General features: G+C 36.7%; 6 protein-coding genes across 17 annotated transcripts in view; 1 reads left to right on the top strand and 5 right to left on the bottom strand.

The window, feature by feature from the left end:
* Window positions 1-20,926: 20,926 nt before the first annotated feature.
* Window positions 20,927-103,256, bottom strand: LOC131667934 (lymphocyte antigen 6C2). Its single transcript, XM_058941710.1, has 4 exons — window positions 102,922-103,256; window positions 55,336-55,463; window positions 28,187-28,244; window positions 20,927-26,193 (listed from the first exon to the last, which is right to left on the bottom strand). The coding sequence occupies exons 1-4, from the start codon at window positions 103,127-103,129 to the stop codon at window positions 26,057-26,059; spliced, it is 531 nt and encodes a 176-aa protein (XP_058797693.1). The 5' UTR covers window positions 103,130-103,256; the 3' UTR covers window positions 20,927-26,056.
* On the bottom strand, window positions 66,306-69,281 carry LOC131667932 (uncharacterized). Its single transcript, XM_058941708.1, has 8 exons — window positions 69,138-69,281; window positions 68,924-69,052; window positions 68,626-68,833; window positions 67,959-68,434; window positions 67,704-67,881; window positions 67,382-67,606; window positions 67,027-67,262; window positions 66,306-66,549 (listed from the first exon to the last, which is right to left on the bottom strand). Exons 1-8 carry the CDS (start codon window positions 69,174-69,176, stop codon window positions 66,388-66,390), a joined length of 1,653 nt encoding a protein of 550 aa, XP_058797691.1. The 5' UTR covers window positions 69,177-69,281; the 3' UTR covers window positions 66,306-66,387.
* Window positions 103,257-110,556: 7,300 nt separating the features above from the next.
* LOC131667944 (ubiquitin-like domain-containing CTD phosphatase 1) lies at window positions 110,557-112,199 on the top strand. The gene is made up of 2 exons (XM_058941722.1): window positions 110,557-110,745; window positions 111,123-112,199. The coding sequence occupies exons 1-2, from the start codon at window positions 110,586-110,588 to the stop codon at window positions 111,962-111,964; spliced, it is 1,002 nt and encodes a 333-aa protein (XP_058797705.1). The 5' UTR covers window positions 110,557-110,585; the 3' UTR covers window positions 111,965-112,199.
* A 956-nt stretch (window positions 112,200-113,155) lies between these two features.
* On the bottom strand, window positions 113,156-114,682 carry LOC131667945 (transcriptional adapter 1-like). Its single transcript, XM_058941723.1, has 2 exons — window positions 114,463-114,682; window positions 113,156-114,354 (listed from the first exon to the last, which is right to left on the bottom strand). Exon 2 carries the CDS (start codon window positions 114,200-114,202, stop codon window positions 113,234-113,236), a length of 969 nt encoding a protein of 322 aa, XP_058797706.1. The 5' UTR covers window positions 114,203-114,354; window positions 114,463-114,682; the 3' UTR covers window positions 113,156-113,233.
* A 763-nt stretch (window positions 114,683-115,445) lies between these two features.
* Window positions 115,446-116,880, bottom strand: LOC131667946 (tRNA pseudouridine synthase A). Its single transcript, XM_058941724.1, has one exon. The coding sequence runs from the start codon at window positions 116,442-116,444 to the stop codon at window positions 115,527-115,529; it is 918 nt and encodes a 305-aa protein (XP_058797707.1). The 5' UTR covers window positions 116,445-116,880; the 3' UTR covers window positions 115,446-115,526.
* A 3,417-nt stretch (window positions 116,881-120,297) lies between these two features.
* The window catches only part of LOC131668048 (protein phosphatase PP2A 55 kDa regulatory subunit), a 36,636-nt gene continuing 30,793 nt past the window's right edge, over window positions 120,298-126,140 (bottom strand). For 11 of the 12 annotated variants that reach the window (XM_058941878.1, XM_058941879.1, XM_058941881.1 and 8 more), the window contains 7 exons: window positions 125,861-125,926; window positions 125,560-125,657; window positions 124,948-125,226; window positions 124,354-124,866; window positions 124,067-124,282; window positions 123,765-123,932; window positions 120,298-123,453 (listed from right to left, as the gene is read on the bottom strand). In XM_058941878.1, the coding sequence (XP_058797861.1) occupies window positions 123,780-123,932; window positions 124,067-124,282; window positions 124,354-124,866; window positions 124,948-125,226; window positions 125,560-125,657; window positions 125,861-125,926 (1,325 nt within the window). In that variant the 3' untranslated portion in view covers window positions 120,298-123,453; window positions 123,765-123,779. The remainder of the gene's footprint in view (window positions 123,454-123,764; window positions 123,933-124,066; window positions 124,283-124,353; window positions 124,867-124,947; window positions 125,227-125,559; window positions 125,658-125,860; window positions 125,927-126,140) is intronic. The other variant, XM_058941874.1, reaches the window with a different exon arrangement.

The raw sequence follows: 126,140 nt of genomic DNA, 5'->3' as shown, positions 1-126,140 counted from the left end.
TAAAGTTTTGCAGATTCATTCGCCACTGTTTCAAAATTGTCTGAATATTATCCACCAGAAGAAGTATAAAAGTATGTAATAGTAATAAAATATGTGATCATGACAACGATATGCATTCGTTATTAAGTTGGACATTCTTTTTGAATTACACAATGGTGTACTTGTGACAGTAAAAAAAGTGTGCAAAACAATTAGAATAGATGTTACGTATAAGTGAAGCTGACAAGAAGAATTCTAAAGTTATGCACAAGAAATAACAATTCTAATAACTTATTTCTCAAAGATTATGAAAAATTTACTCTAAATGATTGATAATCAAACGAACTTATCTTTACGTGAAGTTCGATTATAATTATATCTAGTCCTTGCTTAAGTACGTTAAACATAATATAGTATCCTTCCTGTTCACAGTGGTAGCACACGCTTTAGAGTACTTACTCTTATCCTGTTCCCATGCCCCTTGACTAATTTAAAAGTAAGAAAGTAGGCTATGAATAAATTTCAAAACCATATTATAAAGAAAATAAGAGGGAAGATACTACGTATCATCATGGGTTAGAAACAATGTATTCAAGCAAGGTCTACGTACAATCATAATCGAACTTTACGTACAGATAAGCTTGTTTGCTTATTAATTAAATGTTCTTGTTCTCCTACATTAGATATAATCTAGTTGTTTGGAGTATCAAACGAACTTTATTTACATAAGAATTATAACTTATTTTACAACAGACTTAACAAAATCGAACCAGTTTGAAACAATTGGTCTTTAGTAAAACTTCATAAACACTTGAGATTTCTCAGATAAACTTGTGGCTGGTCTTATAGTATCGAAGTCGATTCCATTTTCAGACACCGCCGAAGTGGCAGCGTACCTAGTCGAGTGAGCCGAAAAGATTGATATATATCAACACCACTGACTTAAGATTTATTTAACCTATATAATTTTCTTAATTGCACGTAAAAAATGTGTAAGCACCCTGATGTAACTAGATTATTAAAAGTAGTTTCTAATTTGAGATCACTAAAGCCAAAATGTTCTAAAACTTGGAACGTATCTTTAGTTTTCAATTATTTAGAAGATTCGACTACTTTGCAAGGTTTTCTCATCGAAATGAATAATTGACTACTATTGTTTTTAAGGCTCGTGTTCACTTTGCATAAAGTTTCAGCATCGATACAACCCGCAAACTAGGCTTTTATCTAAATTTTGATAATTTCAAACACGGCTAAAGTATATCTGGGCCCGATGTCTGTATTGATTCTAGGACCATTTTTACTAAGCTATTAGTGTCTTTTTTTATATTATTAATATTTAGTTTTAAAATAGTTTGAACTCTTTGAGCTCTACTTAAAGCAAGTAAGATAACTGCTTTTAACGTTAAATTTTTTAAATCAGCAACATCTATTTTTTCTAATTAATTTAAAACTAAAGATACATTCCAAGATATAGAGTATCTTAGCTTTGGTGGTTTCAATATAGAAACTTCTTTTCTAAATCTAATTACATCAAGGTGCTCATCGATATTTTTTCCGTAATGATTAAGAAAAGTGCGCTTCTTCAGAATTTTCAGTGCCATAGGATGCACCATTAGAAAAAAACTCAAATAAAAATTTCATAACTACCATAGTCAGACACGCTTCGCCTACTATCTTCCTTTTCATTTCTTATTATACTGATTATTTAACGCTACATATTTTATATAAATACTTATTTTAAAAATGGATTTTTTAAAACACATATCATAGCGGAAAAATATATATTAGTAAACAGTTCCACATTTCCAAATACATAATTTATTATATAAAAAACTGCAATAAATAATTTTTTCAACTACACGGATCTAATTATTACTAAACGTTATTCCTACTCTATGAATAAATATTACGACTTTACATTTATTTCAATCTTACACATTTAATAACCAGATTATCGATTAGTCATAGAAAATAACAGGAACAACTTCATATCTGGTCACATAACACACACACACTGGTCTACGATTTCAAGCTTTTCGTAGGATATCTTCATATTAACATATATGTTATTTTAACTTTTTTTTAACTGTTATTGAACTGTTCGTGACAATTTTCAAAGAGTTTGTTTACATTTATAAATTACATTTAAAAATGTTTTTAAACAAATTAACGGTATCAAATGTTCTAACATTTATCCACAGAATTTCATTCGCATAAATCTCTTCATTGTTGATGGTGTTTATCTAAAATTAAACTTTACAATAATGACACTCAATAAATTTATGTCCTATAGACAATTATAATTGAAATGCATTAAGATTATTTTATCGTATTATTTTAAGGTTAAGTCTTGATAGAATGTGGGTCCTATTATCTTTTCAATGCCTATAAATTGTCTAACTAATTTCAATTAATTTAATTAATTACGTGTAAATCGATGTGAAACACATCGGTGCATTATTTAGTGCCAATGTACTTAGAACAGTGATATTCACGTAACTACATTTTGTTAAACAAATCACTTTTAGATTTCATTCAGCAGGCCATCACTTTTTTATATACGAGAAAAATAACTAAGGATGGAGTAATATCTAAAAATTGTACATTTTTATAAGCGCAAAAATCTATTCATTTGTTGTAACCAGGACGTCAAACGAGTGCACCACTATGGAGGGGGGGGGAAGAAATATGGACGGATGATGCGAACTGAATGGGTGATACTTTATTAAGTGTACAAAGCCAATTGGCTTCCAGCAAATAAAGACGGACGCACAGTCTTGATATGGCGCTGCGGGCTTCAAGGTCCTTCATTTGGGGGCTTCTTCCCTCTTCCGCCCAGAGTTAGCAGCCATTCGTCTAAACATTTTACTTGTCTCGTTTCGGTAACGACCGGAACCATTAAACTGGAAGACGTACAAGACTGCCAGGCGCATATCCCTCGGTGGAGTAGACAGGCAGTCGGGCGAGCTTGACGATGGGCCGAGAAAAATTCTCGGTGGTGGTTCTTTCGGTGGTGGTATGGACCAGGCCGTCTGGGACCGGATGAACGTGAATAACTCGTCTACAAGAGCAGCGGTCGCTTGGACGGAGGAGAAAAGGGTCGACGATAACCACGAAGTCACCGACCCTGAATTTCTGTTGCCGTTTCCTTCACTTGGTAGCTGAGTGATGGTATTGAGATATTTGCGGCTCTAGCCATCTCAAAACTGATCTTTCACGATGCGAATAAGGTGGCGGAGGTTCCAATATGAAAGTAGCTTGGAGTGAGGGCCTCCAGATCCTCAAGGTCACCCGAGGAAGGTACCAGCAGCCGGCTTTTAAGAGTTACCTCGACGAAAATGAGGAGAGTGGTGAAGTCCTCGAAAGTCAGTCTGCGACGGGTGGTGATCCGTCGTAGGTAGGCTTTCATGGATTTCACTTCGACCTCTCAGAGGCCGTCGAAATGGGGGGCTGAAGAAGGGATGAACTTCCATGAAAGTTCTTCCTGCGCGAGGGAACCCGCGACGATTCCCCAATCAATCTCCACTTCCCGCAAAAGGTGGTGGAGCTCAAAACAGTCGCCTCGGAAATCTTGGAAATGGGTGCCATTGTCACTCCAAATTTTGTCACGTCAGCGAATTTTAAACGTGGACATCCCTCTTCCCTTACTGCGACGTTGGGTAAAAGGATCGGCGTAATTCACAATGCGCGTGCGTGCGCGATAAGAAGAGAAAGCAAGGAGCGGGGACTGAGGCCAATGAGTCAATCCATTTGCGAGCATTTCCCGCTTTCGGTTCTCAGTTCTGCTAGTCTCGTCCCTTTTCACTCGGGTGTGAACTCTACAACTTTACATCCGTAGCTAGAGCTCTACGTAGTGTTCCAGACAAAGCTCCTGTACGACATTGTTGGGTTTGTTCACGACACCTCCCTCAAGAAGCGTAACTATCCTGAGAGCCCATCAAGCGACAAGCTATTAAGCAGTACATCGTCGTTCCAGAGTGAAGGCTGATCCTGTACCCAAGAGAGTGGGGCGCTCGAGCGTCTTCTGAGACTTGGGCATACGTGCGATTTCACGATTTTTATGTAAGATAAAAGAGAGCTTTTTAGTGTCGCGTTACCTTGAGTATATTCAAGTGGATTAGTCTAAGATACTGCGTTCTTTTTTTTGTAATTCATGATTGATAATGAAAAAATTAATCAATAGACTTTTTGTTATCTTTGTGTAAGGCTTTTTCTTTCAAAACATACCCTTTTAGGGCTTTTTTCCCATTTATTACATAAATTGGTGTCTATTTTAAATATTATCAATATATTTTTCTTTGCTACTTGGTATGAATTCATCCACCTCCCCTTTATTTTCTTATGTTAATTGATTATGCTAAAAATAAACAAGTATTATAGATTTTTCTATTCTTAAGGAGTTAAATAGAGGAAACCAAGGTTGTTATTTTCAAAAAGGCACTACTATAAGGCCTGCATCTTCTCCGCATCTTATCTTTGCTCATGATTTGAGGATTAAGGCAAGACATAAAAGTAAAATTGAGACCAAGAAATTGTAAAAGCGTCTATATATGAAGCTTTCTTCTCTTCTTTCCAAGAAATAAAAAACTGACATTTTCTATTTTGAATAGAAGCCAAAAGGTCAATTTCTGGTAAACCAAAGGTAATTAAGATTTGTTATAAATAATAATCATTAATAATCATTTAATCCAATTATACATCTACATTATATTGTCTAGATAAACTATCCGCAATTACAATATGCTTGAAACCAAATTAGGAAGCCAGAAGAATGATTCTTCTATTTTCCGTGCTTGGTCATATTTCTTTAGCTAAATCATTGTAGTGATTGAACTCAACACCACTCATTTTATTGACATTTTATTGAAAGCTGTAGTGTCGTCGACCCTAACTAAAACATGGATTGCAAGAGAGTGATGTTGACCTTATGAGAGCACTTAAGCAACTAATCGAGTCCATGATTGCTGGATGTTATATTCTCTCCCGAGATGTCATGTAATTTGTTGGCTAACCAATGAATGAGGCGAAAATTACTCCACTTTGATCTGTTGTGGTTGACCAATCGTCATATTGCATAATGTTTTTATTACTTTATTGATAAATCTCTTGTATGTGTATATAGTCATGTGGGGACAGCGTGCACCGGTCGTCGTCACTCACTGTTCGCGTCCTGCGTATGAAACACTCCTCTCTTATTTTGTATTAAAGAAACCTGTGCGCTCTTTGTGCTAAATAAAGTGTCTTTCATATCTTCCACTTTTTCTTTTGATTAGCCTGCCATGAACCATGTCTTTCCATCCGACATTTTGAACGTTATTTAATAGCTATTCTTATCCACGTAAAAGTTTTGTTTCAAGAAATATTGATATCGAATTCGATTAAATATATTGTTATGATATGGCCTAATGATGCTCACACGGACACCTTTCTAAAACATTTTTATTTTTCTGTGTCTGTTGATTACAAAGATATTGAAAATGAAAGAAGATATGCAAATGTCTTGCATCTATGTTCTTTTGAGTATAATCTGGAAACTGTAAGAAGAAAAAATGATGAATTTTTTATATGGATGTTTAGAAATTGTGAGATTAAATACCAGAATATATGGCAAGATTTCAACGATTAGTAGAACAATTTTGAGCAAAACCCAAGCATGATCTCAACTATAGCCACCAACATGTTCATCATACTCCCTTAATGAGAATCGCAAATGCCGATATCACGTGTATCGAGTTCTCTGTGTAGGTTGTGAGGTCCACTCCAGGTAAATAACCATCGGGGCATATTGATTTTGACGCTGAAACTAAAACTGCTTGTACGCAGATGGAGACGGAACTTCAGAATAATATTTTTCTTATTCTTTGGACCTCCGACGACGGCAAGATGGAAATTTCATTTTCTTTCGATCTGCCGTTTTTCCATGAAACATTTTGATCTCAAAGTATGTATGAGCGCTTATTTGTTGTAGACATGAGTATAGAATTTTTTTAATTAACATGATAAGGGGATTTTCTAGTAAGTTATGTATGATTTCTCTATTATAAAGGTTAATGATGAGTTAGGTGATAATATAAATTGTAGATTTCGTTAACTACGGAGCACTTGATGTGATTGCTACATTTATTGTGAAATAGGATATAATAAATAGGATCTGGCCATCAGTACGTAATCAATTGGAGAACAAATATTCATTCCGTAGATGAAATCACTGAAATCATCACTGAAATATAATTATATGAAATATAATTAAAGCTTAATAGCTTCTCATTAGCAGGATCTGGTTTACCGTCGGAATTCGATATAATAAGTTTACGATTATATTTCATTCAGAACGAAAATAACATAGGTAAAAGTATTAAACAAACTTATCAAAAGTTGTTTACTTTAATCAAGTAATAAGAAAAATAATGAAGAAATTAAATTTAATGAAGGAATTGAAGATTCACCTTAATATTTAAGCAGAATAAATGTTAGGTGGGTGCGTGATTATATTTAATTAAGTAACTTGGAATCGATGTAAAAATTAAGACTTTAATACAGAATTAAAGGAAAATGGTCGTTTAGCCAGGATCAAAACCTTAACCCTATATAAGGAAAAATGCATTTGAATAATCATAACTTAAGATGTATAGATAAATGAATTCAGCTAAAAATAAATGTTACAATGGCTCGCTTAGTCAGTACACGGATGCGATGTCGAACAGCCATTCAATCAATAGAGCGCATGCTTGCCAGATCGACGGTCGTTTGACACAGTCGAATGGGAAGACGCCTCCGGGGTTTAAGGCGCAATCCGGTTGATGGCACCATTCGCCGAAGAGGGTTTGGAAACACCTTAGAGGACCTAGCGTGTCCTCCGAGCATTGAGTAGAACTTTCGATAAATTTGTTTAATTCTTTGCACATCTACGTTACTTTGTTTTTGAATGAAACGTAATTGCAACCTTACTGTATCGAATTCCAAAGACAAACCAGAGCCTACTAATGAGAAGCTTGAGATATCAGGGGGCCTGTTCTTAGTCCCTTATTAGTCGTCGCTGGTACACAAGATTTTATGCACTCGCATAGGACTGCTTACAGGCACAACACACGTCACTGTCGCAAGTGCGAGTGCAATCACACGCCGCGAGCGCACACTACGCTTTCAGCAACGAGGTGGATTACAGTAGGGCGTGAACTGCACTCTGCGAATTTCCGGACGGGACTGGCTAGAATTTTGCGTTTTTCCGGCACGATGTCACGATTTCGCGACTGACAGTACGCACCCGTACGTGCCGGAACGAGTAATCACGTGGATTAGCGCGAAAGGTGGAAAGGATTCGGAAGGAATTGTTCAGGCGTTCATCGTGTGGCGGACGACTGTCGAGAGTTTTCGGTCATACGTTCAACAGGGAGCGCAAAAATTAACATATAAAATGGAGACTGATACGTATTGAATGATAAGCCTATTTAATGCAATCATCTTTAGTACCTACATTGCCCGTCAATCACTTTTGCCATGCTTACCTCAAAATTAGGCAAACTTGAAAGTTTTGTATCTCGGTCGGAAATCATCGTATCACAAAAAACAGCAGGGAATTTTAAAGGTAATTGCAAACGCTTTCATTTAAGACGTACAGAGACTTAAAAATGAAAATATGTGTTTTTTTACTGTAAAAAACATGAACAAAAAAATGAAAATATGTGTTTTTTTTACTGTAAAAAACACATATTTTTTATACATGTAAAAAACACAAAAAAATGAAAATATGTGTTTTTTTACTGTAATACATATTTTCATTTTTAAGTCTCTGCACGTCTTAAATGGAAGCTTTTGCAATTACCTTTAAAATGCCCTGTTGTTTTTTGTGATACGATGATTTCCGACCGAGATACAAAACTTTCAAGTTTGCCTAATTTTGAGGTAAGCATGGCAAAAGTGATTGACGGGCAGTGTACATCGGATATCAGACGTTCTAAGCACAAGTAACTCTATCGATGTATACATGATTTTCACGTGCGCAATGTTTGCTTGTAACGAAGAAACACGCAGCTACAGGCTACAGGGAAAAGTGTGAAGTTGTATATAACAAGCAGTGTCATTATCTTTGCGCAGTGGCTTCGTAGTAAGGTTACGCGAAATTTCGAATCCGCTTATCGGCTATGCTGTGCCAATTTCTCATAAAATTTGAGCGGCTCGAGCTCGGGGCATGTAGGTCGGTTAATGAGACGAGGCCTAGGTCGAACAATAAGCCAATGTTTCAGCGTGCACTAATGTACCACGATAGCTCGGCCTGCAGCATATGCCACCAACGCGTCTTTTGTATTTGACCGCATAGCAGTTTATAAGCCTGGCGTATAATGGAAAAACGTGGCATATATTTAATACTCTCGCGAGTCCAAAGCGAGCTTTACGATTATCACTATGCCACTGCGGATAATTGGATTCCACGCTTCTCCTCGACAGATTTGTGTTTGCTTTGAATTTTCGCGCCGAGATTGGACTGTCAGATCGCTCTTTTCACCTTGTTGTTTTATTTCGAGACTCTTTGCTCAGTCAACGATACATTTCTTTTCGGAATTTATTCTGTGCCTATTTTTCTGATTCTATGCGGTATTTGTACGTACGTTGATGGAAAAACTAATGAAATTTATAAAGAGCATAAATTATTTTTTCGATCTTTCGATTTGGATCAGCAGTGCGAGAAAAAATCAATCAATTATTACTTGAATTACGTCAGCTTCTCATCTATAGCTGTATTTCATGATTTGAACTCTTTATGTGCATTTAACAATATAATATCTGTTCTAATTCAAAGAAGCTCTTCTTATTAAGGGCGAGATTGTCACAGTGTATTTACTTAGTTGAGAATAAAGAAGCTCAAAATCCACATTCGAGTCAAAAACGCTGCAAATTGTTTTATCGAAGGGCTTCCTTGAAGAGTAAGATGAATGATGACTTTCATTTTTTTTTATTTATTGAGGTGGCATTACTATTTTCAACGAGTGGATAACAAAGATCTATTACAATGGTTCGGAAAAAATATTTGAAGTCGTTTGTTCAAATAGAGCTACGATAGTAACAGGTTTCTTATTCTTATCAAAATATTACGAATTTTTGAGGAAAAATTTCCATTGGACAGAAAACTCAAAAACTTTTTTTTCTTAATAGAATATCAAAAAATCGGTTTCCTTGTTTACTCACACCTGGAAAAAACTTTAACTAAAAAACGCGAAATATTTAAAAAGTAAGCTTTTCAAATTTGATTGACCTAATCACATTATATTCTATCACTGACTATTCAAAACACCGCACAATGCGATGGAAATAAGCTCGACAGTATGACACGCGTATGCTCACGTATATTATCGTGCAAGTTTTGCACTTGACGCTTATAGACGTGCATGCAGGGAGTTATTGTAGCACGAGTTTAACGCTTATAACGCGAAACAGCGAAGCGTAGGCGGCAGCAAATTATTAGCTAAAAGCTTCACTTGAAAATAAATCCAAAGCAGCTTAAGAACATCTATTCGTCGAAATTAATTTCAATCAGTGTCTTCCTGATTTTGCGCATATGGGAATAACGAATTGATTTATGCCGACTGACGCATCTCAATCATTATACTCGGAGTGGCTTTTACATGGAAATAAGAATGCGGAAGAGCTACCAAAAAATGTACCAGAATTTCAGCAACTGCTTCAAAGAGCACTTAGATCTGAATTTTTGAAGTGGTTACACCGGCATAGATTTTTGATGAAAAAATGTTAACCCGCTAAAAAATGCAACTTGTCACGCTTACATGCATGCAAGTTTCTGAAGTAAGTGGCGGAAAAGCTGGTGAGAAGCTGCGCGTTGACCTACTTTTTAGTCAGCACTTACGCACATATGCATTTCAAAAAGCAATGCTATACCAGTTGCTTATTGCTTATTTTATTTGCACGCGGATCTGAATTAAACAAAGGAAAATTGATAGCGAAAAATGGCTCATACAAATGTAGCCAACAGCGAGAAGAACCGCTAACAATGTTACCATTAACTGCGCAGATAATTTAACAATTCCTCAATCGAGTAATTTACATTGGCGTTTCTGGATCAAAGCTACTCGGAGTGTAAAACAGACGGAACATAAGCGGACCAAGTATACGTACAAATGAAACCAATGAAGGAGATAACAGGGATAATAATGCTATTCATAAAATACATTCTACTACTTCGAGGTACTTTCCGTGCCGTTTTGGCGGAAAAGGAGAGCGCCGATAATCCGACGAGCAATCGCGACAGTGCTGAATTTGACTTTTTAATCCGCGTAAAATCTTTCGCTGGCTGAAACATTATCCATTCTCGACTGTTTTATTAAGGCCCTTTCTGTATTTGATTTAGAATTATGAAATTTTTTCCAATTTCCAATTTCTGATAATTTATGAGCTCGACGTGACGATGTCGATTGTTTATTCATCGGAATTCCCATGAAAGTTTTGGCAAATAGGTCGCATTGATTAAGTTCGATAAGGAGGGGACATTTTATATTTCCATTTATAGGTGCCTAATATTGTCAATTGTTTGTATCAATTTTTCAGCTACAAACATGCAAAGAAAGCCACTTTAAAATTAAAATAAGCCAAGTTTTTTGAAATTCATATGCACAAGATAAGACATTATGAGTCAAATTTAATAATTATATTATTTCGATGTAAAGTCCAACGTTAAAATCAATGTTTTACGACAATCCAGTATTTTACGATTGAATTGTATATTACTTCAGATTAAAAAAATTAATAAGTTGTATATCAAAATTAAAAGGTTCTTTGGTGGGATTCGGTTCTATTTCCCATTCTATAGTAACGAAACCATAACCTATACCTCCACCAACGACAGATACAAAATAATTTTCATTATATTTCATTTTTGGATTATCATCCAGTCGAGCTACGTAGATAACGTGAATCTTCTTATCACCGCCCCCGTTGAAAGTGATACGACGTCTCGTTCTTTCTGTGGTACTGGTTTTTATTTCTTTCCGTTCTACTTGAAGACGATTTCTGTCATTGCGGTCAGAATATTCTTTTCCAGACACAAGTACTACTGTCCATACAGCATCAGCATGCTCGAAATAAATAATTGGGTAATTCTTGGCTATTTCGATTGACTTGTAACCCTTAGGTTACGGATTTTTTTTTCATTTGGCACAATTGTTGTACACATAAAACTGAGATTTTTCCCAAATTTTGGAGACGATACATTAATTATATCAAAAGTTATTAACAATTAAAGAAAAATGATAAAAAATTTTCAAACGGCTATATTTTAAAAACTAATAAAGATATCGAAGTCGGATTTTTTTCAAAATACTTATAATGCCTTAAAATTTCGAAATAATTACAACAATAAACAATAAAAATTTTTTTTCGAAAGTTATTAACTTTTTGTTTAAACAATTGCTAATATCTCAAAAAGTATATTTTTTTTTTGAAAAATTCTTGCTCCCACATATTCCTGAGGATTTTTGCTATCGAAATCAATCATAAAATTCAAGGGCCCGACATATCGGAAAGCGTAGCCCTAATCAAAAGAAGACGCCTCGGCGTAAGGCTGCGGTAGCGCTCCAGCGGACTCACGGTCGAAAGGTACTTTAGCTTTAATCTAAAAAACTAATAAAGATACCGAATCGGAGTTTTCCCAAATTACTTATAATACCTTGAACTTTCGAAATAATTACAACAATAAACAATAAAAAATTGTTTTCAATCAAAAGAAGATGCCTCGGTGTCCGGTCGCTTTCGACCGTGAGTCCGCTGAAGCGCTACCGCAGCCTTACGCCGAGGCGTCTTCTTTTGATTAGGGCTACGCTTTCTGATATGTCGGGCCCTTGAATTTTATGATTGATTTCGATAGCAAAAATCCTCAGGAATATGTGGGAGCAAGAATTTTTCAAAAAAAAAATATACTTTTTGAGATATTAGCAATTGTTTAAACAAAAAGTTAATAACTTTCGAAAAAAAATTTTTATTGTTTATTGTTGTAATTATTTCGAAATTTTAAGGCATTATAAGTATTTTGAAAAAAATCCGACTTCGATATCTTTATTAGTTTTTAAAATATAGCCGTTTGAAAATTTTTTATCATTTTTCTTTAATTGTTAATAACTTTTGATATAATTAATGTATCGTCTCCAAAATTTGGGAAAAATCTCAGTTTTATGTGTACAACAATTGTGCCAAATGAAAAAAAAATCCGTAACCTAAGGGTTACAAGTCAATCGAAATAGCCAAGAATTACCCAATTGCTAAAACTAGACTAATTAGTACAATTCTCACAAACTTTTTATTTATTGACATTTGTTCTTATTGTTATTGTAACGTTCACTTCAAGGATGTTACTTTTATTTATGAAAGTTCAACTGTAAAAATAAAAATAAATAAACTAAAGTGTTTATACTATCGGTGCAGAGTATCAAATAAGCTTATAATTGCAAGAATGTAACGTTACAATTTATAATCATTTTTTCGAAAATCTATTACATTATACAATGCTAAATGTTATTTTTATGACATTGAGAAATCCAGTCATCATCACATTTCCAGAAAAATCGCTAAAAATCACTACTATTAACTAGTATCACTACTAGTATCACTTTGTAAGTATTTCTAAAAAGCGAATGCAAGTATTTTTCCTTGTATAAACCACAAATAATAAAATTTAAAGATCAAAAATTGATAAGATTACAAATTCTGTCACTTATTATCGGCGCGCTAATGGTCAACATAACTTTCATTCAAATTTCCCAAAAATGTGAAATGAGGGATTGTTTTAATAGAGCTATAGCTTTTTGCGATTGCCTGAAACTAAGTATCGATTGTTTAAAAATTGAACTGGATCATACCAAGCACAATAATATTTTTTAACTCTAATGTAGGTAAACAAAATTACTATTATGGAAAAAATGTAAGAAAAAACTTAGTCACCAAGATATATTTTCAAATTGTATGTTATTTTTATAAAAAAATAGAATAACATTTTTTTTTTATTTCCTTTTTTTTGTTAAATTGGAAAAAAAAATTATACGCAAAATTGTCAATAGGAAGCTAATTCATTCCTATGTGAGTGTATATCTGTATAAACTTAAACATATATATAAATGAACATGATTCTTGCAGAGTTACTAAAAGAATCAATCACTAAATGAAGAGATTTGTGCAAATTGACGCAAAGATTGATAAAAAGTTTTATCCTGGAGTTTGTAGGATTATAATTTGAATAAATATTATAGAATTATAAAAAACTTTTTATTATTACATATTAATATTCAATTTGTCTAAAACATTTGACTAATCTATTTGTTGCTCTACATTTCCTTGAAGAATAATAATTTACTCAATTTATAGTTATAAAGCATTGTCATCAGAATATTATTATTATTATTACTTCAAGAACTACATTCATTTCGAATGCTGTATAAATAGATTAGTTAACCGTTCGTATTAGTCTTGTCTCTCTATAATCAACAGAGAAATGCAATCAGGCTTCCATATCACTTTTTGAAGGCTATGGGAGGAGAATTTTTAAATACATCATGACTATAGACCTACAGTTTAAAGTAGAATCGGAAACAAGAGTCGCGGTAACAAACATAATATAAACATTTCATTTCTGACCATGTTTACGTGCTCGGGGCTCGAATTCACGACATTTTTTACAGAGGTATTTATTTACTGAGCAACAATGACTCTTAATCTTATAATAATATTGGATTTTTATATCTTAGTTAATTTTCACTTAAATGATATGTAATTCGAGTTTATTAAAGAATGTAACCTTCATACTATATCTGTAATTATAGGTGTATTTTCAGTGGAGATGCAGATAGTATAATCGTTTTAGATAACTGTAAGTAGTATAAAAAAATTTCTTACATCGAATAAGTTCGAGTATATTTTTATGACTCATATCAGACAAGTTCTACAATACAAATTCTTCAAAACTTAAATTGTTTGTCGTGAGTATGTTTTTTTCCTTATAGTTGCATTTATATACAGGGGCAATAATGCAATTTTTTTATAGCTATAAAAATTATAGTTTCCGATAAAATGCAGGTAGCCAAGAGTTTTGTAAGAGCTGCATTGATTTATCTGATCTTAGTAACCATTTACTTTGAGCACGCTAATGCCAGGGAAAAGGTCCTATTTTCCCTAATAGAATATACTAATCGTAATGATAGAAATGTGCTTCAAAAAGAAAAATTCCAAATAAAGACTAGTGACAAATTTTAAATGATCTGCCATGTCACTTTCAATGGGTCTGGTGATAAAAAACTTCGTGCCATATACTTATTTAGAACAGACGATAATGCAAAACTGAAAGTAAATGAAGACTACCATGTCTCAAACATCGCTGGAGGTATAGGTTCAGGTTTTGTTACTTTGGAATTTTAAATACCTCCCACGACTGAGCCTATAAATTTCGAAATACAAATCATCAATTATGTTTATTTGAGTTAATTTGAAATTAAATTATTGATATTTAAACAAACATAATGTATTTGACTAGAAAATGAATAAACGAAATTTTTTCTTATTCTAATTTAAAAAATTGTAATTCCGTTGAAACTCATGATATTACTTTTTACGAAATACTTTTAACGAAACTCATATTTCGACTTCGGATTGTTTCCAAAAATCCTAACCAATAGTTTTGTAAATAAAGCCTTGAGCAAAATATATAGGTACACTCATAAAAGAAAAACCGCGAGTCTTGTGAATATTTATATAGTATGCATATTTACTTTTTCAAACTTATTACTATCAATTGTGGTATACCTAAAATGTGTAATATTCCTGAATTTTATTTGTAGGTTAATCTGCATAAAATATTGCCAATTGATTAATGATTAAAAATCATTAACTTTATTATACAAAAGCAATTAGAACATTATAAATACTATCCTGTAAACTTTTGAAGATCGTGAACGTATGTGTATTACTAAATTTATCTATAAAATTGGTATACAAGATCGGCCATATTAATCGACACGATGAATTTTCTTGTAATATATGGATATTAACGAATATCAATTCAAATGAAAGTTATACGTTCAGATGAAGTAACATATTTGGGTTGGGGTCAGCATGATCTTCAAAATCAATAGAGGTCAGTTTTATTTATAAAAAAATAGTGATTTTATTGTTGCGTATAACAAAACTTTACTATACTATTTTAAGTGTTAAACCAGATAAAATATAACTTGTTCGAATATTTTTGTAATTTTATAGATATTAAATTTTTATTCTTTCTAAACTTTCTTGCATTGAATTATTAAAACATGTTGCTATATTAATACTGGAGACATAATTCAAAATTTCTTGTCAAATTTACTTATATTTAGTACTGGGTAATTGATCGCGACATGAGGTCGAATATTTAAAATAGTGCGCAAGAATAGGTAGAAAAATGTACATAATATTCTACGTAAACTTATGCAGAACATTAACTCTGAAAATGGCTCGGGACAGCCATGAAAATTATTTGTGCACAAGTACGTTCACCATTGTCTGTACGTAGCTGCACAAAACCGGATGAAATACAGGATATCATGCAACAGATAGTGAGGTTAAGCCGAGTGTTCAAAATGGTGAACAAGTATATGTAGAATAGTATACATAATGTTCTGCATAAACTTGTGTAGAAAATTAAACCTGAAAATTGACAAGGGAAATCCTAAAAATCGTCTGTGCACAGGTAATCACGATGTCAATCACGATTGTTTGTACGTAGCTGTACAGAACCGGATGAAGCACAGGGTACTGCGTAGCAGGTAACGAGGTAAGGCCGCGTGTTCAAAATGGTGCACAAATATATATATAGAATAGCGTATATAATGTTCTACATAAACTTGTGCAGAATATTAACGGTGAAAATCACCGGGGCAGCCATGAAAATCAGCTGTGCACAAGTACGTTCACGATCTTTAAAATTGTGTGCAAATATGTCCAGGATAGTATATATAATGTTCTACATGAATTTGTAGAGAATATTTATGTAAGAACTGTATAATTTTATTTTACAAAATATGTTATTGCAAACAAAGGTTCATAAACCTGTCACAATGTCATAAACAAAATCATAAACTTGAACGAATAAACTTATTCGAAAATGAATTATGTATGAAAATTGACACAGTTATCTGCCTACTTCTGTATTCAAAATCGTACGTAACTTTATGTATGATTATGTGCATAATTTTTTTATAAGGGCATGAATAGAAATAACTTTACTTACTATTTTGTTTTGACAAAGTGCTTTATTAAAGAGCACATAAAATCAAGAATCGTATAATCGTTCTTTTAATCATTAACAGGCATATTCATGTTAAAAAAAGCACTAATAGAAGTAGTGTAACGTAAAAAAGGTCACTTGTACCAACAAAGATTTTTGTAAAAGTTAAAGAATCCCTATTTGGTTGACTACGATGGAACATATATTCTTTCTCGTTCGCAATTATTTTCGATAAGAATAAAATATTATGACAAATACAAAGATAATATAAAGGAAAAATAGCTTATAAATTTTGTGAAAGTAATGTAGCAAAAGCTGCCATGTAAATCTGACGTGAGAAGAAAGATTGAGTCGCCGAAGAAAATGCGAAAGTAGCTTAGGTAGTCGAATAAAGCTATCGATCTCGAGTAAAAACTTGCTAGAGAGGTTCTATGATGGAAGAATTATAGTCGAAAGAAAAAGAAACGAGTAAAAGACGCAGAGCGAAGAAAGTCGAGTGCATTACATGGAAGAAACGAAAAGGAAGAAAAAAAGATAAACTAGGACAGATAAAGGACACCGAAGGGTCGTAGCGTCATCCGGGCTCACTTCATAATCCGATGATCAACGATCGAGCCGATATTAAAAACGCAGGCTCGCGCATATTACCTTCGGGCCATACTTTGAAAAGTTAAGTATAATGCCTTGATCGCGTGGCTGCGTTAAATCTGCACTGCATGGCACCGGCAGCTGCCTCATCTCGTCCTCTCGTGATGCGTACAGCAGCCCCGGCAGGCGACAGCGCGCTCTAACGCCTGTGTGTCTTGCTCTTGTATGAAACCGGAGGCTCTTATCGAGAAAGAATACCAGTTTTTGCTATACGCTAATTACGAAAATGTTATTCCAGCTTGTCAGTGAAGATAATAAAAGATAATCATTGTGTAATTAACGTACTCTAATCATCCTTATAAAAAAATATCTGCTTTTACACAAATATATGGATGCATAGGTTGCTATTTGAGGACAATGAGGACATAGCATAAGTAGGAATTTATTTATTGCACGTGCAATAAATTTGTTGACCATAAACGGTGATTTATACGTACGATACGTGTAAGATAGTGAATAGCTGTAGAGGAAACAATTAAGTAAGAGAGACTGTCAGTAGTCTGAGATAGAGGTTGAAGGATGGGATGGTAAAGCAGTGCGCAGAAGCCTCAAGCGTCCCCACAGGGATTTCGTTGGAGAAGCCGCGGAGGAATGCTTCTGGCCGTGCGCGTCGCGAGCACGAGAGTAAGCGGCTGCTGCTGCTGAAGCACTCGCGAGTTCGTTCTATTAGCATATTTATTAGATGTCAGTCATGCTGGTCTAGTTAGCCATGAAGAGAGAGAGAGAGAAAGAAGAAGAAGCACAGTGACCTCTCTTGGTCACTCGTGTACACTATTAAAGAGTCGCGGACTATTATAAAGAACAGCGGATGCTCGGTGGTGTCTGTCTGACTCTATCCAGACTTAATCTACTGGAGCACTCTTCGCGGTCTTTTTTTTCCACGCGGCTTAATATTTCTTTTATCTGGGAATTTCGTTTGAAGCCTTTGTCATGTTAATTGAACCTTGTTCATTTACATACCTGTCGGTCTATTGTTGATTCAAGACTGCGGCATGATTAAGTCAAAAGCGCAGTTACATTATGCATATTATTTTGATGTGTTAGTGCGGACTTCATTATTCATTCACTCCAATCTGAAAATCCAATTGCAAGTACTTATAATCCTTTCGTATTCAAAGTGTTTTTTGCCAAATTGGATTAAAAAAAACTGAATGTGCGCTACAGTATTGTGATACTTTTTGATTTGGAACATCAAGTAAAAAATGTGCATAGTGAAACCAATTTCAAATGACATGTTCTTTTATACTATCCATCTGCTTTAAGTAATTCACTCAATACTGAATCACAATACTTTACTGTATCGACTTTTCTAGGCATAGCTTTACTGTGTTCGCGTTGTCAGATGAACACGGCTCGCATGTAAAAGTCGAAGCTTGTAGGGTGCATACCCAGAGAGTGTATGTCTAGACCAGTAACACAAGAGAGGAGCTTTGATATCACTGAAGCTGCAACACTTGGAAGCTCAAGTATGAGTATAGAGTGAAAGTAGCATCGCGATACCGTTGGCGAGAACCGAGAAGCTCGACGATATAGTACAAAGTGACTCCTCAAAAGCACACCACTACTACTACCGGAGGGCGAGACCTTCTACTATCTATAACAGAGATTTCACTAAACGTTCTACGTATCATGATGGAAACTAAGAATGAGGCTATAGCCTCAATAAAATCAATTTACTATAGTACTAAGGGGATGGTAGTGCAGGATTAAATGAGCACGATGGGTAAAATATTTATTGCCTTTTTTAAATATTTATGAATTGATTATTTTTGATTAGATAGTTCTTAATTTTTATTACATTTTGTACATTTTGATTTAATTCTTATAAAAATGGAATGACTATAGTAATAATGATTTTAAAATGTAGTAAAATGCTAATTTTTACCTATTTAATATTATAAATAAACCATGAAATATTAACATAAATTTATCGAGTTAGAATCTTCAATATTTTCAAAGCTTATTTTTTCAATAAGTAGATTCAGTGATTTCAATTTGGTGATTTCAGTCTATTAGAATTAAATATTATCAACTTCGAATAAATAATTTTGTAGTTTGAATAAATTATTTCTATTACTTATTACTATTTTGCTTTCGCTTGTAGCTTTTTTTAGCTATATTATCAATGAAAAATGATATTGAAGCTTAAATGTATGATTATTGGTTGAAAAATAACATCAATACAATATAATTTTGCAATCGCAGGCAATCAGTAAGACTATTTAGAGAGAGTGCTAAACATTTAATTAATTATTTATACATTAGTATTTCTTTGGGCCAATTTCCATGCTCATCTCGACTGATCCGGTTCCGATAGGATAACATATGAGGAGAAAGGTTAGTTTCGTTTTTAATTCTTTTGTCAGAAAATAATTAATTGTATTATGAACGGCAATTTTATATTATTAATTATAATATTATGTCATTATGGTTCCTCGAGCAATATTGGTTTAATCGAAATATTGACTAGTTTTCGAAAAATAATTCTTCAAAGGCAACCATGTTCATTAGAGCCCGCTCTCTTCTTCGCGTGATCGATTGGGCGCCAAAATATAAATATTGAATTCGATTCGCTTTACCTTTACGTAATTAGCTAAAGTATTCCTATATCCTGTACTCGAGCGAGCGACAACGCGAGTGTTCGCGCGGCTTTTTAAACTGATTATGTGAAAGTGACTGCCGCTACTGCTACTTCCACTTGGAAATAGAGAGAGGGGGGGGGGTGTATACACAAAAAGCTTTTCTATTTTCGGGCGAAACAAATAATTACGTACATGGCAGTCATCTTGAAAATTAATAAACGAACCCCGAGCTAGAAATTTTAATAAAAGTAGCGGATACTTTTCTCTAAAAAATAAATTTGAGAACTGAACCAATCTAACAGTTCTTGATTACAGTTTTATTTGCAATAAAACTAAGCGGGTCATTGAAAAATGAATTGAAATTAAAAAAGCAGCTCAAATGAAATCGATTCATCTCCGTCAAAAAAGCACGGAGATTTAATAAAGATTAATGCCTTATAAAACACACAGATAGGACTGAAAAGAGGGACAACGTGGATTATATACGTATCTGCGCACGGCTTACGATAAAAACATAGAGGCTTTTACGTCTTGAAATAACCGGCAACTTTATTAAAGTATCAGTCATAGAGATTGGCAGCAATAATGTTAACTTTCAGTTATCATGTGTACATGTACGTGCGGACGAATACCATGTCAATTTGGCCCGTCAAAGCTTAATGACGTAACATTGTTCATCGGACTTTGTTTTATTATTTCTAACTCAATAAAAGCACATACTTTTACTCACCCAAGCGAAAATAGTTATATTTGTTGGTTGGCTTGCACGTTGTATAGCATCAGAGACACTTATTAAAGAATCAATACGCTCTGTGAATTCGAAATTGACGACAGAGCGTATAAATTCTAAAATAAATATCGTGACATTTATTATTTGACTCCAGTTTGTCGCTCTAATCTTCTTCCAGAAACGTTGCAGATATTGTATTACAACACTAAATTAGTAATAAGAATGAATAACTAGATACATTATCGTTAAATCGTGCAATTTATCGACGTAAGGAGAGGGTCAGAAAAAAACTTTTTTATAGGATAACGGATGCAATGCTTTCATTCTTAGCAAAGCATCGCTCGAGCGAATAAAAAGAGCTGACATTATAAAAACACGGAGAAGCGAAAGCCCAAACATTTAGCTCGCAAGAAAAAGCAGCAGAACGCGTTGAATAAGTGTGCGGTGAAAAGTACATTACACGCGGCCGACGATGGGTCTCGAGCTTAATAATCGTCGTTCACCGCCGCTACGTCGAATTACATGGCCTTGAGTACATCGCCTGCATAATTGCTAGTCGTTAGCTAATACTTCACTATGCCTCTGTTGGCTTTCCAAAACAAAAAAAACCTAACATTTACTTTTCGTACAGGCTGATGGTGGATGCTCTACTTCGTATGTGAATGGGGACGTTAGCTTGACAGGAGAGAGAAAGACAATGTGATAGAAAGAAAAAGTTTGTTTTAGAATTAAGGTTTTCATTTTTATTATTGCGTGTCTATTATAAATGTACAACTCCTCATACATTAAATTTGTAAATTATTTGTTGTTGTCGCCTGCTTGTTTATCGCTTTTTGCACAAGTGCGGCTATACGTCTCACGATTCGATTTTTCTGCTCGTTTCTATAATATACTCACGTGTAAATAGACAACATTACGTTTACTGAAGCTAACAATGCTCGAACGGGACGATAAAGATCAGAGTTGGCAATCGACAACGCCCCGCAACTGACTACTTCCCGACAAACTTTTGCGCGAAGAAGATCAACACGACGCACGATATCAGTATTTTTTTAGGTCACGCTTACGAAGCAAAGAAGAGAAGCGGATAATCTATTGTTGAGATCGCGTTCGACTAAGTGAAAAATATCAAGTACAAGTAATCTTTGGTAAAAAAACGTAAAATTTCATGATGACCTCCCACGATAACACAATAAGATGTTCGTTTGTTATTTGTGTGCATCCTTGAAGGCTTTTAAAGAGAGAAAGAGAAAGAGAGAGAGAGAGAGAGAGAAAGAGAGAGAGAGGCGATAGTCAAATGAAAAATCGACGAATGGGGTTTGTTATTTTTTTTGCAGGTCGCCGACGATTTCGAGTGCACTGCGTCATCAATTTGCTCCTTCACGTGCACACAAACACACACAGACTCTCATGCTCCTACGCCTTTTTGTGATGTGTGTATACGTTATTTTTGCTCCGTTTCTTTTTTCTCTTTTTTTTTCAATTCTTTTCTTCGCGCTCGCGCACTCTCTTGCTCACACTCATACGTTTCCACACATTCGCACAAACGCGCGTGTTTTCCACTCTTCCGCTTTAAAAATGTTCTGCTTTGATGTGCTTTGGTATAAGCTAATGTATATTAAAGTTTAATCGATTAACGAGGCGCGAAGGTGAGTGAGTTGCTTTTTCTCTGTTTTGCCTTGGCCTAAGAAGCACATAAGTCGTTAAATCGGACCTTGATTTTGTTGCATTTAAGTTTTTTCGTTCGATATATGCGGTACGCTTATTTAATATTATATTCTTTCGTTATTAAACATATCAGCGACTCTTTAATAACAAGTATGTAAGATTAGTTGTAAATATTATTTTTCAACGCACATTATCAGTTACATAGCAGACATAAGAACAGTACGGTGATAGGTGCGCATTGCCATCCAATCTGCGTCACAGCCATCAAATTGCTCGTAATAACTGCGTTCGCTTTTTTTAGTATTCATTGTATTAAATTTACTGAGACGATTGTGCCCTTGCTCGTTCAGATTTTCACTCGCGATGTCTATAGTCAAATGAATTTTTAATGACAATTTTCATTTCGTTTAAGAAAAAAGTCAACAAAATTTCTTCTCCAGAGGGCTTACGTTCAATTTGACGACCACCATACTCTGAGATTTCCTACTGTTTATCATGAGAGAATCTAATACGACTTTTATTTGTTTCTACGGTACAATACCATGAATTTCGAGGCAAGTATTTTGCTAGTTCCATGCGTATATTGATATTCAATGAGAAATCAGAGCATTTTTTCCAAACGTAATCTTTGTGTTTTATTTCCTATCCAGATGATTTTACGCGGAGGCTTGCTACAGAAGTTTTGCTCGATGTCATTTGTTCATGTCATAAAAGTCAAATCGTTTGGATGCTCATCTTTATCGTTTATGACTTTTCGTAATATATATATCTAGAAGAATCTTGTGTTCACTTCACGGTACTTTTTACTTGAAACTAGAATTTTCATATCGCACGTGAATGTAAGAAATGCAAACTACGATCGTACGTTTCTCACAAAAGTCTTATCTATATATTAATTTTTTTATTATAGCGACCTTTTTTATCTCATATATTTTTATATTGTATTCATTCGCCATGAGAATAGACAGAAAGCACTACTTTTTCAATAATTAGATAACTCTTCATTGTTTTCTCTATTATTATTTAAATTTGCATTCAATAGATGCAAAATTTTGTAATATACCTTTTATTTTAACAGTGAAACTTAACGTGAGACTACAAGCTCTAATGTAGAGATGTTCAGTATTATAAATTTCGATCTTTGGTAAATCTCGTGGATAAAATGAACATATATATGTAGATTAGTTGTACTCCGCTTGATTGGCTATTTTTTAAATGATTATTCATCCATTATATATTTATGTACGTATTTAAAATTGCAGTCGCAGCAATGACATAATTCTTAGTTAATTTTATTTCCAGGTAGTTTGTTTATATATATATGTATATATCTTAATTTTAATATTTTCTACTAAGGTAAATGCCCCCAGTGACTGGCCAGTTGTAAAATGCGATGTCATCCTCATAACAATACGACCTGCATAATGAATCGGATATTAATGCTGTAGTTTTGTAAAAATATGCATATATTTACATCATGGTCATTTTGATGATATTTTTTATACCGAATGAATACTATCAGAGTACTTAGATTTCAATGTAAACGTCTCAATGCACTTTATATATCGCTTGTAATTATAAACTAAATAATTTCACGTTCCGTAAGCATCATCAGCATTTGATCTTAACTTTATATGCTTTATTATTTTATTTTTTTTAAGAAAATATGCAACTTAATTAAATCGAATTCATGGACTGTAATATTCTATCACCATTGAGTATTGAAATGATGACTGTCGTATAAAATTCTCAATAGTATTCGGGTATTGAACGAGCTGTTTTTATCATCGCAAATATTTAGCCTACAGAAAACAATGTATTTTGTCAGTGTACACTGAGATCAACAATACTTAATCTTCCGAGTAATTTAATAATAATTTATCTTTTCAAATATAGGTGTATTTGTATAAAGAATTACATTTGTCGATAAATGATTATTAAACGCGTTTTTAATGTATATATATATATATATATGTATGTATATATATATTAAAGAAACAACGTTAGTTTAATATCACAAATACAGTTTAGTAAGATTATATATTTCAATGTGCCGACGATAAGATAGTAGTTTTCAAATGCAACAAGAATATAGAACGATATTTGTTGTTGGTTTTTTGGTTAACATGATAAAAAAATTTTTTTGTTTCGTCTTTTTGAAACGGTATACACTTTTGGAATGCAATAAAATTTATTGAATGAAAACAATACGTATTATCGAGTACATATAATATTATGTATAAAAATAAGTTGCAAGCAACTATGGAAGAGCTCACTAAAATTTGGGAAAGGGAGGGTTAACAAATAAAAAGCACGTCACCGAAGATATACGGGGCATTTGCCTTCAACAAGATTTTGAAAATTCTTTTTTTTTATAAATTTTTAAAGATAACGATAACTGTAATAGTGGTACATTAATAGTAGTGTTGGTGCTAATTATATAGAAGTTACAATTTTGATAATCAATTAATTAAATTAATTAATTATCATAATATATTTCGTCGACCGGCATCATATAAAACCGTCAGTTAGTGTCAAAAGCTCATCTCGCTCCAGCTGATCGACAAATTGTCATGTTTTTCGGCGCTTTCGAATGTATCTCCCAATCGTTCAATGTGAAATATTTCTTCAATGAAAGTTGTTAGGTCAGCTCTGGTTGGTTCAACAAACCCAGTGATACGAAATATTATACAATTAAATTGGAAGTGTCTACTTGTTTCTTTCAATTGGTTGCCAGGGAAGCCTGAAAGAATAAATTCGGTTTGGCGAAAAATTATATTAGGAGAAAATTGAAAAAGCCCGATGTACAATATTCTCGTGTACCGACAAAGCCTGCGAGCAATGACGCAAATAGCGTGCGATCGACCGGCGCGAGTTTAAGTGCTGACGGGCTATGGTCCATTTGCAAACGCCAGGAATCTTCCGGGACGTGGGTTTCGTTGTGTGTGCTGCTGTGAGAGATCGTACCTCTCTCTTCTCTTTCCTTCAGAACTTTACATCGCTCTTCGTCTTCTCGCTTTCTCACTCGTTTCACTTAGCCCTTTGCCTCGTTGCTCAACTTTTAACATCGCAGCTAATACAAAAATTCCTTTGTTGACAAAAAAGAGGCACGCGCGTACTCTTTGCCCTCTTTCGTGCTCTTCCTTTACACTTGCGCTCGTGATTCCACTTTAATGTTATTGACCGATCAAAATATGCAAATAGTTCATCTATTGCGTCAGAAAACATAATACGCAAGGCGAATATCTTTTGAATTTATCATATGCCTTGAATAAAACGAAGATCACCGTTCTTGTAGCAAATAATTCAAACAACTGTATTTTAGTGGATAGTTCCAATCAACTCTCTGGCTTTCCATCCCTTCGTCGATGGATATGTAACCTGCCTCGTATCTCTTTTCGATATTTCGCCGCTCACCTATAGCTTCTCACTTTGGCCTGCATACTTCGGCCTTTACACTCATCCTCCAGTCAGCGTATACATTGGAAAAGCACGGGCGTGGACTAACTTTTTCGTATAAATTGGATTCGTCCGCAGTGCGCGAGAAGGGCTGCCCAGCCGCCGCCAGCGTCGGATGAAAAAGTGAAAGAGAGAGAGAGAGAGAGAGACAAAGTGCACGTACGCTCGCAGAGACGAAAGTAAAAGAGGCACGCGAACCAGAGAGCAAAAATGGAAATTGCCGAAGCGAGTGGCAGCTGTCCCAGAAAGAAGATAGCTGCGAATAAAAAAATTGAACGAAAACGAAATAAGAGACGAATCGGTCTCTTAATTTGCTTTTTTTAGTCTGCCTTCTTTTTGTCCTTCGTTGCTGTAGCTACGGTCAAGTACAATTAATTCCTATCAAAAGTGGCAAACGCTCAGTCGATTCGCACTCTTGTTTTATTTCAAGGCTCGATTGGAATGAGAGATTGGCAATGACGATGTTGGAGCTTCGAAATTCTAAAAAAATCCGAAAAGAAACATTTAACCTTGAGCACACTCTTGGAACATATAATAAGAGCTAACGAAGTTGGAAATGTGTCGTATGTAGGGCAAGATAAACGAGATGAGCTGTTATTGCCGTGGCCTGCAAGGAGAAGAAGAGCCGCACGATCGGTGAGAGGTTAGTGAGTTTAGTGTTGGAAGAGCGAGTTCGTTGGGGGTGAGTTGTTGGATGTGTTGCTGTTTTTCGGACAAAGCACCGGTGCGGCCTTAGTGACATTAGCCACGCAGCGCGCGCGACAAGAGCAGTACGAGCGCCGCCGTCGCCGACAGCCAGATACTCGTTGGTGCAGTTGTCGACAGGGCACCGTTGCAGCCGTCCTCCTTGCAGCAGTACGTCCTGGTGCTCCAGGCCTCTACAACAACAGTAACGCACCATATTACGATAATATACAGCCAGCGCCTCTTCACAATACTAATAACCAGAATTTTAAATATTAGCGGCAACACAAACGTTGCCCAAACTATATAAGACAAATGTTACGGCTTGCACTCTCAGAGCACGTGTTATTTCTTTTATCAACCAGGTAACAATGCACAATATCTTAATCGATAATTGCAAAAAATATAATTGACTATTATTGTTTCTTCAAACAAATACGCTTCAGCATTATTGTAATGTTATGTCGAGGCACACCAAATAACAAAATCTTTATCTATTCGGCGAATCGGTAAAATAGATTTTGAGATGAACATATTATAAAACAAAATTTGTAATTGGAAGCTATCTAAAACCAAAAGATGAAAATAGTAATAAACGCAAATATGTTCGGTGTTATGAAAATCTACTTTTAAACATATATACTGTATGAGAAATGAGTAAACAATACAATGCTCACGAATTTTCCAAAACATTATTCAACATTCGTGAATAGCTACAAATGCCAATTAAGGAGGTTCCAGCGCCTTAGTATTTCTGAACCAACTTTCAACTTCGTTCCCGTATATTAAAAATCGTTTTTCACGTTCATCTCGCTATAACTTCATTAATTATTATACAATCAATGTAATAAATTAGAGATATTCATCTTCGTACCTAGTTTCTCCCGAATTTCTCAGAAATTCGATATATACTTTCGGTTATTATAAAAAATTCTAACTTGAAAAGTTACAAAATTCCTAACTTCAATTAACAAAAGTCTGTTATGAATTTTGAAAAATACTAATTTTTTCTCTATTACGTTTTTTATTAATATATCAAATTTTTAATCTTAATATATTCATCAAAAAAAATTAGAGAAGCAGTTCGGTAAAGCAACGACGTACCACGGTATCGATATTTAAGCATTATTTTAGAAAGAATTTTGTTAATAACTCTAAAACGACCCATGGTTATCTATATTTTATGACATACCAATTGAAAGCAAATGTTTTCATCTATATAGTTATAGTTTTCCACTGCAGCATAACTCCTCGATTAAGATATAGGAAACGATACATTTTTTTAACAAAAATTTCATTGCGCTCCATAAAAGCCTATGAAAAATATCGTAAAATGTACAAATTTTGATATGAAATATCTTAAAATTGTCTACAACTATCTAGGCAAATAAGGATACCGCTGGATTTAGCGTATTTTAATTTATCAAAATAGTTATAGGTGATACCGGAACTTTTCGTGCTGAAGCCTCCATAAATCGAACTATACTTTAATGTACAACGTGCCTTACGTTTATTTCACGATTAAAGTGACAACACATGCTGCTCAGAGAATTTCAGATCATATTCGGACATAAAGATCGTTCCGTACTAGCTGATTTCACCAAGAAAGTCAAGCAGAAAACGGTTCTTTGGTGTCTTCAGCTGAAGCCAGCTCAGGAATGCGAATTCACATTTCGGATTCCTCGAACTTACAAAGCGTTTGGTTGCCGAACCACGTTTTCGTATCCGTGAGAAAAATAACGAAAGCGACTGAGTGAACATTTGTGCATGAATGTCTTGTAACGAAATCCGTAAACTCTAAGTTTGAACCCGCAATGTTTTCTAATAGCATATGTTTCTAATAGCAAATACGAATGTTTTTAATTTTAATATGTTCGATTGTCTTACGGAATACAATTAGAAAATTCATTTGCATTGCAATTATGAATATGAATAAGGCGCTGAAAAATTGTTTACGGTTTTTAGTGATGTCATAGTTTTAAAAACAAACTTTACTGAAAATATTTAACTCGTAATTCAGACTCAAAGTATTAAGAAAAACCAAAATCAAATGTCTGAGCTGTACAATTTTTATCACCTATTATAAGTACTTATGTAAATATAGCTGCTGGGATTAATAGTGAAAAATTTAACAAGAGAATTAGAGCGTAACATTGAATAATGTAGTATATACAGTTGTGAACTTACCCTTTTCTGTACAAGTAGGTACGCAGTCTCGGACGATGGAACCCTCGCTTACGTATTTCTGTAACACGCAATTAAAAAAATAATATTTTAGTACAGTCAGTCGTTTCAGAATACCACGTCGTTTGAAATATCGAATGATAAATATTGTCAGAACTACAACGAGCATTCGACTTTTTGCCTTTAAATGTTGAGCGCTGTCTGTGGATTATTGGACAGATGCGAGGCACGTGACGAAATTTCGCTATGAACCACGACTGGTTTATTCGAAATGAGTCCTGTGCAATAATGGCTCGCCATTAAACGTCGTGTCGTTATGAAGTTACGCAATTAAGTCGCTGAAATTTTATTTCTCGCAATGAAAAAGCAAATTTTTAAGTCTTACGGTAAAATTACGTCGAGATGACGTTTTCTTTGTCAATTCCATGAAATAAATATTGAAAACAACAAATGTTGACAAAAAAATGACATTATACATGTACGAGTGGGAACTAAATAAATGAAAAGAGCGAAAATCGGTAGTTTTGCTCTTCGAAGGGTAAGTTTTTCTCAAGTATAACTGCTGGCAATCTAACGTCGAGCGACGAGGCTTCGTCACAAAGAAAACCATAAAGAATCACACGGCGGGCAATAACGCATGCGACACACAGTCAGTCGGATAACGGCTCGCCGTAAAAGTCGACCAAATTACTCCTTGAAGAACGCGTCACGCAATCGGCACGCTGGGTTCGCACGTTGGACGCAAACGCACGTACGATTCGTTAGGTGCACGTGTGCCAAAACTCTCCTGGCTCATAAATTTTACCACTCCCTCCTGGCCATTCGATATCTTTCTATGATATATCAATTGCTGCCTTCTGCTTTTGTCATCCTTCCAAACTTTTACTGTCATACTTTTATTTGTCACTCCAGTGCTAGAATGCTTGTGAATTAGAGCTTGCGAATAATTCGGTCAATTCCAACACGTTTCCTCAACTTTTTTTTTCAGATTTCTATCAGGGCTATTACACTCACATTCATAAACACAACTATCAAGCTCAATATGTTATTGTTATTGTTATTTCAAGCGCTACTGTCTTTACATACTTTAATAATCAATTATTGCGTACATTGACATGTTTGTGCGAGTAAAAATCAAATATTTTCAAACAGGGCTCTTGTAAACAACATTTGAAAGTTAGACTCGCAATACCGAAGCATGTTTTGGCATAAATCATCAAAGTTCAAGAGACTGTAGTAGTTGTATCGTATTCCGTTGTTCGATAAGTTTGCGAAAGTACATTATCTGTCGGAGACTAAAGCTTTGAGTCAAACAAAACGATTGGAATGTGACCAAACGAATTCTAGTTTCTGTCGCAATTTTTCATTTGTTTCACTGAAAAATATGAAATTCTATATTTACAATAGTATTTGCAGATTATTAAGCAAAATGTAGATAAAAAATAAATAAACTTAATTGTTTTCACCTTATTGTATAAAATATAAACGTCAAGACAATCTCTCATCTTTAAAATATTTTTATTTACATATACCTATTACGTTAATGTTATTTTACTTCGATAGTTGAAAAATTAAAATATGGACTTTTTTTGCTCAGTGCCAATGATGTTAAATATTTCTACTTAATCACCAATTTCATTGTTATCGCATTGTGACTTGAAAGACGGATTATGTCGTGATTGTTTCAGAAACTCAAAAAAGTAATTGGCACCCGATATGACATACTAATACGAGCTAGTCGACTACATAAGTCAGGATGCACCAAGTAAATAAGCTCTTTTCATACTGTTTTCTTATCTAATTTACGGAAAACCTTTTCAGTATTCTTTGCTCATATATTATAATCATCCGAACGTCCTATGAGCCTCTTTCCGTGCTTGGGCTTAGACTTGTGTCAGGCTTGTCATAGCTGAGTGATTTATCGTCGCCACGCAAGCACCGACAAAGAATTTATGTCAGGGATCAAAATTATAATCGGATAAATTGAGCTTTCATTATTCTTGTGCTTTTAGAGATTCGAAGAAGTTAAAATAAAAATATTTAATCTAATGATATAAATAAACCGATATGTCACGATATTTTGTATAGTACAAAACTGCGAAATAAAACGTTACATCGTCATTACAGTGATTATAGCGGCATTTCTTTCTAATTATGATTTAAATTTATTTTTCTGAAATATTATTTATTTAAAATACTTGAGAAGAAAATAATATTGAATTTTAAATGGAAGCAATCATTAATAATATATTTAATTAATAATATATCAACATCAAATTTATTAAACTAAAAATTAGACTATGTATAAGCATAACCTCCATAACTTGATTTTATAATGATCACCTCTCTCGAAAGTATGCTACCCGTTATCCAGAGTATGGTTCCTTCAAAATTTCAAAGTATTTCTGGCATTTATATTCTCGTCTAACGAGCGATATACCCAGGTATATCAGAGCGGTTGTTTAATAAGCTTTAATTTTCACTTAGTTTTCATAAAACCCTCGTAAATTTACATACGGTTTCGAATTGGTAATCGCATATTATTATATTCATTGAAAGTTAACAAAATAATGGAATTTCATTGCACTTTTTCAGGTTTACATCGACTTCATTCAACAAAGAATAGGTACTTAGAAGAATAGATATGCGATAAACGAATGACATTAAAAAAGTCCATTATTAAGTAAAGTAAAACGACGAAGCTTCTTAATGAAATCATTCAGAGATTCTCCATCAAGTATCCATTAAATTAATTGTCAAACAATGTATTTAAAAAATATGTAATATCGAATCGTTGATACTGCAAGTAGCGCTTGTTGGAAGTCACGCCATATTGAGTAACCGAATAAATACTACAATTTTATTCACGAAACTTAGGAATGCATAAATAATCTCGACGAAGTAAAATATATCATCGTGAAATGAAGGAAGCTCGATAATGGAATCAAAGGAAAATCGTTAATCGTATACCTAGGCTCAATCAGATATGGCTCGTTTCCAAAAATAATCGTTTGGCTTTCAACGATAGGCGTAAGCAGAAATCGAAAGCGGCGATGTGCAAACTCGCAAAAGTGCAATTACTCGAGGTTGGAGTGAGGGATCGGCAGAATTTAAAGCTGAAACTTCTTGCCTCGCCCTTCGAGCTATTGAATAGTGCTTTTGGCATAGACGTCGAGTCGAGAGTCGAAAGGGATGGCTTTGTCAAGTTGTCAAGCTGGCGATCGTTTGTTTATCTTGATCACTGAGACTATTCAAAACAGACCACAAAAGAAATTTCGATTTGTCCCTTCGAGGCCATAAATCCTTGCATTTTCTTAGCTTCGACGTAATGAATGGTGATTACCAAAGACATCCAAACTTTTACAGAGTCGTACGTGAAATGACATAGTTGACAAGGAGCGACTTACGCTATGGTGTACACGGTGTGTACGTAAAAAAATGCATTGCGTCTGAAAGAAATATTGTTCAATTATTGCTGAGGAAGTAAGCCACGGCTAATTAAACGAAAAGCCAGAAAATAATGAAAAAAAAGCATTGCTAACGAGGTACAACGTTGATATAAGCAAAAGAAAATATAGGTTATCGTAAATAGCTAGTTGGCGTGTGTGCGAGTGTGCACGGGTGGGGGCGTGCAGTGGGTCAGCAGTAGCAGGCCGTAGTGCGGTGCGCAGTGCAGTCTCGTTAGAATCTCGGCGTTCACGCATCGGTGCGTGCAGCGACGCATAACAGTAAGGTAACATGGCTAAATCGCCGTGTAAACGACGCTCGCTCGCTCGCTCGCTCGCTCGTTACGAGGCTCGTGGCGGCGCGCATCCATGCACGAGCGCACCATCGCACCGACGATAAACCGAGCAGCAAATGCCACTTCCTTCCCTCTTTCCCTCTCTGTTTACGCGACCACTCTCTTCTGCCCAAGAATCCTGGCTTTCCGTCTGTCTGCCTATCTTTCCCTCTCTTCTACTCTCGATCGCCGATCCAAGCGTGCTGTTAACCCGTAGAAAATAGTCTGCGAAGCAAAGACAAACAATCTAATCGCGGTCCGACTGACCGACGACTCTGCTCGCTGCAGATTTGTTTCAAGCCAATCTAACTTGGAGTTTAATGGAAAAAATCGAGTTGCCTCGATCTAATGGTACTCTCAGCATGGGTGAACTGTTAAGTCAAAGTATTGCACCAATGATGCAGTACTTATTATCGGTTAAGAAATGATAGGCCTCTTACTTTCGGAACGTGTATCGCTGCGAAAAAATCGTACAATCATATAGAAAAAAGAGCGTTAAAGATTTTCGTATTGCGCGTCAATTGGTTTATCAGCGATCGGTTTAGCTTAATGAACAAAGTTGTAGCAATGAATAAATTTTTTAAGTATTTGAATTCCAACCTGCTAAAGTTTCCAATTAATTTCAATAGAAGCTTGACTTAGTATGCTTGAGTCGTTGTAATAAGTTGTTGTAGTAAGTGTTGTAACACAAAATAAGATCGAGTGCAACGAGATACCAACAGTAGCTTATCTCTTGGTAGCGATCATTCGAAATACTTTTTTTGGAGAAATAGTGTGATGCGAATGCAATTACGTGTACGACATTAGAAAAATTGTAATTTTTCGTTAAGAAATTATTATAATATAAATTTCATTATATCATTAGACTATTATGAAATAAAAATAGCTGTTAATAAATTATGCGAGAAATTTTTTAAAATATTGTACAAATACTGACCGATATTAAAATGTTTTAAAATTATGCTAGTTAATGGATTTCCGTGAACATAGATTATGTAAAATTTAATATTACGTCGACCATGGCTTGTAAAATCAAAAAATGTATTTTCACCAACTTTACTCCTTCATTTTGTTTAAATTTAGTGTTGCTCGAAGTAATATTAACTTTTACATTATCCATTTTTATGTAAATCCATTATTAACTATCGTAATTTTCAAATATTTCAATATCGGTCAGTATTTATACAATAATTTAGAATACTTCTTGCATCATTTATCAATAGCTATTTTTATTTCATAATAGTCTAATGATTTAATAAAATTTACATTGTAATAATTTCTTATCGAAAATTTACAATTTTTTTAATGTCGTACACGTAATTGAATTCGCATCACACTATTTCTTCAAAAAAAAGTATTTCGAATGGTTGCTACCTAAAGAGATAAGCTACTGTTGGTATCACGTTGCACTCGAGCTTATTTTGTGTTTCGACACTTACCACAACAACGACTCAAACATATTAAGTCAAGCTTCTATTGAAATTGGTTGGAAACTTTAGCAGGTTGGAATTCAAGTGCTTAAAAAATTTATTCACAAATTTACAGTATAATGTTTATTAATTCTAGAGAGTTTCTTAAAGATTTCAAATCTTTTAGTTGTCGTTCAATTTTCAAAGGGAAGTTGATAAACGCGAAAAGAAAAAGAAATCCTGCCTGGAAACAATGAAGTTAAGCGAGTAAATATGCGCGATATCAGATAAAAGCTAAAGAGCTTGGCATACGCGCAGCAGCAGGAGAGTAGCTTTGCTGCATAAAACAAAGCAAAGCACTTTTGGCCTCTCTGCCATTCTTTCTGCCGAGAAGAGAGGGAGAGGCCGACGAGGGAATCCCCGTGAAATACGTAGCGAGCCACAGCCGACGATACGTCACGGCTGAAAAAAGCGGAAAAGGGAATGAGGAGAGAGAGAGAGAAAGAGAGAGAGAGAGAGAGAGAGAGAGAATGGATAGAGCACACCCGATTGGCGCACGGATATACGTCACGCTGCGAGTGGAACAGCTGGCTCTAGCTTCTGCGGTTCTCGCGGTCCGACGATTGCCTAGGTCAAAGGTTAACAAGGCCAAAAATTTGCTCAAGCTGCGATTTTTGCATCGTGCTTACGATTATGGTCGTCGGTATAATTTAATGGCATCTCTCGGATTGACTTCATGGAAATCTACGCTAACTTCGTTCAAATATGCTTAAATCATGCACCATTTTATTTGCGCTTAATAATTATTGCACGTCGTTCCATTCATTAGTTACTTCTATCAGTGGCTCTACGTTTGATAATGAACTTGGCAAATCTAAGCATCTAACACGAAGTGTTGGCTGCTCTAAAAAAACTTGTATCAGCAAAGTTGACGTGTGTCGACGTAGTTAAAAAAGTTATATGAAATTTGGCCCTCGGGCACTCTTGGGATAAGAATTCTTAAACTAAGCTTGGATGCAATATGCATGCGCATATAAGGCTTACCTCGCAACTATTGAAAAAGCCGCTTTACTTTTAGAAACTATTAATATTTTGAGAAGCCGATCTACCAGAAATTTGTGAAAACCAATGCTGTTAATGTTGCATAAAAATGGAATTGACAATAATAGTTGAGAGCATCTACAGAGATGACATCTAATCGAAAGTGGAATAGAGGCCTATGATTAAACAGGAAGTTCGTATCAGTTAAGCGATAAATTGGGACTACATCGTACTTGGTAACAAGAAAGTCAAGGGCTAAGCGATCGACGTCTTGCTCTCTTTCTCTCTTTCGTTGGGAAAAAGTTTCGGCGTGGGGGCGAGAATGCAATTACGAGCGGAGCTGAAGGAGTGAGGTCGCTGTGGGGGCAGATAAGCGGGCCAGCCTTTTTATGACTTGATTACCGTCACGCGACGGGCCGCGTCGCTGAAATATGACCTCGTAAAGTCCGCGAGAAGCTCGGCAAGGGCACGTTTACGTTATACGTCATAAAGCCGTCGTGCGCGCGTGCAACCCACAGCCAATGCACACGTCGTGCTTTGTGAGCCGGAATCCTCGCGTGATATCGGCCTCAACTAATGACTATCGACGAGATTCCGACAAATCAGAATATGTATGTGGTTTTTACATCTATATCCTACTCTCGTTCGTTTTTCTTCTTCGTAGGCGATCAGTTTTCAGGGCACAGTTTCTTGTGCACACCAAGTCTGGGATGCTATTACAAAGAAATCATTTTATTTCAACCTTTCAATACATCGTCAAACAAATATTCATCCATTTATTATAAATAACTTATTATAGCAATTGAAGCATGACAGAACAGGCTAGTTCTTGAAATAAAACACTTTTCAAATAATATACTTTAGAGAGACTTTTCGTTACGAAAGCATTTATGTCAATTTAAGCATTCTCTATTTAACTCCTCCAAAGTTATAATAAAATCACATCCAATTCGAAAAGTGATGAATTTTCGTATTCGTTGTACCTTAGAATTCGAGGAAAAAATATAATAGCATTACTACTGACAAGGAAAAAAGTAGATGATATTCGGCGAAGACAAGAAAATTCGATAGTCAATCTATCTGGTTATACAGATACGGCTCACAAAATATATATCCCTCTAGTGTAAATCTCGCGCGGCGCGCGCGGTAAGATTCGCGGCATAAAACTTTGCTGTCTCAATTTGTTCGCACAAGCATCTTATTTGGCACGCACATATGAGGAGGCGGCCTTGACCTCCGTAATCGTCGTCGTCGTTGTCGTCGAGCTGTGACATTTATCGATGAACGAACGCGCATTCAGAACGGATCGGATTTGTTTGGCTGCGGGCATTACGTGTCGTCTCGCAACTGCTTCACAGTTTTGTCCGCCACGCTGCGCGCGCGAGTCACTGACTCTCGCCGGGCGCTTTTATCTTCATCGTTTGATCTGCCGAGCTCTACTTTGGCGCTCTTTTAACTTTCCAGACCGTGCTTGCAGACTTTCGCGGGGTATATCTTGCGCTTCCACCGAGTAATTTTCGCATAAAACTATGTGTTGAGCTTCAGCTTGTGATTCGCTGGCTGACTACGTCCAAATTTTAGAAGTCTATAGCATCAAAGCTACTCGCGCAAGCATCATATGAAAGTTGAGATACCGTATTGACGATGAAAGTTAGAGTAAAGATATTAGATTTGAAAACTGCACAAGTATTTTTTGGAAAATGAATTTTTTAACTATTTTTTATCGTCCTCTATTTGAGATCACCGCGGCTGATCGTATTCCGATACATTCTACTTGCAGCTGCATTCTTCAAATTTCTAAAAAAATGTCAGTCACCAGTGTTTACTCGAACTAGCTTCAATTAAAAAATGAGGTAATTAAAGCAAGTATATTAAAAATCTCCATTTAAAAAATACCTTAATAATTACACGAACATGCCCTATTATTGTTGCAACAAGCAGTACTATTTCACGATAAAAAGAAAAGTCTAAACAGGTAATGCAAGTATACAAAGTTATTGCAGTCCGAACACGACATCGTCATTCTTCAAGCTTCCTCCTCCCGCTTCCGCTCCCCTTTCCATCACTCGTTCTACGGGAGAGTGCGCTGGTAATACATAAACGGGTTTCTCTCTTTATAAATAGTAAGTAACGCGGGGGATGCACTCGACGAATTTCACGTAGGGCACGTCAGTACAAAGCCTTTCTCTTTAGTACTTAGTTAGTTAGGATAGTTGCAGGCGTAAGTTTATGGCATGCAGGAAGAGAAAGAGAGAGAGAGAGAGAGAGTGCGCGGCTGCACGCGGAACTGATTGCGGCGCATCTGCCGGTGACTGGGGATCGCCTGAAAATTGCAAGCCTCTCTAGCAGCTGCTGCAGCTTGAATATTTCACGACGGCCTGCGCACCCCATGAGAAAACACGCCGTCGAACTCGGCCGCACCCGGCCTGTAAATACCTTCGCTTTACGGTCCAAGCCGCATCTTCGTTAATGTTGCACGCACCCGTTAAATCATACTTTGTTCAACTCGTGCAGCTGCTGGTGCGATGCAACGTTTCTAATTAGCACTTTTTAGACGCTTCCCTCCTGTCTCTCTCTCTCTCTCTCTCTCTCTCTCTCTCAGGAATAACGGAGTGAGTACATATGCTATTGTCGCGTGGGTAACTCGCGTAAATTTACTATTTTTTGTTAGCTCGGTCCGTCGTGTCATCGATTATACGCGTCAATCGTGAATTGTTATTTACACTGTGTATTTGAGTGCCGCTGAGGGAGTTGTTACGGCTAGATAATCGAGCTGATTGGAGTGTTCATAATAAAGACTTTTTTATCATTCGTCTGTTCGCGAATGCGAAAATCGTAAGTTTGACGCTGGGGCCGTCGTTACTCCGACGAAGGCTTTAATGAAGTTTCTAATTGCACTCCTTTTCCGGTCGTTCGTCTGTAAGCCAATCTCACATCTTGGCCGCATTATGACGAATCCACACGGCCAAAGCTGCTTTCTATGCCCGCTGCTGACGTCGACGTCAGCCACGCGGTGGTGAGTATATACAAGCGCAAGTTGCTTTACTACGATCGATCTGTAGCGATAACTCTTGCGCGCGAAGTAGCGCAACTATTTTTGGTTTGCAGTTAATTTATCTTTATAAAGATCGAATCTGTCGACGGATAATCCGCAGTGCGCGATGATTGCGATAGCTTTGAGAACGCTTGCTCTAATTTGACTCGCGAGGTGGAGAAAATCAAGGCTGAGTGCAATTATCCCTGAAAAACACTCATTAGGTGCTCATCGCGGCAATTTCGCGCGAGGGGTCAATGATTTTTTTTTCTTTTCGAAAGAGTTTCTTTTTTTAATTATTCAAACGGAGTGGTTTTCTTTATCCCGAGGTACGTGCAATCCAACGCGAAAGGTGACCATTCATTCACTGCCCATTTTACACTCATCTACAGTGCATAATTTCAGCAGAAGATAGGTGTACGTAAATACGCTACGATCCAAAAGCCTTCCATTTCACATCTGCTACTCGCGATTCATGTTTGTTATTTATTCGTTCATAAAGCCTGGCAGTTTTATAAAAAGTACGGGTAAAACAAAAGATTCTGATTAAAATGAAAGTGCGGATGGAGCAAGTGTCTAGCAAATATCAAAGCGATAAGGGAAAAAATATGAAAAAAGTTAGGATGAGAAAATAGCTGGTTATAAAAAGCCTAGCGAAAGAGCGAATTGACAGTAAGTCCTACGTGTCTCGCATATAAAGGACGCGTCCGACTAATACTAGGCTGTTACTACTGCAGCGAAAAGCTACAAACTACCAGAGAGGTAAAAAAAAGAGCGAGAAAGAGTTGGCCAACCTATACACTCGTACGATGAAAACAAACAAAAAAGTTATATATTATACGAGTTGCAAGTATTCAAGAGCTTATTCAATATATCTCTGTGCATTTACTTTCTTGCCAATTTGATGCGATGTACTTGTACTTTGTCGGGAGAGTAATAAACGCAAAAGCGTTAGCGCGCAGCAAATAATTCAAACTTAGATAATGGCTCTTACCATAGAAAGTTGTTAAGCCTAAGCTGATACTGAAGAGTCGCAGGCAGAGTGCATTACTTTATTTTTGGCTGTTCAGCTCTCTAACGAAAGCTGATAAATGAGATTCAATCCGCTTAATGTTATTGACCCACTGCGTTGCTTCATCTTCGTTACTAATTCATACATTTAAATAATTTGAAAGATGATAGTAATTAATGAGGACTGGCTATGCATATTTATAGTGTTGGAACCGAGAGAACAAAATTAAAGACACATTGCTTTGGAAACTTGATAGCTTATTCTTTCCATTCTCCAAAATTGCTCTCTCGTTTAAAATTAGGTTTCAGCGTATTACGCAAATACCAAACAACAGTGCTGTTTCCATGTCATGAATTTTCATGGACTATTGAAGCAATGTACTGCACGCGGTATTATATAGCAAATTCAAGAACATTAAACTTGCGTTTACTTTCGTCGTGCATCGGGTACGTGTATCTAATCCAATAGTTTATAGCATACCATTAAAGTTAATGAAGTTACGTAGTCTTTGATAAATGAATCTTAAAAATTATTAATTTAGTGTCGTATTGATCATGATACACTTGATAGTTAAGTGACACTAGCAAAAGCTCTGAAAAAGTCGGAAAATGAAAATTCTACTATATATATGCTTATGTCACACGAACTAAGTGTAAAATGCTGTTGCGAAAGCCGCAGACTTATTAAAAATGTAATTACGTTCCAGCGAAAGCCAGAGCATGCTCTCGCTCCAGCTCTCCTCCCATAAATCACTAGTCGCTTTGCCGTAAAGATAAGCGAATTAAAAGTGAAAAAAAACATGCGAAAAAAAAGCAGCCCGTGCGGTGATTGAAAATTCAGGGCTTCTCGATTGCGAAAAAGGCCGAGCGCTCACCTGCCAAATAGCCGCCTCGTAAATCAGCCCTGGACGCATTTATCGTCGGATAAACTGCTGCTAGCGCTCGCGCACTTTCACGCACGCCGCGCTATAGCCGAGTGCTTTCTGCTTGATTAAATCGAGATCAGCCTTCGCACGGGCAACATGGCCTATATGCTTTTTGCAGTGTGCTCAGCGCGCTGCCGGCGGCTCGTCGACGCGTCGCACGCGGTGACACGAAATGTCCCCGAAAAAAGCCGTCGAACGACCATTGTTTCCGCGTCGCAGTTCGAATCTCCAGTCGAAAATGTCTACAGATGTGATACTCGCGCGAGTATCGGATATTGCCGTCGCTCGGTGACTCGTGCTCGAATAAATACGCGGCAAATCCGCGGACGCTACGGCGGCGCATCCATAATCCGTAAAGGGTGGGCAGCCGGGGACGGCGCTCGAGGCCGCGAACGCGATCGCGCGCATAAATGAAAGCCGATAGGGTAGCCGCGCGCCCTTTGTGCATAGGCCACGCGAGGCGATAGAGATTTTTGGCTCTGCGCGCGGGCGAAGGAACGAGAGCGTCGCGCACACTTGCTCGCTGGTGAAAGCGCAATTTCCGCAGTGGGATTCGGCTAGCTTTGTTGCTCGTCCGGCCATCCCGTAATGGAACAGCTGCGCTCGCAAGAAAAGCTCGTAAAACGCCGCGCCTCGGCAACGTTGTATGATAATGCTCGCACAAAGCAAGCCATTGGCTGCAGGTGGCTGTGACAGACATCGCGAGACCAAGATCTCAGCCGATCGTCGAATGATAGTGCCAGGCGCGCTGACTTTTGCACCAACGAGACGACATTTATGAGCATGCCGGATGGATGCTTTCAGACGTGCCGTCCATGGAATACCTTGCGAGATTAGAGACACAAATGTCTCGTGAAATTGTTTAAACATCTTATGAGTGCAATGACCACAGAGAGACATTCTCTAGCTAGACGAATTTTGCCTAATTTCATTTCATTTCTTACAAGATATTGCCAATATAACAACTTATTTTATTTAGCTATCAGTAAGGCACCGAATATTATCAATTGACATTTGATATATGTAGTAATTGCGAAATCACTTTAAAGTAAAAAGAAGTGTAACAAAACGCGTAGAGTTCTGTCAAAGTATTTTCCATTGATGCGTAAGTATGCCGAAACCAAAGCTGTCGTTCAATGGCAAAAAGCGTAATAAATATATGGCAACAAGACTGCAGGAGAGAAAAAGACAGAGACAGTTTTTTTCATTTGCGAGTATTATTCCAGTGGCCCCCATAATGCACCTCCTCTTTTTCTTCCTCTCACACCAAAGTTTCAAAGATCTTTATCTGTAACCGTGCAGCGTAGCTCGATCGTACGTTAGCGTATTCCCCCCCCCCCCCCTCTCCTCGGCGTTCTTTATTTTTCTTGCTTGCTGCGCGCGACTTACCTTAAAGTAATGTTTGCGCCCTCGCAACAGCGGCGACGGCGGCGGCTTACGCGGCAACTTGTGTAGGTTTACGTGTCTGTACGAGTACGTCACTGTATTTATTTCTCGCGTGGAAAAAGGAAATTCAATAAGAACCTTTATCGGGCAAGGCTCTTGCACAAAGTCCCTTCCTCGAAGCTCTTTTCTGTGCTTTCATTCTCGAGTCTCGCGTGCTTCTTGATTACGTTGTTCTAAAAATGAATGTCTTTAGGTGGGAAGCGAAAATCGATATTCCAAATTCAAAGAGCTGCGAAATAATTTTATCTTGACAATAGAGTGTGAGCGATGACGAGAGCTCTTTGACAACAATTTCCACGTGAGTTTCAAGTTTGTAAGTTACGTACATGATGTTGAAATTTGCATAATCTTTGCGTTTACATTCATGCCGTTCTGGGCTAGAGTTACGTCGTGTGAACTTGAAAAATTGGCACTTTTGAATGATAATGGAGCTAGGTTTGAAGACATGCTCGCGTCAACATTAGCTCATAAGATGTCTAGCATTAAAACAATAGAAATTGCGCTGGAAAATTTGTTGTCATCCTATTAGCGAGCTTGAATAACTCTATTTCTCGCAAGCACATATGACGGCAATTCACTCGCAAGAGGAAGTATAGAGCTTGGCTCGACACAACTTTCGTTCGACGAGGTAGAGCCGCAACTAGAGTGGTCAAGGCAAACATCAGTTCGGCCGGGACAAGCCTTGCAATCTCGCGTCGTTCGCTTGTCCGTGTGCTTGCCAGCTTTCCTCTTACAGATTCGCTGGCTTACTGATCTACATTTTCACCGGATATCACGTTTACTCTCATTCATCACATTTATTTATTTTTTGCATTATGCAGATTCTATCGGTTCAATTTGAATACAATATTCGGAACGAAATATTGTTTCCGAATATACTTTTTCTCCTCCGCAACATTTGTCATTTTGTGAGCAGAGCTAATTTCGATCCACCGTAATGTGGATTAGCGAATGTCCAATAGTCAAAACGGCTAATCGCACAAGTGCAATATTTGCCGGTAGACGCGTGCACGTACGTTCAATAGTCGTCCGAATTGTAACCACGAAAGCGAGTGGGAAAAAAGTGGGATTGTCAGTGAAGCAACGAGCGTGTGCAAGCGAAAGCTTTCTTCGGGGGGCTTTTCCCTCCAGTAATCGTGACGGTCGAGAGAGCTTTTAGCCGGCGCCGAATTTTTCGGCTGAGCCGCTCGTGCGAGTTTCTCTCTCTCTCGCTGACGATGTGGCGGCAGAGGCGTAAAGCGTTCTTTTGAGCAAACGAAAGTTGGGCTCACCCATAGATTCACCTACTTTTCTTTTCTGCTGTTCATGCTAAATAAATCCCGTTAAGCTTTCGTTTTAAACGTTCCACTATTTCGAAAGCCTCAGTTCGACCTGAATGTTGCTTTCCAAAGCCAGTGCACGGATTAAAGAGACGTTCAATTCATTTTGAATGTACTCAACACCTACGCTTTTCATTTGAGAACTCGCGCAATCGAGTCAAGTGTTTTTACGAATACTTAAGTGCAAAAAATTTTCATGTTAAAGAAATGTAAATTTAATTAACGTTTATAATACGCCGTTGCATTCATTTCTAAACGCACTGAAAATTCCATTTGATTTATCCGATTATTATATAGATGTGACTCAGCGATTACTACTTCTATTAACGAATTAGACGATTTTATTTAAGCAGAATCAGAATAAACTGTAGTTATCGATTTCACTGACTTGCCCAAGTTTATTAAATAGTTGAAAACCTCATTGACACGGATTGCTCTTCATCGCAGCGAGACTTCGCGAGAAAAACATTTTCTGACTAAATGCAAAAGGGATCTCCAGACGAAAGCCATTAAGCTGCTAATAGCGCGCTTTTTCACACTTGCGAAGGTGTTGTGCATAGTTTATCCTAACGGATCGTCGGCAAAACATCAACAAAAAATAGCACGGCAAGCGCTGTGTCGGCAGATCGTTTTCGTCGCATTAGCGCGTTTGCGATCACTCGGTTGCGTTGTCGGCGTTGTTTTTTTTTCGATTATTTTTTTTTTTTTTTTGTTTTGGTACGCACCATACGTTCAACCACGATTAATGTATCTGGCGCGTGGGGCATGTTGCAGTAGCTCGCGAGAAAGAGAAATATGCTCCCCAGCTTGCTTTATTGAATGTTTTTACGATGATTAACGCTTTTGTTGTTTTCGCTCGATCACCGCACGTCCACGTGTGGCTTGCCGAGCGTTCACTTTTTTCACTACACCCACAGATCCTACGCTTCGATCCAGAAAAATTGACAAATCGTTCGAGTTTTCATTGTCGATAGACGATAGTTTCATTTTTATGCTTTTGGGAAAAATGAAAATTCTATTATGTTTTCAGGTGCGGAATCTGAATTCAAGTGAATACGATAATATTGATCGAAAGCATCGTAGTAATATTTTGAATCCCGAAAACAAAGCGAACGAAACATCAAGATTTGGCTTGAGGTGCTGCGAACACAGAGTAGCGTGCGTGTATATAATGCGCATTTCAAACCACTCGCGACGATTCGTTATTCCAACGCGGCAAAAACGAATTTATCGTGTTTGCATAAAAACGTTAAACGCGGAACGGAGCTTGCTAATTCCCACGTATAAATTATTGATCCTATACGTGTTGACCGACTCACACGCTGGTCGACGTTTATTTATTTCGGACATGGTTTATTCCCGTGAGCGGGTGGACATAGTCGCGCTTTTAAATGCGCCTGTGCTGCTTGACAACAGTGCGCGCATGGGTGTGTCTCACCGACCAGATGTAATTGTGCAAGCGCAAGCGTAAAAGTAATTTATCCTTTAAGCAGCCAAGGTGCCAAGTACATGCATGGAGCCGCAAAAATTATATCCTGCGCGCGCGATTAACGCGAATTTGCAATTGTTTATTCTCTGTTTCGCTTCGCTGAAACAAGTCAAACATTCGAGAAATCAAATCGGTGAAGGAAACGAAGTAGCTCGACGTTTTGAAATAGAGTTGGATAGAGCTGCATCGTTTCGATGTTTCTTAACTTAAATTCAAATATAGTGATAAATTCCACGCTTCAGAATGTATGAAACTTCGTAGCTTATTAAGTACTGTACGGTTAATTGAAACGTGCCAGGTTACCAGGTGACATTGAAACGTGCAATTTGATGTAAAGGAAGTTTAAGCAAAATTTTCTGCATCAAATAAGAAACTTCATTACTTCGCATTATATCACGTCTCTCACAGCTACATTAAAATGTTTAACTGTGATAAGTTCATTATTGATTAAAGTTGACCTTAGATTATTTATCTTGTACCATTTTAATGATAAAACCTTATTTAAATAAAATAAATATGCTAAAGCAAGATTACAAGGTTATTGCAAAGATACTCTTCATGCAGAGCGTATAGATTGCTTGTGCTTGTGCTTGATCGATGTACGACAAACATGAATAAAAATTGGCGATTCCAATTTCTTGCATTGAAATCGCACTGTTCTGCATACATTTATTTACTCTCCGAGAGCACAAGCAGCCATTCTCAAAAAAGGCAAGTATACTTTTGTTAAACGTCTTTATAATAAAATTCTTCATATAAGATTTTCAAATGCTTTACTGTATTATCGCTTTAATATGTAAAATACACTACTGATAACAGTTGTCATAACGATATACTATACGTAAAAAATAGATCGCCATTAAAATTATTCTAATCAAAATAGCGCTGAAATTCTGCAAAAGTATTTCGTGGAGCAATGGAAGCGAACAAGGCCACACTGAACTGGTATGTCCACTAAAAAATTAAAAGCTCACTCGGAAATATCAAAAATCTTGTCGCTTGCTCGGCAGAGCATGCATATTTAATGCGACACGCTTGCTGCATATAAGCGCGCTCCCTTCCTCTCACTGCGAGAATCGTATATACACAGTGCGCGAGTGTAACAGCAGCCTTCGAAGAGAAATCCAGCATATAAGCCGAATGGCATAAGTCGCGCAGATAAATAGGCTCTCGCGCGAGCGTCAGCTTTCACCAACGAGAGCTTTCCAAGTGCCGAACGAAACGAGAGTTAGCTAGGATTGAAGCAGCTGAGTTTGCGTGTGTTTTTTTCATCGCAAATAGCGTACGTCGCTGGAATTTGCGGCTGTACGTTTCTCTCTCTCTCTCTCTCTCTCTCTCTCTCTCTCTCTCTCTCTCTCTGTCTCTCTCCGCCACGCTCGCAGCTCTCGCGAGAGCTTGCAGCATTGATTGCTTCGATCAACATCCAGCAAGTTTGTTCAGCTGTAAGGGCCCTGCTGTTGAATGTATGCACAATGAATTATGCCATGGCGTGCTATATTTTTAAGCTCTTCCGCGTTTATTTATCCAATCTGCTATCGAGAATTTCAAGCCGACTGCTTACGGCAAACAACTGTGATATAGCCCTGCCAAATCAACTTGCTTCAGCTGGTCGGGGCCAACTTATTAATTAAAACGAGGCTGTAAGATTAATTTGCGTGGATTCCCGATTTTCGAAAATGGACGCACGACGCGATCTAATGAAATTGTCATTCAGATGACGAGCGTACAATAGCCCGATACAATATTGCGAAATTTGAGCAGCAGCGGTGGCAATCGCCTTAAAATCTCGGGAATTCTCTGTGTGCATATCGCAGTAACTCTCGTTCAATGCCGATAGCACGCGTGCTCGGAGAGAGAGAGAGAGAGAGAGAGAGAGAGGAGAGCGCAATCACTTACGCTTAGTTGCTGATTTATTCACGAGGCATATCGATCGGACGTCGCGGCAAAAAGCGACCAAATGCACATCCGTCATATTGTTATCGAGCTCACCAATTGGCGCGCGCGCTCACTGAAAAACAGCCGATCCTAACCATCCGCGCGTCGCTTAGCGCGCGCCTAATCCGACTGTAGCTCAACTTTATAGAAGAAATCCCATTGTACGCCAGCAAAGGATCATTCCGACCTGGGATTTACCTGGCAGACCGCGTGTCTTGCGAACCATTCCCTCTTTTGGCTTTCTTCGTCGTTGACAAGCTGGCCGAAGAGTGACATTTTTTGTTAATCGAAAAAGCAGCGACTGCCGGTTTTGCATTGATTTCTCGTTGTCGTAGTTACGACTATAACGTCACCACAATTATGTGTACCGACTTGGTGTGCAGTGCCAATTACAATGCGCTCAGGAGTGTTATACAGAACCAGTGCATTCATATGATAATAAGAAAGATGATGCATGACGCGAATGAGATGTATATATGTACACATATATGTGTGTTGAAAGATATACAGGTAAAATCTCATATTGAAATCGACATTGTTTAAACTTCGTTAGTTTAGCAGTGAGTCTAGCTCAAATTTGATTTTTTAATGATTTGCCACTAATAATTTTGTTAATCGATTGAATATCGTCCTATTACGGATAATTACCTTTTTATAATCACTTTTTTCAGCTTTTTTTGACTTCTTTCAAATAAATTTCTTCTATTTATTTTACGATTTTGACATGACATTCTGTATTGAAACGCATTTAATACACGTCACAATCCATTTTGTTTCGTTTGATATATTCCCTTAGTATTTTACATTAAAAAAATTTTTTTTCTTTGATTATACATGTAAATTATTCTAAAGTCATAGTAGAATATGCTTTGCGCTCTCATCCGCTTGATTTGCGGTCTGCTTTCTTGACTAACCGAATCCTATATAAGCTCACGGAATAACATGACCGCTCTGTAAGTTATTAACATTCATGCGTGTTTGTGGTTCAAAATGTGAGTGGATGATTCGCAGATAGAAAAGACATAACCTTATAATATATATATGTACGTAAATATATAAATTTTTCTCTCATTCTTCTCCCTCTCTTTCTTTACTAAGTAATGATTAACGGTTCAAATAACATTAATGATATTGCTATAAAATATTATGAATGTGTAGATTTCGATTAATCTGTCAAAATAGACTAGAGAGCTGCTATGGATACATAATTGAATCTGTAAAGCAGACATAGTAGCTGGCAACCGGCTGGGATTGAGCATCCAACATTGAAAATCAATTAGAGATCAATAGAGAGATCAATATTAGAGACAAATAAAAAAATAAATCGATAGATACGAAAATAACTAATACGCTAATTTTTTCTAACACTGTCACGGCTGATTCGCAAGAATAAACAATAGCCACGGTTAAAATTAAAAATCTACATTATAATTTAAACATTTTTTCTAACAATCGTAAAATGTTGTTTATTATAAGAATTTTATGCCCAACCTAATGACATTTATAGAATTTCAAGTAGGTGAAAAATTTTGCAGTTTAATGTTTATAAAAGTTTTATTATTACCAATACGAAGATTTTGAATTTATCAAAAAAATATCTTTTATGGAGCAAATATTAAATTTAATGAAACTAATTGAATGAGACCAAAAAAAGAATAAGAAGAAACAACACGAAACCTATTAATCCTTTAACTTTGAGTATTTCTAGTTGACAGTATTGACAAATGAAGAAGGATAAAGCCCTTTAGCAAAGACAATATAGTCATGAAGAAGGGTAAATTTGATCGATCCAAATCAAGATCGGGCGCGCATCGATGAAGCGAGATAGAGAGCGCGAGGCGATCTAATCGGCGTGAGGCGTTAATTAATGGGCGAACTATCTCACAGGTGCTTAATTTGAAAGGGGTGGCGGTCCGTCGAAATGGCAATACCCCCGCGGCATTAGCTTGCTCGGCGCGTTAGCGAGGGGCCCGATGAGAGTGCTGCACGTGACGCGCTATAACGCAATCAGCCCGCGTGAGCGGCACTCCGACCGTTCCGTTTTCCACAGATTACCATCCGCCGTCCCTTCGATTATTTTCATTTGCCGAGCCCGCGACGATGCTTACTCGATTTTGCACTTGCCGATCGCTTCGACTAATGCACGCACGCACAGTTCTGACCCAATCATTTCTCAAGATTACGCGAATAAACGCACGGACCGCTTGTTGATCGTTCGTAATTGATTTAGACGATGGCATCACAGCAGGCGTAACACGACTGCGTAGGTCGAACACGCAATTTACACAAAATTTCAGATTTATCAATCAGTATCGCGCCAACTGTTGGTCAAATTATATCGAACGACGTATGCGCGCGAGTAACGACTGCATTATCCAGTTTGCGTACCGCGACGGGAACGTGTCGCGGAAGCCAACGGCGCCATATACACTTGCGACTGATGGCCCATAGGCGATTTCGCGCGCGCCACGTAGCCACACTGTATATAGACCGGAGGGTGTGCGCGGGCCAAGGACGGAAATGCACGGAGACAAAGCCGGAAGCGCCGCTGGGGAATTGGCCACGTAACTCGGAATCAGCTAGACGTTACGCCCGCGCGACCGACGGCGAAAGAGAAAGAGAGAAAGAGAGAGTGAGAGAGAGAGAGAGAGAAAGACGCTCCGTATTTCGTTTGCGCTTCATCCGAATTTTCCAGTTTCGGCCCTTCTCTTCTTTGCGCATTATGTATCGTCCCAGCCAGCGCTTTATCTCGCCAACAATCCCATTCCTCCCTCCAGCAAGCCGCCGTTTCACGACTCACTTTCTACCGTGTTGCTTCCCTGCGCGTCTACTTACTCCGCCATTATTTATCCCGACGATAATGCATATAAGCTGGGGACTGCTTTTGCTTTTCTTTTCAAAATTGACTGCGAACAGGCCTCGCGCTGTAATTTATTGTTCGAATGATAAACAGCCGCCACTTGCCTTTTGTCTTCCTCGAATGCACAGTGCAGTCAACGCCTTCGCCCAACAATGCGAAAAATAATTTATGCGCTGATAAATTTACGACTCGTGCAGTTACGACCGTGGCTTGCACGTTGAATTTCATGTACAAGTTGGGACAAGGTCAGAGTAGACAATGTTTGTTGACTTATCGACATTCCACTCGCCATATCCGAGCGCTTGCATGATGCACGCGAATGCATTATTTTAGTAAGGGCTGCCTGACTCGAAGGACTTTAGCATGAACGTGTTGCTATCTTCTGCGAGAGAAAATCCGTACAATCTTGGCTCGTAATTTCATTTGAACGAATCCGAGCTCGGAGATAGATCAAGAGTCATCAACGGAAAATAAACGAGCGGCAGTAGTCTCGAGCAAGTCGCAGATATATGAATGCCTCCATCTCCGGCGAATGTTTTTCCTGCAGGGGAGCTTTCGATAGGTTCGTGATATTACAGCTTCCCTCGGCAAACGAAAGAAAGCGAAAAACTCTCGCGAACGGACTCGATTTCGTCGCGGCAGGAAATTTCATTTTCCCCCGAAACGGGAAAAAGCGATAGAGGCCGTCGTGACGACGCGCGGGCGCGCGCTCTGCATAAATCCACCGCGCGAACTGTCGAACCCGGAGGAAAATTGCAAGAAGCGGACGCTCGTCGTCGTCGTCGTCGTCGTCGTCGTCTTGCTCATCCTTTTTCTCGTTCGAGAGCTGGCTCCACTTTGAAGCTACGATTCCGTGTTGGGGTTCGCGTGCTCGCGCGTTTTATGCTTTCTAAACGCACACCGAGGCTTCGGGGATTCTTCTCTCTTCGGTGGCACACATCCTTGGGCTGTTAAAATGAATTGAATTTTATGTCAAGGAAGCACGATTCGTCAAGTCCTAGACACCCAGAGTTTTCGTTATCTTAATCAAAGAAGAATGTCAAAATATTCAATTGCGTCCTGGTGAAATCTGAATCTATCCGAAGGGAACCTTTAGCGTGCTGTGCGAAAGGAGACATATGAATTACAATGAGAAAATCAGCAATGCATGACAACTATTTCCTACTATATTCACGTATGAAAATACCAGGACGCAGAATGGCATAAGAAATTTTTTGGCAAGGCGCACACATGCATTCTTGAAAATTTTATCACGTGGCATCTTCAATGGCTTTCTTATTGTATTTATGGAACGACTTGAAACGCTTTCCGTCTTACCTTGTTATTTGATCTGATGTTGTTGCCGAATTTCGGAGCTCGAAGAAAATATGATGATCGCGATTGAGCGTCTAAACGAGGATTTTTAAATAATCCAGCATAAGAAAATATAACAGAATTATTATTGAATATGACTAAGAAACCAAGATATTTATTTGCAAAGTATTTCAATAGGGCATCAAATAAAAGGGTTTTTATGCTTGGATTAAATTTCGATGTCAGATTATTAAAAGCAATCTAAGTTGTAAGTTGTGTCGGGATGTCCGCTCTCGATCACTTGTCAATTGCGTTTGTTCTCACTACGTTGGTCATAAAATTTGGAAATTCAGTATAATTTACACCGGAATGCTTTTATCGTAAATCAAAAAGTCTAGTCAGCGTAACATAGTCGTTATCAGATCGGCTGTGTAAATATGCTAATTATGCATTTTCTTATTCAAATATTTGACAGAAGTTCGTAATCGACAACGCGGTTAATTCATCGTTTACAAGTACACGCAAAGAAATTTGGTGTGAATCGATACATTAAATAAAAGAGTTTAGGCACAATCTCGATATATATTCGAGCCGGCTCTCATCTAGAGACAGAGAGAGAGAGAGAGCCTCTTCTATTATTCCATTTTCGGCTCGGGTGCCCTTTTCTCTTTCAGGGCTTCTGAGGCGAAAGGGTGGATGAAATGCAGCAGTCTGGCCCGAAAGAAATAGAGGATCTTTTTCACGGAGAATGAAGAGACGAAGGAGGCCGCGATAGGGAGCCAGTCAGTATAGCCGGCTATCTGAACTCCGAAGCCTCTTCGCCATATCATCTCTCTTTTCTCTCGGCACACACAAGACGATTACGTTTCGCGCTCCGCTTGCATCGCATCAGTGAGTCACGGCATCTTGCGCTTTTTTTTCTGACTACTAGAGCTTCATAGCGCGCTACGCGCGCGTCTAACCTTATTGGATTTATTGTACGCACCATTGCATGCGAAAATTGTTGTGTATATGGTGTCGCGTTAAATGCGCCTTCGACATTTATGCTTGATGTAAAGTAGAATAAATGTTTTAGATATTTTTATGGTTTAATCAGAAATAAATTTCAAATTTAAGTATGTATTTATCGATAATATAAAAGTAATATACAAGATTACGATGCAATTTTTCTACAAACATAATTCATATGGACAGAAATATGGGCAAAGTGAATTTTGATATTCAGGTAATGATGTTTCATTAAAATCTCCATTTCGTAATACCAATTTCATAATATATTCATTGCAATGTTCAGGAACTTTTAAATTATCATTATCATCATTCAGATTTCTATCACCAACTTCTAATATAAATTTTGCAAACTCATATATTCATTGATAAAGTACTTATGTTTTTGGTAAGAGAATTTTTTTTTAGAAAGACGATAGTTAATTAATAGAAAGGTTTATAGTTTTATTTCGAGTTCTATGACGTAAAATAGGAAGAAGTTATCTGAAATCTCCTCCTAGGATCATGATGTTATTTTTAAATGGCCCACGATTACCTAAAATATGTTATAATGCTCTATCGAGATAATTTCTAAAGCATATCTGAGCTCCATCGATGTTCCGTCACAAATAAATACTTTTGTATCTTTTGAAATTTGACTTTTTTTTGATTATGCTTTAATATTTAACAATGAATCATTTAATATAGATATTGGTAAACCAAGTATTTCTAAACTATCTTATCTTTCGGTAAGAATGTTCCAATAAATGCCATAGAAGATATTTGTATTTTTTCTGATGTTAATAAATAAGAAAAATTTGTGTAAAAAAATGTTTTTCGAGATCTTCCAGAGACCTTATTCCAATGATATGATTTTGAATAGTGTTATAGTAATCGAACCAAACCTTTAAATATATCAGGTTATGAGAGTTTATTATGGGATCAATATATAAGTAGAATTTCAAGAGTCGATACGAGCAGCTTTCACAATAATGAACGGCTATAAATTGTATAATTGTTAATAAATGTAACTAACTGATGATTTCTCTTTATTATAATTTTATACGTAAATTATTTCCGATAGGGTTACAAATGCATATATTTTGGACGAATCAATGTGATTTTTTATGTTTTCTTTTGAAGAATTTTAATAATTGGAAATGGAAGTAAAGATTCTAATTTCATAGAACCGTGACGCAACATCCATTAAAAGGTATAGATCTCGATGACTTGTTTTTTGTTAGTAATTGGTTAGTTCCTTATTTGGTTTCATGTTTCATTACGTTGAAATATGTTATTTAGTTAACCAATCTACATTGGTTGATGTCTGATAGGTTAATTATAAATTTATTAATTTGGTATATATTTATGAAGGTATTTGCGATTGCAAAATTGGTAAAGTGAAAACAAGCAATGAGACCTCACATATAATTGATCGTATCGTTTTTATATCGTACATGAAAGAAACAAATTCACATCATTGAAATTTATAAAAATTCATTACTTTTATTTTATATTTAATTAATTACATTGTTTGAAAAACAGGTTTTAATTTATTAATTACATTATTTTGAATTAACATTCATCGTGCATAGCAATATTTCTGTTGAATTAAGATAAACTTTTGATGAACTTATTAACAGTTTAACTTTTTATTCTTATTTTAACTGCAAAACTATTAGGCCCTCGCCACATATGCGCATATCCGCGCGTACGAGGGCGTACAAACGCGTACAAATCGCTAAAAATTTTGATAGTGCCAACAACAGAAAATTACTACTATTCCTCGCATGCCCCAAACGAACACACTTACTCCCGGAACAAATATCATAACCTTCAATAATATAGCGTTATGATACGTTTGTTCCGGAAGTAAGTGTGTTCGTTTGGGGCATGCGAGGAATAGTAGTAACTTTCTGTTGTTGGTACTATCAAAATTTTTAGTAATTTGTACGCGTTTGTACGCGCTCGTATGCGCATATGTGGCGAGGGCCTTAGTAAGTAAAAGCCATAGCAATACCAACTATCGCGTGACGTCATTAAATGCTTCGCAATATTACTACCGATTTTTTTATCCGGGTATATATAGCTTCCATTTAATCGCCGAAAATGAGATATTTGTCAATCAACACTGTCTGCAACTTAAATTTACTATCAACTTTACCGATGCTTTAGTAGGTTTAAATGAAAATATTTTGCAAGCTTTTTAGATACTTTATTGACATTTAGAATGTACAATTCTCAATCTACACTGAACCAAAATAAATTTGCTTAGGTTCGAACTGTCAAGGACATTACTTGTTTCTTCAAATACTTATAATTGTAAGAATATCTTAATTGTAGTCATTTTTGCAGTTAGTGATTTCACTAAATTCATAGCTACGAATACATCTTGATAATTTTAGGTTATTTCCTTGCATATTACTCGTAAGAAGGAAACTGATCATTCAATAATTGAGTATACAATTTCATGACAAACTGAATATAACGAGCCAAAAGCGTGAGAGACGCGTGCGCGGCATCAGTCAATGAATTCGAGTGACTTGAACAGACTCGTTCGTTAAAATTCCTCCTCTCGAAAGATTGCCAAGCAGTTTTCGGCGTCGTCGACCGCTGCACTTTGTGGCTAGGTGGCCTCTCGCGTCGTGTACTGCGCGCAAGCGCTTTTTTTATTCCTTCTTCGTTCTTTCATGTTCAACTCAACTCTTTCTCGCGTCACACGCGGATAAAGCTCTCATTTCTTGCACGCCTACCTTTTACCCTCCGCCACAAAGTCACGTGCCTCTGACGAGCACAGCGACTGTCGACTTTTCAATGTGAAACGCATGACAATTGCGAACAAAAAATGTCGGACCGTTACTATAGCAGTTCGTACTTTAACGTTCATTCTTTCGCGAATAAAAATAGCAAAGTGATCTCCCGTCTAGTAATTGTTATTAGTTGAATAATGATTCGAAGAGAATTGAAATTCACGTAGTTTTCCACACTCAAATACGGGATCAATTGATAAAACCTTTATGACGTAGCAATAAAGTTACTTTCAATTCGCGTCAATCGCACTCTACTACCAGAACAAAGATTCGCAATGACTATCGGGATGTTCCGGCGCGGGATGGCCGTGAGTTGATTTATTTTTAATGCACTCGCGCGCGCGTCGAGTCGTATAGAGAAAGGATGGGAAATGAAGAAAAGGATTTGGAGCGGCGGCTGGCAACCGACCAAAATGCGTCTTGGCCACGAGTGAGCCGTGTCGTGGCTGTACTTTGGGAGGCTCTCCCCCAATATGACGGGCTTATTGCTCGCCTGACGTCATGGGTTACTGATGCGCCTGTACGCGGATTAACGATTTAGCAAAGCGTCTCTCTTTCTCTCTCCTGCACGTCACATGTACAGAATACGCCTGTTTCAATTTCGCCACGAACTTTTTGGCACTACATCGCCGAGCGAAAACTCGCTTGTTCTTCCTCCTCTTTTTGTTTTTTCAGAAGTACACGTCAATCCGCAAGTGCCTCGTATCTGCTTCAGTGACTTATAGAAGTATTTTTAATTGTACAACTTTTTTAATTAAAACCTGCCCTGTCTTACGAACTTATTTTATTTTATTCAATAAAATAAGAATCGCCATCGCAAAAATATCGTAACCGGTGATATTGTGTAAAATATGTTATTGTCCAATGCACGAGAGTCCCATTTTTCTTGCAGAAATGTCAGTGCTGCAAAAGATGCTTTTAATACGTGCTCGTTCTTTTTCCATTTACATACGCGTTCGCACGTTTCTGATGGTTGTGATTAAAAAATGTCATTAACCTCGTGTCCCTTTTACGTGTATAAATCTTCAATAAGTACCGGAACACGACTCTTAAACTTTTGGAGCCTTTACTACACGCTTGCTCTAAAAATTTCATGCGTATTCCGAATAGGAGAGTCATATCGAGTGCAACTACCCGTAGGGTATAAAATTTTATATCCGAGCACTTCCATTATTGAACCAAACAGCATCGAAAGTTGTAGCTCTTTGGTTATATTTCCAAGTATTTATGTAAACTCGTGAGCACTAGTCTTAATATTTCAAACGAGATATTTCAAAGAATGTAAAGCTGAACCAAAATTATCAAGGAACGTCGGAAAAGATTTGCAAATTATATAGAATAGCAATAAAAAATAGGATTATGTGAATGATTCAATGGCTTAGAAGAGTCAAACCTTTTTTTATCGTTATTTTCAAACTTTTACCCATGCGAAAGTTCACCTCGTGAACGGTCATTACGAATGCGTCGCGCTCTTCGCAGATTTTGACACAAAGCTATTCGATCGCGTTTTGCCGGATATTCCGGTTCCTATAATCTTTTAACGGAATTCTCTTTGTTTGCTCGCGGTTCCCGAAAAGTCAATAGTCGGTTCGTGTCCTTTCTCGTCCACAATATAGATTTACGAAACTATTCAATAGACACATACTCCGAACAATAAAATATCTGGCGTTTTTTTTTGTACGCGTATGCGATTGAATAGCACTGTTAAAAATATTATTATTGAACGAAAGTGCGCGATACATAAGAGTTAGGAATGACAAGAAAACAATAACGTTCCATTATAATTGACTGAAACGTTTGTGATGACTTACAATGCAATACTGCGCGTTGACCGAACATTCCTGGAGCTGTGTAGCGGTGTAATTGATGCAAGGCGTAATACTGCCGACCCCTTCGTTGTATTGTCCGCATTTGTAACAGCGCAGTCCTTGTGCGACACCTGAAATCAAACAATTCGAGCAGTCATTAGAAATGTCTGCATGTTACTATGCAAAAGACGATTAATCAACTCAAAGTGCTGGGCGACATCGACTGTCCTATTTTGGGATTCACTCTTATTTTCGTGTACTATCGGCATTTGCATTATCTGAAAAATCTTGAAAGGAATTTTTCGCGAGAAAATTTCAAGAAAATCTCAGAACGCGTAGATTAGTCAAATTCGAGACGTAATGCTGTCAGTCTGAAGAATAGTTCGAATATATCCATCGAACGAATTCACCGTCGAGCTATCAATCAGAGAGGACAAGTTAAAGTTCTCTCTTCTTACGGATCGACTGCCATATGCGGGCTCACCGCGATAACGAGAGAACAAGCAATGGAGGAGGAATTGAGACAGACTGCTGCGAAATTGCTACGCCCGAACTGATTGTCATATGGAAACAAGAAATCCAAAAAACTCGAACGGAGAATTGTTTATTGTGTCCGGGAATGGCTCAACGTCGAAAGTTTTAATAATACCCTTTTTGAAACCATACCTTATGTGCTGAATTTAACGAGGATATTTCTTTAAGTTATACGATATTGCATTTATTATCGCTAAAAGATCTCATCGGTATTCAATAGCTCTTATTATTTTAGTAGCGACCTGCCACGATTTTCTAGAATCTGATTTAAATACATTTTAATATCATTGGAATATTTTAATTTTGAAAATACTGACTAGAATCAAATACAAAAAAAACATATCCTTGTAACATATAACTAATCTGCATCTTTTGCTACAGCTCATTTGAAGAGCATTTCAAGCCAATCCTTTTAACTCTAATGCTATTCGTAACTTGCCCTTTATTATTTGTTTCAAGTAGAATTAGTCCAGTGTTTGCACATGTAATAGCTTGGAAATAATTCGCTAGTTTACTTTTGCAATAAGTTACTGCGTGCACGGTACAACGCGATGCAAAAGAGTATTATAGAAAAGAAGAGTCTACGAATAAGCCGAAGGAATAAGAAAAGGAAAGAAAAGACGACGAAGTGGTTTGCAGGTAGGTTGGAGGAGCAATTGGACTAGAGCTCGCGATATTGAAGTAGTGCGAGAGGTAGACAGAGTGTATTCATAAATGTGATGCCCGGGGCGAAGATCCAGATTAGGCACGATGCGCACTGTCCCGTAACTCTTCATTCCGGCCGGCCTTCTCTCGACCCTCATCTTTTTCTCGCTCTTTTCGTCACCCAATTATTTCTACGAGCACTATTTCCTTCTTTATATATATTACCGCTTTGTTGTTTTGCTATACCATTGTTCAGCCTTGCAAAATAATAAGCGTGGGTCTATTTTTACTTAGTTTCGCTGCCATCCTGAATCAACTGAGAATTAGGCTACGGTCGTTAACTCGAGCACTTTAGCCACTGGCATTTTTTTGGCCTAGCTAGCTCTAAACTAATTTATTTGGGGTTGCTTTTCCGGGATATCTTAACCTACATTGAAATCATACATTTTTATACTTGTACGTAGTGATGAATACCAAGCTCTACTTGTAGCCTAGATTTATTTCAGTGTAAAACATATTTACATTTAATATTAACAAATATAAAGAAATCCAGCTGAGTTACATATTTTCACAATGCATTTTCTTTCTTTGAAAAATAGATCGTTTTTTAACGTTGTTTTTTTTGTAACGAATTGAAACTTGTTTATGAAGCAACACAATATAACTGATATGAAATTTCTCACGTTATGAACAAATAATAATGATGGAATTATTTGAAAAATAAATACGGACAAATTCATCATGAAAATTCATTGAAACATACCGTTGAATGAAAGCATTTATCATATTGCTACTTTTTCAAATGAAAAAGTGTAAAGAAGTACTTACTTTGAATCTTTGCCTCTAGCTTGCCTCAAGAATTCTTAAATTGCGACAGATTTTTACAAAATGCCAGAGTTCTTAGAGTAATGAAACTCAGCGAAGTGTTTTTCTCTGGAATCGCTTAAAAAAAAAGCCTCCCCTTTTTTTCGTCGTGACACGGCAACGAAGCACCTTTTTATCATGGTACTTAAAATTTCTTGCGACCACAATGGTCCTATTGTTCTTAATGAATAATTCGCAGTGTTGTGCCGTCTCATTTGCTCAATAGCCAACTTACGCTTTTTTTGTTATTTTCTATTCATATCCTTGTTATTTGGCTTTAATCCGACGACACGATACTTTTATTTCCATTAATTCAAAGTACATATTCGTGGAAACAAAAACTTCTCAATAAATCTCAAGACAAATTTAATAACTGTTCTAATTGAAATAACATTCTTCTTTTCATCGAGAAACTGTCGATCGAAAGAAAATAATTTTCTGTGCATGTGAGTATAAAGATATATTTCAAAATTGAATTTTGATTGAAAAAGTCGATCACCTATTAAAATCAATGTTCATGTGGTACACAATAAATCGAAATTTCATATACTCGTAGTAACAAATATGATAGACATTGAAGGGCTAATAGCGGAACGTTACTCAATGATGTGACATCTTCAATTTCGGAAACAATTTAAACTTGGCTGCACAGAGCGACCGCAAGGTGCGAAAACGTGGAAAAGAGAGGTAGAAGAAAAACGTGAAAGCTCAAACAAACAGAATCGCCAAAACTTTCCGATTCTCGACAGCCTATCCAAATACTGAAATCAATTGCATCGTGCGCGGATGTACTGCAGCCCATTTGAATCGTATGTATTTTTAGATTAAATCGAGTTTTTTTTTCAACTTTCTTCTGTTTCGTTTTCAAATACCAATTCTATTTGCTATCCAATTTTTCTTTGAAAATTGTTTTCAATTGTTTCAATGCAAACAACAAGACAATGATGGTATTAGTCTATTACGCGAAAAAGTAAATTGTTTATTAAATATCTCAAAGTTGATAACAAATAAATTATTGCTTGACTATACACCGTAATGTTTACAAAGTAAATCACTGAATTATAATAAAATTGATAAATAATGTATCAAAGTAATGTCTCTGAAAACACGAGTGAAAGTTTTATAGAGAATATACGAGGGCATATTCAATCGAGCTTTGGTGCATTCGATCAAGCTGAGACGTGCGGTTGTAGGGGAGAGTGCATACTGGTCATTACGTAGCTGCCAGCGAGGGACAGCAGAATGCGCAATGTACGCTCGACATACGAATTATGCACGGCGAAGGTGGGAATCCAATGGTGCCGCGAGCCCGATTGCCTCGGAATTTCCTCTACGGCTGGCCGCTGATACGCGATATGCCAAGACCATGTACTCGCTGATCAGGCGCTCTCGCTCGCAGCTGGATATCTGGTGCCACTTAGCTTATTGTCGAATGGCTCCATCGGATATCTTCACTCGTTGCTTTCTTTGCTGCAACTCATACCCATTTGCTCACCGGTTCAAAAGAGTAAGCCATATGATTAGACATCATTGGCAATCGCGGTATACATTTACTGATCATCAGATTGGTATCGCTTAAGAATGCAGTCTTTCTAAACCGAAGTGGTTGGGTTTAGCTGAAAAAAGAGGTAAATTAACTGCCGTCGCCGTTGTACGCCAGCTGCCTCTGAGAACTCGGCTCTTTCTAGTCGAACAATTCGAGAAATTTCGTTCTTTCCAATAAGCTGCAAGAATTCGAAACTCGAGGACCGCGTACGCCCTGCCTTCCATCCAAGTCATTGCGTTCGCTACCCCCCCCCCCACCCCCAGCGTGTACTTCTCTTTTGTGACCAGTAGGCATTCACGATGGAACTCAACTCAAGATCTATTCTAAACAGAACAGCCATGCATGCATGAAATCGCTGAACCCCTTCCTCCTGGCACTCCCTCCAGCCCCATTTAACTATACTTTACTCGGTCTCGGCTGACTTAATATTGGTGTATACCACTATGCTCTTATGCATCTATACGGTGGTGGTTTTATGAATGTTTGTAGCTTTTAAAAATGTTCATTATATACTGAAAATGTAAAAAAAGGAGATATTTGTGATAAATCACATTATTCAAAACCTAACAGCGAAGAATAATCTGCGGCTATTGTAGGCTGGAATAAGCCGCAACAGATAAACACGCAGGGAATTTTGGTAGCAGCACAGGCAAGTTCAAGTAAATGGCTGAAAAGAAAAAAAAACTGATAGAGGGTTTAGAGAGTAGACGGCAACTCGTCTGAGTTAGGCAAACTGACCCAAATAAGCTCAGTGAATGCACTCGGTCGACCGTCGCGCGCATGAACACAGCCCTCAACTTCCTCCACTCGCCATCTCTCCTCTCTTTTCCTCTCGTGCGCATACTACTAGTCTTAGCTTATAAATCCCACCAAGTCGACGACGCGAGCGTTGTAAGCTCCGCTTGCCTGGAAAGATAACTCATTGTCAATCTCAAACTTTGTTGCAATTTAGTTTCATACGAAAAATACTATCATTGTTACCAGCTTATTTTTTTCAACTTGAATGATTATGGTATTTTCTACTAATTGAATTTGACATTTAGTAAAGCGTCTTTTCTCAGCCGATATTGCTAACTTGGCTATAAAATCTACGTTCAGTGTCCCCAAAATATCAAAATTTATTCGACATTCGCCTTGAATTACAACCATAGCTGAACCAAGAACGTAACTGAAAAAACATAATTTGCGCATACGTTTACAAAGCAGGACGTATATAATATCCAGCTAATAGTAGCTTTGGATGGCAGCTGAAACTAAGATAGAAAAGTTACAGCAGGGTACAAGATGTGGAAAGATAAACAAGGACGATGCGTTCCGCTGTTAAAACAGGTGATAATTATATGTACACAGGCATTCTCCGAAGAGAGAGAGAGAGAGAGAGAGAGAGAGAGAGAGAGAGAGAGAGAGAGAGAGCGCTGGGTATGCACAGTGCAAATTAGACCCAGCTACGAAACGGCTGATGTGCACAACTCGGCAATGTTTAGCCCACGATGCGCGTCATCTCGCTCATTGCTTACATCTACTTGGCTTTTAATTTTGTCGTTTTATATGCATCGGTAAATCCGCGCTTTCCGTGTTTACGCTGACCCATCGTCTTTACTCATAAAATGCTCATCAACATGGACAAATAAGGAGATACAATAAAAACATTTTTTGATAAAGGTTTTTTATTTCTTTTTGATGAGAGATGAAAGGTTGCCGTAACGAAGAGCCATGGATGCGAGTAAACAAGTTATTTAAAAGTGTACTGCCAAGTTATAGCAAGGAAATGCGTAACTAAGTTGTTCGTCCTGATATTTCGTCGCGGTTAATTTGAATACATTGCCAACTGACGCGCAATTGCGTACATGGTTAAGGCTTTCATTCGACTGTTACTCGCTGCAGGACGACCGAAAGTTTCATATTCATATATGTGAAAGTATATATTCGACTGGGGGAGCACATTGAATATTCAGCCTCGCGCTTCTCTGGCCATCGGAGAGTGTGCCAATCTTTCGTTTGATTATATGTATGAATTCCAATTTATATTAAAACTTGGGCAGCTGTGGCTTGGCTCTCTCTCTCTCTCTCTCTCTCTCTCTCTCTTCTACAGTAAAATGTACGCATATAGCCAAATGTAAATGAAATTCAGTATGATTTTTTTGCTCTTGGACCGTACGCGCACGTCGGTAATTGGTTGCGGCCTATTTTAGCGCAGGAAAAATTTGAAAGACTTCTGATTCAAAGAATGTACTTAATTAAAAAATATAGTTGAGACTTCTCTCTCTCTCTCTCTCTCTCTCTCTCTCTCTTCTCTCTCTCTCTCTCTCTCTCTCTCTCTCTTTCATCTCACTCAATGACTCCATCGCGAATGGCGTTCGTTTCCTCTACGCAAGTTGGCCAACTTTTCAGATACTAACAAAGACTAGCTTCTTTGTAAATTGATGGAAAACTTGTAATCTCGCTTATTATATACAATGAGACTGCATCGACTAGTTTCGAACGTATCAAACGGCACATACGAAATTAATTTGAACAATTTTATACGAATAGCCGAAGAAGCTATTTGTGGAAAGAGTTGGAAGCGTGACACTCACAAAAGTCATTGGAAAAATTCAACGTTGCAAATTTGCGAAGAAAAGTGTATATCTTATCCAGGCGAAGAGTAGGATTGATTTTTCTTTATTGTTCTTTTAGTCGGCGCAACCTAGACACAACCTTCAGAAAAGCCCTCCAATGGCACAAATCAAAGAATCAATCTGAGCTCTTGATATATAGGTACGTAGCTCGCTGGCAGCATGGATCCAAGGCTAAAGGTCGCCAGCGGCTATAGTAGCTCACTGAGAGAGAGAGAGAGAGAGAGAGAGAGAGAGAGAGAGAGAGAGAGAGAGAGAGAGAGAGAGAGAGGTAGTGCTGGTGCCACCTCCCTTTTGTCCTCGGTTACGACTGGAGAGTAGTAGAGGCTGCTTGACGAAGCCGTCAAGAGCCATTTGAATTTCGCGGATTTGAATGCACGACCACGAGGCGCGCTGACAGGCTACCCTTTCGCTATCCCTTTCGCCAACCCCGCCAAGAACTACTACATCTCCCCACTAAGAGCCTCATTACCATTTCACTTAATCTTCTATTATATCAGGCCAGTTCGAACTGATTGATATTTCTAACAATTGCGAGTCTGTCAAATCTTACAATCTCGACGTTCCTTTGACTTTACTTCATCTAAATACTTTCATCTAAATAATCTGTTTTCCGTAGTAATAGTAAAGTCAATTTTGTTAGCAAATAAGATGTTACTATTAAGAGAACTTTCTAGGGCCTCTAAATAAGATTTTGGTACTCATGAGTAAAAAAATGAAAGCCTTTACCGAGTTTTTCAAGATAAAAAAAATTTTTTGTAATGATACTTTTATTAGGACGATTTTTATATTCTAACAAAGAAAACTTTCAATATTTACTATTTAACACCGGATGGTCCTGTAAAAAGTTGTACACGTAAAAAGTTGCCATATTTATTGAAAACTGACTTGACTTTTCGTAGACATGTTATATTGCACGGAAAAACAATTGTGTTACAGAAAAAAGAACGAAAATTCCAAATTATGAAGAATACTTGTCATCTAAAACAATACTTTTTGTTTACAGATGAATTTCATTCGTTTTACATATAGCAAACAATATGTGTACTATAATATAAATTATGCGCGAAGTAAATTTCAAATATAAATTCTGTACCGGCATTCAAGGCAAAAGCTTTGACTTTCATCATTTTTTCCTGGGCTGTTGGCTCGCTTGCCATAAGATGTAACTGTTATTACCATATCGATTCGATGAAAAATCTCAAATCTATTAATTCTTCGTCTGCGCCTTTTGCATGCAGATTCTTATTTCAGTTTCAAATTACGTTTCCTACATTGTATCTCCTAACTAACCGTGTAAAAGTATTTCGTTATATATGCCATCAGTCGCACATATTAAGCAATCCTACGCCACAAATACATGCAGGTCGGATCGAGTTCGTTTGAGCTGAAAACACAAACGAAAGCGTGCAAGTTGTTTTGAAAACTGGCATCTCTCGGAAAAAGTAGTGAAAAACCGATTAAGAGTTTTGAAAACGATACAGTGTAAATGCAGAAGGCTTTCGGGAAAAAAATTGCGGGCCGAAAACGCACAATGAAACGGAAGTTTGCCCATGTGCTCATATTTCAAGGGAAGGAGATTTTGCTCCGCAATTTTGGCTGGAGAGCTCATCTGAGTGTCCCGAAGAAAAAGGCGCACGTACGTACATTACGGGAGCCAAGCTTAATGAAAAATACTTTGGAGAGTTTGCTCAAAACCATCCGAAGTAGCTGCAATTTAGAAACAGCCTGCACATTACAACGCTACATCGCCGCGTTTTATCATTTTTATTTGAGAGAAGGCAGCAAACGAGCTCTTTCGGAAAAATAAAAGATAACTTCCCATTTCAGGTACACTTTGTTTCTCTCGTTGAAGCGTACTATTGACACGATGCGATAATTAATCGGGAATGCATTTGAAATCAAATAGCTTTTTAGGTGAAAAGCTGAAGGGGTATTTCAAAAACAATACATTATTAGAAGATCGATGATTACATGAATTTCGCATGAATAAGAGTAATTACCGCCCCTCGGATAATTGTACTCTTTGATACTAATGCGCTGCATTCGACTAATGTTTGCGAATTGTTTCACAAATGACCAGGGATTTTGTACGTTCTAAATATTTCAATAGTGTCAAGATTTATATCATAACGTTGTTAACGTATCTGTTCGCTTTAATGAACTACAATGCATATATATATGCATATACATATTATATATAATGTCTACACGTTGAAAAAATCTGAAAGAAAAACAATTTAACAATTATTTATATGATTGTTCAAAATATTTTGTTGCTTTCAACGTTTAGGAAAAATTCTACTTATTTCATTACTATAATCAACTTGACAAAGTATGTAGCGCGTCACTGTTGGAGGAAATTCATCCAACAAATATATTGCACAGTTGACCCTCTCGGAGGATGTAATGGTTTTCACTAATCGCTGCCAGTGCACGTTTGCCCGCAAATGATTATTGGGCGCAGAGTTTCGCCCTACAAAACTTGGAATGGACATTGCCATAGTATCAATCAAGCCCACATAAAGTTTTCTTCTGCTATCTGTCTTCAGTTTCCTACATACTCACATACCAAACTACACGAAATATATAATTTTCTCAGCAATTTATTTCTGACAGCTTTACTTCCACACATTAGGCTAATCTGAAGAATGCATTGCAGGAAATGCAAGAGAAAAGTTAAGTCATTTGTTTGATGCCACGAAATATCACTAGTTTATTTCTTTTGCTGCCTCCGATACCCTTGAAAGCAGTTCAAGGGGGATATTTCAGATACTTGGAATAAATAAATTCGATCACGCCGTATGATACTTTATTCGCTGCATTGAAAAAGCTATTATTTTTAAAGATCATTTAAAAACATATGCTCGGATTCGATCAAAGTTTCTGCGATTTGGTGGTGCATAATCGTTTAAAGCAACATTAGGTTACGATTCATATAAACAGAGAAAAAGGGAGCAAAGTTAAGTGCCTGAGGACAATTGCCGTTAATATGCCCAGCTTATGGAAATGATGTTCTGATTTTTCGTTGTTATCAAGAAAAGGAATTCCCTTTTCGTACTTCATGAAAGTGAATTAGGCGGGTGAAGCGCATTACAAATAACGGATTCAAAGTACGCTTCAATTTGAAATTTATACGCTATAGCTAAAAGACCGCTACAATTAATCGGCATCAGTTGTTTTTTTTCAAAATGTGGAAGATAAACGATAATCTAATTAGAAAAACGAGACAAAAGTAAGCTGTTTTTTTTTTGGCGTTTTTCAAGACCCATCGGAGTTGTTTGGTGGTACGTGCGCTTGGTGAATGAGATGCTCCAGGGTCACTTGGCCTCGAGTGACGGGCCAACCATCGGGACTGGAGAGTTCTCTGGCGCGCACGCGACACGTATGAACGATGCAGCGAAGAAGAGAAGGTCGGATGGATTGCCGCTGATCGCGAGACGCGCGCGCCCTGCATTGTCCTTTCTTTGCATGCTCGCGCAACTGTTGTTGCTCGCGCGCACGTGCCAGCAGCAGCAGCAGCGAAACGAGCTTTTCTCGCATCCGCGTCACGTCCTCTCAAGAGACGACGAATCGCGCTCGCCCAAGCTGCAGACTGTAAAGATAAAGGGGCAGAGGGACACGGGGACACGCCAGCGGAGCGCGCCAGAGGGTAGATGAGCGTTACCTAATTATAAGCTTCGCTCCGCGAGGTTAAACATCTATATTCTTTTAATTAAGCTCGCGCGCGCGCGTGACTCGCCCATCTCGCTTTTTTTTTATCTTCCTTCTCCAGACCGTAGCTGCGCTGCCCTCTCAACTTTGTGGCTACTTTGGAAGTTCTTTAACGTCTAACAAGCTCTTCGCTCTTCTTTATTTTTCACTGCTCACGCTCCCAAATTACGAACGTCAAAGCGATGATAGCTCAATTTGCCGACAACATTTTTCCATAGTTCTCGCAAGACGTCGGCAGCGGTAAACAATGCTACCTACGCTAAGGCAAACGGAATTCGGATCTGTTGCAGACTCCAATCTTCATCGAGGACAATCAGTAGTGACGTTTACGGACTGCGACGGGAGCGAAAAATAGCGTAGTGGACATGCCCTTCATAGATAGTCTACGACCATTTCATAAATGTCAACCCATCAAGTAAGATTCATGCCTGGCCAACAGTTCGAGCGTTGGTTCTGAAGGAAACGCCGAAAGCGCTAGAAGGAGAAAGGAATGGATATAAATGACGACGAGAACACTGCGAGCGAAGGCATCGCAGGACGTAATAAACGAGCAACAGCCCGGCAAGAATCTAACGGATCGCTGCTCCATTGCGAGGCAGCAGTTTGCTGCAGGGCGTAGCAGCAACGGCTATGCTTAATTAGCCGCGATCCGATCGTGAACATCGATCATCGTTGCCTCTCTCCCTCGATACTCTCTCTGACTTATCTACTTAGCGGGGAGAGTGAGAGAGAGAGAGAGAGAGAGAGTAAGAAGGACGCCTGGTCAGAGATTAAAGTCTCGATGGCTATTTGCACGGATCTTCTCGGAGCACTGGAATTGATTTACCTGCCAAGGGTACGTGTAGCAAAGTTGTATGGCCAGCGATTTCTTGGGCGATTGCCTTCGTCAATATTTGTTGCTGCTTCGCGAAATCTTTTCTTTCTACTTTTTCTCTTCTCTCTGTTCGTTTACGCGGCTTTGCACTTCGAGGAACTCTCGAGTGCACAAAGTGTTGCTTTCTTCAGTCGAAGAAAATTTTAATTACTCGGATGATGAATGTGAAATAGTTTAATGTTTTAACGCTGTCAAAATAGAACTTCAAGTGCCTTATGTTAGACAAGTATCAACTTTCTTAGTTATTTTTTTATGCACAATTTTCAGCGTTCCAAAGCCAGTAGATGTGCCATTTTTTTCAATTTGTTTGAAGATACTTTGCCCCCTGCTGTTTTTGGTATATTTTCTATGAACTTTACTCCACCGTGTAATTTTCTGTGTCTGCCGAATGAAGCAGATAGTTCGATAAGCTCGTTCTCGGATACCTGCCAAATATATATAGTGATTTTAATCAAAAGTATGCTTACTCTCGCGTACGACGATTATTTCGATGGTCTATATTGACCATATTGGGTTCAAAACCATTTATGATTAAATAAAATTATTAAAATCATACTTTAAAAGTATAAATATTATAACCTATCATTTTTATATTAAATTACACTAAATGCAAAACATAAAAAATATGTTAAAAGTTATAAAAATAATAAATATTCAAAAACAATTCTAAATAATATAAAAAAATTATATAATTCATTTCGTACGATAAGTTTGAACAAAATACTAGAACGATGATAAATGGAATTTCCACGCTCATGAGGGTTCGTCAGTTGATCACGTGCAGCACTCATATTGCTTTGAATAATTATTTTTTTAGGAAAACATATCGATAGAGTAGAAAGTATAGGATAATCTTAGACGTAAGGTTGTCATGCTAAAACTATTATGAAATTGTTCCATACTTGTAATCCTGAAGTTCGTCTGACAAATGCAACTGCGTGTTCTCCATGAATGTCGTGGGGTTTCGGAACCACAGCAACCTCGGTTACACCTGGATGAGTCAATAAAATTTCTTCGATTTCGCTTGCAGAAATTCGTTCATTATCGAATTTCACAATAATCTTATCCTTTAATCTATCAACGATAAATATTTCCCCGCCGTCATCGTAATAAGCCAAATCATCAGTATGTAACCAACCTGACAAATTTTTTTTTATTTGTTTAATAAATAAGTTAATGGTATTTCGTTAACAACAAAATACTAGTCGAAATTTCTTATTGTCGGTGATTCTCAAGTACTTGGATCGCAATTTTTACCTTCATTATCGAATAATTCTTTGGTTCTTATTGAATTCTTGTAATAGCCACAAAATAGGTCTGGCATTTTTACACAAAGTTCTCCTTCTACATTTGGCTCAACAGCTTTCCCGGTTGTTAAATTCACAACTTTCAAACTAACATTTGGTCCTACGAATCCGATAGAATCATCAGATTTACATTTCTTGGTTTGAATAGCTACACACCTCAACGTTTCTATCAAGCCTACGATTCAATTGATGAAACTGTACTGTTAGTATTTAATTTATCAACTTATAAGTTTTGGAGCATTTTCAGAATGTATAGAAAAAAAATTGATTACCGTAGCCTTGTACAATTAGTGCATGAGGTAGCTTTTGTTTAAATTTTTTATATATTGTAGAATTGACTTTCGATCCCGAAATCAAAACGTATTGCAAGGACTCTAACTTGTACTTATCCAAAGCATTTGATTTATATATGTAATTGATCATAGTCGGCGATGCTAATAGCAAGCGAATCTAATTTAGAAAATTGAATTTAAAAGATAGTTGTAATCTATATGTTTTGGCAACTGTTAGAATCTGAAAACACGTACCTCGTATTCGTTAATAACTTTACAAGTATGTTTTGGATTAAAATTTCTATGAATGATCCTTGTTCCTTGACATAAAGTCGTTTTAATTATTAAAGCGATATATGAGACCAAATATGGACTTGCATATGATAAAGATACTTTATCAGCAGGCATAGGTGCGAATAGAATTGAATTTTCAAGCAAAGATTTATAGGAATGATCCACGCCTTTTACAGGACCATCGGATGATAAGGCAATCATAGCTACAGTGTTTTGGGGATCAGATATTTCAACTGGTGAGAAACTTTGAATTTCATATCTGGATTGTTCTTCCATAATATCAACTAAAGTTTCATATTCAATTCTTTTTCCGAAAACCACAAGCTTGACATTAAAGTAATGTTCCAATTGAGCAGCCTCTTTGAGAACCTCAAGTACACCCTCCCATACAAATATAACCTTCGGGCGTATGAGCTTTATAAATCGACGAGCTGATTCTAAAAAAATGTTATTTCGGTTGAGATTAACTTATTATCTTAATCGAAAGGTAGTAAAAAAATACCAAAACAAAAAAGAACATTTTTAGTTTGAATGACTGTTAAAATGGATTGTTTAAACTGTCAAAGATATTGAAAACTTTGTTCGATAAATATTAAAATGAGCTTATGTAATATAATGTTTTTATTACTTATCGTGACATCGTGATTCCAGACGTTAAACGTTGCTCCGACGTAAAACGTAGCGAAGATAGGAATATAAGTATCGAGGTGATCATACATACAAATTGTGACAACATCACCACTACCTATTCCTTGTTTTTTCAACCAAAGCGCACAACGAACCGAATCATCTTTCATTTCACCGTAAGTAGTACGTTTATCGGTATCTGCATCTACCTGTTTATGAGAACCATTAGTATAATAAAGCCATAATATTACAAGCCACATAGCACTCCCAAATAAATAATAGTTTGCGATTGTTAGTACCTGAGCTATGTGCTCCAGATTGCAACCGAGTGTTTGAAAAATAGCTTGACCTACATTCTCGGTCTTTAGTTGTAAATCTACTTTCACTCCATGAAGTGTGTTGTTTTCAATTACAAAATTTGTTATGTCCTATTTGAAAAGTTATCAAATGGATATATACAAGATTTGTAAGCATAAAGTTACAATTTAATTAAACAATGTTTAGCATACTTACAAGACTATCGACACTTTTGCAATACATTTTATCAAACATGACAATAAAAACGCGTCAAACAAATGAAATTATTGAACGACTACGTGTTCAACCACAAACTACGTAAATCAGTGCAAAAAGCTAAACGATCTCGAACTCGCTATCCAATTCCCTTATCAAAATTTATCTATTCTACATTGAAGTAGTATTATCCATCGAGCGTACAAGCAAATGAAATTATTCCGCTTAGATAATAAAGACGAAAGAACTCACTATCAAGAGAAATAGATATCTGATAAGACTATCTACAATTCGAATGACAATAACATTACCAAATAATTATTATATAGAGTCCCGAGTAAAAATAAAACTTGGAAGTATTTTATTGCTAAAGGATTAAATACTGGTCTAGCACACTTGGAAAGAAAGCCTGCACTGTGGCTGAATGTAAGCTGAATAACAAGCAAATGAATAAAGAAAGCAGAAAGGGTAGAATGTCTGAACCATCTCTCTCTCTCTCTCTCTCTTTCTCTCTCATCTGCATCAGACGGCCAAGTTATATCTGTGACTAGCTCGACTCTTCTGGCTTGGCCTCCAATATTTCAAGCGAGCGTCAGGAGCAAAGTCTCGTGCATCTCGCTGAGCTTTGCCTTTTGCCGGCTCTTCACGCTACGACTTTTTCTTCTGCTTTTCACGCTTCACAACTATTTGTCACGCTTATGATGCTTACGGTTCGGTCGCGATGTGCTGCTATTTCTTGAAAAATAAGCGAAAGCCACCCTTGTTGCTTTTATGCTCATTATTACAGCTTACAGCTTGCAATTTGAAACTTATTCATATTAATAATCATTAATAATCAATGTACAGGTGCTGTCGAGGAATCATTTCAGTCGAATGAGTTTTTAAATATAATGAAAGCCGTTAAATGTTCAGTCAGTCGGACTTTAAGGCGATTAAAGATATAAAGACTCTTCATTGGAATAGCATTAATTATTTTGTAGCGCCGTCAAATAAATTATTCTCTCCTTTACGACTAATTAAGGATGGCAGTTAGCGTAGCAGCAGTGCGCCAGCGTTAATAATCCGCGCCGCGCGAGGTCGCTGCCTATATAGTCGAAGCGGTAATGCGCGAAAAACAAGGCAAATTACGAGGCTGCGGCGCCGCGCCTGCACACACACACACATACGTCGAAGTGCAGAAGAGGCCGCACAGCGGGGCTTTGTCAGTTTTGCATTGCTGACAGGAAGATGATTACGAGGACGTAGCTTTTTGTCTGTGCTGGCACTTTGTTTTGGCCTCTCTATCCCCGCGAGCACTCGTTTTGTTTTTTTTTTCTCGCGAGTTTTAATATTAGCCACGTGTAGCTCCAACAAACAAAAATAAAACCAAGAAACCTTTTGGCCCCTAGCGTCTGCCCTGATGATGATGAATGTGTTTTTTACGGAGTTTTTGCCTACAAATTACTCAAAGAATGACTAAATGAAGGTTTGTTCGTAATATTTATGGGCGTGTCAAGGAAATTATTTCAACAGAAGCGTTACAGCGTCTGTAATTCACAATATAAGGCTTTAGTGTAGTCGAACACAGACAGTTTACGTAAAATATCGCACAACATTAGCAGGTTTTTTACGCAAAAATGTCTTATGCTTCCAGCTCTCGAGAATCCGACTAAAATTTGAATGGATAATTCAGTCAATGTTTTGGAAAGTATTCCTGTGAGAGCGAGCGCGGCCGCTCCTCTGACGTCTTGGTCGCGCGCGAGTTGCGAAGAATGTAGGTCGTAAAAAGTTCGTACATCATAAAGCCGCACGACGCTCACTTTGAAGAATGGGCAAAGGTGAGCGCGCACGCCAGCGTCCGATACGGCAAAAGACCATCACGCCTCCCCAAACGCCTCGAAATACTACGCTCAAAGCTTTATTGTCAGACTCACTTTGCTAATTTATCTGCAAGGCGTCGTCAAGCCCATAACACTTAAGCAGTGTCGTATTATCTACATTGCCTTGACAAAACTGTACTTTACGATGCCTCTTATTTTTTTCAGCCGCTGGCGGACGTTTTAAATTTACCTCGTACATCTTAAACCTATAATGTATTTTACGATGATTTCGAATTGATGAAATTGTTCAGACCTGATTAATTTAAATTCGATTTACGAATATCCATAGTAAGTGAAGAGGTTGGCGAAAATCTTTATTCAGAAGAATTTTGAATATTGGAGTCTAATAAATCGAATACGGAGCTCTCTTTTTTTCCACTGGAGTGCATGCTTGCAAACTAAAGGGCTTGAAAAATCTTAATCCGAGGAGCTCGCGACTAGACAAGAACCTTAGCCACCGCCTATATACAGGAAGTGGCGTTTATAGTTCACAAAAAGGAGTAAAGAATCATTCTGCAGTCTGCGTCGACGACTTAAGCGTGTCTCGAGCGGATTTTTACAGCCTCGGCTGCTCCATTTTTCAACGGGTTTATACATGGCCGGAGTGAATAACAGTTACGAGCTTTCGAGCAGTCCACGCTCGCGCGCGAACCTGAAAGATGGAATACCCGACCAAGTGAATGAGTAAAAAGCCTATGCACGAGTGACATTTGAAGAGCGCCACAGTTTTCGTATCGACGTTTCTCATAATGCTACTTCTGACAATGTTTTATACAATCACCGCCTGTTATTGACTATTTGTTAACCCATTAAAGCCCACGCTAAGACTGGTTGAGATAGCGACAAACAAACTGTGCTATCTTTTGCATAAGTGAAAAATAAAATATACGTATTTTTTTTTATGTTATTTTCAATTGTTTATAACAAATTATTTAAACAAATTACAAAAAAATTCATAATTATCAAAATCTAAATGCGGGAATCGATTCTGGAGGTGAAATCAAGACGAAAACCTATATAACACTTTTTTGTCAGAATTCAATTTGTTAGTGTAACGTAGGAATAAACAATTGCATGTTGGGGAGAAAAAGTGACCATGTCAAGTCCCAAGCAAAATCTATCTGGAATAGCAAAAAATAAACTGTGCTATCCTTTGCATAAGTGAAAAATAAAATATATATATTTTTTCTTATGTCATTTGCAATTGTTTATAACAAATTATTTAAACAAATTACAAAAAAATTCATAATTTTCAAAATCTGAATGCGGAAATCGATTCGGGGGATAAAATTGAGATGAAAACCTATATAACACTTTTTTGTCAGAGTTCAATTTGATATCTTTAAGTAGAAATAAACTATTGACAAATAAGTGTTTTCATTCTCACACATGGTATCTGGAATCATATCAGTATTTTTTACTGATAAATTTTGAGATCTTATACTGTAATTGGATAAGTTTATTTCATTTCGTAAATCCTTCCGTGTTAGAGATCACGTTTGAGAGGCGGGCTAACGGTTGAAAACATTTATACATTGGATCTATTCTTTGAAATAATAATTTCGGAAAACTTTTAGTTTTTATTTTGTTCTAAATTGGTAACGTTACTGATAATGCCGAGACGGCGAATTAGCGATCTACCAAATTTAGTTGAAGATTCTGATAGTGATGAAGGTCAACATATTGATATAGCATTCATTCCTAATGAATATGAAAGTTCAGATGGAGATTCGGACGGTGATCCAAATGAAGATACATTATCAAATGAATTACCATCAGGTTCTTACGAACATGTTAAAAGTACATACACAAGTACTCAGAAATTGTTGGAACCGAATCATAAGTACAGTTGGAAAAATGATGCTTTGAATGATATTTCTCCGCATGTCGAGAGCAACTTCAATATTTCACCTATTTCATCATTGCAATCCAAAAATGCTTTTGAGTTGTTTGAGGTTTTCTTTTCGAAATCAATGAAAAACCATATCATTGAAGCCACTTCTGAAAATCATTTTGATTTATGTATGGATGATCTAGAAAAATTTATTACAATCATAATGATTACTATCTTCAATTCTAGAAAAAGTATTCGTGATTACTGGTCAAAAAAGCGAATACTTCAGTGTCCAGTAATTGCGGAACTTATGTCTAGAAATAATTTCGTTGCCATAAAAAAGAACATACGATTCTATAAACTTCAAGAAACTGATCAAAATGATAAAGTCTGGAAGGTTAGAACTCTGTATGATATGTTTCGTGAGAATTGTATGCAATTTGGTTTCTTTGACTATAATTTATCAATAGATGAGATAATGGTAAAATACTTTGGTAGGTTTGGTATCAAGCAATGTATAAGGAATAAACCCATTAGATTTGGAATAAAAGAATGGGCAGTCTGTTCTTCTGATGGGTATATATATGATCTTGATATTTACACTGGTAAATCAGGAATCGATGAACGAAATCCTTTAGTTGCCGTTGGTTTAGGGTCTAGAGTGGTGATAAAGTTACTTTCGAATTTATTAGAAAAAACACAGAGAGAAGAACTGAAAAAGTATCATATTTATTTTGACAACTTTTTCACAAACCCAGATCTTATGATTCATTTGAAAAAAAATGGTTTATCGGCGACAGGAACTGTTCGGCATAATCGTGTGAAAGTGAAAGTCGAAATGCCAAAAAAAGCTAAAAGAGGATACACTATTTCAATGCATGAAGTGAATTCAAAATTGAATTATATTACAGTTATGGACTCAAAGCCAGTATCGATTCTCTCTTCGAAATATGGAAATGAACCAAAAGTTGAAATGCAGAGATGGCAGGAATCATCGAAAAAATCTATTCTTTTTCCTCATTGTTTCTCTATGTATAATGAACACATGGGTGGCGTCGATCTACATGATCAACACTGTAATGCTTTGATGCCTACAATTCGAAGTAAGAAATGGACATGGTGCCTTGTATTACGGCTCATCCAAGCATCCTTAGCAAACGCTACAGTGATTTACAATAAGTTACATCCAGACGAAAGAAAAGGTTCCAAAGATATTGTTCAAGAAGTTTGTGAATATTATATTGACAAGTTATCTTCCAAACGTCCCCCCAAACGACAGAAACAGAGTGAAACTTCATCCCAAGAACACGTGATGAAACATGGGAGTCTTAGGAAATGTGGAATTTCAACATGTCGGACAAGAACGGAATGGTATTGTGAGAAATGTTCTATGCCTGTTTGCAAAAGTCATAAAGAAGGACATGGCAATGAACAATAATTCAATCCCACCGATTATATTTACAATAATTCATGCCAATATTGATGGATAAATACAATAATTAGCTTCATTTTATACGATTTTTTGAAACACTCTCAGGAGGCCGAATGTTTCTTCCTTCATTACAATAACTAATTGGCCTCTGACAGAAAAGTGTTATATAGGTTTTCGTCTAAACTTTACCCCCAGAATCGATTTCCGCATTCAGATTTTGAAAATTATAAATTTTTTTATAATTTGTTTAAATAGTTTGTTATAAACAATTGCAAATGACATAAGAAAAAATATATATATTTTATTTTTCACTTATGCAAAGGATAGCACAGTTTATTTTTTGCTATTCCAGATAGATTTTGCTTGGGACTTGACATGGTCACTTTTTCTCCCCAACATGCAATTGTTTATTCCTACGTTACACTAACAAATTGAATTCTGACAAAAAAGTGTTATATAGGTTTTCGTCTTGATTTCACCTCCAGAATCGATTCCCGCATTTAGATTTTGATAATTATGAATTTTTTTGTAATTTGTTTAAATAATTTGTTATAAACAATTGAAAATAACATAAAAAAAAATACGTATATTTTATTTTTCACTTATGCAAAAGATAGCACAGTTTGTTTGTCGCTATCTCAACCAGTCTTAGCGTGGGCTTTAATGGGTTAATATTTCTCGACACTTTCGTGCTTTCATTTACAAGATAGATCACGCTAGCTTTTGATTTGGTATTTGCAATGCTTTTACATACATAGAGACATGTTTTACTACATTTGACTGACCGGAAATGTTATCTGCAATTCCCAATTATTTTATGCTCGTTAAGCGGTTTTCTATATATATATATATTGACTATAATTAGTTACATCGCAACATTAGGACTAAAATGTTTAAAATAATTTATTAAATTATGTGACATTGAATAAATAATAAAATGAGCAAAAATTGATTGAAACATTTAGAAGATCTCGTGTCGTAAACAAATAAGTACAAACTATTGCAATCACTCTGTGCGCTTTTTTAGGTTCAGAATCGTGGGCCGTGAATGCTCGTTCTATTTCGTTGCTTTTTATCTTGATGTATAGAATATATACCTAAAAAAACATTTATAAACCACTCATGCGTTATAATTACGGCAGGCACACGCCGCTACAGCTTCAACTCTCATGGGCTCACAGCTTATCGTCCGAAAGATAGCTCGGCAGGGATAAGCGTCCTCGTAACACGCGGGCCTTAGATCAACTTATTTATTAGCTGAAAACACAATGAGTTGTAACCACCATAGTTTATCTACCAAAACAGATATTTATATCGTATTTATGACCATCTTGATGATCTATATCGGTATGATTGTTGTATTAAACAAGCATTTTGTAAAATCAGCAAAACATTCTGAAAGATTCTTTAAAAAGATAAATAAGTTCACGTAACTCGTTTTTATCAAATCGACTTTCAAAAGAAAGTTGATCTAAATAAAGGCAAAACTAAAATTCAATAATAAAAGTCAACAAAAGGCTACTTTTGAAAAAGTAATACTCTTTAGATACATTAAAAGTTTTCCGATGACATCTTGTAATATCTTTACGAAAAATAATTTCTTCCGTTATGTTTTATATTCATCTTAAGATTTCTAGACATTGCACTCGTTCATACCAAGTGAGAGAGCAAAAATAAAAACAACAGAGCTAGACACATAAAAAAGCAAACATCCTAGAAAGAGTTATAGGAAAAATATACAAGAGACACAATGCCCACTGCCTTGTCATTCTCGCGGGGAATGGAGGAATGAAAAATAAAGCGTGCATACACGAACGACAATGCGGAAGACCCGAGGATATCTCCGCACGGTTGAATTTTCTTTTTTATCTACCCCGCCTGTGCTATGCCACCGGTCATATTCAGTCGCGTGCGCGCGAGATTCATCGAGAAAAATGCACTGTATCCTTTTTCTATTTTTTCTATTTGGCCTCACACAACTTAATGAAGATCCTTCTTTGAAGCTATGTTTTTTTGTCATACCACTTTATCCATGCGCATTAATAGTGCTCAAGTATTCTTTGTATGCAATTCTTTTTGACATATGTTTTTCGTAATGTTCTTTAGCTAAAAATACTGAGGGAAACATATTTTTAGTATATTCATGTAATTAATTAAATACCTTGCACGTTTTTCTTCTAATAATAATAGAGAAATATCTGATACCGTTAATCAAATTCCAAAACATAAAATTTCATCTCTTTACTGTAACTTAACAGCACAACACTGCATTTAGCAAACTGGTTATTGTGATAATTCTAATTTTATTAAATATTTTCATATCTGTTATAAAAATGTTACTAATACTATTTCTTAGATGTAGTTCAAAAATCACATACATTTATGTTATAGTTTGAAATCTATCCTGGTATTAAGCTGACGCATAGCTTGCAAATAATGCGGTCAATTCCGAAATGTTTCCGGAATTTTTCACAAATTCTTCGAAAGATTTCTATTAGAGATGCACTATCAAAATATTCAGAGATACGAAGTCAAACTGAGAAAGAACTTACGTAAAATTTAATTAAATTGAAGGAGCTTAAAAATTGTTTAATTATGCATTCGAATGACAAAGTAGAGCGTAAATCACACAATAAGCCGTACAAAATTTTAATTTAGAAACGCTGTAAGTTTTCCTTAGAAATATGCAAGAGCATTTTAACTTTTATGCTCATAATTATGCTAATTTCTGTTTTAAAATCGATTCATGATATATATAATTCAAAAAAATAGCGCGTTACGAGATACTTCACTTAATGAAAGCGAATTTTAACGATCGCTTCTAAAAATAGTCAACAGGGAGCATATTTTTGGAACACTGGGTAGCTTGTGTTTACACTATGAAGGTACTTATCGTTTTCGTTGCCGCTACTCGTGACACATTTTTGTAAAAAAATTACGACGGGTTACGTATAAAATTTAATTTATCTGTAACAGAAGCAAAATCCATATTGTTTGATTTATTTCATCAAAGTAAAGTTCTATAATATCTGTTATTGAAATTGAATTCCAAAATAAAATCTATTTTATCTATATAATCTATAGAAGCCGCAATAAAAGTGGACCGATAATTTCCGTTCGAGCGGTACGTTGCAAGCGCCCAGGATATTTCTATACAAATAACTGCTCAGGGAGAGCAGCAGCAAAATAGAGCGTAAATTCGTAAATTATAATCAGGTAGCACAAGCTAAGCTCTTAACGAGGCTTGTCATAACGAGGGAAGCTCGCTGGATCCTTTGTTCGGTTTTATCCGCGGCGAGCCACGAAGGAAAATAATCAAAGCCCAGCAGTAGCATCAACTGCAAAAAAAGACGCGCTCGGAAGAGACAGAACTACGATGGACCAGGAAAACGAAAAAAAAAGAAAAAAATAGAGGACAATCGCAGCGAAAGAAAGTGGAAGAAAGAGGCGGATGCTTTCCAGCGAGTTAATTAACGCGCGAGAAGACTTGGAAACAAAAGTTTGATTTTCGGCTGACGACAACGGCCGATATCGCGTTAAGAGCAAGATACTGCCAACCAACTTGCAACTCTCCGTTCGAGCAACACTGTCAACCAATACCCTGACGATACTTGCCTTCGGTACTTCACCACTTTTCAAGACTTCTCGGTCTCTCTCTCTCTCTCTCTCTCTCACTCTCTTTCTCTCTGTATATTTATGACCCACCGGACTATTGTGCATCGGCAAAACTTTGCTTATTACTTGTCGCATCGGCTTTTTTTCTCCCTTAGCTTCCGATAGTTTATTCACGGGGAGTTTACTACTTTACATATTTACAGAAAAATCAATGGTCTTAACTTACAGATTACTCCTCAATAAATTTCAATTTCGATGTCATCAGACAAAATTAAATCGATATTCTGATTCTATCGTCTTTATCTCCAAGACTCAATAAATATAATCGTATAAACAATTTGATGAGCTTGTAAGTTGCCTTGTTTATTGGTAATTTTGACATAATCAATCAATCGTGAAGGACTTTATTACTCGGTAGAAAAAATGTTTTCATTGAATAATACATGAGAGATGTTCCATATATCTTTGACATTGAGTATTTGGAACCGTTGTATAGCGTTGCACGAATGAGCGCAAAGCTCGTCAAACGTGACGCTGGTATTGGGAAAGCATTGGAGGAAAAAAGGTTGGAAAACAAGTGAGAGAGAGAGACAGAGTCCGAGAGTGTACTCGACGTGTCAACGATCCTCTACCGGAGATGTGTTTGAACACGTCATACGTCGTCGTGATGAGCAGTTAGCTTCACGGGTCAAAACGTAAAACTACAGTCGGTACGTACATATACACGTGCCATTGATTTTCGTATACACTACCAGTTCGGTGTTTGCTTTGCTCAGAGCGCGCGGATCACTGGAGTCGGATAAAATGTGTTTTGTGTAGCCGTACATAGCTCGGCAATGCATGTGCGCGCGCGTATAAATTATACAATTGCCCGCGGCATTTCTCCCTTACATACGGCTCGCATTTTTCTGACCGCGAAAGTTTTTTGTGTTTACTGGGTTACTCGCATTTTTCACCGTATGTTCTTAAAAAGTTCTACTTACATTGCACTGCTTATTTCTCGCATTTAGCTTTTATTATTAAAATGCTAATGAGCGCTTTAAATATACGTACGCATTTCATACAAGAAATACTTTTTAGACAACTTCTTGTGATGTAATATAAAGTTGTTATAACCGACTTTAATTTAAATTCACTTGGTCAGACAGGTTCTATGTTAGTAAAAGAAATAAACTTCAAATTTAATTTTAAATGCTTCGTTCTTTTTATATAGTAATATGTCAAAAATTTAATATGCATTTTGATATCTATATTGTAATATCATGACGTTTTTGTTTCTATAATGAGAGAAAACACATTGTGGTACAGACATTATTCTAATGAATTTAAATGCATTTTTGGCATGACATCATCAAAGTTTCAAACCACATACTTTCTATTTATTTTCATGTGGAAACATTTTTTTTTTTCATTTTTCCTACATAATGCTTACGTTCGATTGATTCAAAGCCATGAACACTTTAAAAAGAAGAGAAAAATACACACGGCAAATGCGCCAAGCTAACCAACGATTCTTTAGTCGAATGACGCACTCGCTGCTGCTCCAATTGGCCTCGCGCGCTTGCTCCAATTATCGTGGTGATTCGGCAGTCGTGCTTCTTAGTTTCTCGAAATTCAATACCATATGCGTACCGTCGATTTAACTTTTTGCAAATTTTATTTTAAATATTTATTGTGAAAAATTGTAATACAGTATATTATTATAATACGTGTGACTTGAGTAGCTTGCACTAGATCGCTTGCACTAGCTCGTACGTTTTATAGTACTACCGATCTCAAATCACTTACGGTTCGTTTATCTATTACTTAAGACGGGTCAGTCAAGCACCGTTAAGTCTAAGCTATAAAATAAACTACTTTACTCACAGACAGGCGTTACTCAAGTGCTACAATTTAAGCCACTTGTTATAAACAAATTTTATCGATTACATAAATGCATTCGGTATTTGCACAATGCTAATAAACACATTTGAAATACCATATTGTTATCATTCATTGGAATTAATTCTTCATCACGTATTTTGTTGCATATCAAATATTACAAATTCCAAAAAATAAGTATATTAATTTGGTCTCATTGTTCTATATGTTCAAATTACGTGCATCATCTAAATGGTATGAGTTTATGGTTCTACTTTTTCACGTGAAAGTGTTGAGAGTGCATGAAAACGTTTTAGTGAGAAACCATATTAAAAGATAATTCTCTATGATTTTATACGGTTTTTCAAAATTTAATGAAAAATGAAAAAAATATAAAGCTAATCTGATCTAAAATTCGGATTACTCACAACAAAACATTTTGAAAATTATACTTTAATTTATTTTCTGTTCGAAATTTTGACTTTCGTAACTAAATAAATTCACGAAAATGTTCATTAAACTTATCTTCCCTACCTTCTTTGAGAGCCCTTCGTTCTGCTGTAGCTTTCTATACGGCTCGAGCAAGAACGTACACCCAATTCAAATATATTCTTAATCAATTTGTAACGGTGCCGAATGGCACCTTTTTGTGATATCTTTAGGTGGTAACAAATTTTCGAAAATATATTTAATATTGAATATTGAGAAAGTAATTTATATATTTTATAAAAATAAACAATTATCGTAAGTTTCATAGAAATATTCATATTTAGTACTCCTAGGCCTTTTTTGAAAAATAATTACTCGTAATGGTAATAATAAAGTTTCAGTCGAATGGATTACAATAATGTAAGTGAAAAATGCCCGGGTGCGGTTATCCATAAAACAAATGAACTCTTCTCTCTCTCTCTTTCTCTGCTAAGCTTTTATTTTGAAATTTTAAGTATATTAATAGCTGTATAGATCTTCACAATTCCCTTTTGTAAAAAAGAAAATGTATTTTATGAATAATTAACAGCCGACCAGCATGAAATGGAAAAATGATTACGTAATTATACCCATTGGCATGATATATAACATTACACTCGCGTCTGCTATATAATATTTACCCGTAGGATATATTCTACGATGCACATTAAACGAAATGTTGATTTGTTACGAGATAATCACTCAAGTGAAAAAATGCATTCGGTCACTCGGCAACATCGTCAAAAATATAGACTACCAAATGAAAAATAAATGAAAAGCATCGAGTCAGGAACTTCCCTTTCAATCTCATTGCAGATAAATTAAAGTGAAATTCCAAACTAACAGCAATCCCATCCCTCCCGCCCATATCGCTTTTTAGCGTCATTCAACGTCCGCCCCCTCTCTCCCTCTCTCTGTTCTTCCGTGTAAGTTCAATCTCGATTCCCAAACTTGCAACGTGAACATCGTAAACGGGGTACAACACACGGTGATAGCTCGCGTGCAAAAAAGTCTCTCTTTGAAAACTCTTGTGGAGGCGCAAAGCGAAAAATAAAGTTAAAAAAAGCAATAGGAGGGAAAAAATTAGCGAAAAAACGTTATCGTGTCGGGAATGGAACGTTCCGAAAATTCTCCGAGTTACGTGTAGTCCCGAAACATATCTTTTGTTTCCGCAATCGAGTGGTGTTGAGATACGCGCGCACACACGGCATACATACCGAGGTAGAGGTTGAGCGTAGTCACACAAATACTCACTGAGACGAGCTGTCGCCCTATTATGACTCGGCTCTGCTGCGGTTTCGCTTGGCCTCGGCTGTTGTCCAACGACTCCAAAGTAGTAGATCAAAGTGCAGAGCGAGGGAGAGAGAGAGAGAGAGAGAGAGAGAGAGAGAGAGAGAGAGAGAGAGAGAGTAGTTGGAATGCCAGCTGCTGAAGAGAATAATTTTTGGCGTGCGTCGAGCCGCCCGCGGTTACAATTTATATGTGTATACGTTTAACTTTCGCGGGTGTATTTTCGGCAAGTCGCGTATTGTATATGCGGAAGCGGCGGCTTGCGGTAGCATTGTTTGCTGAGCTTGGCTTCATTTTTTATAAATTAAAGAGGAGAGGAAGGCGAGGCTCGCTGCATTTTCCTTTATTTTCGATGGCTCTAGTAATGCCGAGCTTTTGTCAATGTCCCCGCAGATGAGAGCAGAAGAGAGCCGGCTTTCTTATTCTTCTGCAAGCAATACGATGACATATAATGGCCCGATGACGAGATGGCTTGGTCGGAAACGCGACCCGCATAAGACAATGCACACAATGACCTCCCCCTTCTCGACCATCAGATTGGCAAAAATCACCGTTTCATCAGCCATTACGTCCCCTCTATACATTTCTATCGTGTAGCAGCTGCATCGTCCCAACTTCGCAATAAGCCTCCAGCTCTATTATTTACATATCCAGTATCTCATTCAGAGGCTAATGTAAAAGCTGGCCTAAGCCGGGATATCTTAATAATTGCTTCCGAGTAATTATTTCGTTGAAAATGTTAGAATAACAATGTAGACTATTCATAAAGTGTAACTTCATGCTTACTATCACTGCCCTAGATAGCTACATTCACTCATTTATCGTCGTTACGTTTTACGAATTGAGCCACTCCTTGTACAAAATGAAATAAACGACGCGACAGACAAGTTTAATTCTTGTTAGAAACGAGGATGCGCATTCCTAACGACGGGACTATTTTTAAAGTTGCGCCAGCGTGACATATTTCAACCGAGGCGACACTCGCAACTTGGGACGGAAAGATAGAGAGAGACAGAGCGCGCGCAAAAAAGGCTTACCGCGATACGCAGTGAGAGAGCAAACCGGCGGAACAGCTCGGGGCGCGGCAATTCAGCCGTGAGCGCGATTCAAATCGCAATGCGGCGACGACAATGCCGTCAATTAGCAAAAAAGCCGCGGCAACTTGCGAGTACTTGGAATTGTTAATTGCGGCGGAAAATAACGAATCGGAAAGACGCATCTCAGGGTTAAGGCATCTGCACTTTGCCGAGGCTTTGGAGCGGGCGCGCAGCGGTCGCTTTGATGAGCTTCCTCTGCCGCCGAGTGCACGTATTTTATCCGGGCCAGACTGCCGGAAATTTTAATGCAGCACGTCTGAGGTGCTCCGGGCTTTTTCGCTCGGCGCGCGCGTTCTCGCTTTTTACCCATTTTCATGTGCTCTGTCGCTGCTGTCCGTGTGTCGCAGTACAGGCTTACGGGATAAGCTTGCACTCTCGGCAACCTCGTCGACTCGCATTCAACGCTTTGCGCTCTCACTCTCTGCCACTCTCCTCGCGGCTAATTTGTTTACCTCGGTCAGGCGTCTCGCGCGATGGCTCACGTTCTCCCAGGATCTAGTCGGCTGTGCTTTTACATTGCTTGTTTGTTCAGCGGATAACGAGCAATTTATTGATTGACAAAGAACTCGCACTTATTGCCACGGCGAAATATATAGGAGCGTGAGAAGTATTGAAGCTTCGCACTCGACCAACTATACGCCGATAGCATCGCCTGCAATGCGTCATACAATATCGCTCGACTGTGAAAGTTAAGCCACTGGTTCGAAAAAAATGTATCGAGCCGCTGAGGAATTTGGAGCTGCTACTGTCGATGAACAGTCCAGTGGCTCAACTTAGTTCACAAGTAGGCTGATTGCGTATAGTACTCCACGATTACGCGCATCGCCAAGCGGAAAACACGAGCCGACTCATTGAGCACGAAGAAGCTTATTAATTCACTCTGGCCTTCAAAGCTGCCTTACCACACCACTACGAAAAAAAAACTCATCCCACACGGGGCCTTTTAACAAAATTATGAGCGACAAATCGAACACCTGCGCGCGTATTTTCGATTCAGCCGAGCATTGCGACTGCCTCGACAACGCGTACATCTTTAATAACCGGATGAATGCCTCGCGGAAGCCTTTTTTTATACGCCCTCCATGCCCTTTTTTCTTCTTCGTGTCTCTGGCTCGTCGACTACGAATGCGCGCGTAAGCGTGCGGGGGCACGTGCGCGCCGAGCGATGACTCCACGCCCCGGACCTCTTTTCAGTTTGTCGCTTTTGTTTTTTGCTTTTTTTTTTATATCGGCCCCTCTTTTTTCTCCGCGTGATAAGCGTGATAACGACCGTGCGCTAATGACCGACGCGTTCGCTGATGCCAGCAGCCGTCGAGTTTATCTCACGAACGAGTAACAGCTCGCTGGAAAAATTGTTGAATCGAATTTATTCATTTGGATTGCCGTGAACATGCGCTGCCATTATTTTACACAATTCGTTTGATAAATTTTTCGAACAATCGACCGCCCGTAATTAAAAAACAAGCGAAAATCAATGTTTTACACGGAATTCAAATAAAGATGACGATTGTCGCGATAAGAGGAGAATAGGCTAATATGTTGGCGGGTGAAATGTGCTCGTGAAGCCTCGGGCACGTTTGGGTATGCAGCAAGTCGGCCGCGTGCTTTCTCAAAAAGTCGCGCGGCCTCCTCCATCACCTGCAAGCATGTAACTATAGAAAGCTGCAAGCACAGCCTCGTTTGAAAAGCTACGTGCCCTCCCTGAAGCCTGCCTCCCCGGCAGCTGCGAGAAATGTGAAATCTCGAGGCATTTATCAGCGAGCGTCCAATTCGCGGTGCCAAGATTTATGTGTGGCGCGCTGCCTTCCGACAGCCGATCGCGCAAACTACTGCGATCTCCGCGGGACGTGCACTTGTGTGCTCGAAATTAATACTTATTTATCATAAGTCGGTGCTAAATAAGTATGTTTTTGTAGGGCATACACATTTGCATAACTGAAAATCGGGGTGGGTAACCGCAAGCCAAATCCCGTACCGAAACAGAGTGTAAGCGTAGCATTGAACGCATGTAATTTTACACTATTGAATTTCCCATGTTAGTCGATTGGATTCGAAAACGATAGACTGGCCTATGGCCCTGTCCAGTCCGCAAACTCGATTTTGGCCGACCGCAATTACCATAATCACGATTTAGAATCTGCGTTACAATCATCGGTCCAATCTCAAGTTAATGGAAATTGCATCCCGCACAGAGAATCTTGTCCGAGCACAATATTTAGTTTTAAAGAAAATCGGTTTTAAACAAGTATACTTGGCAGTGCGCAGCTTGTGTTTGAAAAAGATTGCAAGTAGTTGGAGTACGTCAAGTGGTTACGAGGATTGCCAGGAAAAGAACAGTAAAGCATATATTAATCACGGTTGAGATGGTCTAAAGAATGGCAAGATGACAAATCTGTGGATAGACGGTTGAGAGTGTATCGTCAGTAGAGGAGTGATGCTCAGTGAGCTGTAAAAGAGGCCTCCCATCCGGACAGCTGCGTCGGCATAAGTGTGGCCGGGCGGCCGCGAAATGCGCGCGCAAAGCCGCCACGGGCGAAAAACTCGCAGCATTGGCAGCAGCTAGGCCGCAAAAAGCCTCCACGCTCTTTCCGGTTTACAAGTCAGCGCCTTCCGCCTCGAGTGTAATTGATCGCGCGTGCTAGCAGCGTCCGTGGATTAGCCATCCCAACGGGAGCAACCTACTGCAAAAACTCGCAGCCGACTACCTACCAACCTGGCGTCGCGACTTCGTCTCTCTTTGCGAGAGAGATGCAAACGAGGTCAATCCCTCGTCTACCTTAGTTTTCAATTTTCGGCGACTACTTAATTCCCGACCCAGGATTCGCCTCTTCTACTCCGATTCCTATCGCGTTTTTTTTACGTCGCCGAGAGTTTTCCGTCTCTCCTTCCAATTAAACTTGCCTGAACGATATTGTTGAATACATAATCGGTAGACTGCTGAAACGCACACTCGTTTGAGTGCTGCATCAAGAGTATTCATAATTAAAATTTCACACAAATGAACTTTCAATAATATCGATATTGCAACCACTTCATTTGCAGCTGGTTGATTATGTTCGTCACGATCAAACGAAACGCTATAATGAGACCTGCACTATCACGCAAATGCACTTTTCAAAGGGAACATCTGTAATTAAATTCTAAGGCAATAATTTATAGTTCGATTATCGTAAAGAAACGATGCAATTTGATATAATTTCGTGCGTTTATGGAATTCGCACACTTGAATTTCAAAGATTTTGTTTCTTTGCATTCTAAAATTTAAAAAATAGAGTATTATTTTTCGATTAAGTTAAATTGCTATAATTATCATCTGATTAGAGCGAATTGGTTAATAACAATTATTATAAATAACTTGATACGCACTTTCGATTAAGAGATCATTGAATTAAAATTTGTATGGTAATGTCGCTGACGCAATACTCACTAAAGTAATCAAGATTTCATTGCTGGAATATTTTAACATCATGAGAATCATGTTATTTCAAAAATATCATATTTTGAATCGCATAAATGTGATGAAAACGACAAATGATTCGCGTGAAAAAGTGTGAATCGAAGTCACGATACGATCCTTAAACACTATCACAATTTGACTATCAGAACGAGACAGTATCGTGTGAAGAGTGTTAAATAGAAGAGCGAGCTGAATCAAAACGCGGGTAAAAAAAATTCGATTAGTCAATTTTAATGGCCGGGCAAATCCTCCTTCAGTACGTAGGGGAGGGACGAACTATGTCGAGTGGGCGGCGGTGGCCAGCTGGGACATTTGACACTGGAGTTCGTCCGTTCGCTCTCTGGCACATGCAGAAACAAAAGTGTACACTGCGCCGCTTGGCCCTCGGCCGAATTGATTGTCTGCGTCCTGATCGGACTTGCCTGCGTGTACACACAGAGAGCCAGGACCACTTTCTCTCTACCCCCAACTCCGCTTTCCCGCCCATCTTTCTATACAGTATATCGTTTCGCACTCTCGGCTTTACGAGGCTTGGAAATCCAATCCTTTCGGGATTCAATTTTCCGTGAAAAAAAGGGGAGAGACTCTTAATTGCTTGCGCAGTACCATCGTCGCCTTCGTCGCCACGCTCGACGATTCGTTTTCCGTCCTCGATACGCCATTGACGTTAGCCGAGCAATCATTCAAGGCAAATTATTCTTCGTTTTCTTTTTTACTTATCGCGGTGCACCCGCCCGTGACTGCTGGAAATGAATTTTTCTTTCCCCTCCCACCGCTGGATCGAGTTCCGTTCCAAGTAGTTTAAGTCAACCGCAGATCAGACTACCAACCTGCTGTGCGGTTGATAAAATATTTATCACTGCCGTGTTCCGAGAAAGACTTGTAAAATCAATTGGCTCCCGAATATAAAGAGATATATGCGTTATTAACCACGGCGAGTGGGCGAAATCGATAAAACTTAACGACCGACCGGTCGGTGTCCGTCGATGAGCCTATGTGAATTACTTGACACGCACTTGGGACCTTTCCCAAACCACAGCGGAATGGATGCGAAGCGATACAGCCTCGATATCTGTCAGAGTTAATGCAAAAGCTACTCTTCCGTGCGCCATTACAAGCTCAGCCAATGTAGGTTAGAACATTATGCGCTTCAGGACTCAATATGGAAAATATGTATTAGACTTTATAACCGACAATGTAAATTGAAATATCGATTCAATTAAAAATTCTCTCGCGATCACATTAGCAAACTAAAAATTATTCATCAATATTTTATGTGCCAATCGATATTTCGAGTGAAATTTATTTTCAAATGGTTTCCGTACGGAAAATAACAGATGATTATAAGCATATTCGAAAAACTGCCAGGTTAGAATAACCATCTCAACATTCAAATGCAAACTTGAGGAGTGTAACAAGCGATTCGGCCCGTTTAGCAACTAGACGACTGCTCGACTGTTGGAAGATGGGATCATAAAACACAAGTGTCTAAGTGCGCAATTCTCCCTAATTCCGTGGTAGCACCCGCGCAAAAAAGCCACCCACTCGTGCGTCATGAGAGTGAGAGCTCTTTAATAGTCTTTGTAGTCGGATTAAGAGGAGGAGGGTTAAATGCTGTAAATTAAAAGTTTTTTATATTATTTTCTTGTAAAAATAGTTCTCATAAAGTTCTTCGCGAAACTTTCTTCAGCTCAGAATTCTCAAAATAAGCTTTTCTTTGTACCTTTGTGTATTGCAGAATCTTAATTGTGTACTCCACAAAGCGACTACTTTTGCAATAACTTATTTATCAAACATATTTAACATCGAGTGCGATTCTAAAATTCAGTTATAAAATTAGACTTCGAAAACGCAATGGCTTTCAGAAGTCTTTGATTGAGAATTTAAACTGGAATTGATTTTCAGACCTGAAAGTCGCGAGAAACTTTATAAAAATGTCTTTATTGAAAAAAAATTTAAAACCAGATAAAGAATTATCTGAGTTCCGAGTACTTAACCCCTGATAATTTTCTACTAATATCGCCGGATGAACGAGCAAAAAACGAATTGGTGTACTTTTCGTGTACACGTATAACACAAAGTTGTCATTTCAGAACAAACGGAAGTGACTAACCTGACAAGATCAGCATCATTTAGCTGACACTTGCCAAATCAAATTTCGTCCAGTCTAATGAAAGGACACGCTCGCTCACGTAGTCGTATATGTATGAAAGCCCTTCAATTCCTAATGCATCGCCAAAGGATCAATTTTGTTTAAAAGGCCATGGGTCACTCCGCGGTAAATATTATTAACCCGCAAAAAAAGTTCTTTTTTGATTACCCTAGGCCAAGTTGAGTGCGTGCGTTCAATTTTCGCAGCTGATTTTTTGTACCTCAAAAAAGTTGGCGCATCGAAGAGCGCAAGTGCTTCGAAAAATGCCCGGAATATAAAGTTAATTAATGAAGAACTTTCATGCTGCGAAGCTGGCCCGGTATTCCATTGAAAAGTTATAGACGTGCTCGCGACCTTTTATCGAAATTCACTTCATCTGCATGAAAGCTAATCTATCTTACTTATTGAAAACTTTTATCTCGGCGAATTAATCAAATATCTGCGTACAAGCATTTTCACTGAAGTTCAGTTGAATTTCAACTTCATCGACAGAAAGAAGCGAGCTTTTTGTTTTCACTGACAATGTCAAGGATCGAAGTTGCAAGGTAATTCATCAAGCTCGGGCGCGACCGGGAAAACTGGCAGAGCGTGTCGATAGAAAAAAGCTCAAACAAGATATATACATGTGACATGAAATTAAAATGGAATTCAATATAGACGGTGGGTCTATCGTTAATTCTAACGGTTACAGTATTTATGTGAAACGATTGCTTGTCCCGCGGGCATATTTCCGTTCAGAAATGGAAAACGAACCCGTAAATCATCCGAGAGTCAAATATCAAGCGCATCACCCTTCCTCCTTTCTTTTCTTCCATTCGAATTTGTCGCCGGGGCAGAGCGACAGCCAACAAAACGAGAGAAGCGTAAGAGAGCGGAGCTTTCGAGATTTAATACGCGAATTTCCATGTAAACAAGCTATAAAATTGGAAGATAGAGATTGTGTGCACTCGTGGACGAGGAAAGGGAAAACCAACGGCGACGACTCGCCGAGTTAATATCCTCGAGTGGGAAAAATTCATATTTACTACCGACTCGTGTCTCTGTAATTGTAAATCTTGGGCTTATCACTGCGAGATGTTTTTTATAGGAAATGAAATATCATTTGATGGCTTTTTTTTCTGGGCCAGAAATTGTATTTTTCTAATAGCAGCGGTCCCAATCACTCGTAAAAGTTACAAAGTGCGAGACATCATTTCTGCTGCGCAAGTGTCGAAATCCGGCTCAAGATAATTGGAGTTTCATAGTCTCAAAATGTCCTTTATCCTTGTCAGAGAAAGGCAAATTCAACTAACAAATTAATATTCTCAGGCAGTACGTATAAAGCATCGCAGCCGATTCTCGCAAGAGAACATGATATTTCATTGTCTCGTCCTTCATAAAACCGTACTGTCTAATAAAACTAGATGTCATCAGTTAGTCTTATACCAGCCAGGCTTTATTATCTCCAAAGAAGAAAAAAAAGAAATTTCGAATATTAAATTCCGACAAATGAAAATGTTCGTTGAGCTCAAAGTAAGTCTTGTGATATTAAATTTTATATTTTTTCTTGCTTCAACCATCGATACGTGAGCTGCAATAATCTCAGCGACATGTTTCGTCGTAATAAAATGCCGCACGGAAATGTCCCAAAAGGCAGGAAACTGCTTTAATTGCTCGAGCGATATCATCTTTATACAAGTCCCCCATTAATCCAATCGTAAAATCTTGCGAGAGGAAATGTTCGGAATTTGCATCTGGATCGGCTGTTAGGACATAAATTTACACTTATTACCGCTGGGACTGCAACAATAGACGTGGACGATTGTTTTCTTTCTTTATGCACGGTAACGAGTCGTTAAACGACGTCCAATTAAAAATCTCCTGGGAAGCATGCCGATCGATGAAAGGCGATATAGATGAGGTGGTCGTTAAAGACTGGCGATGTAGCAGTAAACTTTTGGAGCTCTCACGCGAACGCTGTCAAAATTGCTAATTATAGAAGAGTGGCGTTTATTGAATCGCCGAGTGTTGCTAATACGAAATGCGCGCGAGCCGATAATTAATGAGCTTGTACGTATAGTGCGGAAGACATCTGCTCGCCAAACGGAATGATTCATGTAGCCACGCTACCGCTATGTATATTGTGCCCGAGTGAGAGAGAGAGATTGCGCTTCTCTGATATTATTGTACCCGGAGCTTGTCCTATCCGTCACTTCTTGTTTACTCGGCTTTCCGTCTCATTGTTATCCATGATACTTTGTACGCTATTACTTTTTTTCTATTATTTATCGCAAATTCTTTACATAAATTACGTGTATTTATTTTTTTATCAAAGCGACTAGAAAAGCATAGGTCCTCATTCTTGAGAAAAACAAGCCGTAATTTCAACTTGCTATCTCCTACGAAATCGAAATTTGACAATAAATTTGTCTTAACTAAAAGGCAACTCAGATAAATCGCTTCTTTTCCAAGTTTCTTAACCGGAATAGCTAGATTAAGCTAATCGATAAACGTATTATCCAAAAATAAGGCGAATAGCCAACCTTCTGATTCGCGGAAAGAAAAAAATAGAGTGAAATAGCTGAGTTTCAGAGACAGAGCCTAGAACGAAGGAAGTGAAAGGGCAAACGAGAAAAGGGAAAAAAATTAAGATGGAGTACTCTTGTGGAAAATAGCGAGGACCAGCAGCGAACGAAGAAAAGTTTTTCATCTCCTCACAACTATTTTTCTTACTGCGCAATCGGCTACGCGGACCATCAAAGATAAGTCATCTTTCATCTTAGCCCCGACTGATTAGACCTGTCTCTCTCTCTCTCTCTCTCTCTCTCTCTCTCTCTCTCTCTCTCTCTCTCTCTCTCTCTCTCTCTCTATCTATCTTAACACGCATCGGTGAATCACTATTTTTATTTAGATTTTGATAAACTGATGGAAACCAAAATGAGAGAGATAAAGAAATGAGTTTTAATTTCAAGCGCTCGAATTGGCAGAAGAAAAGCGTGGCTTAATGCCGTACAATCTCAGACTTTGACAAATGTAATTATGAACTTTCCAACTTCGCAACATGTCATGGAATGAAAGTTCTGAATAAACTTTTGCACAAATGAGACTTTTATCTTATTATTCGTAGCCATTCAAGTAAGGATTTGATGTTTTCAGCGAACTTGTAATAATAAAACAAAAAGGAAAAAAAGTTAATATCAAACGATCAAATCGCCACAGATAAATAGAATATTCAAAAGCTTCGACAACTTTTAAGTTTAACCAAACGAAAACTTATCAAATATTTTTTAGAAGGGAGTACATTGACCCACGGGCCATCGATACACAAGTAGTTTAATTTGAAGGGTAGCTGAAGCTATGCAGTTACAACAAAAGCCAGAATAATTGGAGCTACATGATGTAAAGAGCTCGATCGATAAAAGTTTTTACGAGGTCAACGGAGATTGCCCAGCATCTCGAGGAAAATTAGAAAGTATCGAGAACAGTTGTTCGCAATCTATACGTGAATTTCGCCATGGAAACTTTACCGTCCGACGAGCCACTCCGTCCTTTTTCCTTTTTTGCCTCTCTCTCTCTCTCTCTCTCTCTCTCTCTCTCTCTCTCTCTCTCTCTCTCTCTCTCTCACTTTCTTTTTGTTCTTTGATCAAGTATTGTTTCAGTGATTTGATTGTTAGATCGCAACGGCCAATTGGCTCTGTACTACTGACGAGAGAAGGGGGAGTGGGGTGAGAGAGCCGAGCTTTCTACATCTTTTATCGGCAAGCTTCGCTGCGAGCGCACACGCACCAATGCCCATCAAGACTGATGAGGCTGTTCGCTTGAAAAACGCTCCACCCTGCATACGCTTCACTCTCACTTTCATTTCTATACGCTGAAGGAGGCACTGCCTTTGATATATCGATTTTCAATCGGGCCAAATGCTAAATTACGTTATTTTCTCACGCTATAGCTGCCGAATGTGAATTAGCGATTATCAATATTTGCTGGTGAAAATTAATATGACTTTATGATTGATAATGACAAAGTCATTTTTATAGTAATTATTACGCCTGATTTCATCCATAATTTTTAATATAATTAAACAATTACGTAAGTTTTTAGCTATTGTATTAATCTGATTTAGTACATATCGATTAATATATTCAGGAATTGCTTAACAAGGAGGAATCACATTCTCCGGGCCACGAAATTAATTTTCAAGTTAATTATTGTTTTTCTATTTTATAAATATTAAGTACGTTGAAAAACGCTGTCCCTTGTACGAGAGTTAATTGGCCTTATATTTCATAAATTAAACTACAGAATGCCTCTCTGAATCAAAATAATTCATGAAATATTGACTCGATTTAATTTTTACCGTTACACCAATACAAAACTAAGATAAAATCCTTTTGTTTCGATCCAATCCGTTCATTTTGTCGATAAAAAGTTTTCGTTTAAGATGCTTAATAAAATGTACGAATCCCCGTAATTATTAGATTATTATGAAAATATCTATCGTTGCACCACTAATGAAGAGATTAGAATTTTTCGACAAAATTTTCATGAAATAAAATTTAATCTCATCTTTCTATTAGTAACTCAAAATAGATTCACCGTAGATTTAACATTTCCAGAGCTGTTTTGATTTAAAGAGGAATGATTTTTCAATATATCGGATATAAGTCCCGTTCTTCCGAATAAAGGCCCATGAGACAGAATCCCTGGAGAAACTTTCGTTCCTATACAAAAAAATCAACAGTCCAAGTTTAAGCAAAACCTATAAGCTGGGAATGTAGTCTGTCCTTGTAAGTTGAGAATCGCGGAGTATATTACAGGAATCCAAACAGGATTCGTTTTTCTTATTTACTTTGTAAATTTCTGATACAGCCATCAGCCTTCAAATCACTTAAGGAAGAGTGGCTGGGTTAGATATCTAGGAAACAGTGTAAAATTGAAAGAAAATAACGAAAATATCGATGACAGTGCAGTATTCCTATGTACTTAATAAGGTCTCATGTGGCTTCATCGTAAACTAAAAAGTAAATAAGCATACGTAATTACTTAATACATGTAGATACAAGTCATTGAATATATTACAATGGGAAAAAAAACTCGAAATACGTCGGTATTCACTCAGATATATCTTTTTCTTCAAACAAACCATAACATAGGCTTTGACAATATGGAAGGTTCGAACGATAGCAATGGAGGAAAAAAAGTCCAGCGGAAGAATTGGCAATTAGCGACTCTAAAAAACATCTTACAAACGGGAAAAAAAAATAAATGCAAAAGTTCTCTCTTTTTCATAGCAGAGCAGAGTGGTTACAATACACAAGGCACGAAGCCGCGGAGCATAGCCACTCGAAAGCGCGAGCGAACAATGAGGCCGGCAAAACCATTAGTACAGGTTTGGAAATTTTCATTTCCACTCGAGAACAATGGCTATCGTTATATGATGACGCTATTCATGACGACGATGGGCCGTCGAGCACATAGCAGTTATTTACGTTTGCGCCGAAAACATTCGTTTTTCTTTTTTTTTTCCCCCCCATTTCCAGATGAACGTTAACGAACTCGTGTACACGCCAATAACTATTAGGCCCTTTTGTCGAATTATTGGCTTACAATGGGGGAGCTTTCTGCTGCGTCGATTCGAATAGCAGGCGTGGGAGCCGATGATTTATATATCCGTCGGCGGTCTAAGCTCCGTTGTAAATGTTGGCATGCGACACATATTGCGAGACACTTACGAGCGGCACACACATGCCGGTACTGTGGCGCGCGACGAACCCAGGCACGCGGTATTAATTGGTTATTGATTAGATGCCACTAAATTAGCGTATTATTCGAAGGTAATTGAATTGGCTGTATCGGGCCGATACGGTCTTAACCGATAATGGGTCAATCCGCGGACACAGAGAGGCTAACTGTCGCCAGACAGTACGTCTCTCTCCGAATCCGTCTCTCAAGCTCATAAACCACGAATGCTCCTTGCCAATGGATTTACAACCGGGAAGCGACTCGCTTCGAACCCACATTGCGCGCGCACTGCCTTTTCGCTCTTTTACAGTCTGGCCGCGCACTCGGCCTAATGAAAATGGACTATGCGCGCTGGTGTGTACGCCCTCGGAGAATTTATGCTCGCGACGATGATCTAGCGATGATGCACGGTGCGCGGCTAGTTACGCCCAGTCGCACAGCGCCACCGGGGACTCGGTGATCGTGCGCTCCATGCGAATTTCAATAATTTGCACGACCAATTGTTGTTGTGCCAATTGGCTCGCTTCTCGACCGACGCCACACCGGGCGCAAAATACGTTTCCCCTACGGTATCCATCTTCGAATGTCGCTTCCAACAAAAAGCAGAGATTACTGCCAAGCTACACACGGGCTGCGCCGCAGATAATGCTCGTACGTATGCAAATAGTGCTCGTGCTCTCGTCGCGCTCGGATATTTATTCACGGTTGTCCGTCAGGCCTAGTAGTAGCGTAAATTCTGCTCATTAAACCTGGTTATTCGTCAATTACTCATATTTATTTACCCCCCCCCCCCCTTTCCGCCGCGGACACACACGCAGCGCGATGCTTCGTCATTTACTCTTAATTAATTGCGTATACAAGCTTCCAACTACATGCGAGCCTGAATACATCAAATATATCAGCGTAAACTTGACTTTATTTCAGGCAGCTCAGAGATGCGTCAAAGTTTGAGATGTCGACGAGTCTAAAATGAGCATAACGGTTGTCTTACTCGACAAATATTCGTTAATAGTATATTCTTATTAGGTACAGAAAAGCACTGTTTACCATAATCGCTTATTTCACAGAAAGACCTTTATACATCTAATGAGAACAAAAATTTTCAAGTCGAATTTCAAATAAATTATCAAGATGCGACTTTAAGAATAAAGAACTGAGACAAAAATTTAGGACTTTTAAGCTAAATACATAGCTTTCGTTTGTAGTGAGCTTTTTACTGTGGATTCGACGAATAATTTTTTTGGCGAGCGAGGGAGTCCGATAATTCTTCGGGTGGAACTGTGTACATTAGTCTTTTTTTACGCTAGCTAACTACTTTTTCTTTTCTGTCGAAAAAATATTAGTCTAACGTCTCGCCGCAACAGATCTATTTTGTCCGCAGTGATATTCCCGTAACATCGAAGAGTCAGACAGCAAGAACATTAGTAGTCATAAGAGAGAGAAAGAGAGAGAGAGAGAGAGAGAGAGAGAGAGAGAAGGTCATAAATTATAATTTGATGACTTTCATGACGATCGGGAACGCTTCGACTACGAAGCGATATAGCGCTGCGTGGACAGCGATCCTGTGGTCATTTATCATTCGGTTGAGCTCGAGACCCGCACAGCTAATTGCCGCAAGCTCCGATTTCGGACCGCGGTGGGCTTTACGAGTTTTGCTGCAGTAGTCACCTTTGACGTCCCTGACCCTCCCTCAAGAATTTTCCGCTCGGTTTCAGCTTAATCACCCAGCCAACCTATCGTCGGATATCGTTCGCTATCCAACTGATTTCGCTCGCTCTTTTCACATTTTCGGTGGACCGCACTATGCTATACGTGGGAGCACGGCGAAATCTCGTTACGCGATCGAACGCAATCGACTTTGGCCAACGCAATTCAGCTTTTCCAATTCATTTCTAATCTTTTAGCCGCGCAAATGAGCCGTCGTTTTACCACGAGCGATGTGAAAAAATTATGAAACCGGAAAAATGACGGTAAATGTCGATTTCTATATCTGCTAACTCAATCCGTGAGTCGTTTCGTTAATAAAGAAATCTCGGCGTGCATTAACTACAAGAGTTAATATTCCGTGAGCCACTGCTACCGTCGGCAGAATTACCAAGAGTCCCGTCGAGGAATCACGGCCAAATTGAATCTCTCTTTTTCTCTTGCTGTCGAAATAACGACGACAGCGAAAAAGCAGCTGGGAGAGAGAGCAAGGAGGCGAGCGAGCGAGTGCTCGTCGCAGCAGTGGCGTGCAAGGGCGGGCTGGCAAGAGATCGATAAGCTAATCGCGAATTGACGAAGCGCCAACTCTCGCCTTTACATTCGCCGGGCAATAATCGCAACTTTCGAAAGGATAGCCGGCGCGCCGGCAGCGCGAAAATGCATATTATCGGCTTTGCGGCTGGCGTCGGCGGCGGCAGTGGTGAAAAAGAGATCGATACTCCGCATTAGCGTAACAATCCTCGGGCCTCCCCCACCTTCTCTCTCCCTCGCACAGCGTAAACGCGCAAACGAACATTTTTTTCACTGCCTCTCGTTAGAAATCTAATGGTTCACGCTCTAATTAAGGCCAACTGCGAACGCACGAACCTGCTAATTGGGGCCGACGAACGACCACCGCCTTGCGCGACGAGACGACGAGTGAGTAATCAAATCGGGCCCTCACATCTACACATTTCATTCGCCCGCTTACTCGATCATTCGCTCCAGGCCGTTCTCGGCGCTGAGTTTGTTAATTAATATTTGTATGAGCTCGCCAGCTGTCTCGCGCGGCCCTTCGCTCGTCGACGCTACTGCTCATTGAAATTTATCTCGCCGAAGCCTAGCTAATTTTGCTCGCCATGCAACATTTCATCCACAACATATGCGTGCGCTGCCGGAACGAGTTTCCAACTCCAAATGAGCTGCAGGGCAACTCACTTCGATACTCTTCCGGATTATGATTTTCGCGTTGCCGAATCGTTCCTCGACAAACAGCTTTCGCGATTGCAACTGCAATTGGGGAGAAGGCCGATTAACAATGGTGTCGCGCGTGTCAGACTTAACGACCCGCGGGAATGTTGTTTATTGGATAAATCGCAAAATAAAGTGGCGACAATTAGCTGACTTGTCAATTGACACGTACGGTGTCTTGGTAAGTACGTGGAGTCATACGTAAACGACGATTGCTTCTTTGCGCACCGAGCACGAGAATACCTTCGCAAGTCGTGCTGCGTGCCGTTATGGTTACGACTCCAAATTGAAGCGAAAACAATTAAGTATGGCATTGCAGCGAATCGAAATTGAGGAAGCTTACGCGCGATGCAAATGCTTGTAATCGACTTGGCAATACAGGCAGACCTTGTGAATGATAAGATTACGTGCGCATTGCCGGAGAATGCTGAATATGCATACATTCGTAGTGGCGTAAAGCTGGAGGCGCGTCAAATCGCATGAATGCGACGCGCCATATTAGCATCAACAGTCGTAGCAGCTGGGCTAATAATAATGCGTAGAGCGAGCCCGAGAGAGGGGGAGGGGGGAGTAGCGGGCGCGCGAGAGCTGCCAAGAGGACTGCAATTAAAGCGAAATCGTTTTCCTCTCGGTGAAATAGCTTGGATTTTAAGCTCCGTTTGACGCTTGGCACACGTATTATACGCTTATGCGCGTGCGATCTTAATCCAGGAGAAAATCCCTATGTGTATATATATATATATATATATATATATACAGCAATAATAGCAAACACAAATGCTGCGCTGCGCATCGCGAGTTATCAAGGAATCTCGTAATCCATATGGCCTCTCCGGCGTCTTAGGGAATTGCAATCCGCATAAGCCCTCCTGCTTGCGCGCACTGTTACGTTTATGCGTTCGTAAATGACAACTACTTATAGACCAATCGATCCTCTGCTCCAGCCGTACATGGCGCGGTTTCCCCTTGAATCATGCAGATGCACACTGACATTTTGCCTGACAACTGCTTCTGCTGAATAACTGCCACGACTGTGATTTCTATATTTGTTCTGATGGATGTGTGGAAGCTTTCTTTGTTAAGCGATCTGCTAAAATGTCTTTTTTTCAATTTTGCGATTATTGGTAAATGTTCGAACGTAACGATTTTCTAATGTGATACTGGCAAAGTTGTACGCAAACTGTTGCGTATGAATATTATTTACTTTTAAACATTTTGCGAGAAGTTATGAAATGCCTCTTTGAATAACCGTTTCTTTGCACGGATGCAGATTGAATTTTATCAATTGCTGAGTATTCGTTGTATAAATAGAGAATTGCCGTCATTTCGGCGCACTTCGTTATTTCGTTGAATACATTCTAAAATGCAATTAGAGTCAATACATTTACAAACCAGCATATTGTTCGTTCATCCATTATCGGCTACTTACTAATGAATACTCTACAGTAGGTCATAATAGATAGCCTACAGCGTGTAAATTACTTTCAATGAGTATGGAAATCATTGTATAGTCATGTGCAAGTTATTAATGATAGCGTTAAATGATGGTCACAAGAAATATTCATCGATGTACCTAAATCGGATTCAAAATAATTCTTCTGGAATAAGAGGAGTTATATAATATTTTTCAAGAAGTTGATAATAATTGCAATAGATATTGCTTCATTAGAGTGAAAACTTTGTTTTCCCTTTTTTTGAAAATATTTTATTTGCGGCTATAAATTTTGGTTTTTTTTTGTCCTATTATACTTGAATCTAGTTTTTTCATAAGAACCTTTTACGTTCGATTAATTAAAAGTTACCTGATATAATTTTTATCAAAAATCAGAAAGAGACGAAAAGTCATATTTTTAGCAAGTCTGTCCGTGGGGACGCTTGTGTTATAATGTTCTCTTAATCAATATGACTTTTCTACGTGATGGGTATTTATAAATATTTGTTCATATATTAGAAAATTTTAAAAAGTAAATGGGAAAATTATTGCCAAATATGTGTATCGGTTAATATAAATTTTATAGCTATTGTTTAAAAACAATATTGTTTTATTAATGTGACCAGGTAGGAAATTCTTTAAAACTACTATACGCAAACTGCTGTAACTTTCAATTAAGAAACAGTTATATGACAAAAGATGACTTATTTTGAAGCCCATGAAAGTAACTTTCGAATGGATTGACGCACGATCAATTGGATGAAATCAATCTCGAGACATGATACTTCAAAGTAAACACTTTCCTTTCTTTAAGTATATTTTTGTATTATTTTATGCTTCAATTTTTGGTCTTGTTTTGGTAGAACCAAACCATTTGTATATGATTTATGAACAATTATATTGTATATAATCGATGAAAAGTTCTGAATAAACGACAAATTCATATTCACAGTTTTTTAATAAGATGAGATTGAAAAATTTTTTAAACGAAAATATATTGAATATAAATTTATATTTCAATAATTTGTCAAAACTGCATTCGTAAAACTTAATTTTCTAAATAATTAGATAGCAAAAGAAAGCATATCTAAATTTCAAATGTATATGTACACAAAATTATTTGATAACCTTTATAGGAATGACATTAATAAGAGTTAATTAATAAGAGTGTTTGCAAACCAATTGCGTTGTTCGTAAGAAAATAATTCTCGAGTAAACAGAAAATTATACTTGGTCCGTGAGAGAATTGGGTTTTTCGTTGCGAACGGTCCCCCCCCCCCCTGGCTGCCCTAGAATCGATCAATATATAAATGTAATCAATCAGTAACCGCCAAACTGCATTTTGTAGGTTCTCGCTCGCATTTTCTCGCCGGAATCGGCGATTGTCTGACCCGTTCCGCGAGTGCACTAGGAAACTGTAATACGTTGTAGCAGGCCAATGCAGTAGGACCGACGGGCTTGCGATAATACATTGATTGCGAGTGAAAACAGCCTGGTGCTAACTCACGCAGACTTGCTTTCATTGCCGCCTCATACTTTAGACATCGCCTCTCGCTCGTTCTAATTGCAATCGAACGATCCTTTGTCTAGTCAGGCGATCGTAACTATCGGCTCAATCGGATTTTGCCTTGAAACGCGCGCTATTGACCCTATCTCTTATCGGCGATGCAATGTTCACCGAATAACAATGTTATACACGCTTCGAAGAGATAATGATGTTGTGCGAGTAGGCGCTACTGTAAATATTGTTCGATGCGCGCCGCGCAGTTATTTTCAATGCTCGGGCGCGACTTGTATTAAATTATTAAAACCAGCGTATGTAGGTCAGTCGTGTGGCAAAGGTGTATGGACCACGCCATTCAGAGCAGGATGTTGCATTGTAGTCTGTATAAGCATGTAATATGAAAGAATAACACGTTGCTCGTATAAAAGAGCTGCAGGCAATATAACGAGGATTAAGCATCGAAATTTCAATCGGACACAAGTGAAAAAAATTCTGACTATCCGTCGTCTTTTTCGATAACGAGTCCATTCAAATGGCATTTTCAGAGGTGTGAGGAGAAAAAGAGGCAACAATTACACTTTTCGAGTGGGCCAATTGTCGGTGCAGTGCTCGCATTAAAATGTCACAAGGGCCGTCCAATCTCGAACAATAGGCCATCGCACTGGCCATTACAGAGGAGCAAAAGAGGAGGAGGAGGAGGAGAGCGCTAGAGAGTTGAAAATGTTTCCGCGCCATTTTCGAACGGCCACTAGCAAAACTTAAATAAAAGCCCGAAGCGAGCTCGCGATAAAACAGTCCATTGCAGTGTCTCGCGAGCACCTCGTACCGATAAAAGAGTCGTGCGGCGGCGTCGAAACTGACACGCTTCTTCCCGCGCGCGTTCGACTGGGACTCGAGGACTGCTGCTCCTGCATTATGCATCAGCCGAAATAATTGGAAGCAGCCAAACCTTTATGCTCTGGCCAAATGTTAATTTGATTTTCAAGTGAAATCTCTCGCTCTTTTTTCGCTGGTTAATTAAAAGGATATGCCGAAGAGCTATTTCCCAAATTAATATGCTCGTCTTTCACGCGGATTCACCGCTATATAGTCTTGACGGCTTTCATTATTCATGTGTCTTTGATTCAGTGCTGCGAAGAACATCAATTTCCAAATTACTTTCTTCCTTTTTGCTGACTATGAATGAATATATATATATATATATATATATATATATATAATCGAAGTTCACAAATGATAACCATTGGTAAACGGGTGAATTCTCGTAAATATCGTCAGAAACAGCTTGAAATGCTGTCTGGAAATTCGAAACTACTGGGATAGTGCATCGGCTTTATGCATTGAAGGTTTATACTTTGCGTCGCAATGTGCGGCCACCCTTACTTGATGAAGTTTTATGTTACCCGTCAGATAGTATATCTTTGTCAACGCGAACGAAGTCGATGTAAATTGCAAGGAATTCACAGCACCATGGATATGCCTGAATAATATTGTACTGCGTATACGCTAACATGGATCGTCTACATTTTGGCTGTCATTGTAAAAGTAGGAGACTGTAATGATATGTATACGTGGGCGAATAGCCAACAGAAATCATTCCTCTGGCATAAATGAAATATGTCTTGAGTACGATAAAAAGAAGAAATCGGAAGTTTAAACGTCAATAGGACACAGATGGAAAGATTCATTGTCGTGTTTGTGAAACTGGCGGCTGACCGAATTCGTACTATACTACTGACGATTATAAAACTAGGGCTATCGATACACGCGCTTCATTGTTTATTTTAGTTACTTTTAAAAATTCGTACTTAGCATTCTCATAACACAATTAAGGTACTGAAGCGTTCCAATGTGTACTGTTTTCTTATAGCACAATAGATATTGGAATGCGCGTCAGTTTACAGCTTTCTTCGATCATGTAAATTTGCATATCACATCTTTCTATGCTATGTTAGCAACAAAATTTAATATTTACGCAAATAAATTATATTTTGTAATCAAAGTTTTCAAAATTATGGGTATAAAAACCCGATTTTATTGACTGTTATTTGAATAGATAAATAAAAAATGCTTGAAAATAAACATTCGTCACTGTGTCTGATAAAATTTATAACATTTAAAAAATAGTTTTCCGAATTACCTATTTATTTATGAAACATCAAACTTTTTCTTTTAAAGTAAGTTCAAAACTTCTCTGAAACTTCAAGGGAATTGTCGTGAAAAATACTTCCAATAAGATATATAGATTTAATTTCCGAAGGAAACATTTGCTATTTTCTTTAATTTTTAATGACATTATATACCACTAAAGATAGAAAATGTAATTTACATCTAATATTGCTATGGCACACTTATAAGTTCGAATATTGTCACTGCAAAATATTTTATTATGTTTTATATTTATAAAGTTTTGATTGCGAATGAAAAATTAATAAGTATTCATATTTTTATAAAGATATTTTCTATAGAAAAGAAAGAAATTATTTTTATCATCTATTTTGCAAGAAAATTATATACCTATATTTTCATGAGGAATAATGAATTTAGTAATAACAGAAAATAAAGTCATAACGTTTATAAAAATTTCAGTCAATACACTCTGCGAAAGGTACGTTTCTCCGTGAGCTTAGTCACAAAGGCGTGCTACAAACCGAACTTTGCATACAACATTCAACAATTGAAAATATCAATATGCGACAAAAGTATCGTAGTACACTATCCAATTAACTATATTTATACAATTAAATTCAAATTCATTTGAATTTACCAATAGTTCCCATGTTTATTCTTCATAACAATAGAATAAAGCAGTCATAAGCATTGTATAGAAATAAATATTTGGAAAAAATAAATAGTACAATTTAATATTTAGGGTTCCAAAGATTGTCCTGGCACTAAAAAAATTAATTTACGACAACGTTTATTTTTTAATATTCCTCCCTTGAAATAGGAGGCTTACAAAAATATTTGACTAGCTACTTATGATATCGTGGCACTGTGATCGGTAGAACCGCAGAAAATAGCCATTTGTATAGATGAGAAAGATTATCCATTGACATTCTGCGCGCCTAATCAATTTATCGTCGAGAGATCGACAAGGTGAAGGAAATAATTAAATTGGTGACTTACCGACGCAAGCAAGGAGCGCGACGAGCAACAAGGGAAGAGCGTTGAAAACTGACGACGAAGTAGCACGAGCCATGCTTGATTTGATTGTTTGTTCGTTAAGCTGCACACTCCTCAGCGATACTCGGCGACACAGCAACTTTATTGCACAGAGATCGAGGCAAAGGTCACTGTTAAAATACAGTTGGCTGCGATCGTGACAACTGCACATCCGACTCGACAAATCTGTCGTGGGTAAGATCAAGATCGGCACGCTTTAAGAGTTGATGTAACGGCAACCGATTTCGCAATGGGATAGACAGCAAGGAATGTAGACCGCGAGCTTAACTTGGCGCACGTCGTCGACTGACTGACCCGTTGCCTGCCTGAGCGCTGCACCGACACACGGAGAGAGGGCGCGTGCCAGTAAAACGCGCGCCTCCACGAGGCTCCGCCTGCTGCTGCTGCTTACTTGCTTTGCTTGCTTGCGCACCACCCTCTCCCTCGCTCTCTCGCTCGCTCGCTTGCCTTTCTACATCGAGCTACACTAGAATATTTTCGGCTCTATAATGCTGCTGCTACTGCAACGATGAGTTGCAATGACGAATTTGTGGCCAATTGGGATCCGCGCTCGTGCGAGACACTGTTGTCCGATGACACTTCGTTTCGTTTCATCTGACGTCATCCCTTGTCGACGCCACCAGCTGCGATCGAGCACTTGCTCCAACAATAATTAGACACTTTACCATTTTCCCTTCTCCCTTCCATTCAAGCAAATGCTGTTCCGTTTCCTTACTCGCCAACTTTCCAGTTTGATCTCATTACCTTGTTCGAGCTATAATGAGCAGCAGATCAGCTCGCAATCAAATGCTGCTGTCACCTTCGAATAACTTTGTTTGAATTCAATACTCACAGTCTGCACATAATTATTCAAGCACTGTTGAATGTAACATTCACTGTTTATGCTTGCAAGAACGTTATCGCAGACCGAACTTAACGACTGATTGTAATCAATTAAAAATATTTTCGCACTCGACATGTTCCCTGTTTAAGAGAATACCACTTGCACGGAATCGTAAACTTCGTTCAAGGAATTTACATAACTTCAAACCGACAAACCTGTTACCTTTCAATATTAATGTTTCAGCCGGTACTTACAAGACTTGAAACTCCAAAGTATTCTAACCGCTTTCCCGCACGGAGAATCAGCGAAGACGCTCACAGAAACTCGATGAGAATCGATCGTAAATCTTATATACATAATTTCCATTGTAGGATTATTCTTGGCTATTTCATACAGCTCGTAATATCGAATTCACCAATATTATTCGAAGTTTGTATCCTTGTTACCTATATAAAGGTCAACATTTGTCAATAATTTTATACCAAAATGTTGATAAAAAACCGAGTTATCAACTGTACAAAAAATATGGGAAAAATTTCACTTTTAAAATATATAGGTAAACAGCTAAATTAGTTATTTATACGATTATTATACACAATTTTTTCAAAAAAACAATATTTTTTTCAAAAACATTTGCATCGTAATCGTTGTCATTTTTCACATAAAAAATCGTCGTAAAATTCGAATGCCCTCTATTAGGGTTAGCACAGTACCGTAATACAGCGAAGCGCGCGTCAGTCCTTCGGCCGTCCGCTGCTCATGCGATACATGTCCAACGCTGTACACGGCAAACACCTTTATCGAATAAATAATTTAATATTCTATCACTCTATAAGTATTTCTTTAAGCCTATGGGAAATTCTAGACTAAGTCGATATTCCTATAAAACTGCGAATATTTGTATTTCTTTAATCAGAGTCGTATGCATACACCACCTGTCTGTGCTCTTAGCATTGCATCTGCGAGAAGCAACATTTTGAAAGATTGTAGTTTCAAAATTTTTTACGTTCTCAAGTGTTACTTTTTATATAACTTATGAAATTAAAAAATGAAATGAAACTGAAAATTCTCCGTGTAAAAACTTTTTTCAAATTCATAATGCTATGAATTAAAAAAATGTTTTTAGCACCATTTGTTTTTCATAATAAATCTTTCAGAAACCTAGAAACTTCTAAAGGACTTTAAAAATGGACATTTTTATTTTCTAACAAAACTTTTTAATTTGGTCGCTTTATAAATATGCGTCCGTTTTCAGCCCGATCAAGCGCAGAGAGCAATTGTTAGATTATACAAAAAATTAGTTTAATTTATTTATTTATATATTATTTAATGAAATAATTATAAACAATAGAATATGAAATTAATTATTCGTTATTTACAGGCGTTTGCCGCGTACAACATTGGACATGTACCGCACGAGCGCAACGGGCGGCTGAACAGCTAGCACGCGGTTCGCTTGATTTAGGCGCTGTGTTCATATTAATAGTGGGTACTCAGTTTTCACAACAGTTTCTTATGTATTAAATAAAAAGGAAGGGTGCAAAATTTTTGGAAAATTATATTCGTTTTTGAGATATTGTCGATTTTTTCTAAGTCTATCCGCGTCTATTAAAAAAAATTCATATTAATATCTTTATTTTTCTATGAGAAATCAAATTGAGATGAGAAACAAAAAAAAATCCCATATTTTTTGAACAGTTGATAACTCGGTCTCTTATCAGTCATTTTGGTATAAAACTGTTGATAGCATGACTATCTCATAATAATAACTCTGACATATGTATGTAATGCATACAGGGATTATCGATTCCTTTCTTGTGAAATTCAAGTATTTTATGACTATTTAAACTTTGAACTTCAATTTGTTGAATTGACTTGGTTATCGGGATACAACAATTTGTTGAAAAGTAATATAAAAAATAAAGATGGGAAAAAATGATAACTTTGTTGAACTGTCGACCGGAAAAATGATAAATTAGAAGTATTTCTAAGTGTATATGGATAAGTATTAGTGTACGCTGATGATCGTCGATAGTTTCTTACTTGTGAAGTTTATTACTTAATCGCTACTTTAATGACAGATATTCATTACAATAAGAAGCCTATTTTTCACATTCCATGTCAAGCGGAAATCTTGTAAGGAAATGGCTTGCTGTTTTGATATCAGTTGATCCTAGACTTCACTTTAACTTAAGCCCTATACCCTTACCCTCGTTAACTAGATGATCCTCTTCATTTGTTTTCTTTCTTCTGACTATAGGGGACGAAGAGTAGCAGTTCGTTTTCTTCTTCTCACATTAACCAAAAAATTGATGATTCAAACTGTTATTACTTCGAGAGCTGGTAATTGGACTTTATAAGTATCAAAAAATTGTAAAATGAAAATCAAATGCTTTACATTAAAGTTTCTATGGTATTTCGTGAAAAATTATTCCAATATAAAAAAATCTTTTAGGCAATTTCATCGCATAGAACTGTATCAACGAGAGGGCCCATTGATCAAAATATAGTAAAAAATACTGAAAATTATTTTTCAAATTTCAATTATTCACATGACTATCTTCACCCTAATTGTGTAATTGAATTTTGGAAAGAAGTCAATTCCACTATGAAAAATGAATTTATAAAATATGTGATCGTGTAATAGACGTATAATAACTCTTTCACTATTTCAAAGTATATTATTAAATTATTCTTTAAGAAATATCGGTATCTGTAAGTTTATTCTAACGATCAAATTCTACGTGAATTCTATCATACAAGAAGTATATTAGACTTTCGAAATGTTTTAATTTAGAGTTCAGAAATACCTTTCGTTGTTTTGTTACTGAGCTATAAAAAGCAGCATTCTAAAAAATTCGTATGATTTTATAATAAAGCTGTTGACAATGAAACTGCATTAAGAATAATTTTCTGTCAAATTTCGACTCGATTCATTTCAATCTTATTTGAACTTACCTAGAAATCTTAAGCTGATTTGAGCTTTACGAAGCATTGAAGCTTCCGATATTCAGATGATGTCGAACTTCCAAAATTGCGATCAAATTAGCCCGTATAAACTTTTGGTAAACTGTTGAATTCAATCATAAGACCAAATTTAATTTAAAAATTCCTATCCATTGAATAATATTTGAGCATGAAGTGGTGTAAGCATACTTTAGTGCAGAGTTCTCAAAAGGTAGGAAAAGCTCGAGCATCTTTGGGACTTGGATGCTCTGCAAATGTGTATTTGAAACGTACCAACTTTCGTATTTTTAATTGTTTTCACGTACCAGCATTACTACGAGGAGGTGGTGGTAGCTTTGCCGTGTGAGTTAAGCAAAACAACGCGGGGAGCGAAGCAAGGGAGACCGGGTAGAGGCGTCTAGCCGCACACCGGTACGCACGTGGGAAGCCGTACTGCTGCGGCTCATAAAGGACGCGAATCGCAGTAAAACCATGTGTGCACTCGCGGCTCTCTACACGCCTACACGTAAATACTCATTATACGCGTCGCTTGAACGCAAAACCTCTAATTACATCCGGTTGGATGCTTGAAGCTTACTAGCGATATTCGCTGCAGTTATTGTTGCCGGCGCCGATTCGCCGGGTACAGATCGCCGTCGACTTTCTTCGTTTCACTTAAGGCTTTCTTGTCAGAATTGATCAATCTCATTTCAGATATCGCGGCTCAAACATCGAGTTAAGCCTGTACAGTTGTCAACTTAAAGCTAACGACGCGGCCTCGAATCTTTCAATGATGTTTTCATGATCGCATTGGAAAAATATCTGCTCGATTGACTGGAGTCGTGCGTACGGTACAGTCAGGTGAAATCAGCGAGGCGCTTCATAAAATATCGGGAAAGACAATCGACGTAACAATCTGCACGCGAGGAAGTTCATCAGGCGTAATGATTAATTGGGACGGATTGTCCAGCGACGGTGGCGACGATGGTTCCGGTAATTGAGACAATAACTTTTTAGCGGGCACGTGCTGCTATAGGGAGAACGGAGAGCTGGCTCTATTATGAAAGTTCGCAGTCGTCGTCCTTTCTCGCACCCGAGCCACCTCTCTGCGCGAAGTTCAATGAGACAAGTTCGCGCAGAGAGCGGCCTCATTTCCAGCAGGCCGTCGCGCGCTGCCTCTCTCTCTCTCTCTCGCACACCTACATCAGAAGTGATTTGCTCTCTCTCTCTCTCTCTCTCTCTCTCTCTCTCTCTCTCTCTCTCTCTCTCATTCTCTCTCTCTCTCTCTCTCTCTCATTCTCTCTCTCTCTCCTCTCTCTCTCTCATTCTCTCTCTCTCTCTCTCTCCTCTCTCATTCTCTCTCTCTCTCTCTCTCTCTCATTCTCTCTCTCTCTCTCTCTCTCTCTCTCTCTCTCTCTCTCTCTCTCATTCTCTCTCTCTCTCTCTCTCTCTCATTCTCTCTCTCTCTCTCTCTCATTCTCTCTCTCTCTCTCTCTCTCTCTCTCTCATTCTCTCTCTCTCTCTCTCTCTCTCATTCTCTCTCTCTCTCTCTCTCTCTCTCTCTCTGTCGACCACCTCGCTAAGTGGCTCGCTCATATGACTCTAGCAAACCTGATCGAACTTTTACTTGTGAATTCTCTAATGGAAATTTCACCCAAGTTTACCGGCGTGTGCTGTGTCCGTGCTAATGATTTTAGTAATAATTTGTCCTTTTAATAACAACTAATCTTATTTCAACAAGTTATTTGAAAATTTTCGGTCATATATATTGTCTTTATGTAGTATGTATAACGAAAAAATGAATTATTGTTTTTGTACATATGTCGATCATTGAGGGAAGGAAAGAACAATGCTCACTACAATATGAAAACATAAAACACAATTCTACCGATTTAAATTGACTACTATTACGAAGAGAAACTTGGAATGAATTACATATCTAGAGCGATTCAAGTTTTCAAAAAATTGAGTAAAAGTTATTCAACTTGGCTGGCATTTAGGTAAAAGTCGATTCCATATCTCACCGTGCAAATTGGCTAAATATTTTACGGGAAAATAAAATACGAACAATAATCAATGGAATTTGAAAATTCCAACGACCAGCTTTAATTGTCTTACTCAATTATACACCCCAAATTTCTAAAGCTATTCTTTAAATCCGTATAGACATTAAATTATTCTATAAATTGTCGTGCGACAATCAGGAAAGATTCCCTATTTCAATTAAAAGAATGAAAGAAGCAGCGAAGGATGGGGATTTTGTAATAAGGTAAGGGCTAAGCTATCTTTGCTTTTAAAATCCCACTCTCCAATTTTCAATTTCGCTTTTTCTTCTTTCTATACTTTGTTTTTTTTTTTATTTTTTTGGTTTTCCATCAATTTCTCTTTATCGTTCTCTAAAATTACATACCTTTTTACTAGTTACAAGAAACGTCTATTGTAACTGTCATATTAGTCTGTATAGTGTATCTCGTCGTATTCATTCATATAACTATATATATATCGTTAGTTTAACTTGATATTGTCCAAACTTACATGGTGAGTATCAGGTTATCGGATTAACGATTTTCCTAAAATTTGGAGAAATCCTCTATGGTAGCTTACAGTGTATGAAATAATGTTAAAACCATCTTATAATAGGCCTTCCATCTATAGGCAATAATAAGAAAAAACTCTAAAATTAAGACTTATTCCTTTTGCCCGTGTCTTGAGCTAAACTGTACTTACTATAATTTAAAAAAATTGATACGAAATGTAGAAATCAAAACTCTTTAATTTAATCTTTTGTGATCAAAAATAACGCTGATTTCAACGCAAATGACATCAATCAATAATCATCATCAAAATCTGACTTTATAGACGATATATAAATAACGTTAATTTTAATCTTTTTTCTGACTTACCTATTAAGTAGACTACAGTCGACCTAAACTACGTTCACGTGACACACTGTAGTGGTACACCAAGTACTTTTACGCATTAGTCTTGGTTTCCTATAGTCATTAGCATGTAAACACGCACCTCCCGTCCACTTTAAAACTTAATTTCCAACTTACTGAACCACCATTCAATATGACGCAACTGTTGTCAATTAAAAAAAATTAGGTACAAAAGATAAAACAATGTCGTTATTTACAATGCACCTTCAAGTAAACGACTTTTATTATGACATTTGATCAGGGATACTTGAATCGGAAAACATTCATTTTGGTCGTACAAGACATATTGAAGCTCTTGATTACTACTGTATATATTACTTTCACGAATTATTACAAATAGATTTCAGATGAAGTAATACGCAAAAGAAGACAATATCAATTGTTAATGAACATTAGATTAAATCACCTAAAAACTTTCTTACTAATATTCATAAGCATCGTCCATCATTATATACTTAAATAAAAAGAGCAAAAAAATTCGGAAGTTTTAGCAGATATCAAAATTTTGCGATTCTATATAGACTTCGTTAAAATAATTTTATAATTAATTGATACAAAATTATTAAAAAAAATAATAGCAAGAAAAATTATTTTTGGAAAAAATATGAAGACATTTAAATTATTATCACATAATATATTCGGATAATTTAAGAGTAGAAGTTTAATTAAAACAGATTAAAAAAAGAGTAAATAAAGCAACATGTAACAGCAGGTTTTCAAATTTAGATATATGTAATAATATGGTTGTTTCGTGCAGAAGTAGAGGCAGCACCACCTGGCAGTGGCCTGCGAGTAATAAATATAAAAGTCACGGAAGTAATCTACTTTACCAACATTAACAACGAAGCGTCTTTAGAGTGATCATATCATTCAATAGTGTTGTTCTCGTTGACAAGATAATGACGAATGAAATAAAAATCACTGTGAAATGGAGCGGCGAAGAATATCCTATCACAGATATCGAGGAAAATGATACAGTTCTTTCCTTGAAAGAAAAGATTGAAAATTTGACCGGTGTTAGACCAGAAAGGCAAAAATTACTTAATCTCAAATTTAAAGGTTATATTTTGCATCTAGTATTTGCAAATTTATTTATTCCGAGATATTCTCAAATAATTACATTATATACATATATTTTTATCATTATTATATAAATAATTTATCATATTAGCTTAACTATTTACATTGTTTAAATGAACGTTTTTCTTGTTTTATTGTTATATGAACGTTATTTTTTTTGTCGATTTTGCATCATAAGCTTTACAACTCCTCGAAATGTTTACTTACTTATTTTGATTGTAAAATTTTTCAATTTTGTTTCAATTAATACAATCTAAATTTATTCAGTATTCTAAATTGAATGCAAAATTTTTAGACAGAGAAAATAATTTTCTAATAAAATTTTTGATTTCATTTTTAGAAATTTATGATTTTAGGAAAAGCTGCACAAGACTGTGATATAATAAGTAAATTAGGATTGAAACCTGGATTCAAACTCATGATGATGGGTTCTCGAGAAGAAGATATTGCAGAAGCAAGTCAAGCACCAGAAAATATGCCTGATGTTATCAATGATTTAGATATTGAAGAAGAAGAAGTAGAAATTGAGAAAGCTGAAATTTATTTAGCCAAAATTCAGAAAAGAATTGAAACTTATGAAATCATAGAATTGAATCCATTGCGAGAAGGCAAAAAGTTATTGGTACTTGACATTGATTATACACTTTTTGATCATAGATCTGTAGCAGAGACAGGACTTGAATTAATGCGACCTTTTTTACATGAATTTTTGACAAGTGCTTATAAAAACTATGACATAGTAATTTGGTCTGCTACAAGCATGAAGTGGATTAATGAGAAAATGAAACTTTTAGGAGTTTCAACTCATCCAGATTACAAGATAGCTTTTCATTTAGATTCATTAGCCATGATTTCTGTACATACTCGAAAATATGGTGTTGTTGATGTCAAACCCTTAGGAGTTATATGGGGAAAGTACAAACAGTTTTCTGCTAAAAACACAATTATGTTTGACGATATAAGGAGGAATTTTATTATGAATCCTCAATCAGGACTTAGAATAAGAGCTTTTCGTCAAGCTCATTTAAATAGACATAAAGACACAGAATTACTCAAATTGGCAAAATATTTAGAACTCATTGCACAGTTAGATGACTTTCAAGTTCTCAATCACAGAAAATGGGAAGAATACAGATCAAAAAAAAGCAAAAGTAGCAGAAGAACTGATAATGAAGAAGCCCATCCTCATCAAGCATAAGTCTGATTATTTCTCAAATCATATTTTAGAATAATCTAATTTTTTCACGTATAATTTATTATAACTATTGAGTATAATGAAAATTTCATGAGACTTCTTTAAACATTAATTTTTCCAAACAGATACAAGAGTTTATGTTTGTGTGAAATACCAGTATTTTTTATATACAGAATTATATTCTTAATTCTAAATTAGACATCTATACATTGATTAAATTTGTTAATGCAACTTTCAATTTTGCTTCCAGTATTTTTTATATACAGAATTATATTCTTAATTCTAAATTAGACATCTATACATTGATTAAATTTGTTAATGCAACTTTCAATTTTGCTTTTATTCTTTATCCATTCATAATTTTCCATTTAATTTTGTTCATAATTAACTAAAAATAATTAAGCAACTTGCAATTTTATTACTATTATTTCTCAAAGTATTTCATGCTAGAACACCATCAAAGTCCATTCTACTAATTTTACGTTAACGATAGTATGGATAATTAAATTTATTTACAAAATATATATATTATTAAAACAAAATTAATTAACTGGAGTAAAAGTTTAATTCCTATCAAAGGACTATTTTTAATTATAAAATATTGTTTTAATATTTTATCAAATCAAAATTTTCTAAAAATTATTTTTTATAATTTTTAGTTTGGTCACCTTGAATTAAAAAAAAAGTAAAAGTGACTTGTTATGTAATTATTATAAGTTTTGTATTTTAAATGTTAAAATTAGATCAGTGTAGTTTTGGCATGTTCATCCTTTTGTAATCATGAACATGTACTGAATACATTTTCTTAATATTTTCACTTATGTATGTTCATAGCTAAATATTGTTGATTAATGATAAAATAGACTGTTGTCCAAATTAATATCTTGAACTGTTGTAAATAAAAAAGTACCTCATATATATCTTATGTAAAATAATAAAATATATTTGACACAACATAATAGACTTTATTAGTTACATCTATATGAAATAACTAAAATTCTAAAAATAAATGGATATTTTATCACCATAAAGAATGATAATGTATACTTTTATGAATCTAATTATTTAATGAAATGGTTTTCTATTAATTACAAGGAATCATCTGAAGAGTTTCTTAAACTTTTAAACTATAGAAAAACATGAACTATATAAAAATAAAATAGTTAATTTTTTTATAAAAGATAACATTTTTTATTAAATAAAAATACAATACTTTGATGGTTTTAATCTTTACATTAAACTAACGCATTCAATTTACAAGAGCCCCCTTAATTACATTAACATTTTTTGCGCCTCTATTTCTTCTCTTGAAGGATGTGTATTATAGGTAAACAGTCGTTCCTGATTTGTAGCATATATTGTATGATTATTCACAAGATTTTTGTATATACGTAAAGTTTGTTGTAAATCAGCTATGCTAACAGCAGAAGAAACTGGAACTAAAGTTTGCGTAGAACAAGCCAAAGCAAAAGCTGTTGCTTGTTCAGCATCTTCTATACATCGTCTAGGACATGGCATTTGGCCAGCAGGTTCTGCAATGACTGTTGGATATGTATATCTAGCTTCTTTAATTATAAATGATGTATTCCTCTTCCATGAACTTGGTACAGCTTCCCCAATGTTGTAAATAAAAGACTCATCACGAACACTGAAACCTTTTCTACGGGTAAGCATAGCTGTAAGAATATTTTTCAAAAAAATTTGAGTTGCAGCTATGATAATGTGTGCAGTGTTATCTTCGGCACCATCCATGTTATTCTCCCAAGCAGCTAACATCAATCTAGCCAACACAAAAGTTCTATCTGGTAGCACTAATTCTTGTGCACTAGAACGATTAGCACCAGTGGGTTCATCACCTCCCAGAGAAGAAGCTCGACTTAAAACTTCTGCATACACATCTGCTGGTTCAAAGTTAGTTTTGTCTGACTTGTATTTTCTTTTTAATCGCAGCCTTTTATCCTTTGAGTTTTGTGAATTACTCTGAGTACTATTGAGTTTGCTCATTCTCAGTGGAGCTGCAGCACCGAGGCCTCTTACTTTATTGAACAAACACAAAAGAAAGTCATTATGCAAGTGTACTTGATCCTCAGTCATTACACTTCTGGCTGCCTTATCAAATTCTTCTTTCGTTGTTTTCATTTGAAACCACAGCTTCATTTTTTCGAAATAAAATTTGGTATTTTCACCGAGTGAAGCGACAAGCGTTTTTCTTGCCACATTTAGATCTTTTGAAGTCGTCATTAGTACTATTTACAATCTCAACGTGTCAATGCGTTAGTCCATACCTATACTAAGGCTGATATAACCGCAATCAGATCATCACATGAGCGAAATCCGTGGAAAATCCAACTTGGCGGTCTGCAGCCAATGCACGGTGTATGTGTATTAAATGACTGAGAAAGAAAATATTCTGTTCATAAAATCAACAAATATATAGAATTGCGTCAGCTCAAGCGTAAGCGAAGCACAACTTTCAATTATAAAAATGATATATATAATACCTGTCTGTTATATATTAATTAGCAACCCGCGAAGTTCAAAATTTAAAGTATTTTCATAAAGATTGATTTCAGCATGGATGGGATCAAATGGTTTTTTCTGGCAAAGTTGCGTGGGCATAATTACTTACCAAAATAATCCCTTAACCTAATCTCATTTAGGTACTATCGATTTTTAATCGTTGAAAAGAATTTGGATTTTGAACTTCGCGGATCGCGAATTAATGTCCGGATGAAAGAGTGTGTTTAAAAAATCTTACAGAAAAAGCACCGCGTGAACCTGACGATAACATTGATAACACTAATATAAAAATTACCCTAAATTATGAATTTTGAAGTAGATTATGTAAATCTTATTCAAAACTTTTCCTTTTTTGTGTAAATAACTAAAATCGACTAGTTTTATGAGTCTTAACTAAAATCGATTACAATATTTCGCGTTCCGTTGCATCCACTAATTGTTGGTAAAGTGCAGTTTTTTTTCTTTTCTGTAACGTTTTGTCTTATGCTACGTTAATAAAGTTCGGACTTTAAGATATATTTCTAAATCTCATTTCCGAGAGCAAGCAAGAAGTTGACACGTAGTATTAGATGCCTGATATGATCGAAACAGTCGTTGGTGGTTGGTGTATTTCAAAATTGCTATTGACTCAATCATCGAACAGCAAATTAATTTATGAACTTTAATGGAATCAGATAACTTTGTAAAACAACAATAATTATAAAAATTGTTCAATAGTTTGAAATATCGCTTGTTTACAATGATCTATGAAAAATAATTATAAAAGAATGTTTTCAAATTTCCATAAAAATACCTTATTCCAAATAAAAAATACTTTAAACTGATTTTAAATTATTTTTATTGCAAGTATAGAAATTATTATTTTTTTTTTAATTAATGATTTAAAAGAAACAACAATCAGGTTTTTATGGTGAATAATTCTTTAAAAATGATTATAATTTAAAGTGATTTGTAGTAAGCTTAATTTATTTTTAAATTCATACAGTAATATAGCTTTATACATGTTTATGACAATAGTCTATTTGCAAAATCTCTTACTATACTTTCAATTTAACGGTTTAATTAAGTTCTCATCGTAGTCCACATTCATAAGATAAAGTCCATGAGGGAATGCTGGTGTAATTCGAGTATTCCAATTATGATGAGAAGGAACTTGTAGCATAGTTATTATATCTTTTTCTGTGACACGACTAGCTGCAAGAGAAATCAGAGCTCCAACTATACGTCTAATTTGATTGTATAAAAATGATGTTGATTTGAAAATAATGTGGTAATAGTTGAAATTCATTGATAGTGGATCAAATGGCATAAGAGCAGATGCTGTCTCCATAGTAACATCTAACGTTCTTACAAAACACCTCTTGTGTTCATCTTCTTTGTGATTTTTGGATCGAATAGAGTATGAACTAAATGTTTTAAAGTCTTTTGTCCCTCGAAACAACTCTATACCACTAAACATTTTATCTATATCAAATTCAGGTAAGTGCAAATGTAAAGTCCTGCCAAATTCAGCTAATGGAATTTTGTGATCACCTGGATTTTTTGAAATCATAAATCTATACATATATGTTCTTAACTTTGCTGAAAATCTTGCGTGAAACTCTGGACTGACTTCATGAAAAGAATAAATTCTAATTTCATGACCACTTTTTATTAAATGTCTATTCATCATTTGTACAGCAATATTCCTATCTACATAATTAACAGAAGGTTTTAGATCTAAATCTACATGACCTGTTGTACACAAAGCATGAACTCCAGCATCAGTTCTCCCAGCTAAGACCAAACTTGGTTTGGTGAGACAGAGTTTTTTCAAATGATACATTGAGGCTTCTGTAGCTCCTTGTATAGAATCGACATCGTGTATATTAAAAGTAGCATGTTTTTGCGAACCTCTGTAATTGGTACCTATATAAGATAATCGTATCAAATGTCTCCTAATATTCGTACTTGTGTTGCTCATTGTGACTTTACATTCGTAGGATTCAATGAATCGTATTTATTATTATAGTCACGTGTACTGACGGGGGATTTTAATCGATATATAATAATCGCTCAATTATTTTCGTAAATAATCGATTATCGAGTCGATTATTTGAGCCACCGATTGATCGTAGCTCGATTCATTTTTAACTCGTAATCGAAATTGAAGTAAAACTGCGCTTGCGCGATAAAAATTTTGAATTTTTTAGTTTCGGAAGACTGGTAAATTAAATCCCACCTCGGTAACATTAAAAAATAAAAATTTTCAATTAATTGGCAGAAATATTGGCATAATTATGAATAATTACTTTGTATATAATTCTTTTTTCTAATCAACTGTGTTTACATGTTCCGACCCAGACATATCACAACGCTACTGCCAGATTGCTTTTAACTATTGTTAGTACAGAATTGGACTGTGGCAAAATACCGCGCGGTTTTCTGACCCTCGGATCTTATCTGGAGGGAGCCTAATGGCAATTACAATGGGTTTCACCCACATGTACACACACTCTCACCGTCCTGGGTGGCGCGCACAGCGGCACACGCTCAAGACATCACCAGTAAAAAGTAGACATTCGTCTTCCGACCCTCCTAATCTCTGCTCTCTACCGACTTAGGGAGTGTCCACACGGAATCCCTCTTCCTTCCCGACCCCGGGGCCGTCACCGTCCGAGTTTTTGTAGACGAACTCGATCTCTATAATTTTGAATTCATAAATTAAGATGCGTATCTCACATTCATTATAAAACTTACCACTGAAGTTATAGAGAGGGCGTGTGCAATTCTCGGACGGGGACGGCCCCGGGGTCAGGAAGAGGAATCCCGTGTCGACATTCTCTTAGAGTATAGCCGCGGCCTTTGATTTTGTAGATAACGCGCAAGGAGATATATAATAAAACAAACCTTCTGATACGTGGGTGTAACAAAATTCAAATAGAAAAAAAATCGAATAATTACAATTAAATTGAAAGTAAATAAACGTAAGCTCCCTTTTTTGAATTAGTACTTGGGCAATACAATTAATTGAGATGCGGCTTTGAAATTTATAAAAATTTATAAGATTTTGTCTCGACTTTATGAATACATAAATACTTTTATAATATATAATTAACTTGATGTTTAACTCACACTATAAATATTTTTATAATCACAGTTTCTGTAATTACTTTATATATAATGATTTGACATATATATATTTTGTTTTTCTGTATACAGATCTGTATCAATTTGTGTATGTGTGTGTGTGTGTGTGTATCCAACCCAATCCAAAACATATACAACTGCAGGAGCGATGGTTGAGTAACGCAAATGTTCGACCCCATCCTGACGAAATAGAAGGTTGTGGTCTTTTGTAATCGATTCTACGAGAGACGTTGTGGGAAATAAAAAATTGTTAAAATTACAAATTTCTCACTCTTGCTATTTGCTATAAATAATGTTATTGCAAAAACATGTCTTTTGAAAATATTTATTTTTCTTTTAAAGTTTTAAACAAAAGTTGTGTATTTTTTTTTTAAACAACTTTTATTGTTATACTTTTTTTTTAAATATAATACTTTCTGAAATATCTACAATCAATACTCCCGCAACAGTTATTGATGAGATATACCCTGCTAAAACAAGAACATTGATTTGAATAGCACTGTTGTATATAATAGCACAATGTTATAAATAATTTATTTACATAAAATTTAGAGAACTGTCATTTTTGTCGGATCTCTCCTCTAATAGTATCAAGTTCGAACTAGAAACATATAATTTAAGTTTTTAAGAGGATACATTTATCGAAGTTGCTTACAGATACAGAAAATAATTTACTAAGAAAATGTAGGGTATATTTATCATCAAGCCCTAAAAAGTTAAAATTTTTAAAGAAAAGTAAAAATTAGTCGGCAAGAAATAATTATATATAATGTTCTAATCAAATGATAAATTTAGATGCACACACACAATAATCAGGTTAGATACCCTGCAAGGATGAAAGTTACCTAAAATTTATATAAATAAATTATTTATAACATTGATGTCATTATTATCATTTTTAATTAATTAAAGAAAATATCAATAGATATAATATAATGACTGGACATTTAATTTTCTGTAGAATAAACTTACTATTTAATAAGGATATGTAAAGTATCTCAAAGTATAATTTGTAGCATCCGTGCCATTTTTAGATAGATTCAGTACTTTCAAATATAATTAAAAACTATTTCGACAAGATACCAAATTGATACTAATAGTTATTTAAAAATGGTGTTGAATATACAATTTGTAATAGTAATTTTAAATAATATGCACAAGTTTATTACCGTGAGCAAATGCGCACTGAAACATCAATGTTGTATAATAAACTTCGCATTAAACTTTCTGATGATGTAGACAATTATTGCACAATTACATTGGAATTATATATCAGCATATAATATTTTAATAAATAAAATCGAAGAAACATATTTTTTCCACTTTTCAAGAGTAATATTTTTTTTCGAATATATCTATAATGGAGAGGTAATATCTTTAACTTTAAATAGTGTATGAATTTTGAGTTTACAGAACTTGCCACATTTATTGTAATGGAAAAACTGTCAAACAAATTTGCTTGGTATGTGCCGATTAATAACGCAGCTCGGACTGTTAAAGATGACAGCACTTCCGTCAGCACGCAGCGCAGTACTCGCGTACACAAGTGCGAGGATTTGTTTGCTGCTAATTAAATTGTTAACCAACTCGAAAACGGTCATGTCCTTGTCCGTCTTGCTCTTGGTCGCTCCCTCTTTGCTTGCATAAATTTGATTTCTCTCAACTCGTGGCTTATTTATTTATTCAATTACATGTTGAATTACGGTGAACATGAAAAGAGCTGATATATAGTCAATAACAAATCTAAATAATAAATAATCAATATTTGAATAGAAATATTGCTACCAATGATTTTTTATATTTGAATATTTATTTATACAATGGATGCAAAATTGAATTTTCTGGCGAAGGATAGAGAAACAGAATAACCATTTTTTTTACAAAGATTTATTGATATTATTTTTGTCTCCGTATATTCAAATTTCATACTATATACTTTTCCGCTTAAGCATTATCGGGACATCTAATAAATGCCGCACGAATAGACGCACATATAGCATTTATTTTACCCGCATTTAAAATTTAACTCACACACTCTCCCAAAACTTTCATGCACTCCCATTTGTCATTTTCACTCGCTCAGAATCGTTCTACTGCATATTTTAATTTCTTTTCATTTTATAATCTTCTCTCATTTATTTTCTTCCATTTTTTTATGGCATTAGATGTATTAGTAACATGCTTAATTATTTATTTAATATGTGAATGTTGTATTTATAATGTCTATAAACATTCCATTTTCTTATTTTCTATAAATACTTTCCATCACCTCTCTTCTATTAGTGTGTGTCTGCGTGTGTGCCGTACAGATCGGAAGATCATATTTTTAGATTTCTATTCAGTATGTATTAGTAATTCCACTTTTCACAATTCATTCATAAGGCGCCATCAGCTTCGCGTGTATATCTATATTCGTTCTTTTCTCTCTAATTTTAACAAAAATACACAACTCGGGTTCAAAATACGCGCGCTATATCGCGACGCGATTCAATTATATTGTTTTATCACAATAAAAACAGGTCCTGTGCGAGCCAAAACACTATTACGAACGTTGTTTTTTTATCTCCTCTTTAGTTTTTCTTTTTGCTTGCAAATACTTCGCTCACTCTTGATGTACAAAATACAAAAACCGCTTACTCTACAAAAAGACTCAAAAATTAGTTTTGTTCTATCAAATAATCGATTCATTTATTGTTTTTTTTTTCCAAACGAAGACGGAAGAGGACAGACTCGAAAATGTATACGCTGCTTACGCTTAGTACGTATTTGGTGTAATTAAAATTAAACCTTTGCCAAACATCTTTTCTAATAGTTTATTGAATAGTCGATACGTCTGAAAACATAATTAATATATCAAATTATTGATTTGCAACATTGAAAACATATTTAATTTTTTTAATTTTATGTATTTTTTAATTATCAAAGTAAACTTGTGATATATTCTATCCTCTATGCATCCTCTACTTTTTTCATATTGAATGATCTACAATTACTCAAACTTAATTTGTTTCGGTATTTAAAATAATTAACATTAAAACAGTATAGAACTTGAAATGTTTCCAAAATAAAAATTGTTCAATTTTTTAATCATAAGAAATGTTATTACATCAATTTTACTTGCCAAATTGAAGCTTAAAAAATAATTGAAGACGTGACTTTATTAAAATAAAAAAATACCTGGGTACACACCAAAATATTTTTTCTCTTATAAAGTGATTTAAGTATTTATAATCGAATTGAAAAGTAAACCATGATATAATGATGAAAACAAATGATATTCGCAGAATATATTGCAAAAAATATACTGCCATTTTTATATTCCTTCGAATTTCAGAAATAATTAATTTTCTTCATTTAATTAGCCATTGCTTATTAATAAGGCTAACTTGGCCAAGTAAACTTATTTCACGTAAATCATGTCTAACTAAAAATGCTAACTTTTATTTTATATTAACACCTTTTTTGCCATAGAATATTTAGTAGAGAAATCTTAAATACTACAGTAGTCGAGTTACTATATGTATATTCTCAATGTTATTTAGCGATAACGGATCTCGAAAATAAATTATACTGCTAAGGTATCACTAATGGCTAATGCAAAAATATACATTAGTTCATTAAATCATAGCTCTCATCTTATTCAATGTGAAAAAAAATTTAATGGTTTCAATATTTTTTTTACATTTTAATTTTTGTATCCATATTTATTAACAATCTCAGACTGATCAACAATAGTCTTCCATAATGGCACATTGAGTACAGGACGTTACAACTTCAATGGCTAAAATGAAAATTTTGTGAATGCCTTTTCTTTTCAAATGATCTAGCGAATTATGTTAAATCAGACAAAATAGTAATATCGCGTAGATACTTATCTATTTTAATTAGCGATCCATTTATGACAATACGATTTTTAACGAAAGATACATCGTCAGTACGATCGAAGCAAACTGCATGAATAGGAGAAAATTTACAAACTAACGCAGTTTGCCTATATCTTTTTCTTCTCTCAGTTAAAAAATTTTCACTGCTATGTACACTTTTATTTTATTATACAATTTATTGTTTTGATCAAAAATCAAGCTTTTGGTATGGAGCGTAACTTTTTAGAACTTGTTTCTTTTTCTTTATTACGCGACTATACAGTACAAAACAAAATATATTCATGAATCAAAATTTGTGTTACATAGCTTTACATTTTTATTTATGTACAATCTATCTATATCAACCGTTTACTGTAAAAACAACTATGGCTGATCAAATTTTTTATTAAAATTACTTTGATTCCAGCTGTTTTACGATCTAGTTTCTATATTTTTAGAGAATGGTTTTCAATTGCAAATGTACAGCATTTCATTTTGACTACGAAAGCTTGAATTATTGGCTGATTACTAAATGAAAATTATTGACTGTAGGCCATTGGAAACTATTCATAATTATTCACAATATTATAGAATTGCAATTTCCGTTACTGAAAAATAGATTCATGTGGTATAGTTCTGAAAAAAATCGCGGATAGGAAGTTATTGACAAACTAAATTTGTATTCTTTTCCCATTAGTTACCAATCACGAGTAATGAGTATAGTAATCAATAAATTATTTCTTATGGTGAGTAATTTTTTGAGCTCAAATGCAGCCATATATGAAAAATAATCAATATATCAACTATCACTTAATAACATCAATAATAATTTGCCATTGATTTCTGATACAGAAGGTAGACAGGGGATGCAAAAATAAAACAAAACAAATATGAAAAGTATTTTTTTAACCTAATTTCATCACATATTATAATGATTATTTCTGTTTCTGTTGTCGTTTCTTTTCAACTATTAAAAAAATTTGATGAAGCCTATTTAGAAAATCAATAACAATATTGTTAAAGGTACTTGGCCTTAAATGCTTTGCGTATCTGCCTCCGTTAGTTTCAGTATCGAAAATAATGTGTTGATACTCTACGTCCATTATCAAATGCTTCTCTAACGCCATTGCAAACGTACGATAGACAAATCTTACAATCATTCACAGTCACCACAATTCATTGAATAAATTTAAATATTAAATAATTTTCACTTTACCAATGATCGAAACGTACGTAAGAGTATCAAGCAATTTTCATTGCCAAATCACTTTGCCACTCATACACTTATAATCAACACTCAGAAAAGCATCATAAACGCATACTTGCTGGATGAGTAGATAGTCGTTAGAAATACTGGATTCGTTCGACGACAGTAGATAATCTGATTTTACATTTTTTTCTCTAAACTATTCGATTCGCGAATGTTGTTTCAAACTTCAGTTTAATTTCCGCACACCGAATTTGTTTGAAATTGAATATCCGCGAATGCTCGATGCCCTGAGAAAAGTCAGTTTCGTACTTCTTCTTGCAATATATACAGTGCAATATATGTTAGATTGTTAAGAATAGAATAATGCGCTTCATCGATTCTGTTATATTGATACACGGTTATTAATGATAAGCGTGTCTCCTACAATAATGATTGATTATGGACGTAAAGATCGTGTTTACAAACATTAATCTGATATTTCGACGCTCACTTTTGGTGGCGAGAATTTGATCCTCCTGTTTGGACAATGGCGCATGTTTTTGTTTTTTTTTTTTATATTTTCACTTCTCAGTAATACGGTGTTTGTTTATCAGTGCACATTTTCTCACTCTCCAGTAGTTGTTCACTTGGGTCAATCAACAGTCGCAGAAATGTCTCGAAGCTGATGCTCGTCCATACTCTACTACTCGTCGTGTATCCTACTTATTGCCAACTCCTTCTGTTGTATTCTTTATGCGCCACGCTTATGTCAGTATATAACGTTGTATAATCTATGTAATAAAGACAATAAAAATATTGAATTTGTTGGTTTAAAGTTAAGAAAAAATAATGTTATAAAACAGTTTTGGATGTTTATAAAATTATTAAATATCTGAAATAAATAAAAATTAACAACAGTCAAGGTTGTGTGAAAAACTACAGTGATTGTTGATAATGATGTACAAAATAAAAGCAATTATAGTATCTATTATTTCTGAAGATGTAGATTAACAGATAATAGATATTTATCTAAAATCAACTAGTTCTATTTAGTTCGTTTTTACTAGTCTTTTGTTTTTTATTAAAGAATAGGTGTACAAACCTGCATGTAAATGTGCTAGAGCTTATCTTGAAACAGAAAAAGGTTATTTGTGGCCGCAACCGCAACGATGTTTTCGGTAGGATGCCATGCGGTATGTAAAATCTTCTTATTAAAGTCCAAACAGTCCACACTAATCTCATCCTTCTTACGTTTACCACCGGTACACACCTAGGATTAATGAAGAAGAGTTTCAACGACACAAACGATCATAAGACATTGCTTAATTGCTAAGCAAACGTCTTGTAGACGACATAAAAAAACAGATCCCGGCAAAATATTTAATGCCAATAATTTTGACGTACCTTGCGGGGTTTTAGAAGAGTTTTTGGCTTAGCGACGTCACGTGACGCTTCGAGTGTTACGTCTCGTTTGGTTGAGCGATCGAAAACGCGGAAGAAATTGTTATATGAACCTGTCATTATGGCCGAGTCGTTGCCGTTCCAGCAGCATTCGAACTTATCGAAGATACAGTCATTTTCGTACAACGAACACAACTTTGATCGCAAATACTCGTGTACCTAAGAAAAAATATCATTATTATATTTGCCAACCTACCAGAGCTGCAGATGTTGAAAATACATTTACTCACAGGATAGCTCTCAATTGGTTTCGTCTCCATGTGCAAATCCCACACCTTAACACTGAGGTAGTCTCTGCTAATCATATATCTACCAGAGTTGCTGAGCTTGACGTCACTTATGCTGGAGATGATTTCCGAGAAGAAGCTTCGATTAGTAGGATCCTCGGGCTCCTCGAAGAGCTTGCTGTGCCGGTCGCAAAGAGCTGCGGATCTCATGTCACACAAGCGAATCGTTCCCTTGCTACTGCTGTAGACCAGCAAGTTACACTCGACTGGATGAAACTCGGCCGCCGTTATGACCTCGGTCAGCTCTTCCATGTTAGTCGGCTTAATATCTACAATATTAAAACTTTGATCCGTGATCTCAAGGTGCCACAAATTGATCCTAAGGTCATCTGCACTGAGATACGTCTCCTGGTCACTATTGACACTTATACTGTTTATATGATAAGTGTGCGCATTAGCAAATATTCTTCTTGGTGAAGCCTCAACCATCAGTTCCATGGGCTTTATAGTGGGTACCTACAAAAAATTAACGGATGTTATTATAAGCTCTACCTTAGATTAATTATCCCGTTGAATATATTTTAACGCGTTACATACCCTCAAGGCAGTGATACAAGCGGGATCGCGGATGGAACCATTTTCTTCCTTGGTATTGTATCCTTCAACTCGCTTGTCTCGTTCACTAACTTTCCATAGTTTGATTGTTTTGTCATTTGTTGAGAGTAAAAAGTGGGCAGGATTTTTCCTCTTGAGCCATCTTATTTTATTGATTTTCTCCTCAATTTCTAGTGATTTCAGATAATCAAACTCAGGCTCATGACTCTGGAAGGTACTGTATACATTGTATTCCCCTCGTTTTGGAATAATTGATTTACTCTAAAAAATAAATAGAAACATTTGAATGATTGTCTTTGGTATGATTAAACATTTTTTTGGTGAAAATTTTTTCTGCTAGAACATGCTGGTACTATAATGATATTCTTCATTTAAACAGACTAAAGATAGAGAAAACAATTGGACGAACAAGAGAGTTGGCTACTATCCAATGTTTTAATGATATAAACATGACAAATGTCAAAGTAGTTTTTACAAGGGCATCTTATATTACAAATGGAAGAATTTTATTAATTGAATTTTATTAATACCAATATAGTGTTAGAAAATTATATTAGATAATAGCAATTAAAATATTAATATTTATTAACTTACAATGGGATCCCTTTGGAATATGACTACACGACCACCTTTGTCACCAGTTGCCAAGAGATCACCATCATGGTTGAATTCCACACAAGAGATAATGTCAGCTAAATATGAAATATTTATATAATTAATCAACTTTTTGTGACTCCTCTACTACTAATCTTTTGAAATGGATGTTCGGTAAAAATTTACAAGTTATTAGTGATAATGATAAAATTAGCTTTTCAAGAAACTACTATAAACATTTCTAAAAAGAACATCATAGATAATATAAAATACTTTGTCTAATACAAGTAAACACATTTACCTTCTGTGACATCATCTTCTAAAGTTCCCTTCACCTGTGAGAAACTCCATTGGATCTCCCCATTACCTGTAGTACAAGAAAAATTATAAATTGTCAAATCAGCATGAATTGTATTATATTTATGCAAAGACAATCATATCTTGGTACGAAATGTGCAGGTTAATAATTTAAAAATAACCATAGGCAACTTAATTTTAGTCCTAAAACTAATGAAAATTTATAAAATATTTATCAAGTTTTAACGTTTACACTTATCTCACAATGATTTCTGGTTTATAAA

The sequence above is a fragment of the Phymastichus coffea genome, unplaced genomic scaffold (genome assembly GCF_024137745.1).
Source record: "Phymastichus coffea isolate CEN01 unplaced genomic scaffold, Cenicafe_Pcof_1.1 PCOF00072, whole genome shotgun sequence".
Classification (NCBI taxonomy): Eukaryota; Metazoa; Arthropoda; class Insecta; order Hymenoptera; family Eulophidae; genus Phymastichus; species Phymastichus coffea.
This window is presented reverse-complemented; position numbering and strand designations above follow the sequence as displayed.

What these genes read in the sequence shown, in the direction of transcription:
- LOC131667932 (XM_058941708.1), bottom strand. Translation starts at nt 69,176, where the DNA reads ATGTTTGATAAAATGTATTGCAAAAGTGTCGATAGTCTT. An exon ending in ACTAATTGTACAAGGCTACG is followed by an intron (nt 67,607 to 67,703) that starts GTAATCAATTTT and finishes ATTGAATCGTAG; the next exon opens with GCTTGATAGAAACGTTGAGG. An exon ending in AGAATTATTCGATAATGAAG is followed by an intron (nt 67,263 to 67,381) that starts GTAAAAATTGCG and finishes AAAATTTGTCAG; the next exon opens with GTTGGTTACATACTGATGAT.
- LOC131667934 (XM_058941710.1), bottom strand. Translation starts at nt 103,129, where the DNA reads ATGTGCAGTTGTCACGATCGCAGCCAACTGTATTTTAACAGTGACCTT. An exon ending in TCAACGCGCAGTATTGCATT is followed by an intron (nt 28,245 to 55,335) that starts GTAAGTCATCAC and finishes TGCGTGTTACAG; the next exon opens with AAATACGTAAGCGAGGGTTC. An exon ending in ACCTACTTGTACAGAAAAGG is followed by an intron (nt 26,194 to 28,186) that starts GTAAGTTCACAA and finishes CTGTTGTTGTAG; the next exon opens with AGGCCTGGAGCACCAGGACG.
- LOC131667946 (XM_058941724.1), bottom strand. Translation starts at nt 116,444, where the DNA reads ATGAGCAACACAAGTACGAATATTAGGAGACATTTGATACGATTATCT.
- LOC131667945 (XM_058941723.1), bottom strand. Translation starts at nt 114,202, where the DNA reads ATGACGACTTCAAAAGATCTAAATGTGGCAAGAAAAACGCTTGTCGCT.
- LOC131667944 (XM_058941722.1), top strand. Translation starts at nt 110,586, where the DNA reads ATGACGAATGAAATAAAAATCACTGTGAAATGGAGCGGCGAAGAATAT. An exon ending in ACTTAATCTCAAATTTAAAG is followed by an intron (nt 110,746 to 111,122) that starts GTTATATTTTGC and finishes TTATGATTTTAG; the next exon opens with GAAAAGCTGCACAAGACTGT.